General features: G+C 45.3%; 3 protein-coding genes and 1 non-coding gene across 4 annotated transcripts; 2 read left to right on the top strand and 2 right to left on the bottom strand.

Moving 5' to 3' along the window:
- Positions 1 to 26419: 26419 nt before the first annotated feature.
- LOC127211100 (U6 spliceosomal RNA) lies at positions 26420 to 26525 on the bottom strand. The gene has a single exon (XR_007833383.1). It is a non-coding gene; the product is annotated as a U6 spliceosomal RNA (small nuclear RNA).
- Positions 26526 to 26947: 422 nt separating this feature from the next.
- On the top strand, positions 26948 to 62183 carry Hpse (heparanase). Its single transcript, XM_051170650.1, has 12 exons — positions 26948 to 27264; positions 33990 to 34135; positions 36512 to 36637; positions 42994 to 43167; positions 45739 to 45907; positions 47143 to 47190; positions 47939 to 48032; positions 48425 to 48531; positions 50907 to 51021; positions 53758 to 53876; positions 56449 to 56595; positions 61990 to 62183. Exons 1-12 carry the CDS (start codon positions 27059 to 27061, stop codon positions 62147 to 62149), a joined length of 1611 nt encoding a protein of 536 aa, XP_051026607.1. The 5' UTR covers positions 26948 to 27058; the 3' UTR covers positions 62150 to 62183.
- LOC127210881 (60S ribosomal protein L39-like) lies at positions 35636 to 36012 on the bottom strand. The gene has a single exon (XM_051170649.1). The coding sequence runs from the start codon at positions 36010 to 36012 to the stop codon at positions 35833 to 35835; it is 180 nt and encodes a 59-aa protein (XP_051026606.1). The 3' UTR covers positions 35636 to 35832.
- Positions 62184 to 67934: 5751 nt separating the features above from the next.
- On the top strand, positions 67935 to 93014 carry Coq2 (coenzyme Q2, polyprenyltransferase). Its single transcript, XM_051170393.1, has 7 exons — positions 67935 to 68199; positions 72370 to 72536; positions 75558 to 75679; positions 85362 to 85447; positions 87841 to 87974; positions 90073 to 90261; positions 92824 to 93014. Exons 1-7 carry the CDS (start codon positions 67947 to 67949, stop codon positions 92974 to 92976), a joined length of 1104 nt encoding a protein of 367 aa, XP_051026350.1. The 5' UTR covers positions 67935 to 67946; the 3' UTR covers positions 92977 to 93014.
- Positions 93015 to 112454: the final 19440 nt, after the last annotated feature.

Here is a 112454-nt window from a genome sequence, read left to right as displayed (position 1 = left end):
AGGGGGTGAGAAAAACCGAAAAGAGGGAACCTCTGCCTCAAGTGGAAAAGCAAAGGTGACTGGCTCCTGAGGACCGACACCTGAGGTTGATCTCTGATCTCCAAAGGCAGTGTGCATGCTCATGCGCACACACACACACACACACACACACACACACACACACACACACACAACACACAACACAACACAACACACATGCATGCAGTCACTCACGCATGCACAAGAAGACATGATGGACTGGGCCAGGCTAGTCTAAGCTATTCAAGACAGGTCCTGCCTGAGCTTGCTTACCTGAAGCTGCGGGCCTATCAGCTCCCTTTTCTTTGTCTACATTAACCAATCCAAAATCAGGACAAGGGACTTTATCTCAAGGGTGATGGTTTCATTTTTTATTTTTTCCGGAGACAGGGTTTCTCTGTGTAGCCTTGGCTGTCCTGGAACTCACTCTGTAGACCAGGCTGGCCTCAAACTCACAGAGATCCACCTGTCTCTGCCTCCCAAGTGCTGGGATTAAAGGCATGCGCCACCACGCACCGGCTGTAAGTGTCGTGGTTTTGATGAGAATGGCACCCATAGGCTCATAGATTTGAGTACTTGTCATCAGGGAGTGGCATGATTTAAAATGATTAGGAAGTGTGGCCTTGTTGGAGGAAGTGTGTCAATGGAGGGTGGGCCAGGCCAAGTGTCTCTCTTCCTGCTGCCTGTGGATCCAGATGTAGAACTCTCAGCTCCTCCTCCAGCACTGTGTCTGCCTGCGTGCTGCCATGCTTCCCTCCATGATGATGCCATTTATATGAGTTGCCATGGTCATGGTGTCTCCTGACGCAACAGAGCACTGACTAAGACACTAGGCCACAAAAAAAAAAAAAAAAAAAAAAAAAAATCCTTGAAGTTCCAAGCCCTGGAGGGAAATGAATTTCAATTCCAGATCCTCTTCCATGGGGATTTGCTCTCCTGCTCTCTCTAACCGCCCCCCCCACCTCTCTCTCACTCGCTCTCTCTCAATCTCTCACTCTTGCTCCCTCACTCTCTGTGTATCTTGTGTGTATGAGGGAGTGGGTGTGCGTACATGCTGCCTTCTCTGTCTGAGACTTGAGGTTTCCCTTGCCTTTTAATTCTTTAATAGTTGAAGAAAATTAACCTAATCAAAACCCTTAGATAGCAATATTTTTGTGAGTCTCCTTAATAGAGTGAATGCTTAGCATGCAGGTTCATCCTGTCACCATGAACACACACACACACACACACACACACACACACACAAATGAACAGGGAGAATGTCACACAAGACAGAGGCAGAGAGGTAGGAAGGTTGTGTCTACAACCCAGGATGGCCTCTCTAACACTGACTTTGCTCTTCACGTCACCAGAGCCATACAGAATACATTCGCACTGTTTTAAGCCTTGCAGGTCAAAGCACTTTAACATCGCACTTAGGGTACGCTGATAGCAGTGTCGCCTTCTTCATGCTGCTGTTCCCCTCTGGGTAGCCGGGAAGCTCTGCGATCTTGATGTCCTTGTCTCGCTCTCTCCCCATCTCATCACACCCTTCACCCAGAGGAGTAAGTAATAACTGCTGAGTTTAGGGGAATAATTGTTAATAATAAATCAATTGTTAGTATTCAGCATTGACTTTGTACCCCAGCTCCGTCCTCTTCCACCGTGCTCTCAGAAGGCCTCCTCCTGTTCAGCTCCGCCAGGCCATGGTGTGATGATTTCCAGAGAAGTGGAGCCTGTGACAGTATCTGAGGCTTACAGGAGAGCCGCCGCCATCTTCCCAGGACCCTCCTCTCTGACGTATCCACCTGTCTATTTTCAAACTGGTTTGATTTACAACTTTGCTCTGCTGCTGTAAAGCTTCATGAAGTTCTGCTTTCCTGTTGGGACATGGAACGTGCGGGAACCTAGCTTCCGGTTTCCAGGGCTGTGGCCACCCAAACTTGGCTCCACAATAAACTCTGTCTTTGTAAGAAGCATTAAATATGAGTGTTTTATCAAATATTATAAAACCTGTGTTTAGGACAAGAAATTCAAGTATTTTTATCTTCCTCACCTCCATAAGGCTTTTGTGCCATTAAAAAAAATTTCTCCTTGCCAGGCGGTGGTGGGAGGCAGAGGCAGGTGGATCCCTGTGAGTTCAAGGCCAGGCTGGTCTAAAATGAGAGTCCAGGACAGCCAAGGCTACACAGAGAGAACCCCTTTATATGTTGTATACCTTTAATTCCAGTATTTATTTTGGAAGCAGAGGCAGGAGGATCTCAAAAAACAAAAACAAAACCAAAAACAAAAAATAAATAAATAAAAATAAAAAATCCTCACCCATCCAGTAGAAGCTTTGTTACACAACAGCCCTGCGACATCCTCAGCTGAAGTGACTTCCCGCCCCTGCTTGGTTTCCTCTGCACTTATCCTTTTAAAACTAATGGAGACTGTGAGGTCGGCCCCATCCAATGGAAAAAGGACAGTCAACCACCTGTGTTAGAATAAAAACCAGTGACTTCCCGTCTCTGCGGGTTCCTCTTGATCAAGAGTAAAATTTTGTGGTGTTGAGACACTTCAATGGAGTGGTGATCTCTTTTTTTTGCAAACCCCAAACTTATTTCTAACCCCTTTGTTGTGAGAGCTGCAACAGTCTTTGCAAAGGAGGTAACAGTGAGTTTGTTCCTGAAATACGAAGGAAACCTACGGACAGCCATTGAGCTTGTAATTTATATTTAGGGTTTGTTTTTTGTTTGTTTGTTTGTTTGCTTTTGAAAGAAAACATTTCTTTTTAAAATTAATTAATTAATTTCTTGAACACAGATTGCTGTTTTGCCTGCATGTCTGTCTGTGTGAGGGTGTTGGATCCTTTGGTGCTGGAGTTACGACACTCATAAACTGACAGGTGGGTGTGAGAATTGACCATAGGTCCTCTGGAAGAGCAGCCAGTGCTCTTAACCCCTGGGCAGTCTCTCCAGGCCCAAAGAAAGCATTTCTTATTGTGCCAGAAACCAGTAAAGCTGAAGCATCAAAATTAATATTAAATTTGTAATCCCCAAGCACAGAATAAAAGCAGTCAACAAGCCAATTTCAGCCTCCTCCTTCCTCCGCCTCCTCTTCCTCTTCTTTAGTATCAGCGTTTTTTGTTTTTTTTTTGAGATGGGATTCATCTTCAAACTCGTGTAGACGAGAAGAGCTTGAACTCCTGACTTCTGCCTTGACCCTCCTCCTGCTGAGATGACAGGTATGTGTCACTGTCCTGGGGGCTTGTGCTTGCCCTACTCAGACAGAAATACGCACCAGCGACAATCCAGACCCGGCAAATTGCTGTGATAGGCTTCTGTGGTGAGCTTATCTTAGTGCAACAGATAACATGCAGATTGGAGGCTCCACCACTGACTGTTGCTGCGGCATTTTGCTGTGGCAAGCCTGGTTCTGCAGCTGCTGCTAGCAGATGGATAGGGCCGGCAGCTGCGCAGCTACATACGCTACACACCTAGCGTGCTCAAAAGCAGCAGCGGCAAGTAAACCAAAATCCCCTACTTTAAGGATGGGCGTGATGCCTTTAATTCCAGTATCTACTTGGGAAACAAAGGCAGGAGGATCTCTGAGTTTTCCGAGGCCAGCTAGGTCTACAGATTCCAGGTTGGCCAGGGAGACACAGTAAGACTCTGTTCCCCCAACCCCACCCCACCCCCACTCCCGTCACTGTGACAGGGTTTCTCTGTGTAGCCTTGGCTGTCCTGGACTCACTTCGTAGACCAGGCTGTCCTCAAACTCACAGCAATCCAAGACTCTGTCTAAAAACATTAATAACAACAAAACTCCACATTGCTTATAGCAAGGTAGCTTACACCAAGGGGGCTCATGCACATCTCTACTGCTGTTTGCAACCCATGTGACATTCTGATTACTCTCTGACATCAGCTTCCTTGTCCTACAATGAGGTTAATAACTGAATTGGGGGGGGGGTGTGAAATAAAAGGAATAGAGCATGACCACTCTTAAAGTATAGAGATGGTTTTTAATTGTAAATACAAGGAAGAAAGCAGGCAGAAGAGAGTTCAGGCTGAACATGGCTGGCAGACTAAACGGGACCATAGGGTCGGGGTGGGGGAGGGGAAGCAAGAAAGGAGCAGATACAACAAGAGCCCAGAGGCCAAGAGACTGGTGTAGGCAAAATGGCTGAGTTATACAGGGATCTGTTGGGGCCCCCCGGGTGAGAAGTGCTAGGTGGAATCATCATCGGTACTGAGGGATGCTGGGGGAGCTGGCCAGCATCAGCTTTGATATGCTAATAGGCATCTTAGCCATTAGTGCCAGCTCACAAGAACAGTATCAGCCTCAGTTACATAAGAACTGCATCTGTTATACAATCTCTTTTGCTGGGTAAGTGGTATCCTTACACCTTAGTTTTATTAGAGTCTCTCTCAATGTCACTGTGTTCTACAGTGGGAGTGAGGACGGATGAAGCCATTTCCCTGTGACACTGACCCTTTGGCAAGTGCCATGATGGTTCTCCTGAGGGCCAAGTCTGCCTCGTTCCTCGGAATCATCCCAGAGGACTAGCTTTGAGCCTCTTTTCTAGCTCCCTAAACAATCTTGAAAGTACCTTAATTACCTCTATAAAAAGTTTCTGAGGCTGGAGAGATGGCTTAAGTGGGTAGGAGCAGCTGCTGTGAAAAAGGAAGGACCTGAGTTCAAATCCCCGGCACCCATTCAAAAAAGCCAAATGTGACCAGACCCATTTATTATTTCTGTGGATCTTCCTGGCTGCCAGCCCTGGATAATACATGAGTGGGTAGAACAGGACACTTGATGTCCTCCGTGGGCCTCCGTGAGCACAAGCAACTGCACACATACATACACACAGTCACATTCTTAAAACACGATGATGCGCATCTTCTGCAAAGAGACCCTGCGCACCCTAAGCAAGAGAGTCCCTGTCTTAGTTACTGTTCTACTGCTGCGAAGGGACACCGTGACCGAGATGCCTTGTAAACGAAAGCATTTAACTGGGGCTTGCTTACAGCTTTAGAAGGTGAACCCATGACCATCCCGTGGCAGGAAGTGTGGTGGCAGGTAGGCAGGCGTGGTGCTGGAGGCAGAGACAGACACTGGGCCCAGCATAGGCATTCGAAAGGCCAGCGTGGCTTCAGATCTCCATTCTGGGTGGTGCTTTTGTGTTGCTGGCTCAGCCTCAGAGGACTCTAGCAGACCAGCTAGCTTATCCTTGACCACTCCCATCTCCACATTAGCAAAGAAATGGAAGGAAGAAACTTACAGAGACCTCAGTGCTGTACAGGGAACCTACCTGGACCTCATCAGCCGCTCTATCCAAGCACCACGGACTGCACAGCTTATAAATAGCAGTCATTTACCAGCCCCCAATTGGCCGGGGTTAAGATCTAGGTCGCCATAGGCTCGGTGCCTGGTGAGAAGCTTCTGTTTTGGGCCACAGTTCTCTGGGGTTTAGGTTTTGTTTTGTTTTGTTTTCATGGTAGGAGAGCACTCTTAAGAGTGCCTTTTTTTTTTTTTTTTTTAAAGACACTCTTTAAAGACATTATGTATTTATTATTATGTACACAGTGCTCTGTCTGTGTGTACACCTGCAGGCCAGAGGAGGGCATCAGATCACATTGTAGATGGTTGTGAGCCACCCTGTGGGTGCTGGGAATCGAACTCAGGACCTCTGGAAGAGCAGACAGTGCTCTTAACCTCTGAGCCATCTCTCCAGTCCCTAAGAGTGCCTTTCTAAGAACACTAATTTCGTTTGGAAGAACTCTGCCTCTGTGGCCCACCCACACCACGCTTCTACCTCCTCGCCATCACTTTTGGCATTTGGGTTCAGTGTGTGAATTTTGGATACAAGCCTTTAGTATGTTGCAATGGTATTCTCTATTTGCCAGCACACCCTTTAGATAGTGGGGAGACTATCTGTGTCTCTAGTTAACACAGCCTGTCATTGGCATACTAAATGTCTGTGCTCTCCAGCTCAGGGTATGATGGGATTTATAAATCTCCACCAAAAAGGAAAAGTTTGCGAGATAATCAAAGAGAAAGTATAGCACGGTTATCTCTGCATGTCTAGTGCAGTGTTATGCTTTATTTCATTTTATGTATTTTTATTTTGTTGTTTGTGAGTTTTTACTTGTGTATATGTATTTCCTTGCATATGTGTATGTGTACCGTGTGTGTGCTTGCTGTCCACAGAGGCCAGAAGAAGTCACTGATCTGCTGGAGATGGAGTTACGGGTGGTGAGAACTGTCTAATATCGGTGCTGGGAATTGAACTCAGGTCCTCAACAAAAGCAGCCAGAGCGCTTAGCCATGGGCCAGCTTCTCTCCAGCTCCCCATAAGAAGGCCTTTACCTCACAGGTTGTAGCAAGTGACAGCTAAGCAGTGTGGGCTGAGATAAAGGTCAGGCTTTGCTGTGAACGCAGCATGGCTCTTAGATCCGACCAGCTGTGCACTCAGGCTCACAGGGCCTGGACCAAGGAAACAGAAGGCTGTGAGAAGCCAGCTGCGTTGTCTCTCCGCCACACCCCCAAGCTTGATCTACCTTCACTGGGCATGCCTGGTTCTGTCTCTGCAGAGGGGCTCCTCAGCCTCAACAGACACAATGCTGGGGGGTTGGGGTGCTCCCCAGCAGCGCCTTCAGATTCCTCAGTACAAGACCTGGCATACACATACCAACAGGAGCTCATAGGACAAACTTCCCACCCAGAATCCCTTCTGTATGAGTCGGGTGGAGGGGTGGGGAGGCGGTGTAGCTTTGAAGGCATGGGACCAGGTAGACACTGTGGCGTGATGGTAACAAAACTTCAGGAAGCAACCCTTGTAAGCTTAAAACAGCTTTTCATACAAGTAAGTATTGTACATTGGGCCTAGTCTTCATCTCTACCTTCCCTTTTCTCACAAGACTTCTTTTTTTACTTTAATAGAAAAACAGTGTGATGGTTATGCCTGCATATAAGAACATTATGACCTTCCCATTTAAAACAGATACTCTTTGCATATAATACGTACTTCCATATAGCCACTAGAAATAGCTCACAGCTAAAGCTCAGTGGCTTTAGAGCTGTCCTTATCCAAAAATACCATCTGGTTACTCTGAGAAGTTATCAAAGTAGCTGCAAAGATAATAATGAGATAAATAAAAATAGAAGCCTGGAAGCTGTCCAGTGGCCAAGTCTGGATGCTATTAGGCCATTCGAGAGGGGCCTCCACTCGCTCGAGCCACTAGGGCACCATTAAAGGGACCTTACTCCAGTAAATGAGGGTAAATAGGACCCTAGTGACTGGAAAACTTGAGGCTGTTTTCAAAAGTTCTAATTTGCACCCAGGGAGTACAAGGGAGAATCTGGGTAGAATAAATGGCCAGATAAATAATGAATGCAAGAGCCAAGTCTGGGCCTCGGTGGAGGCTGGGGTTGAGAGGCTTGGTGCTGACAGACATTTCTGAGTGTATGTATGCCACAGGCAGGTGCTCACAGCACTCTGGTCAGCTTTTGCTCTGGGGCGAGTATGCATGTGAGTTCATATATATGTATATATATATATATATTCCTTGCTCAAGCCAGGCTGAACTGAGGACGGAGACCCCAGCAATGAGAAGCATGGAGCTTGGAGAAGAGGGGTGTCACAGGTCCCTCCTGGGGCCCCTGCTTTGTACACCTGCTCTCCTCACTGCTGACCCAGAAGAACGCCTCCTCTGAGGCACATACAGCCACTCACTGTAAGGAGTTTTTGTGCGTCTCTATGCATAGTTTGTGTTCTCAGAGAGAATGTTGTTTTCATGTTACAAGCTAGTATTTGGGGACAGGGAGAGACCTCGGTGGATAAAAACACTTGATGAACAACCTGAATTTAATCTTATAGGAGAGGAAGAGAAAACAGTCCTGGGAGCTGTCCTCTGACCTCCATTCCTGTGATGTGACCCACACTCACACACACACACAAACACACACTACACACTACAACAACAAATAAAACTAAATAGTAAATAATGCCGACATTTTAAAGAATTTTTAATTAAGTAAGTAAAAGTCCCCTTGGCTATTTCTAGGTAGACCAGTACACTCACTATATTTGATTTTCTTTACCATTACTATGTAAACAAGCAAGCCTTCCCCTGTTCTTGGATATCTGAAACCCTAACAAACAGTTAACATGTCAACTCAAAAATACCAGCTGTTGCCAGGTGACAGTGGCACTCGTCTTTAATCCCAAGAATGAGGAGGCAGAGGCAGGTGGATCTCTGAATTTGAGGCCAGCCTGGTCTACAGACAGAGTGAGTTCCAGGACAGCCAAGACTACACAGAGAAACCCTATCTTGAAAAGTCAAAAGAAAACAAAGACAAAAACAAGCTGTCACTTGTTCAAGTGCTCAGATAATCTGGATAACAAAGCTAAAATATTACTCTGATAGGTCAAATCATTTTAAGCTTCTCTTTATCAAAAATGGGTATTCCAGGGGCTGGAGAAGTGGCTTGACAGTTAAAAGCACTGGCTGCTCTTTCAGACAGCCCAGGTTCAGTTCTCAGCACCACAGGGCAGCTCATAGCACCTGTAACTCTGGTTCCAGAGGATCTGACACCCTCTTCTGGCCTCAGCAGGCATGAGGCATGTGTGTGGTGCACAGACATACTTGCAGGCAATGCTCAGTCACGTAAAATAAAATAAGCACAGCTTTTAAGAACTGCACACCTCTGGTAGCCTGAAATACTCCTCACTGGGACCTACTTTTTTTTTTTTTAAGTTTTTTTTCAAATACATTTCTGATGAGTTTTATTTTGATATTCCAACACAATTACAAGGAATTTTTATACACACACACACCACAGAGAGGGGGAGGAAAAAGGGAGGGAGGGAGGGAGGGGTGAAGGGGGGAGGTAGAGGTAACAAGGTACTAGAATTCAGTGGGTCCTTCATGTGGCAACAGTGCTTTTTGTCGAATCTGTGAAAACTTCTCCAGCTTCAGGGACATTAAACCCAACGTCCTCAATTCCAATGCAAATAATGAGCAGATTATAGGTAGACTGCTCTGTTGGAGTTAAGGGTTCTTGTTCCACTCATCCTGTACTTTTCAACATGACCCCTGAGAAACCTCGCTCTCCTGCACACACACTCATCACCCAAGTGCAGCCAGAGCTTGTACCACGCCTTCCGCAGAGCCAAGAGAAACAGCCAGCTCCTACTGGCCATCTTCTAGGCATGAATACATATTGCCATGTGCTTAGTTTTCCTGTCATTTTATCCTGACTACGTCACTGTAGAGTAGAGTAGTCTTATTTCTACTTCAAAACCATGGCAGGAGGCCTTGAGCGCTAGGCTCTAATCCCATAGCCAGAGGCAATAGAGTCAAATTCAAGCCTCGCCTTGCAGGCTATCCAGCTGTTCCACGGGACCACTGACTTTGATGGGTAGGTAATCTGAATCTCATTCTCTGCTTCCCCTTCCCCCTCATCTTCCTCTTTGGAAAGCACAATCTTACATCCCGCTTCCTTGAGGCATCTCGTATACTGAATGTAATGCCGTTTTCATGTCAGCCTTTCAACCTGGTCTTCATGTCACAATGCTCTCTTTGATGGCAACTTAGTCCAATGTTACAATTATTCAGACCCTTTTTGCTGCTAAAATGTAATCCAAGAGAGTTTAAACTACCCTCCCATACCAAATTCTGAGCACTGTTCTCTACAAACTGGCTGCGGGAGAACTGGAGGGACATAAGCCAGGCTCCTCTCCCAAAACTCCTGACCTGCATTGGGACAGGAGTGAGAAACAGAGAGCCAGAAGTTTCTAGTTAATTCTGGTTTCCTACCTAGATAAGGCAAAGAAAAGAAAACACCTCCCGGCCCTATTCCAGCCCTGGGAATAATCCCAGGGCCTCCACTGTCTCAACCCTGACCCAGGCCTCCTAGGCTGTTTCTATCCAGGAGGCTAAGGCAGGTCTGTTCTACGGAGGCTTCCAGTCGAAACGCACATTATATTATATGAATGGTGTCCGGCTCATCCTAGTGTGTTCTCTTTATAAAAGACCCAAGAGGAGTCTTCCCTTGGCTGCCCAGGTTTTATGTACACCCTCAGGTTGGACATCCCTAAACTTGATCCAGACAACCCAGTCAACTTCCTGGGACCTACTTCTTAAATCAGCTCACAGGACTCTGTCATCCACCTAGAATGAGCAACCAAGCCAAGATATTTTGCACTTCCTGGTCTCTTCTTGCACCATCCGAATTCACAGAATTTAAGTTTTTTGTTTTGTTTTTATCTTGAGGGATGTATAATCCTCTCACACATTAAAATGCTATCCAATGAGAGAGGGAAAAAAAAAAAATAAGTCAATAGTCATGCATTCCATAAAGGAACCTATTCAAATGGTAAATAAGCACACACAAGTCATCATTAGTCACAAGAGAGATGGAAATTAAAGCCACAGTGAGGAAGGATCGCACACAGCCACCAGGAAAGCTAGAGTGTTTTAAACTAACAAAACACAAAGTGGTGACGCTTTAAAATTTGTTTTGGGGCTGAGTGTGATGGCTCCTGTCTTTAATCCCAGCATTCAGGAGGCAGAGACGGGTGGAATCTCTGTGAATTCAAGGCCAGCCTGGTCTACATAGTGAGTTCCAGGATAGCAGGGGCTAAGTAGGGAGACCTTGTCTCAAACCACCACCACCAACAACAACAAAAAAATTGTTTTGTCGGTTTCATAGCAATTCTTCGCCCAGCAATAACTCTATTTGCCCCCAGAGAAAACGTGAGGGTGGTTCAGCCTTGCTGGAGAAAGTGGTCACTGGAGGTGGCCTTAGAAGATTTCTCTGCTTCATTTCACTTCCTCTCGTGCTTTCTCTGTTTCCTCTGTGTGGTTGAGTCGTTCTCACTCAGCTTCCTGTTCCCAGGCCTCCTGCGGCTGTGCCATTCCCACACTTATGGACCCCTAGCTCTCTGGAACCATAAACGAAAATGAACTCTTTCCTTTCTCAATTGCTTTTGGTCATGGTGTTTTATTACAGCAACAGAACTGTAACTAATATGATGCTGAACAAATTTGTATATTTTTCTCCTGCTGATGGGTCCAGATGAGATAGTTGAGGGCCACCATGGGATAAGAGAGAGATAAATTCCTAGGCTTTGATCCATAATGTGTTACCCACTAAAAGCAATGCTGTGTCTTTTTCCCCTCTACCTTTGACCCACCTATGGAGTGTACCCTTCCTAGCACTCTTACCTTGACTCAGAATGGCACTGTGAAGTCTCTAGGAATGAAGCAGACTTCAGTATAGGCACAGTAATGTAGCAGGATGTGGCGGGCTGTTATTTTAGCAAAATCTCAATTGTTCAAATCTACCAGTCAAGACTCAGGAGCCAGATGCTGAGGTGAAAGGCTGCTAGTCAGAGAGGCAGAGAGAGCATACAGCTGACCTTCCTCCTCCCCTGACGTCCAGAAGAAATCCCCCTTCCACATGCTGCCTCAAAAAACCTTTCAACTGAATGTCCCTCCCTTCTACTTATTTCTCTATCCGTCCTCCTGACTTCTTACTCTCTGTTTTTTTTCCTCTGTTCACTCCCTGTCAACTGGTTGTTTGCACCACCTCTTGACCTATAGTTGACTTTATGTAGTACTGTTTACAATATTCAAGCAGAAAGCTCCTGGGTTAAAGATGTTAGGGCTGAGCCACACAACAACTAGAAACAAGTTTTTTCCAGTAAATAACACAATCTCGAGGTTCACAGTGTGACCAAATATTCTACAACATTTCCCCCTTTTTGTCTAAATAAAAAGGAAAGGTTTTTAATTCTAACACAGTAAAACTATTTACACTATTGGAACTAGATGTTCTAAGCTTTCCACAAGCTCCAGCCTGTTTGTATTTGACTGTCTTAGGATTAACTGTTTTTGAGTTCAAAGTTCTGTAAAATGTTCATGTCAGCCTCCTATGAACTCCCCAATTCAAATGTCCTGAGCAGTTTGTGGTCCAAAGCTGATCTTTGGGTGGTGTTTGTCATCTTAGTGGCAATCCTGTCTAGGTAGGAGACAGCAGTCAACTCAAAGGTGCCCACTGTTTGTGCAGAACCAGGTGGCAGTAGAGGCATGGGACAGTTTTTCCCAGTGCTTAGCATTACCATAATCCACGTGGATTCCTCATTGCAGGGCCCCATCATCTTCTTGGAGACCTCAAAGGTTACTGCTAGGAATGGTCATGCTTTGTTGTAGAAAACATAAACCCTTTCAACACCATATCCAGCAGATCTCCAAAAGGTTTGAGGACCACAAACTGTTAAGTATATCCAAGGTACAAAAACTGAGCTCCTAGTTCCCTGCTTCACACTCAAACCTGAAAGCACACACAGGAAGTTAGATGAAGCTTGTTTCTAGAATTAGCTGGCATGCTGTATGACAACTAGTATATAACAACAGAAAGTTTATATATACATAGACATCTTGCAGGTTTTGAAATAATGTTTATACCTTAAGAAAGGTTTTAGAAGCTGGGCACGGTGGCACAGGCCTGTAACTCCAGCACTCACGGAAGGCAGAGGTAGGCAGATCACTGTGAGTTCAAGGTCAGCCTCGTCTACAAAGCGAGTCCAGGGCAGCCAAGGCTACACAGAGAAACCCTGTCTTGAAAAACAACAACAACCAAAAAAAAATAAAATAAAATAAAACCTTTTGGAGAGTCAAATGAAACCAAAAGATTATGAGCTTAGTGACAATAGAATATTCCCTTACTTTTTGTTTCCCTCTGTCCCATACTGGATGGCTCTTCTGATATGATACAGAGATTTTGGGTTTTCCTTACACAAGCATGCATGGGTTTAGAGAAAGAGAGAGCCTTGTTCCAACCCCAAAGCCAGCTTTAATTTTTTATCGAATTGGGACCACATAAAGACCATTTGCCACTTATGTCTGTACAGGGCATCAGAGACAACCATGTGGGAATCCTCCATGGCTGAGCCAGCGGCATGGTGTGAATTAAGGAGGGAGCATCTGGGATCTCCCACCCTCAGCCCACATCAGGCGGTTGTCCTGCGGGAAGGGGAGGCCACTTGGGCAAGATGGTGATGTGGAACACCAGCCACTGTGACTACATCTTGCTGCTAGATTTCATCTTGGGCCTGTCCTCAAGTTCACCCCAGTTACTATAAAAAATGCAAACTGTTCCAGGAAAAGAACCATCCTAGGCCTGAACCAATCAGGGGACAGCAGGAAAGCACCCAATGTCCCCAGATGTTAAGCATTTCATGGTCAGGCTAGATCAATGCCCTAGCACCACCTCAACCAATCCTGTACCTGCCAAACTGGAAATTTGTTCTTTGTCGTAACCATGATTTAAAAACAAAACAAAACAAAACCCTACCTAACAGTGGTCCGGGGCTCTCCTACTGATCCACTGCCTCAGTGAGGTTTAAGAGCCCTCTGGCTCAAGTTTAAATAAAGATCCATTGCTTTTCCATATGGCTTTGGATATAGCAATCTCGGTATAACAGTGGCATAAGTGCCCTGCCCGCACTAGTCCACAGCTCTGAGCCAGGATTTCAGGCCAGGTCAGCTGGAGGTGGGAGAAATCACTTGGTCAATTACTTTTCCCTTGGGACATTTTCACTTGATGATTCATCCTTTTTCTTCAGATTTCTCGCTTGTCCAGTGGTCTCCAGATTCCTTAGTTGGATGGTTTTATTCTCTTGGAAAGATAAAAACAAAACATTGACCCAACCTTAACTCTGTGCAGTTCCTTTTTTGGCAGGTTATATCTTTCTTAAGGCAAAATGTTTCTGGCAACAGAAAAATTGAAATTAAAAATTTAAAAATTCTTTTAAAATTTGAAGCTAAATATACCTTAGTATGTGTGGATAAATATACCTTTATTTCCCTTTCTTTTTATATAACTTGCCACATATGGCTTTAAATTTCTTATTCGTCCTTATGGCCCTGTACACCTATCTTGAACTTTGTTTTACCTGAAATAAAGTTCCAATCCCTAGAAGCTGAATATTTACCTCCTGAAGAGGCCAATCTGGGATGCCAAGATTTTGGTGAAATTATTGTTGCATCTGCTTCTCTGTCAACTACACCTTCAATTTCAATGCCATTTATTTGTATTTTTAGCTTTGGTCTCTGATCATTTGTAGCCGTTTGCAAAACACTCGTTTTGTGGTCTCTCCTGAGGTTTTTTGTTGTATCTATTGAAGCTGTTCTGCCCTTGATTACATCCAGAGCAGTGTTGCTTTAACAACAGACATTAAGTCTTTTGGTTGCTCTGTGTGTGAGTTTCTGCCACACTGACAGGGAATGATTGAACCAAATTTGATATCAGGCTCTGTGGGAGGCTCCCTAGAGCATTTCCTGATGGCAAATGGTTACCTTGCATGTCTCTTGTTGATTTGCATCCAGTAGTCCAATGTCGACCTTTGTCACACCTTCTGTGTACTCTAGAAGGCTGGGACCTTCTTTTTTTATTATTATTATTAGCTCTAGAAAAACAAACAACAACAACAACAAAAAAAAAAAACCGTTGTTTTTAGGAAAGCCTTGCCTTTTCAAATGACCTTGCTTACCACAATTAAAACATCTGACATTTTCATTTTTCTTAAAACTTTTAGAAATTATGTCTCCTATGAGAGTAGCAATATAAATGTGAGATCCGGTATCAGCCATATTTCTAATCTATTCATATATTATTGGCGCTGATCTTGCCTTTAAAAGACTAACCGTCCTTTTGCATTCTGAATTAGCATTTTCAAGAGCCACTGACTCAATCAATATTTGTTTAGCTTCTGAATTTGATACTATTCTATTTACAGCTGAAGTCAGTCTTTGCAAAATACCAGTGAAGACGTCTTTTGGTCCTTGTATAATTTTAGTAAATGACTCAGATATCTTTCTGGTTCTTCGAGCCTTTAAAGCTGCTAAGTAGCATAGCACCAAGGTGTGGTCATCAAATTCAAGCTGCCTTTGTAACCTAGCATATTGACCTTCATCCAGCAGCTGATCCTGGGAACTATCAATACCTCTAGTCCTGTTTTACTATTCTATGGCCCTAGCTTCCTCTTTCTACCATGTTCGACATTGTAACTGAGGACCAGCTTCCAATATTGCTGTTGCTAAATCTTTCCAGTCTTTGGAGGATAATTCTGTTCTGAGTTGCCCATGAATTTAATATCTGCCTCACACAGGATGAGTGCATACCCTAAGAAATACTTGCTTCCTTAAATTTCCTCAAATCTAATGTTTCTATAGGATTCCATTTAACTTCTTCAAGACCTTGAGGGTGCCCATTGTGTTCTGGTAGTTCTTGCACAGTAACTGGATGAACTAACGTTGGTTTTCTTACAGCCTTGGGACATCCCTCTCCCATTTCATCATGCGGTGGCGTGGTAGGTTATTGTCTAAACTCCTGTCTGTGTCTGAGCAATTTTCTTATTTTCATTTATAAGTCTTTCTAAAGTTTGTATCTTATCGATCCACTTTCCATGCCTGGCACAATTATCAAACCACTTTTCATATTTGACACAAAAAAACCACTATGTCTAGTAAGGATAAAATATGATTTACCAGACTGATAGTAATTATAATCAGTATTAAATCAATTTTAGTTAAGTCATTTATCTTTTCATTTTCTGCTTCTATTTTAAAGCTACCTAAAGTAGCTCTATACAGGATCCTAATGCCCTATATTATGATATTTCTTATGCCTGACATGGGAAAGATTTTTCCTTTTAATATTATTTAACTCTCTCCTTGAAGGCATCTCAGATGACTTTACCAAATCTGATGGCTTCTCAGTTTGTCCACAGCTGGCATGTTTTCTCTGTTGGTGTGGTTGTGCCGTGAGTTGGAGTGCCAAATGTTGTTTTTAGCAAAATCTCGATCGTTCAGTTTTACCAATAAAGACCCAAGTAAAAGTCCGTTAGCTCAGAGATTAGAGAAAGCACCCATCTGAACTTCCTCCTCCTGGATATCTCAGTAGGTATCCCCCCTCTTCCACATTGTCTCATTGAACCCCCAAACCGAATCCTCCATTCTACATCTTGTGTCTCTCTCTACTCGTCCTCCTGTATTGTTTTTTTTAAATTACATGTATTATCAGTATTATCTGTAGGCCTGGCTGGCAATCAGTCAAGACACAGACACGTGTTATATTTTAAAATACCCTTGGTTAACCTGGGCCAGGGTAGATATCAATCCTCTAAACTACCTCCCGTCCGAAATCCCAAATACTTGCTAGTGTTCTTCATCTGGGCTGGATTCTCCATCCACGCCACAGGCCATGTGCTTCTCCTCCAGCTAACCCATGCTGGCCTTCCTCTCCTCATTTCAGGTCTCTCTTTTCCTGGTGGAAGTCCCTCTTCTTCCTAAAATTTCTTCTTCTCTAAGCCCCACCTATCTCCTGCCCTGCCCAGGTAGGATGGCTTTTTATTAAGCAAAAGGTGGGTCAGACAGCAAGCAGTAATTAACATCAAAATACATCGGGCCATCCCCCAACATCTCCCCTTTTCTGTCTAAATAAAAAAGACCATTTTTATATACAGTAAGTACAATTAGGAAAAATTATAAAAACCACTAGGAAAGACTTACACACATAATTTCTAATCTGACCCAATATAGCTGATAGACATATTTGTGAGGCTGGAACTATTGAGGACTTGCTTACCCTGTCTTGGCAGAGTTTAGCCATCGACTCTGTCTTCATCCAAGCTTGCCAATTTTTAGGCAGAATCCTGTATGTTGTAGAAACAAGGACATTTTGCCCAGAGCTTGTTTGCCACATTTGAAGCCATCTCCATAAAGAGGTTCTCTGATGCTCATCATCTTCTTTGAGGTAGGCTGGGTGTTGCCAGGAGTTAACTTGTCTCACTGTAAATGTATCTTTGAAATAATTAAAATATCTTTAATGCCATAGTCTATATGTCTCGGTTTTTGAAGACATTATCTAAGTATTTTACCTTATCTTTCTATAGAATCATATCTATCTATTATACCTAGGATGTATATTCTTGTGATAAAAATAGACTAGTAATTGATATGACCATGATTTGATCAACTAACAATTAACTTGTATAACTTACTTATCCTAAATAGCCTGCAAAAGCACTTTCAAAGTATTGGAAGTAAACCTTGTATTATAATTGAGTTATATGGGTAAAAAACTACATATTAAAGTAGAAATATATATAAGTATATGAAGAATAATCTTAAATTTGAATTCTAATTTTATGCCAGTAAATTAAAAATAATCTTATGAGTAACAATTAAGGTATTAAGTTGAGGAGTAGATTCACTAATCTACTTTTTGTTTTGTTTTGTTTTGTTTTTGTTTTTTTGTTTTTTACTAATCTACTTTTTTATCCTCTCATCCCTATATATTTCTATATCCCCCCTTCTTTCTTTTCAACCCCTATCTCCAAACCTAAGAATGAAAAATAAAGGAAAGGAAAGACATTCCTGAGTCCAACTTTGTTTTCTCTATAAATAAGACCAATAAAAACTCATAGCCAACTCCCAATGAAAATAAATATCTATCACCCAAGAAAGCAATCAAAAACCTACCCAACCCCCCCTTAAGGAAAATGAGACGTCATTTTCTTAAGGTTTCTTCTGGCTGATTTGGAATGAATAATACCTTTGTAGGGGCCCAAATAAAATTGAGGAAAATGGTTAAACAAGCTAGGAATAGCATTTGTGGTCCAGTTCCTAAATGTTGAGAAATTCCAGAGTTAATTAAAGTCCTGTGTAGGACAGTCTGAAATGCTGGACCAATTGGGATTGGAAGCTTTCTTTGAAGCTCAAACTCACTAAGTAGCCAAGGTTGGCCTTGAATGTGCTGAGATCCTAAAAGTGTGCCCCACACTCTCCCGATTTCTTACACATGAGGGGGTTTCTTTCAGGAAATTAGTGTGAAAGCACATTTGACTTGTTTAAGTCTCAAGAGAATCTAAGGATGAAGATTTGCCTTGGGCAGATCTAATTTCAAAAATACAAACCCCATAAATATGAACCTATTTCATGTGTTGCTACCGTCTGGATCTGGAATGTCCCCAAGAGTCCCTGTGTGAAAGGCTTGAGTCACTGGCCCACAGCTTTGGTGGCAGGTGTGAAACTATAAGCAGTATGGCCAAGAGAGGGAATGAGGCCCAGTAAGTGTGCCCTCTAAGTTGCTGTGGGAGTCCATTCTCTTCTACTTCCTCTTCCGCATGAGCCAAAAGTTGACCGGGGCCCTCTGCTGCACACTGCCACCTTGGCATAAGTATCACCCCAGGCCCAAAGCAACAAGGCCTGAAACCTCCAAGAACATGAGCCAAAGAAAATGTTCTCTTTCTAGCCGGGCGTGGTGGTACACACCTTTAATCCCAGCACTCAGGAGATAGAGGCAGGTAGATCACTGTGAGTTCGAGGCCAGCCTGGTCTCGAAAGGGAGTCCATCTTTCTTTCTTTCTTTCTTTCTTTCTTTCTTTAAAGATTTATTTATTTATTTATTTATTAAGTATACAGTGTTTTGCCTGCATTTACACCAGAATAGGACACCAGATCTCATTGTAGATGGTTGTGAGCCACCATGTGGTTGCTGGGAATTGAACTCAGGACCTCTGGAAGAGCAGTCAGTGTTCTTAACTTCTGAGCCATCTCTCCAGCCCGGGAGTCCATCTTTCACACGAACTCTGGTGCCCCATATTTGACCATGTCCCCTTGATGGGGAGGCCTGATGGCACTCAGAGGAAAGATAGCAGCCTACCAAGAAAAGACTTGATACCCTAGGATCATATTTAGGGGGAGGAGGTCCCTCTCAGTCACAGTCATAGGGGAGGGGAATAGGGTGAAAGAGGGAGGGAGGGTAGAATGGGAGGATACATAAGACGAGATAACAATTGAGATGTAATATGAATGAATTAATTAAAAAATTATAGTGCAAAAAAAAAAGGGAGTCCATGACAGCCAAGGCTACACAGAGAAATCCTATCTCGAAAAACTAAAACAAACAAACAAACAAACAAAAAACTCTTTAAGTTAATTTTTAAAATGTTTTTATTGTTATTAATGTGTGTAGACCAGCACAAGAGAGAGTATGTGGAGGGTAGAGGGCAGTGCTGTGGAGTTGGTTCTCTGTTTCTAGCTTTCTGTGGACCCAGGGACTGAACTCAGATCTCCAGGTTTGTACAGCAAATGCGTTTGCCCTCTCTGCCATCATGCCATCCCTTAAGTTGACTTGCCTCAGGCATTTGTTGACGATACAGAAAGCTAATGTGGATGCCAATTTAAGGGAGAAAAGAAGCCATCTCCATTCATAATGGCTTCCACCTGGCTGCAGATGAGGTAAGCTAATGACTCATGTTTCTGACCAGTAGTGCTTTGAGTTGCAAGTCGCCATAGGAAATAATGACAACCCGATACAAATATTCAAGCAACTATTCATTGGTGACAACCTCAGTGGTTTTTTTGGGCAGCTTTAACAGAATATCTTGTGGCAGGTGATTTATAATGAATGGAAATTATTTCTTACCGTTCTGGAGTTCTGGGGTTAAGCGGACAGCAACAGGCAGAAACCTTCTTACTGCAGCGTCCCACAGCAGAGGCTTAAGCAGGGGGTGGGGTGGAAGTACTTTTATGTAGATTCCAATCTCAGAATATTGAACTCCTATAGTGTCACCAATACGTGTGTGTGTGTGTGTGTGTGTGTGTGTGTGTGTGTGTGTGTGTGCACGCGCGTGCGCATGTGCGTTCATGAACATGTGTGTGCATAGGTCAGAAGATAATCTCCAGTGTCATTTCTCAAGAGGCCTTCCACTTACATTTTGTTTGTTTGTCTTGTTCGGAGGCAAGGTTTCTCATGAGGCTAGAACTTTGCCAAGTACATGTAAGTTAGCTGGCCAATAACCAATCTTCCCGTCTTCTCATGCCTCCTCTTCCTCCTCCTTCTTTTTTTCCTGTTTTGTTTTTGTTTTTTCTTTCTTTGTTTGTTTGTTTTGAGAAATGGTTTCTCTATGTAGCCCTGGCTGTCCTGGAACTCACTCTGTAGACCAGGCTGGCCTCAGGCTCAGAGATGCATCCGCCTCTGCCCTGCCTGCTGGAGCTTGCCTGTACTTTGGCATTTGTAATGTGAGTTCTGGGGTTTGAACTTGGATTTCCACACGTTAAAACTGAAACTGTCTCCTGAGTCCTGCACAGCCACCACTTACAGATCCTATCTCTTCAACAATGTTAAAGCGATGAGCAAGAATCAGCAGGGCTGGGAGGTGACTCAGGAGGTAAAACACTCAGCTGTCAAGCATGAGGCCTAGAGTCCGATCTCCAGAGATCCAGAGCTCAGGGGTGAGTGTCACATACCTACAATGTCTGCATTTCTACAAGGTGGGAGGCAGAGACAGGAAAAGCCCAGGGAGTTCTTGGGCCAACTAACCCAACATACATAGTAGGGAACTACAAAAATCCCTGTTTCAAAGTGGAAGAGTAGCCTGGTCCTCAACATTATCCTCTGAGCTCCACATATGCACTGTGGCACATGCGTATTTGTAGACACATGTACACACACGTGCACACAAATAATTTTAAAAATTAAACTTCATGGCAGGTGTAGTGGCATATACCTTTAATCCCAGCACTTGGGAGGCAGAGACAGGTAGATCTCTGTGAGTTTGAGGCCAGCCTGGTCCACAGAATGAGTTCCAGAACATCCAGAGCTACACAATGGAATGCTGTCTCAAAAATAAATAAATATATGCTATCAAGATGTTTTAAACTTCATCATAAGCTTTCAGGGTACACATTCAAACCATAACAGTACCTGCAACATCTGTACAGTCACCTAGCGACCACTCCAATGTTCCCAGACACTGGAGCCTTGGAGTTTGATTTTGCTTTGCTCTGATTGTGACTGTGCCCTGACTTTTCCGTCTTGAAGTAAGAAAGTATTTTACTAGATCCCACAGTTGAGAGACTTAGAATTTTAAAAGACTTTGGATTTTTAAAAGAGATTGGCTATTTTAAAGGGACTGAAATTTTAGTTATTTAAGGAGTTTTTCAAAGATTTGTTTATTATACATAGTGTTCTGCCTGCATGTACACCTGCATGCCAGAAGAGGACACCTGATTCCCATTTAGTTGCTGGGAATTTAACTCAGGACATTTGGAAGAGCAGCCAATACTCTTAATCTCTGAGCCACTACTCCAACCTGGACTGAAATTTTGTTTGTTTGTTTGTTTGTTTGTTTTTCAAGACAGGGTTTCTCTGTGTAGCTTTGGCTGTCCTAGAAACACCTTGTAGACCAGACTGGCCTCGAACTCACAGCGATCCGCCTGCCTCTGCCTCCCGAGTGCTGGGATTAAAGGCGTGCGCCACCATGCCTGGCTTCTGGACTGAAATTTTAATGTGTTTGAATTTGTAAAGACTGTGAGACTTTTAATATTATTTACATTTTTAATGTGAGCTCTTGGGGATAAATAAGAAAGAAAGGGATGAGGCTTAACAGTGATGTGTTGGTGTGTCAAACTGACAAAGGGTCAGTTGTAATGGCTGGTTTTGTGTCAACTTGACTCAAGCTAGAGTCATAGAGAGGAAAGAACCTCAGTTGAGAAAATGCCTCCATGAGATCCAGCTGTAAGGCATTTTCTCAATTAGTGATCAATGGGGGAGGATCCAGCCCATGTGTGGGTAGTGTCCTCCAGGGGCCAGTGGTCCTGGCTTCTATAAGAAAGCAGGCCAAGCAAGTCATGTAAGCAAGTCAGTAACTAGCGCTCCCTCCAAGGCCTCTGCATCAGCTCCTGACTCCAGGATCCTGCCCTGCTTGAGTTCCTGTCCTGACTACCTTTGGTGAAGTGTAAGCTGAATAAACCCTTTCCTTCCCAACTTGCTTTTTGGGTTATGGTGTTTTGTCTCAGCAATAGAAACTCTAAAACACCAGGCTAAGTGAGATCCATCACGGGGGTTGTTACTGCACAGGCCTCCCTCCTCAAGTAACTCAGAATTTGGAACAGACAAACCAGGAAATCTTTTTGCTTCAAAGTAGTGACCTTCATTCACTTTATCCCTCTCTTCCTTCCTTCCTTCCTTCCTTCTTTTTGTCGTGTGTGTGTGTGTGTGTGTGTGTGTGTGTGTGTGTGTGTGCGCGCGCGCGCGTGCATGCGTGCATGCATGCACAGGCATGTACTCCAGCTATCAAACCCAGGACCTTGCACATTCAGTTTGTCTCCCCAAAGCTAACTGACCATGGACCAAAAGTCCAGAACCTATGTAGAGAGGCCAGACTAAATACATCATCAGGTGAGGCAGTTCTCTCCCAGACCTCGCACTCCCACCTTCCTGACACACTAGCTGGGCATGCATCTGTAATCTTAGCACTCCAGAACAGAGGGAGGAAAAATCACTACAAGTTCAAGGCCAGCCTGGGTTGCAGAGCAAAACCCTGGTTCTGAAAACACAAAATAAATCAGTAAGGTGATAGGGTTTAATTCTTTCACCTGAAGACATATTTCAGGTTGCGAATGGAGCTGGGTGTGTCGCATATACTAAAGTCAATTAGCTAAAAAGAAAAAAGAAATTTGAACCATGCCTGAGTACCTCCATCTGTCAGATGAACTTGAAACTCTTTAAAGTTAAAACAAAACAAAACAAAACCCGTGTCTAAGGCAGAGCAGAGCAGAGCAAAGCTGCGCAAACCTTTAATTCCAGCACTCAGGCGGCAGAGGTAAGTAAAGCTGTGGGTCAGTCCCAGGCCAGCCTCCTGGTAGTGAGCTTCCGGCCAACACAGCGAGACTCTGTCCCAGAGGCAAAAATAATTGGCAAGACTGAGTTCCAGGACAACCAGGGTTACACAGAGAAACCTTGTCTTGGAAAAAACAACCAACCAAGTGAACAAACAAAAACAATTAACAAGTGGTTCAAGACTCCAAACCCTATGGAGGGCTAGAATGTGGCTTCATCAAAATCTAGGTCAAGTGTACCTTGCTATAGTGTGTGAAATGTTCTATTATAAAGTGTTTCTGAAGTGACAATTTCTCTGAATGTGACCTTAGCTTCCTCCCTGCTGTGTGCTTATATGGTTGTCTTTTCTGACACATCAGGACAAATCAACTTAGAGTCCGGAGCCAGAACTGAGACGAAGCCAAGAGATTTCTGAGAGAAGCCAGCGCTGCCTTGGCTTCCTATCTGTGTCCCAGGCCCTGTGTTAGCAACTTGCCTGTAGAGCCTACTTTCCCACACGCACATCAAGGTGTCACAGATGTGCGAACACAGAAAACTTGCAATGATTTCCAAAGGAAGTGGTATGACTTCACCCCACACACAGCATTGGGAGGAGGCGGGAGGTGGAGTCTAAGTCATGACATCCACCAATGGAAATGGCCCTATCTTCTGCCTCCCCCTTCCAGAGGATTATACACTCTGGACAGCTTTCTGTTAACATGAATGTTCTCCTTTTGTATCCCATGGCTTTGGCATACCAACTCAATGCAGGTGGAAGTATTAACTACACGTGCAATTTTTAAATCACTTAAGGATAGACAAATGGGTGTAATTTAGCCATACATTCTATAACAATCCATTTTTACTTATTGCTTTACTGTTGGTGCAATCCGAACAGAAAAATCTAAGGGTTTGGGTAGATATGAATTGATTACCTACTAAGGCCAGGCATGGCACCACGCGTGAGCACTTCCAGGGTAAATGTCAAGGGAAAACTGAAGTTAAGTCAGCTGCAAGAGATAAATGCACAGGGCAGGGTGGTGGGGTGGCGGGGTAGTGAGATGGTGGGGTGGTGGGATGGTGGGATAATGAGTTGGTGGGGTGGTGGGATGGTGGGGTGGTGGGATAGAGGCATGGTGGGGTGGTGGGGTGGTGGGGTGGTGGGGTGGTGGGTTGGTGGGATAATGAGTTGGTGGGGTGGTGGGATGGTGGGGTGGTGGGATAGTGGGGTGGTGGGGTGGTGGGATGGTGGGGTGGTGGGGTGGTGGGGTGGTGGGATAGTGGGGTGGTGGGATAGTGGGATGGTGGGGTGGTGGGGTGGTGGGGTGGTGGGATGGTGGGATAATGAGTTGGTGGGATAGTGGGATGGTGGGGTGGTGGGATGGTGGGATGGTGGGATGGTGGGATGGTGGGGTGGTGGGGTGGTGGGATGGTGGGGTGGTGGGGTGGTGGGGTGGGGGTGGTGGGATGGTGGGGTGGTGGGATGGTGGGGTGGTGGGATGGTGGTGTGGTGGGATGGTGGGATGGTGGGATAGTGGGGTGGTGGGGTGGTGGGGTGGTGGGATGGTGGGATATGAGTTGGTGGATAGTGGGATGGTGGGGTGGTGGGATGGTGGGGATGGTGGGATGGTGGGATGGTGGGGTGGTGGGGTGGTGGGATGGTGGGGTGGTGGGGTGGTGGGGTGGTGGGATGGTGGGATGGTGGGGTGGTGGGATGGTGGGGTGGTGGGATGGTGGGATGGTGGATATGAGTTGGTGGGATGGTGGGGGTGGTGGGGTGGTGGGATGGTGGGATGTGGGATGGTGGATGGTGGGGGTGGTGGGGTGGTGGGATGGTGGGATGGGGATGGTGGGGATGGTGGGGTGGTGGGGTGGTGGCTGGGTGGGGTGGTGGGGTGGTGGGATGGTGGGGGTGGGATGGTGGGATGGTGGGGTGGTGGGGTGGTGGGTGGTGGGATAGTGGGGTGGTGGGCTGGTGGGGTGGTGGGGTGGTGGGTGGTGGGATGGTGGGATGGTGGGATGGTGGGGTGGTGGATGGTGGGGTGGTGTTGGGAGGTGGGGATGGTGGGGTGGTGGGGTGGTGGGATGGTGGGGTGGTGGGATGGTGGGGTGGTGGGCTGGTGGGATGGGGGGGGGGATAGTGGGGTGGTGGGGTGGTGGGGTGGTGGGCTGGTGGGATGGTGGATAGTGGGGTGGTGGGATCGTGGGGTGGTGGGCTCGTGGGGTGGTGGGCTAGTGGGATGGTGGCTAGTGGGGTGGTGGGCTCGTGGGGTGGTGGTAGTGGGGTGTGGGATGGTGGGGTGGTGGGATGTGGTGTGGTGGTGGGCTCGTGGGGGGTGGGGCTGTGGGGGGGTGTGGATCGTGGGTGGTGGGATAGTGGGGTGGTGGGCTGGTGGGGTGGTGGGCTCGTGGGGGGGGTGGTGGGTCGTGGGGTGGTGGGGTGGTGGGTGGGGTGGTGGTGGTGGGGTGGTGGGTGTGGGGTGGTGGGGTGGTGGGTGGTGGGGTGGTGGGCTGGGTGGGGGTGGTGGGCTGGTGGGTGGTGGGGTGGTGGGATGGTGGGCTGGTGGGGTGGTGGGCTGGTGGGGTGGTGGGACTCTGGGTGGTGGGCTGGTGGGCTGGTGGGTGGGTGGGCTGGTGGGTGGTGGTGGGCTAGTGGGGGTGGTGGGCTGGGTGGGGTGGTGGGGCTCGTGGGGTGGTGGTGTGGGGCTGGGGGGTGGGGGGCTGGTGGGGTGGTGGGGTGGTGGATCGTGGGGTGGTGGGGTGGTGGGATCGTGGGGTGGTGGTGGTGGGGTGGTGGGGTGGTGGGTGGGGGGTGGTGGGATGGTGGGGTGGTGGGATGGTGGGGTGGTGGGATGGTGGGGTGGTGGGATGGTGGGGTGGTGGGGTGGTGGGATAGTGGGGTGGTGGGTGGTGGGATAGTGGGGTGGTGGGGTGGTGGGGTGGTGGGGTGGTGGGGTGGGTGGGGATGGTGGGGTGGTGGGATAGTGGCATGGTGGGGTGGTGGGTTGGTGGGATGGTGGGGTGGTGGGATGGTGGGGTGGTGGGGATGGTGGGATGGTGGCATGGTGGGGTGGTGGGGTGGTGGGATGGTGGGGTGGTGGGATGGTGGGTGGTGGTGGGATGGTGGGGTGGTGGGATGGTGGGGTGGTGGGATGGTGGGGTGGTGGGGTGGTGGGATAGTGGCATGGTGGGGTGGGTGGGGTTGGTGGGATGGTGGGGTGGTGGGATGGTGGGGTGGTGGGATGGTGGGATGGTGGGACGGTGGGAAAGTGGGGTGGTGGTGGGTGGGATTTGGGATTTGCTCTGGATCCCAAGGGTATCTGCGGGGGGCTTCTTGCTGTGTTCTAGCTGTTGACTCCCTGGGAGCATCTAACAACTCTGGCTCTCCCAACTATTCCTTTCATGAGTTGTTTGAAAAAATGAAATATTTTTTGAAGACTGATTTCTAGCTGCATTTTAGCTGATGCTCAGACCAGATTTTCTTTTTTCTTTATCTTTTTCTTTCTTTTCTTTTTTTGTTTTTACAATTTTTTATTAATTTTTTACATATACATTTATATTATTACACACACATATACAATAAACTACCTATAGTAAGAAGAACCACGAAACAATCAGGAGTGTGTGTGTGTGTGTGTGTGTGTGTGTGTGTGTGTGTGTGTGTGTGTGTGTTATAGTCATAGTGTTTTGGCTATTTGTATTTGGCAGCCTTGAAGAAAACATCTTTCCTATCTTGATGAGTCTAAAATTCTGAATGTAAAAAAATATGGAACACCCCACAAATTTGAGTGTCATTCTTGCACAGGGCCCATGCTAATTTTCTCTCTATTTTTCCAATTTAGTGTATGTGCTGCGTAAGCCAGTGCTTGCACCAGATTTTCAAGCCACAGTGGGATACCCAAGAAGCTGATCTCGGCAGAGGACACCCCAGGTTAGCCAGATTTTGGCAGGCTCAAGTGACAAGTGCCTTAAAGCAGGTGGGAATCAGGGTAGGGGCTGGCTGAATCCTCGAGGGGGGCTAGAAGAGGTGACACTGCACACGGGACACCAGGAAGCTAGGTTCCCACCCCATCACAGCTCTAGGAAGTTCCTTCCCCAGGCCTCCCAGGATCTTGGATTCTGGCCACCTCCGCACCCTTCGGATGGGTGTGGATGTTTTAAAAAGTGGATATGACCTCCTCCGAGGGAGAAGCCAGCACGGAAATGGGAGAGAGCGCAGAGGAGAGGGCGGAGGAAGAGGGTGCTAGGGGAGGGACGCAGGGGAGGAGCGGGAGGGATGGAGCGCGGCGGGAGGGTTCCGAGCACTGGCAGCGGAGGCTGAGCAGGACCCGGTGCAGGGGGCGGGAGCCAGCGCTTGTGCCCAGCCAGCTCTCACGGAGGCAGCGGGCGGTCAGGTGGGATGCTGCAGCTGCTGCTGCTGCTGTGGTTCTGGGGGCCGCTTGGTGCCCTGACCCTGGGCGTCCCAGCGGAAACCTCGCAGGCCGAGGACGTGGTAGACTTGGAGTTTTCCACGGAGCGGCCGCTACAACTGGTGAGCCCCTCTTTCTTGTCCATCACCATCGATGCCAGCCTGGCCACAGACCCACGGTTCCTTACTTTCCTTGGGTAAGTGCAGCCCCCAGCTCCCTGTCTTCCCACACTCTGGAGGGCCAGCCACTCTCTTTGGTTTTCTGAAACAACTTTTCGTTTGGTCTCTGGAGCCAGAGCCTCCCTCCCATGTGCAGTCAACCCCCAAAAGCTTTTTCCTGTTTCATTTACTCAGCGCTGCTTGTTGCCTGGGCACCAGCCAAGCCCAGGTATTAAGAGGAGATTTGCCGGGGGTGGGGGGTGGGGTGGGGCGGGGCACGGCGGAGAGCTGTCACAAGCCCTAGCATTTCAGCTGGAGCCCTTGAACTTGCTTCAGCGTTGGACCCGTAAACTGGTGCCCTTTAAACTGGGTTGGGAATTTTTGCTTTAAAAAAGAAGAAGAAGAAAGAAAAGTTAGATAGGGGAAAACCGCTGTGGAGAACAACTGCTCCTCCTCTTGCTGCTTTGAAGCATTTACATTTTACGGCACTGAGTGTAACTCAGTTGATGGAGGGTGTGATGAGCATGAAGGAAGCCCTGGGTTCCATTCCCAGCGACTTGGGATCTCTGGCTTGGTGGCAGATGTTTACATCCCGGCGTTTGGGATGTGAAGGTAGAAGGATCCGGAGCTGAAGGGCCATCTTTGGCAACATAGCAAGTTTGAGGCCCCACGGAACTAAATGGGAGGTAGGCGGAGAAGCAAGGGTGAGGGGAGGAGAGGGCGGTGGGGGAGAGAGGAGAGACTGAGACTAATTGGAAAAAGGAAAGGGATCAGTGAGAAGGGGCAAGAGAGAGCAAGTGGGGATGAATAGGATCAAAATGCATTTTATACACGTTTGAAATGTCAAGATGAAACCCCATTATTATGTATAATTAACATATGCTAATAAAAAACTTTTTAAAAGTATGTTTCTCCAAGATGAGGGTGTAGACAGGATGCTGCTTCATCAGCTGCAGGGTTTCCCCCCTTCCCTGGCCAAACACAGCTTTTACTCCTGCTCTGTGAGTGCACATTGTCCCCCGAGATGAAAGATTGCAGCTGCAGCCATAGGTCCTCTGAACCAAGGGAGCCTCCTGAGATGTCCACAACATTTGTTGTTTTGAGGCATTGTGTAACCATTAGTTCAGGCTGGCCTTGAACTCATGATCCGCCTGCCATGGTCTCTTTACCAGCCCTTTACGTCACCACTGTCAAAGGCCTAGACATTGTTTGCACGCCCTGAGCCCACACTATTGGGGTCACTGCCAATTTTACACAGGTTCTGATGGCTAAGAGTCTGGGAGCCCAACAACCCTGTTTTCCCAAATCTGACTCATTGGATTTCTATGATGACTTGGTGAGATAATAAATACTTGCTACAGTGTTGGAAGGTTTGCTTCTTCCTGCCTAGCACACACAAAATCCCAGGCTCAACCCCCAACATTGCATAAGTGGCTCATGACTCTTAGCCCGGCATTCCAGGGCCACAGGGAGGATCAGAAGTTCCAGGTCAGCTTCAGCTACATAGCAAGGCTAGCCTGGGCTACATCAGACTTTGTCCTTCAAAATAAATAAATAAATTTAAAGTCTGGATGTCACAGTGAACACTTTTCATCCCAGCATTTGAGAGGCAGCAATGAAGAAATTGAGGTTATGGGAGATTAAATAATTCACCCATGTCAATCGGCTAGTAAATAAAGGTAATATTTGAAGCCAGATTCTGATCACAAAAACAAAGGTATACAAGAAGAAAACAAGCCAGTTATTAGAAGTAGGGCAGGGAATGTTTAAAAAAAAAAAAAAAAAAAAAATTGTCTGGAAACAAATTGATAGACCGATTAAAACAAAACAAAACAGAACAAAAACAAACAAAAGCAAAAAACAAACAAACAAAAAAAACCCTACCATTAACATACAAATAGGAGACTTGGGGCCCAAAAGCTCTAAGGTGCCTCCAAGGAGGTTTTCCCAGATGAACTTGGGTGGTATGAGTCTGCTACAAGCACTAGACAAATGGAAACAGGTCTCTCTCACATTTGTAACCAGAGAACAGTGTGCAAAATTTAAATGTTAATCATAGAAGGCTCTAGAATTGAAAAGGAACATCTGTTAAATTTCTCTTCCCTGAGGAAATTATTCAAAATATATCCTCAGCCCAGATTAGCAAAGAATACCAAGAAAGCCCCGTCCTAGAGGCAATATGCAGGAGAATTACCATGAGCCTCATGTACAAGGCACGGATGTAATTTTAAAACTTTTTGGTAAACAGTTCACAAAAAGCAAAAAGGCCAAGTGTGATTGCTAGCTACAATCCTACCACTTGGGAAGCAGAGACGGAAGGACCACACATTCGAAGCTGGCCTGGGCTACATAGTAAGCGTGCCCCCCCCCTCCAATGGCAAAACACCAAAAAGCAAACATAAACGGTAAAAAGAAGTGAGCACTGACATTGGGCAGTGCCGGGGGCTGAGTCCAGGGTCTTGCACACTAAACGGCTGCTCTGCCTCTGAACTGTGTCGCAGCCCGGTGTAAAAACTGTGAGGTAGTTCACACTCCCTCTCTGGAATCACACCTCCATAGTCTCGTGATTTATGTTTATATCATCAGAGGCTAGTGGCTACTGTATGAGAGAGCACAGCTCTGTTAGAAACAAGCCACGGACACACACACAGCCATAATTTCCTCATTACGATGAGACAGTATAGTGTTGAAGAAATCTACCGGACAAAAGTGGCATTGGACAACAAAACAAAAAAATGCGGTTCTTGCTTGCTTTGCATAGTAATTTGCTTCTTTTCCTTCAGTAAATACATTTTTTGCAATTTCGATAACTAGTCATCCATAATATTAATAGTTGAATTCCCATATCATCATTGACAGCTGCTTTCCGTGTTTAGAGATGCATTTGTTACCAATGCGAAGTGAGTGCTTTAATACCCCCGTTTTATTGGTTGCATTTCTGTTGCTGTGATGAAATACCACAACCAAAGGCAACGTGAGGAAGAAAGTTTATTTGTATTTACTGTTTCAGAGAGAGTCCATAATGGCAGAGGAAGAATGGCAGCAGATGGCCAGGAAATAAACACTGAGGGAAAAGAGCTTCTGGAAATGGGGGGAGGCAAATCTCTCAAAGCCCAGCCTTATCTCCTAACCCTCCTCAAACAACAGAGTCCTGAGAGCAGGATCCTGGAGGCAGGAGCTGATGCAGAGGCCATGGAGGGATGCTGCTTACTGGCTTGCTCATCATGGCTTGCTTAGCCTGCTTTCTTATACAGCCCAGGACTACCTGCCCAGGAATGGCACCACCCGACCATGAGCCGGGCTCGCCTCCATTAATCACTAATCGAGACAATGTTTCATGGAGGCATTTCCTCAGCAGAGGCTTCCTCTCTGATGACTCTAGCTTGTGTCAAGTTGACATAAAACCAACCAGTACAACACCCATGTGAGACATTTCTCATACGAACCACCAGAGCCATGTTGGACAGGGCCACAGGTGCCCTGTCCATTCCAGAGAGGAGTGCTTTGGACTGGAGACAGACAATTGAGAACAACCTTTCCCTCCCAAGCCATCCCACCACACTCCCTAGAACCTTGAGCTTAGTAACCCTGTTCTCATTCTCATAGTGTAAGTCCTTCTCACACACACACACACACACACACACACACACACACCCATGCCTTAGCTAATTCAGTACACTTCCCAGAAGTCTCTCCCCCTGTAGACCTGTTGAGTACAAGCTGCACATCCTCTCGTGCTCCGTTCCTATGCCTGCCACTCCTTCTAGCCAATGGTTGGATGCAAGACTACTGCAGCTCAGATCCCTCTCGGCTCATTACCTTTGGTGAATCAACCTAGCTCCTTTTTTATTAGGTTCCGTATTTACACAGTGAGAATAATAAGGACACCCACGTCATTGTGATATTAGGACATTAAGTGGAAAAAAAAAATCCTTCCAACCTGCCTAAAGCGCTGGATGAAATTGATGCATATTGGAGACTGTTGTGGTGACGCCGTGTGAGGCTCCCCTCCAGCTCCTATTCAACCCTTTTTATTCACTCCCGTTTCTCTATTCTCCGTATTGATTAAAATCTGGCACTGCTCTCGGTGCCAAGTCCCACTATTATCTTAGGTGACATCAAGTTTACCTGAGGAACAAGCCTCTCAATTTCCCCCATCCTGGCCCTCTCGGGTAATTGTTACTCAGTGTTGGGCCAGTTTGCGTCACCCTGTCACCTGAGTCAAACGTGAGCCCTCTTGTCAATGCCGCGTTCTGCGGCATCACACTGGTACATAGAGAACGGCTACGGTGAGACTGTTTACACCGTGGAAATCAGCAAGCATTGAGAACCAGGGTGGTATTTTCTTGACGGTTGGCTTTAGCACGTGCCACTCTCCTCCATTTCTACCTGCAAACATCACGCCCATGCCCTGGCTCTCCCCATCCCTAGTGACATCACTTCTGTATATGAAAACTTGAACTTCTGCCTTCCTGCTCTTGGATCACAAATCCATGCCTTCACATGGTAGCAAAAGTAAGTTCTCACGTGTCTGCCTTTTTAAAAGGACCTCCCCGGAGCTGGGCATGTTGGTGCACACCTGTAATCCCAGCACTCAGAGAGGCAGAGGCGGGCAAATCTCTGTGAGTTCGAGGCCAGCCAAGGCTACACAGAGAAACTCTGTCTTGGAAAACAAACAAATAAACAAACAAAACAAAAATCCTCCCTGAGTAGCTGCCTCCTCTCTCTACTTCTTCCATGTTTGAGCAACCCTTTTGTGACAATGACCTTTACCTCTCACTCATTGCTTTTGCTGAAATGCCAACTGTCACTGAGTCCAATCCTGCTTTCTCCCTTTGGAATCTCTGGGGTGGCCCTTTAAGTCTGGAAATGGAAATATAATAGCATCTAGTGCATATTAATAAGCCACCTCGGCGTCTGTGTCAAAGAGAAGCAATGTATTTTTGTTCTAAAGGTAAAACAGAAACACCTGCAGGCTGTTTTGTTTTGTTTCTTCTTGACAGCCTCCTCTGGAAAGAGAACAGCTGCCTCACACTTTCTTTTATTATTTCTGTGACACTATGGCAGTGGGGTATTTCCCCTTATTTTCCTGCATATGATTGAAATACTGTGCCTTTGATCAACTTAGTTTTTATGGCAAGTTTTGCAGCTGTGTTAAATCTGCCTTTTTTTTTTTTTTTTTTTTCTGTCAGAGGTCATCGATATTGTCTTCTAAAAGCACAAAAGATACTTTACTGTGAAGGACACAAACAAAAGGTCTTTACTAGCAAAGCTCTGAGACATATGGCTTGCTTTATGTGGCAATGGCCACAGCAATGAGTTTTAATGTCATTTTGTCCAAAACCAGTCATTGGCTGGCTTCCCCTTGCCCTTCCTCAGGCTGCTCTTCTTTGTTCATTCACTTAACAAATATTGGCTGAGCACTGCTGTGTGCCAGGCATTCATCTAGGCACTGCGAAGAGTCTGATCAACCAGACGATACTTGCGTTTCAGCGGGAGGCCACTCTGGGTTTCTGTGTTCAGACTCTAACTGGTCCCAGATCTGAAGCTGTGGTTGGGACTCTGGGTTCATGCATTTAAGTAGTCCCCGATCGGTGAGGAGGGTGGGGTGGGTGGGCAACTCTGGAGGCCTCTCAAGTAGGGTTGGGAGTCTGGCTCCACCGGAGGGGAACAGAGGCAGAACGAGGGACATCGTGGGTTCGTCAGCGTGGCTGTGAGTCCCAAAGGGATGAAGATGGCCTGGGAGTGGGGGTGATGTGCATAATGGTGGCAGGACTAGGGATACCCTAGAGAGATTAGAATAGAGGAGGAGAAAGAGGACACAGATAGCTGCCAACTGTGGGGTTCCTAGAAGACACCAAGTCTGAGGTCTAACCATGACTGATGGTTGACTTTATACTGAAGAGTCTATGGGATGCATCCTCAGCCTAGATGTATTTCTTGTATTCCAGTCACATGTGGCCTGTGGACCTGTGGGTTTGGTGTCTATTTTTGTATTAGTTAGTTTTGTCAACTGCTGTGATAAAATGTCTCATAAAACCAACTTAAGGATGAAAAGGCTTGTTTCAGCATATTGTCCATCACGTCAGGGAAGTGATGGGGGCAGGAGCTGGAGGCAGCTGGATGCATGTCCTCTGTGCGGAGACCAGAGAGATGAATGCTCACTTTCTCCTTTTTATTCAGTCTGGGGCTCCAGCCCATGGGGTGGCGTCACCAAAATGTAGGGTAGATCTTACCTCCTCCGTTAAACTTTTCTGGAAATACACTTGTAGACACACCTGGAGATGTGTTTCCATGGTGATTATAAACACAGCCACCATAATTTCTACAGGTTCTTCTGCCCTTTTCTTCCTCCCATTTTTCCAATCTATGGCCTGTTCCTCATCTCGGAAATGGCAGTGCCATCTTCCAAGATGCTTCCCCAAAACTCACCCTTAATCCCCCTTTTACTCTAGCTAATTTCTATGGATAAGTATGTCTTGAACTATGCACCTCTCTCTATCGCCCAGGGGCAGATAGCAGTTAGAAAATAAAAACTGGATCCACCCAGAGAGAAGGAAGTGAAAATGCTTAACTGAGCTTTCTCAGAAAATAATAATTATAAGCTGGAATGGTGTCACATGCCTGTAATCCCAGCATTCCGGGCACACAGGCAGAGAGATCACAAGTGTGAAGCAAGCCTGGGCTACATGGTAAGATGTCTCAAAAAAAGACTGAAATAATAACAATTACTATTATGCTTTCTTGCTTGTCTTCATAACAGTTCTCCAAGGCTTCGTGCTTTGGCCAGAGGTCTGTCTCCTGCATACTTGAGATTTGGTGGCACCAAGACCGACTTTCTTATTTTTGATCCCAAGAAGGAACCAACTTTTGAAGAAAGAAGTTACTGGCAATCTCAAGTCGACCATGGTAAAAGTTTTAAAAGATTATATATTTCAGTTAGCCTGTGTCAGTCATAAGACTGCTTAGAGAAAAGGGTGGTTGCTCGGGCCTGACTATTAGACAAGCAGAGGACACCAAGGGGAAGAAGAAGCTGGGGGCGGCCTTCTTCCTCTCACGTCTTTGTGACTGTGAAGCATCCCAGATAGGGCGTGCTGTGTATAACTGGGGCTTACAAACAAACAGTGGTTGTAGCTGAAATAGCTGGGTGGAGGGATCACATGGGTAGAAACAGCCAGGCCAGAGAGTACTTACAGGTAGCAACATAGCCATAGACCAAAGCACCTTATTATGTAAGGAGAAGGAGAAGAAGGGTGAAACAAAGAAACATAGTGGGGGGACACTTTCACCCCAGCATGATTTGATTTACTGGGTGTTGGTTCTGAACTTTACAGACTGTCCTATAACCTGGGGTAAGTTTGAGTGGTGGGGTCTCAGGGCCTCGACCTTAGATTCTGTCTTTAGCAAGCTTATCAGATGGCTCTGATATGGGATCTTTGTGGACCTCACCTGAGACACCTACCCTTGCTGGTCCTGAGGATTTGTCCATGACCTTCAGGAGTGTTTCGAGACATCGGAAGTCTGTTAAACTGCCGTCCGAACAGTTGTGAGGTATATTATATACCTCTTCACACATATGTGTATGCATATGTATTTTGTCTGTTGGTACGTAGCATTTAACTAGTTCATAGATTACATATTCCTTTCTGCTTACTTTCTCCAGTGAGAATGTATTCAGTTGGTCAGATACTGGCCCCAAACCGGAAGCATGGTAATTAGAAAAAAGCAGAAGGAAGGTATGGGGGCCTCCTTTAATAATAAACTCCAAGTGTTTGCTCAGCCTGGCTCTTGCCCACCAGCCATACACATTCCTGATTTTCTTTCTTTCTTTTTTTTTCTTTTTTTGGCAATTTGGCTTTTTTTTTTCCCCCTGCATTCATAACTTAAATTTAGGTGGGACGCCGACCTTCGCACCTCACTTTTCTTTATCCTGGGGCTAATGAGGAGGGTCCCCAAAGCTCCTCTGAGAGATCCTTTGTGAGCACTGGGATAGAAAAGGGACTCTGTCAGCCAGTCACAGGGTGTCTTTCCCAGGAAGGAAGTCATCAGCTGGTCAGCTGGTTCTGGCTGCATGCACTGGCACCCCTGCTGTCTTGTGATAAAGCAATGCAGGCTTCCTGGGAGGAGAGTTGGGGAAAGCTCCAGACTGGAAGGGAAAACAGTCAGTAGTTTGCCAGTTTGGGCCCTGTGGCTGTAATTCATCACAGAGGAACTCACTACAAAGCAAATACCATCTAGGCATAGCAATTTTGTATGTGTTTTGATTAAAAAAAAAAGTGTAGGGGCGTGTTGCCTGCATATATGTAGTCACCACGTGTGTGCCTGGTGCCTGAGGAGGTCAGAGAAGGGTTGGATCCCCTGGAACTGAGTTCCAGACGTTTGTGAGCCACCAAGTGGGTCCTGGGATTTGAACCCAGGTGGTTCTGCGAGAGCACCAGGTGTTATTAACTGCTGAGCCATCTCTCCAAGCTTTTCTGTTTTTGTTTTCTGAAAGGTTCTACCTTTTATGACTGGACAAACCACACCACCAGTTTAAACATGACCAAGTCTCCAGATTAAAAATGTCAAACTCCATTTGGTAGGCTGACCAATGACCATATAAACCCTCAGTCTTGCCATCCTGTGAATCCTAACAGACCCAGCTCCGTCCTCCTCCAGTGTCTTCTCCCTGAGTCCCACCTGATTTTGTTACCAGCTTTCATCTGAATCCATTGAGGAATCGAACACTTTTGCTTTTGTTTTTTGGCCAGGAATCGCTTGATTCTGAAAGTCTTGTGAGAAGACATGAGAGAAGCTGAGTCAGATGTTCTGTTTTGTTTTTAAGACGGAGTCTTGCTATATAGTCAAACCTGGCCCCAAATTCATTTCAATCCCCCTGCCACCGCCCCCCACATCCTGAGCTGACAAGTGTGTGCTGCCACAGTCAGCTTTGTTTTGAAAATGAATTTTCATTTTTGAGCTGAACTCTGACCTCCACATCCAATTCTCTGGCCAGTTCAAGTGCAGAGGGGATTTCTGGATTAGTAAACTATCTGAGCTATGTCCGTGTCAGTAGATACCCAGTGTTTCCTTAGGGAATTTGCTGTTTGCTTTCTTGGTAGTCATTAGTTAGTCAACAAATGTGTCGCACGTAACAGAGTCTACATTTCTCTGATCTCGTACTTAATAATGAGAAACCTGGTAATCACCTGCCTCAGCCACACAGCAGTTGGCTAACCATCCATTTTGGGTTTCAACCTTGTCGCTGTGAAAACGGTCTCCCCGAGTTCTCTCTTCCTCTTGCAGATGTGTGCAGGTCTGAGCCGGTCTCTGCTGATGTGGTGAGGAAACTCCAGATAGAATGGCCTTTCCAGGAGCTGTTGCTACTGAAAGAACAGTACCAAAAAAAGTTCAAAAACAGCACCTACTCAAGTAAGGAATGCTAGCGCCTGTGGGTGTTCTAACATAGCAACATACAAAGCTACACAGTGTTTAAGTACTATCAAGACTTCATGAGGAGCCTGGGGCGGGGGTAGGGGGCGGGTGGCAGGGGTCCCTACATGCAAACATGAGCATCCCCAGCATTCACGTAAACACTGAGTAGTTGTTGTTGTTTGTTTTGGTTCATTTGGTTTGGCTGGTCTGTTTTCTTTAATGTAAGTAGCCCAGTACTGAGACAGGAAGTTCCCCTGTGCCAACTCTAGTCAATTAGTGAGTTTCAGGTTCAGTGAGAGACCCTGTCTCAAAAAACGAAGGTGAGCGCTGGTGCAATTTAGAGCAGTTAAGTTGGCTCAGTGGTTAAGAGCACTGGCTGCTCTTCCAGAGAACTGGGCTTGATTCCCAGCACCCACGTGGGTGACTTGCAACAACCTGTAATTCAAGTTCCAAGGAATCTGGCATCCTCTTCAGCCTTCTGTGCACCAGGCACCCATGTAGTCAACCTCTGGCCTTCATAAGCATGTGCATACACATACACCTGCACACAATAGCACCCATGCCTACACGCCCAGAGTCGATGAGATAGGCTGACAGAAGGCTCTGTGACAGAGCACACTCTGAGCACGCGTGAGGCTCTGGCTATAATGGCCAGCATGAGGAAAAGAAGGAAGAGAGTTCATGGGAGACCCTGAACCCAAAGCTTCTATGGCTTTCCCTTGACTTCTGACTTTGGCAGCCAGCCACAGAGTAGGACTCGAAGACCAACCATGGAAGTGAGACAATAAATATGGTTTTTGTGAAGAAGGTAAAATACGGAAGTGTAAAATGTAAAACTCACCCGCACTCCCTTGTTCATCTGTCTCTGCTTTTAGAAGCATGAAAGACCACTACAAGTTGAAAAGTCATGAGTCTGGAAGTCCAAAATTTGAAATCCTCCAAGGTCCCCTGTTTTATTAGAGCCAAGCAATTGGTAAGGGTTATAGAACTCCAAAAGTCAAGACCTGTGGAATCTGAAACGCTCCAGATCTAAGCATTTGAGAGAAATATTTGACCTATCCATAACTTTTTTAAAATGTCCTTTAGTGCTAGTCTCCCCTCCATCTCCTCTCTCCTCTAGCCTCTCCATTCCCACCCCAGCGTAACTCTCCCTCTTCATATGCCGTGTTCTAACTTCCGTCCATTGAAGGCCTGTCCCCATGGCTTCCTACTCGTTTTCTGATCTCTGTGGGTATTCTCAATGAAAAAGGAGCCAAAGCTAGAATTCAGAAATGAGGGAAAACAGGTAACATTTGTCTTTCTATGTCTGGGTTTCCTCATTCAAAATGATTGCTTCTAGATCCTTCCATTTACCTACAAATTTCATTTACACCACCCCCCTCCTCTTATTGAGACAGGGTTTCTCTGTGTAGCCTTGGCTATCCTGGAACTCACTCTGTAGACCAGGCTAGCCTCAAACTCAGAGATCCTCCTGCCTCTGCCTCCCAAGTGTTGACCAGTTATAGGCATGTTGAAATTGTTTTGAGGCACCACAAGACGTATCTGAAGACAACGATGAACTTGATTGATAAATGTATGCATGTTGACTGCCCCCCCCCCACTGTTTCCTGCCTCTTCTTCTTTGCCCTCCTATTCCCCAAGACACAAGCATACTGCGGGTTGGCTCAACCATAGTTCACAGTGGCCTCTGATTACTCAAACAGAAAAAACAAAGAGTCAGGCATCTCTCACTCTAAGTCAAATGCTAGACTGAACAGTGAGGACGGCTTATCAAAAGCCAAGGAAGACTGAGCACTTGGCCTCTCCCACCAAATCATTAGCCCTGAATGCAAGGGGAGCATTCCTTAAGGAAATTGCAAGTTCTACTCCAGTGAGTCCAGGGAGTGCAGAAACGCAGAGCAGCTTTACCGATATCAAGGAGGGAGTTGTAATGGTCATGTTGGAGGATCCAGCCAGCGAGAGCATCCCCTTTGTCCAAAGTCTCATGCAGAACCAGCCCTAGCTTTCCTCAATTCTGTGAAGTGGGGGGAGGGTGGGGGAGAGATAAGGATGCTACGAACACGGTTAAAGGAGCCAAGAGATACCTCAGGGGAAAGCATGATGTAGCTGCAGCAAACTAGCCAGGCGGTCTGGCTAAGATGAGTGGGGAAGGGGCCGTACTAATATCAGTGTTTCAGTGTAGGCAAAGCAGCCTTATTCTAGGAGATGCCGTCTAGGACTTTCATAGCTGGAAAGGAGAGGTCAAGGCTGCCTTCAAACCTTCAGAGGGTGGTTGACTTTCTTAAGTTCTGGACAATAATACAGCTGGTGACTTTAAGTTGAAGCCTCTGGTCACTGACTAGTCAAACAAAAAAAACAAAACAAAACAAAACAAAAACACCAAAATCCCCAGGCCCTTAATCATTGCGCCGATCTATAGAGCTCTGAAAATGCAACAGAGTCTGAGTCACAGTGTATCAGCCTATAAACATGATTTGTTGGATATTCAAGTCCACCATGGAAACCTGCTGATCAAGGGGGGGGGGGGGAAAGACTGCTTTCTGCACACTTACTCTACACCAGCTCACCCCGCGCTCGCCTGGAGCTGCACAAGGAGGCTAAAGCAGTCTTCACGTCTACTTCCACAGCACCACTCTAGGTACCCTGATTCATTGGGGCACATCAAAACACCAGTTGACACAAGAGTTTGGAAGGAGTTCCTTCTGACCCTCAGTGGAGGAAGGAATGGCCGCTGTAACTGTGTGAAAATAGAAAGAAAGGTGGCCTGGTTTCACTTTCACAACAAAACTTGTCACAGGTGAGGAGTTACTTCTTAGAAATGAGCAAAGACGAGATTCCGTGAGATGGGGGCCAACTCCTAGGGAAGATGCTGTGAACACGGAGAAATGACAGGGTCAGACTTAGACTGATTGAGCAACAGAGCTGGCAGAACAGTGGCAGATCTGAGCATTTGACGTGCTCTGCCAGGAGCCTTCTTTCTAGGTAAGAAACTGGAAAACCACATCCGTGGTACAGAGAAATCGCCAGTTGATGAGGCAAACTTCATCCCTGATTGAAGAAATCGCCATAAATGTCTCAACCCTCAGTGATCGTCACAACCCCAGTCAGTTAATAGCCACCTGAATCAAGACCTTGGGCTGCCAGCCAAATGTCACAGCCTGGGGGCTCAGACAACGATTCACATTTGTTTTTCTGTGTAGTCTTGAACTCACTGTGTAGACCAGGCCAGCCTCAAACTCACAGAGGTCCACATGCCTCTGCTTCCCAGAGGGCAGGGATTACAGCCACCGTACCTGGCTAACTCTGGCCTTCTTCAGTGGAGTGAAACTACCCAGGCTTGTCAGTAAGCCTGATTTATTGTTTAGTCAAATTTGGCATAAACAGAGTCATCTCTGATCACTCTACGGGAATGACAGAAAATACTAGAAATCCACAGGGGAAGGTCTTATCTGTAGGAAATCATGACATAGGGATGTGAAAAGACCACATGGCATTAGGTAATAAATGCCTTTCCATGTTGAGGGGGTCATATTAAACATTGTGCTAGTTTATCTTTCGTTTCTGAAACAGAAAAGCCAGGACCTATGACCTTATGTTGCCAAGGTGATGGATTTGCAGCATCCTCACACCTCTGCAGGGATGGCCTCCCCTTACCATTGTGTAACTGGCTTAGGATATAGTTCAGTCACTGTGTGGATGGTGTCAAAATGTATGCGCGCGCGCGCGCACACAGACACAGACACACAGACACACACACACACACACACATGATGTGTCCTAGAAAATATGGGTAAGTTGCCCTACACGGGTCCTCTTGCCTCTGCTTAAAGCTTTCAACTTTCCCAATACTGCAACCCTCATACAGTTCCTCATGGTGTAGTGACCCTCAAACATAAAATTATCTTTGTTGCTACTTCCTAACTATAATTTTGCTACTGTTACAAATCATAATGGAAATATCGCTGTGATTTTTTTCCCCATGGTCTTAGGCTGACCCCCTGTGAAAGGGTTGGCCAGGGGTTGAGAACCTTGGCTTAAGTAGAGGACAAAACCCATTCGCTTTGAGAGAAGTCACAGAAGCAGCTCAGGGCGAGCCACAGAAGGGCAGCGCCGTGTTGCGCTGGTTGCATTTGATGAGTGAGCCCTCGGCTTCCTGTTCCTCTACCTGTATTCCCTCTGCCTCCCCCTTCTTCAGCATAGTTTAGCCTTCACAGTATTACATACATAAACTCCCAGTACATTTGGGAGGGTAAGGAAACAATCAGAGAGAGGCATGGGTGGGAGATGCTCCGCAAAGCAGGTACGCCAGGCTTTCTGGGAGCGAAGAAGGACAGACTGTAGGCATCCTTCCTGTAAACGGTGGATGGTTGTTTGTTTGTTGGTTGGTTGGTTGGTTTTGTTTGTTTTTTCCAAAAAGTTTTCAGGTGGTGTTGGTGGTTGTTGTTGTTGTTGTTTGAGAAAGGGTTTCACTTTGTAGCCTAGGCTGGCCTCAAACTCTTGCTTCTTCTGTGTTGGTATCCAAGGACTGGGTCACAAGCTTCTGCCCCTCTGAGCCTGACTCTCAGCCTGAGTATTTGGAGTAGATGTGTCTGGTCCTTGTTTGGGACTGTAGACCCACAGCTTGCCCTAGAGGATCCTCTTCTGTCTGGAATTGGGAGAGGTCAACCTGTGACGCATTCCTGGGACAGAGTCCTGACCCAGAGGGCTTTCTGCATCACACTTTCATAATATGCATGTGATTGTGGGTGTAACTATTGCCATGGAGCTGCAGTCTGCAGCCGGCTCTAGTGTGCACTCCACAGTTTTGCCAAGTGTTCGGGGCCAGGCTTGGTCTTCGGTCTGTGTGTATCACTGAGGATTGTTGTGGAACAGACAACACAAGCCTAGTGTGGAGTTAGGTAAACTCTTGTGTTGTTTGGACCTCACAGGAAATTAAGTGTGGAGTGTGGGCGGGGCGGGTGGAGGGTGGAGGGTGGAGGATGGGGGCCTATGTCATCCCAAGCCCAAGTCTGTCTAAGACCCAGTGAGATTCTAGATGTCTGCATTCCAGATTTTCTTAAATCCCAGTGTGTGTCTCTCCTCACTGTGTTCTCAGTGCTGTGGGGGTGGGTGACACAGCAGCTATCACAACTCTCACATTTAAAATTAAGAACTAAGATGATAAGATGCCAGGCAGCATATATTAGATTATATGAGGTTTATTAAATGAGCATTGGGAGAGAAGGAAGGGGGAGGAGGGGTGAGAGAGAGAGAAGTAAGAGAGAGAGAAGCAAGGTAGGTCTGTCCTTTTATATAGCCCTGGGCAGGGCCACGCCCCCATGGCAGGTAGGAAAGGACATCACAGGTAGGCAGACTGAAACAGAATCCTAACAGCCACACCTAAGGCTCGCTTGAGCTGTGCTGCTGAGCAGCCTTGTCAGCAGCATTAACTCTTGAGACTTCACAGTTATGATTACAAAGATGACTCAGGCCCAAGACTTAGAGGCCAAACAAAGCAAAGTGCTTTAAGGAGAAAGTCTTGATGTTTACCAGATAGAGGAGAGAGAGAGAGAGAAGGTGCACATGTGTGCATGTGTATGGTGTGAGTGTGTGTGCATACATATGTGTGTATGTGGGGGGGTGTGCTTAAACTAGAAGAGCTTTTGAGTGAATTTCTGCTGAATAAATGATTTGAGAATTTCCATGAAAATTATAGGGACTTATTCCACCCATGATACCCTACTCAAAGACTACACTTAAAATTGTATTGTCTAGAACAGTGAGATGGCTCAGCAGTTAAGAACACTGGCTGCTCTTCCAGAGAACCTGGGTTCAATCCCCAGCACTACATGACAGCTCACAACCATCTATAACTCCAGTTCCGGGAAATCTGAACTCTTTTCTGGTCTCTGAAGGCATTGCATGCATGTGGTGGTATGCAGACATACATGCAGGCATGTAAGGGTGGCTATCCATACACACAAAATAAAAATAAAGGTTTAAAAAACTTAAAATTGTATTGTTGGCATTCTCAAAACCTAAGTAGAAATCTACAAGCCCAGCACTTAGGAGATGGAGGCAGAAGATTAGAAGTTCAAGGCTATCCTAAGCTGTATAGTGGGTTTGAGGCCTGAGTAGAATCCCAGGCTTCTGCATGTTAGTCAGACACTTTACCAACTGAGCTATAACCCAGTCCAGGCTTTTCTTTTTTTGTTTGCTTGTCCAGTTGCGTCACTGCTTAGGCATACCGACAGACATTGATTAGCAATGGAATTCCTTTGACTAAACAATTTGAAGAAAACTCAGGAAGAGCAAGCCTGGAGGTTGTCTTCACTGTGGTGCCAACGCTCCTAACCCCGCTGTCTTTCTTTTAGGAAGCTCAGTGGACATGCTGCACAGTTTTGCCAAGTGCTCAGGACTAGACCTTATCTTTGGTCTAAACGCATTACTAAGAACTCCAGACTTGCGGTGGAACAGCTCCAACGCCCAGCTGCTCCTCAACTACTGCTCTTCCAAGGGCTATAACATCTCCTGGGAACTGGGCAATGGTATGTACCTGGGAAGGGGGGAGGGGTTTCAAGACAGGGTTTCTCTGTGTAGCCTTGACTGTCCTGGACTCACTTCGTAGACCAGGCTGGCCTCGAACTCACAGAGATCCGCCTGCCTCTGCCTCCCAAGTGCTAGGATTAAAGCCTTCATATTCTTTTTTTGTATTAGCAAACCAACCTCTGCCTAGACACATTGGTGCAGGTGCTCATGCACCTGTGGATGTCAGGTGTCTTCCTCCATTAGTCTGCCCTTATTCTTTTACTTCTTTTTGTTTTTGTTTTTCAAGACAGGGTTTCTCTGTGTAGCCTTGGTTGTCCTGGAGCAAGCTGGCCTCAAACTCACAGAGATCCACCTGCCTCTGCCTCCCTAAGTGCTGGAATTACAGGCGTGCACTACCGAGCCCTGCTCTCCATCTTATTTGTTGAGGCATGGTCTCTTAACTGAACTTAGAACTCAATGATTAGCTAGGCTGGTTGGCCACTGCACCCTGGGATTCCTGTCTGTGCGTCCCAGCAGTGGGATTAGAGGCATAGTGCTATGCCAGGCATTTTGTGTGGGTCCTGGGATCATGAACTCAGGCCTTCTTGCTTTCCCCCAGCAAACACTTTAGTAACTCTGTGCTTTGCTGGTGGTGGTCATGTTTTCTTCCTTTCTTTTTTTTTTTTTTTTAACATGTATTGTTATTATGTGTGTCATGGGGTAGGTCATACGCACAGCACACCTTTATATAGGTCGGAGGACAGTTTTGGGCAGTTGGTTCTGTCCTTCTCCCTCCATGTGTGTTCTGTGGCAAATGCTTCACCAGCATCCAACCAACTGGAGCCATCAACCTCCCCAGCTCCCAGCTTCCCGTGAGCCCTGGAGTCAGTTAAACATATTGGGCTTAGCAAACAGGACTCAGTGGAAGTGTGAGGTTGGCAGTTTCATTTTGTTCTTCCTTTCCTTTGTTTCTCAGTCTGTCAGGGGATCCCCATGTGGAGGTTTGAACGAGAAATGTCCCCGTGGACTAGGGTGCATGTATACTTGGTCCCCTCCTGGAAGATCCATGTAGGGAGGTAGTGCAACCTGGCCAGAGGAAGTGTGCCCTGGGGGCGAGCTTGGAGGGATTGTATCCCCAACCCACATTCACTTCTCTCTCTCTCCTTCTCTCTCTCCTTCTCTCTCTCCTTCTCTCTCTCCTTCTCTCTCTCCTTCTCTCTCTCTCTCCCTCCCTCCCTCTCTCTCTCTCTCTCTCTCTCTCTCTCTCTCTCTCTCTCTCTCTCTCTCTCTGCATCCTGTGTATGATTAATATGTGATCTCTCAGCTTTCCATGTTGACCACTAGAAAAACATAACCTCTGGAGCCATAAGACAAAAGAAATTGTTTTTTTCCACAAATAGCTTTCAGTTACTGCAACACAAAGTAGCTAATGCACCCCAAACCACGTTCTAACCTCCTCTATTCTCAAGCTGTCTAGAAGTTGCCAGTATAGACTATAGATAGGTGTGAGCCACCAAGTGAGGCCAGGTTAGTTGGAAGAACAACCAGTGCTCTTAACTATTAAGCCATTTCTCCAGTCCCACGGAACTTACAAGTTCTAGTTAACATGTTACTGTTTAGTCAGATTTATTCAAAATATATGTATAAGAATTTTCCAGGGGCTGGAGAGATGGCTCAGTGGTTAAGAGCACCGCCTGCTCTTCCAAAGGTCCTGAGTTCAATTCCCAGCAACTGCATGGTGGCTCACAACTATCTATAATGTGATCTGATATCATCTTCTACAGATAAAGCACTCATATGCAATAAATAAATTTTTTAAAAAAGAATTTTACATTCGTCAAGCAATAAAGCTAAATATGAAGTGCATAATCAAAAACGCAGTCATTTGATGAGCACATACTGTTTAGGACAGGCACTGTTTTGCACATAATATTCTTCTCCCAGCCGGCTATTCTTTTGTGTGTGTGTGTGTGTGTGTGTGTGTGTGTGTGTGTGTGTGTGCACGCGCGCGCATGCTTTTGCTCATATGCACGAACATGCAAAGGTCAGTGAACACCCTAAAGTGTCATTCTTTGTGTGACTTCTACCTTCTTGTGTCTCAGTGACCTGGAGCTCCCCTTGTAGGTTAGGCTAGGGGGAGAGCAAGCCACAGAGGTCACCCTATCTCTGCCCCTTCAGTGCTGCATTTACCAGTGTGCCAGTCTATGTCTGGCTTTTTCACACGGATTCTGGGGGGTCAAACTTGTGTCCTCCTGCTTGCAAGGCAGGTATTTTACCAACTGAGCTATGCCCCCAGCCCCTCTTTCTCTTTTGTTCTTCGTAAGTAAATAAGCGAATCAGGCTACAAAACACTGGGTATAAACTACTTCCCCAATGCCCAGTGACTTAACATCGCTACTGTTAACTTCAACTATATTTACCCCTCCTCATGCCGCCGTTACAGCGTTTATGCTTCCAAGCTCTCCTCTTTATTAACTTTTCTTGACTTTTGAGGCTAGATTTGTAGTTTGAACAGTGTATGTTGCTGTATGCTTGTGTTTATATAAAGAACGTTTAGGGAAAGGGTGAGTGTGAGAACTGCTGTCTTTCAGAGCCCAACAGTTTCTGGAAGAAAGCTCACGTTTTCATCGATGGCTTGCAGTTAGGAGAAGACTTTGTTGAGCTGCGTAAACTTCTACAAAAGTCCGCTTTCAAAAATGCAAAACTCTATGGTCCAGACATTGGTCAGCCTCGGGGTAAGACAGTGAAGCTGCTGAGAAGGTAGGAACTGGGGTGTACAACTGCTTTCCTCTCCTTCTTCATCCTCCTCTTCTTTCTCCCACTTCTCCTACTTTTCTGCTTTTTTTTTTTTTCCCCTTGGTGTTTGAAGATAAGTTTTCTCTGTGTAGCCCTAGCTGTCCTGGAACTTGTTCTATAGATCAGGCTGCCTTAGAAATCAAAGGTCCACCTGCTTCTGCCTCCTGAATTCTGGAATTAAAGGCCTACACCACTACCACTTGGAACCTTTTTCCTTTTTTTTTTTTTTTTTTTAATGGCTTGTTTCTGTTAGTTTAATGGTATGGCCTAATAAATGTTTGTAATTAGGCTTAGAATTATTACAGTGATATTATCTAACCTGCTTTTACAATCATTAAAGACACAGATACCTGATGTGCTTTAGAATAGCCTATTTTCACTTGGGGCAAGGCAGCTATTACCTCCTAAGCTGTCTTCGTTTCTATCCCAGCCTTCATCCCATGCCATCCCATGGTTCTAATAATATCTATTTGATTTACTTCCCGTTCATAATCCCAAAATACTTGCTAAGGTTGTTCATTTTGGCCATCTCTTTCCATGTGTGGAACTTCAGAGTCCTTCCTCTGGGCCCACGTGGCTCTTTTCTGTTCTATGGTGGTTCTCCTCCTTCCCCCTCCTCTGTCAAGTCTACTTCTCTCTCCCAAGATTCTCTCTGCTCACAGACCATGAGCGTGTTGATGACATCTGCCTTCTCTGGAACTGACTCAGTGGTCAGAGGGAGCTAGATGACAGCATAGGGGTCAAGCTTGCTTCTCCAGGGGTTGCTCTTGCTGAGGTTGCCTTGGGCTGTGGAAGGCGGGTGATGTGCAGCTAGCTCTTCTTCGTGTTTCTCTGGATGCCTTTCAGCACTGCCTTCTTGGCTTTCGGTGGCCTTGGCTTCAGCTCTGGGAGGGCCAGGGCCTACCTTCTTTGCTTTTGGTGCTTTCTTGGCAAGAAAGCCACTTTATTCTTACAGATAAACAGTCCCGGGAAGTCCACATATTATAAACTGTTTGCTGTTTAATTATATGGCTTACCAAAACAGGAAGCATTGGCTTAACATTCCAAGGGTTCTGGTGTAAATGTCGCAGATGATTAGGATGTTTGTGTTGCCTGAGACTCATGTCATAATCAGCCATTCCCCAGGGAATAACACTCTTCTAAATGCGCATATGTGTGTTTGAGGGTAAGGGACCCCATCTCTGGAACTTTCCTTCTAGTTTCCTGAAGGCTGGCGGAGCGGTGATCGACTCACTTACATGGCATCAGTAAGTACTCAGTTATTAACTTGTTTGTTTGTTACCCCCTCATGCCCCAGTGAACTACAGCTCCTTCTGCTCACCCTGAGTAAAGTGGGCAGTCTTGCTGAAGCTGGTCCTGGAAAATCATTCCATCATACTCACACACCGTCTGAAGACCCCTCCCCACGCCCACGCCCACGCCCACGCCCCGCCCCCACTGTGGCCAACAATCCCCAGGCGGGGAGGGAACCCCCATAGCATCTCTCCAGCCCCAAGAATAAGAATTCTTAATGCTTAGTAAGTAATTCCAGTTGCACTTATTGTCAGTTTCCAAGAAGTTATTTTTCCTTGGCTGTTGATTAACTTTTAAAAGTTCAAGTAATAAAAAGGCAGCATCTCGAATGTCATTGTACAAGAATTTTAATACTAAAAAAACCAAAATATAATGTTGTTTTAAATAATGTGGTAGTTTCTACAAAGATTGAGGTACACGGCCAACAGAACCATGAGTTACAAAAGCAGGGAAGACCAGTTACTTGCCGAAGAGCAGGGAACCCCGAGCACCTGTGTTTTGCCTGTTTCATCTTAAGGTGAAAGAACTGATTCATAGTTACTTGGATTAAATAGTCCCTTCCCCACATTAGTTCCTCCTGGCAGAACTTCTGCCTTTTTGAAATAATGATGATGAGAAAGGGTAAGTTAAAAAAAAAATAAGGTTCAGAACTGACTTAACAGCAGAGAATGATCTGTGATTTTTTTTTTCTGAATAATTTAGCTACTACTTGAATGGACGCATTGCTACCAAAGAAGATTTTCTGAGCTCTGATGTGCTGGACACTTTTATTCCATCTGTGCGAAAAATTCTAAAGGTAATGGTCTTTGTAAATCATGCCACACAAGTCTGTTATATGGTCTAGTGATGTCTATGGATATATGTATTGACATGTTTTTTTCTAATTTTAACAGGTAAGCATTATGTCTTCTTCCTTGGTTTCCTCTTTAGCATTGGGCCTTATTTACTTGTGGTAGTTAGAAATTAAAGTACTTCCAATGGCCTTTCAGTAGAATTAACTATTATGGGACATATTTCTTTATATGTAGGCCCATAGAAAATTATGGGGAAAATGTATGGGATCATAAACATACTTGTAACTAATAGGATAGATGGCTTTGGAGATGCAGGGCTTCGCACACTGTTCACATCCAGCATTCGGGTGGTTTGCTTGTTTGCAGTGACCGTGGAATCGTTCTTGTTCCCCAGGTGACTAAGGAGCTGAGACCTGGCAAGAAGGTCTGGTTGGGAGAGACAAGCTCAGCCTACGGCGGTGGGGCACCCTTGCTGTCCAACACCTTTGCAGCTGGCTTTATGTGAGTGATGCTGCACATTCCAGCTCTTTCCCACCCACCAATATCAGCCAAACCCACATCAAACGCACCTTCTGAGACAGAGCCCTAACATTTTGTGCCAGGACTTAGAGAAAAAAAGTAGTTTTCTGAGGCCAGCCTGGTCTATAAAGTGAGTCCAGGACAGCCAAGGCTGCACAGAGAAAACATGTCTCAAAAAAAAAAAAAAAAAAAAAAAAAAAAAGAAAGAAAGAAAGAAAGAAAAAGAAAAAATTTTCCAAGCTGGAGAAATGGCTTAGTGGCTAAGAACATTTAGAGGACTGGGGTTCAAGTCCCAGCACAAACATGGTGGCTCACAACCATTTGTAACTCCAGTTTCAGGAGAGCTTGTGCCCCCTACAGTCCCCACGGGCACCAGGCATACACATAGTCAACAGACATACATGCAGGCAAAATGCTCATACACTCAAACTAAAGTGGTTTGCTGACCCTTGTTGGACATCTTTAATTGGTGTCCCCAATCAACCATTGCAAGCTAGAATAATTTTTTTATCAAGTCTGGCTGGGCATGAAGGCACACATTTGTAATTCTAGTTTCCTAGGAAGCTGGGGCAGGGGAATTTCAAGTTCAAGATCTGATTGGGCTCCAGGGTGAGTTCAAGGCGAGGCTGGACAACTAAGTAAGATATTGTCTCAAAATATAAAAGTAAAATGAGACCTAATGATCTAACACAGTGATTGAGCACTTGCCTAGAGTGTTCACAGGCCCAAGTTACCCACAGTTATGATGATGATGAAGAAGAAGAAGAAGAAGAAGAAGAAGAAGAAGAAGAAGAAGAAGAAGAAGAAGAAGAAGAAGAAGAAGAAGAAGAAGACGACGACAACGACAAAGGGAAGAAAGAACTATTTTGCTTTAAAAATAGGCCAAAGTAGCCAGGTGTGGTGGCACATGCCTTTAATCCCAACACTCAGGAAACAGAGACAGGCGGGTCTCCGTGAGTTCAAGGCCAGCCTGGTCTACAAAGTGAGTCTCAGACAGCCAGGACTATAAGAGAAACCTTGTCTCAAAAACAAACAAACAAACAAACAAATAAACAAAGTATTTGGGTTAATTACCTTTCTGCCGGCTGTGAAAAATACCTGAGATACACAGAGGAAGTTTTATTCTGCCTCACTTTTGGAAGCTTAAACCCCTTCCCCTGGTCCTGTTGTCTTTGGGCCTATGAGGCAGATTATTATGGCAGAAGGATGTGGTAGTGGAAACCTCATACCTCAGGGATCCAGGAAGGCCTGATACCCTTCCCCCCAAGGACCTGCTTAGGCCCTCCTGCCTCACACAAGCACCATTAGCTGAGGCCAAGCTTCAACACAGCAGCCTTTGGAGGCCATCTAAGGTCCAAACTGTGACAGAATCCTTTTCCACCGGTAGTGGCTTACCTGTAATCCCAGCACTTGGGAGCCCACAGCAGGAGGAACCCCTGTGGATAAAGAAAGGAGAGAGAATAGGAAAGAAAGGTGTGTGTGGTGGGGGGAGGGGATAAAGATATGAATTTACCTGGAGCTCTGAGGATGTGTAGTGTGTAAGAGCTGTATTGCAGATTCTCAAGAAGTTTAGATCTAAAATACGCGTGTCACACTCAGAGGGTGGCCTGTGGACTTCAGGACTGGCTGTGATGCCTCATTATCCACTACACAAACCTGGTTACGTTAGATCAAGAAGCTTATATACAGCACCTCACGGTCTCCCTGCTCTTCACTCTGTAGCCCCCATAGACCTCCCCCTCCTCCCGACCCCCACCCAGGCTTCCGTTCTTATTCTTTCGCACCCCGCCCCCCATCCTCCCTGTTACAAATTAGAATGAAACACGAACCTTCAGTGTTTGTGTGGGCACAAGGAACTGAGAAAAAAAGGAAGAATGTGCCATTCGCTGAAGGTGTGTAGAGATGATTGTAGTGGTTGTGGTTCCCTGTGGCTTACGTTTGGACCACTGTTGACAGCTGCCTTCTCTCCATTCCCCTACCCACTGTGTGTGTGTGTGTGTGTGTGTGTGTGTGTGCTTTAGTCAGCTTTAGTCACCATCTCTCTCTCTTTTTTTTTAATACAGTACTCTGTCTGCATACCAGAAGAGAGCCCAGATCACATTATAAATGGTTGTGAACACTCACGTGGTTGCTGGGATTTGAACTCAGGACCTTTGGGAGACCAGACAGTGCTCTTAACCTCTGAGCCATCTCTCTAGCCCTAGTTACCATCTCATTTGATTGACTTATTTGTAATTAATGCCATTCTTGTGATTTCCTGTTAATTCCTCCCCTGTAGATGAACAAATCCATGTGTAATTAGAATGGAATGACTTTGTTTTCCAATCTAAAGACAGCTCATGTCACTCTGTCCCCAGGTGGCTGGACAAACTGGGGCTGTCAGCCCAGATGGGCATTGAGGTCGTGATGAGGCAAGTGTTCTTTGGAGCAGGCAACTACCACTTAGTGGATGAGACCTTCGAGCCCTTACCTGTAAGTAACCTCACTTTCCTGTGTCTGAGTAGAGGGGCATCTGCTCTGGGCTCAATACTAGCCTCCAACAGTCAGTCCCCTCAGTAAAGAGCTAAGCGTGCCTCAAGAAGCTTGGAGGACTGTTGCGGATCATCCTTTATTCTGTTTGTTTGGGTGTTTTTTGTTTTTTGAGACAGGGTTTTTCCGTGTAACCCTGGCTGTCCTGGACTCATTTTGCAGACCAGGCTCGCCTCAAACTCACAGCAATCCACCTGCCTCTGCTTCAGCCTCCCTGAGTGCTGGGATTACAGGCGTGCGCCATTGCCCCTACTAAGGATCACTTTTAAAAATATTGTTCACACAAAGTGAGTCCAGGATGGCCAAGGCTACACAGAGAAACCCTGTCTCAAAAAAAAAAAAAAAAAAATAAGAAGAATAGGAAAAAAAATAAAAATATTGTTCACTTGGAGTATGGCATGCAATTTTTTTATTTGTTTTGCTTTTTGTTTGTTTTGTTTTGTTTGTTTTTGTTTTTGTTTTGAAACAAGGTTTCTCTATATAACAGCTCTGGCTGTCCTGGAACTCTCTCTGTAGACCAAGCTGGCCTCAAACTCATGGAACTCCACCTGCTTCTGCCTCCCAAGTGCTGGCATTAAAGGCATGCGCCACCACCGCCTGGCCTATGGTTTGCATTTTATTTTAAAATTTGAATGAACATTTGCAAAGCAAGTCAAAGCTAAAATCCCTATTACAGGACTGGGAGGATGGCTACTGAGGTGAAGGTGTTTATTGCATTCTTGGTTTTGTTCTGGTTTGGTTTTTGGCTTTTTGAAACAAGAACTCTTTATTATGTAGCTCTGGCTGTCCTGGAACTCACTATGTAGCCCAGGCTGGCCAATAAACCAACAGAAATCCACCTGCCTCTGCCTCCCAAGAGCTGGGATTAAAGGCGTGCACCACCACACTCGGCACCCTTTCTATACTCTGAGTTCTTAGAAACTATGCAAAGCCCGGGACAATAGTGTTCTTCTCATATGAGGAGATGGGAGGTAGAGACAGGAGAATTCCTACAAGTTTTGAGGCCAGATATTTTGGTGTATCCAGCAACAAGCAGAGAGACCTTCACTGACCTTTATATAAACTCTATGGCCACACATGCACCTGCATTCACACATACCTACTCTAACACACACACACACACACACACACACACACACACACACACACACACAGGGGAAATGCTATCCTAGCTACTAGCAAAGGTTCAAAGTTTTTTATGGCATATGGGTGTGATGATTCTTGCCAATAAATCCCACAGTTGAAAGGCTGAGGCAGGAGAATTGCCAGGAATTCAAGGCACAGTATGCCCAGCCTGGGCTACAGAGTGAGACTCTGTCTCAACAACAGCAAATCATGTGATAAAGTCATAGACGCTGTCTAACTTTACAACATGCCAGAGTCATGTATTTGTTTTAAAACACCATCCTAAGAATTAACTATTTTATTCATAATCTTCAGGGTATGGGCCAGTATGTTGGTACATGTCTTTAATCCCAGCAAGCAGAGGCAAGCAGATATCTATGATTTTGAGGCCAGCCAGTACTCTGTAGTGAGTTCTAGTCCAATAAAGGGCTACATAGTGAGACTCTATCTCCAAAAAAAATTTAAAAAAGAAAAATATATATGTATGTATGTACATATATGGTAATCTTCAAGATAACATTAATAAAATTTCATTTATACCCTATCTCATATGATATTTGATGCTAAGTGAGGAAATTTAAACTTTTATCCAAAGTTCTACCTTGCGTATGTGTATATATGTGTAAGAGTGTGTATGAGCATTATCAGAGAGTGTGTGATGACTGTGTGCTTGTGTGTGTGTTTGCCTAAGAAATATGACCTTGACTCTCTTAGTCTATATCAGTGGAAGCCAGGTGTGGGGTGCATACCTGTGATCCTCGTTGGGGGGGTAAAAGTAGAAAATCAAGGGCAGCCTCAGCTACAAAGTGAGTTTAAAGCCAGCCTGGGTTACATGATCCTGTCTTTCAAACATGGAAAATAAATAAATAAACATATAAAATGACATTTGAAGATTGATTTTTCTAAGGATAGTTTAATGGTACATTTTTTAAAAAATGTTTTTAAGCTGGGCATGGTGGCGCACATCTTTAATCCCAGCACTCAGGAGGCAGAAGCAGGAGGATCTCTGTGAGTTCGAGGCCAGCCTGGTCTACAAAGTGAGTCCAGGACAGCCAGGGCTATACAGAGAAACCCTGTCTGGAAAAAAAAAGTTTTTAATTTTTTATTTTATATGTATGGGTGTTTGCCTGCATTTATGTGTGTGCACCACTTTCACATCTAGTGATCTCAGAGACCAGAAGGCACTGCATCCCCCGAAATTGGAGTTAAAAACAGTTGTGAGCCACTGTGTGGCTTGGGATCTGAACCCAAGTCCTTTGGAAGAGCAGCCAGTTGCTCTTAAATGTTGAGCCATCTGTCCAGCCCCTTCTAAGAAGAATTCCTAAGAGAATGATTTGAATATATTTAGCCAATATTTCCATTTCCTTGTTGAAAATGTTAGGATAGTTGATTTATTTGGGTTAGAACCTATCCCATTCACTGGGGTCATAAACATCCCTGGGGTAATTGTCCCATGTTTGTAGCATAGCTGTTTAGTTGACACTGGTTTGTTAAAATATGAATAAGAAAGTAACCAGAGATCTATTTTCTCGTCCCTCACTCTGAATGAATTAGGATTACTGGCTGTCTCTTCTGTTCAAGAAACTGGTAGGTCCCAAGGTGCTAATGGCAAGAGCGAAAGGCCCAGAAGGAAGCAAACTTAGAGTTTATCTCCACTGCACAAATATCTACCAGTAAGTACAAAACACATCTTTTTCCAAACAACAGTTAGTTGATGAGCGTGACTTCCTTGCCCTCTGGCTATGTAATGGATCTGAACTGTAGTGTTTTTCTTTATCCTTTCTTTTTTGTCTTTATGATACCAGAATCTAACTTCAAAAACTTGCTAGAGCGGCTGGGATAGAGATCAGTGGGGAATGCTTGTGTGGAAGCGTGGGGGCCCTGAGTGCACTACCCAGCATTCCTGTAGAAAAAGCTGGCTGTGGCCATGGATGCCTGTAATCACAGCATTGGGAAGGCAGGGACAAAGTCATCCCCAGAGGCTCCTGATTGGCCAGTCTACCTGAATTGGTGAGCCCCAAGCCAATGAGAGACCTTGCCTCAAAAAGAAAGAAAGAAAATATGGAGAGTAACTGAGGAAACATCTAATGTCAGTCTCTAGCCTCCATACACATAAGCACACATTTGCCCTTCTGTGCTTATGCACAAGGACACACAACACACACACACATGCAGTACATATATGCAGGCAGAATGCTCATATGCATAAGTAAGAATAAGCTTTTTTTTTGCTTTGTTTTTGTTTTTTCGAGACAAGGTTTCTCTGTGTAGCCTTGACTGTCCTGGACTCGCTTTGTAGACCAGGCTGGCCTTGAACCCACAGAGATCCACCTGCCTCTGCCTCCCCGAGTGCTGGGATTAAAGGCGTGCGCCACTACTGCCCGGCTCAAGAATAAGCTTTTTAAAAATTTTTTAAAAAGAAAACAAAAACAAAAAACAAACAAACAAACAAACAACAAAAAAAACCAAGCCAGGCAGTGGTAGCACACACCTTTAATCCCAGGACTCAGGAGGCAGAAGCAGGTGAATCCTTGAGTTTGAGACCAGCCTGGTCTGCTGAGCAAGTTCCAGGCAGCCAGGGCTACACAGAGAAACCATGTCTCAAAAAACCAAATAAATATATAAGATTAAAAGAAAAACAAAAGAAGTTGCTTAAGCATAGGCATTTGTGACCCAGGAAAGATTTACATAAGGACTTTAATTGTTAACGTTTATAATGAAAATATCCTGAATTTTATTTGGGATGGATGCAGTGAAAATATCAGCACATTCAGATGAACAATTGATTCCTTAAGGGAGCATGAGTTTTAATCGGTCATGGCGATAGGCTAAAACTAGCCCGAAAAGCTTCTTAGCATTTTCCATTTCTGGTGACTGGGGATCATCTGCATAGTGAAGGCCATGGTATAAAGTAGGACATCGTTTAAGTGGACAAATTCTGAAAAAGTCAGCAGATTTAGTTTTTGTTTGTTTTGTTTTCTATGGAGTAGGGTCTCAACAGGTAGTCTTGACAGGCTCAGGAATTTGCTATGTAAACGAGGCTGGGCCTTGAACAATGTATGTTTCTTTTTGTGACTTTGCCCTGGAACTTGCTCTGTGAACCAGGCTGGCCTTGAACTCACAGAAACCCACCTGCCTCTGCCTCCTGAGTGCTGGCATTAAAGGCATGTGCTACCGTCCAGCTTCGTAGGCTTGGCCTTGAATTCAGATCTGCCTGCCCCTGACCCCCACCTGCTCTGAGTAAAGGCATACACCACCACACCTGGCCTTTGTTTGTTTTAATTACTTTTTTTACTTTGTGTGATTATTATATTTTGTGTGTTTTGTAGATGTGCGTGTTCATATATGTGCATGCGTGTAGAAGTCAGCAGTCTCAGGGATCATCTATCTTTTGTTAGAGACAGGGCATCTCATTGGCCTGGAACTTTTCCAGGTTCGCTACTATCTGGCCAGCAAGCTCTAGAGGCTCACGTGTCTGTACTTCCCTCCTCGCCATCACTAGAATGACAGACACAAGCTACTGTGTCCAGCTTTTTGGAAATTGAGTAAGCATTCTACCAGCTTACCCATCTCTCTGGCCCTGTTCCAGTCTTATTTAAAATAATTATATATATACACATATAATACATATATTCACACATATACATATATAGATAGATAGATAGATAGATAGATAGATAGATAGATAGATAGATAGATACAGATACAGTGTTGGCCTGTAAATGTCTGTGTACTTGTGTACCTAGTACCCTTGGAGGCCAGAGGAAGGTATTGGATCTCCTGAAACTGGAGTTATAACAGCTGTGAACAGCCATGTTATGGGAACTGAACCCTGGTCCTCTAGAAGAGCAGCCGGTGCTCTAGCCAGCCTCCTGTTTAGTCTTTCCATAAAACTAAGAAAGCTCCTGTTTATACAGCTCATAACTTGAATTCACACGAATAGATCTTATTATCATTAAGCCTTCTGGTATATAACAATACGCGCTCTGGCTGTGGCCCTCTGGAGCTCAGCGTGGCAAAGGCACAAAGCTCTCAGTGCTCTGTCGCTGGAGGTCGTGATGTGAAGAGCAGTGCTTCGTGTTCTCAGAGTAGGGTCACATGATCAGCCTAACATCATCCTAGAAAAGGATGATAAAAGGTCCATTATAAACACAGGTACTCAGTATGTCTGACTGCATGGATGCTCGAGTTCTTCATTGTATAAACGAGAGAAATGTGTTACTGAATTAACCTGTTTGCTTTTAGCCCAAAATATCAGGAAGGAGATTTAACTCTGTATGTCTTGAACCTCCATAATGTCACCAAACACTTGAAGCTGCCATCTCAGTTCTTTCACAAGCCAGTGGATAAATACCTCCTCAGACCTCTCGGACCTGACGGATTACTTTCCAAGTGAGTATGTTTTCATGTTGACTGCAAGCTTTATGTAGGTTTGTTAGCATTTATTAGAATAGAAAGGGGCTTTTTTGTTGTTGTTATTTAGGGAAAAAGGGCAACTGTTATGTTCTAAGATTTTTTTTTTTATTTCAGAAATTCTACATATGAATACCAATTTATACAAGTGTAATCCATGGAAGAGTCCAATGTAGAAGGATATGAACCCAAACTAGTAGTTAGCTTAGAAGAAAATCTGTAATCCCAAATATCTTCACATATCAAGAGCCATTCAGTGTAGATTTTTATAATTTAAAATAATTTTTTTCCACACAACAAAGCTTTCTTCATCCTCAGCAGCTAGAGACAAGCTCACTGGTGCCTCACGTGAGAACGTTGTCATCTTGAGCTTCTGCCAGGTCTCTCTCAATGCCTTTCAGCTCATCCAGTCTCTTCTTTTCCTCTGCTGCTCCTCCCCTCTCCTCCTCTGCCCTGGAGTTTTAGGTAACTGTAGTAATTGTAGCGTTTGGCGCTGTAGGCCATTCTGAGGACCAGGGCGGAGTGTCAGCAGTACTTGATGAGCAGAGAGACTTAACCAGGGCCACCATCTTGTCCGTGGCCTTCACGCCCTAGTTAAAACAGTTTTTAAATTTAAATATATTTTGATCATATTCTTCCCCTCCCTCAAGTCCTTCCAGGTCCTTTCCCCTTCCTACACACTCAACTTTAAGTTCTTTCTAAAAACAAAACAAAAGAAAAAACTAAAAACAAACAAACAACAACAACCGAAAACCCAATACAACAACCCCCGCAAAACAACAACAACAACAAAAAGAAACAAAATGAAATGAAACCACATCCAAAAAAAGATAAGCAAAAAAACACCAAACTGTAACCAAATGAACCTACACAAAAAAGCTATGGAGTCATTCATTATAATTTGTCTCCTGCCCTGGGGAGGTTGATGTGTCTCTCTATTGGAGAAAGCTGTTCAGCTGTTAACCTTTACCCTAGTGGCATTCATTCAATCATTCATTCATTCATTCGTTTTTTAAAAAATAAAACAAAATAGCCAGGAGTGGTGGCACATGTTTTTAATCCCAGCACTCTGGAGGCAGAGGTGAGTGGATCTCTACGAGTTCAAGGCCAGCCTGGTCTACAAAGTGAGTTCCAGGACAGCCAAGGCTACACAGAGAAAAACCCTATCTCAAAAAAAAAAAAAAAAAAAAAAAAAAGCAAGAAATATATATGTGTATATATGTATATATACAGTGTGTATATATAGCAAAAATATATAACAAAATAAGATATAAGATAAAATAAAAATTATCACATCAAAGTTGGACAAGGCAAACCAATAGAAGGAAAAGAGCCCCAAAGAAGGCACAAGAAACAGAGACCCACTCATTCTCACATTCAGAAGCCCCGTGTAACCACGAAACTGCCGGCCATCCTATATACGCAGAGGACCTGGTGCCGATCTGCACAGGCCCTGTGCATTCATAGGAGCTTCGCTCATGTGGATTCAGGCCTTGCTTTCTTGCTGTCCACCACCCCTCTGGCTCTTAAACTCTTTGCTCCTTCTCTTGTGTGAGATTCTCTGAGCTCTGAGGGGCGGAGGGGAGGGATTTGATGATGACATCCCCATTAGGGCTGAGTCTCCCAAGGTCTCTCACTCTCTGTGTAATGTCTGGCTGTGGGCTCTATAGGTGTTCCCATCTGCTTCAGGAGGAAGCTTCTCGGATGATGGCTGAGCAAGGCTCTGATCTATGAGTAGAGCAGAATATCACTAAGAGTTGTTTTATAGACAGCCATGGTGGCACACGCCTGTCATCCCAGCACTCTGGGAGGCAGAGGCAGGCAGATCTCAGTGAGTTAGAGGCCAGCCTGGTCTACAAAGTGAGTCTAGGACAGCCAAGGCTACACAGGAAATCCCTGTCTTGAAAAAAACAAAAAACTGAAGAAAGACCCCAAGGCAGTATGCAAAAGCAAAGAGCATTTATTTTATTTTATTTTTTTAATTCCAGCATGCTGGGATCACCTCTCTCCTCTAGAGGGCAACCCCGAAATTAGCACACATGCTCAATTTATAGACAGAGGGATTTGTGACAAACTTCAATTGATTGGTCAAAGTATATGATTGGTTACTGGGGACTTTTGACTCATTGGGATTCTGGCTCCTACTCCGGTGTTGGCCTTTAATTTGATTGGATAGAGCCAGCTGTGTTCTTTACCAAGGCCATGAAAGTCATTTTAACCTGTAAGCTGATTAGTTGCCCATGAGCTGCCCATGAGTTGTGTTTTTTTCCAGGAATTGTTAGAAACTTGACCTGGTTAGTCAGAGTGAAAACCTGAAGCCTGTCATGGAGTTGGTCTAGCCAAGCAAACTGGGGTCCCTGGGGGAAGGTCTCCTCATTATTTTTCTTTTCTTTTCTTTTCTTTTTTTTATTTTCAAAACAGGGTTCCTCTGTTTGGCCTTGGCTGTCCTGGACTCACTTTGTAGACCAAGCTGGCCTTGAACTCACAGCGATCTGCCTGCCTCTGCCTCCCTGAGTGCTGGGATTAAAGGCATGCGCCACCATGCCCGGCAGTTGTTGGTTGGTTACTCCAACAACTTCACGTGCCACTATTGTTCTAGCATGTCTTGTTTTGTTTTGTTTATTTCCTTGTTTTTTGCCTTTTTTTTTTTTTTTTTTTTTGAGACAGGGTTTCTATGCATAGTCCTGGCTGTCCTGGCTGTCCTGGCCTCTCTTTGTAGACCAGGCTAGTCTCGAACTCACAGAGAACCACCTGCCTCTGCATCCCAAGTGGTGGGATTACAGGCATGCACCACCACTGCCCGGCTTGCCCTAGCATGTCTTACAGGCAGGACACCACTGTAGATAAAGGGCGATTTGTGGCCGGGTTGCTATTTATAGTGTGTGGAGTACCTTCGGCATTTAGATTCTTTGTTCTGAAAAGATGCTGCTCTTGGTGACAGCCCCTGGTGCTGGACCACCCATCTGATCTAGTCAGGGTATGTGGGTAGAATAAAACACCACACAGAGCTGGGTGGGGTTCTCCTGCACCATTGAAGCAGCTGCCCCCTCCCCTGCTAGAGTAAGAAAAAAATGGCTGGAAATGCTTCCAGATAAATTATTTGAATTGTTGCTAAATATGTTTTGTGTGTGCTTTCCTGGGTGCAGAGGTCAAAGGGTAGCATGCAGAGGTCAGTTCTGTGCTTCCGCTGTGTGGATCTGACTCCTCAGAGCCAGGCTGTCAGGCCTGCCCAGGCTCCTCAGCTCTGCCAAACCTGTTACTTACTAATTCCGTGAACCTTCATCTCACCTGCAGCGTAACAGACTTGTCTTCTGTTTTTTTCATCTTCCTCTTTCTGTTTTCAAAACAGAAAACAAGTTGCTTCTCTGAGATAAACACTAGCCCCTCACGGCTGAACCCACCCGAACACGCATCCTTGGAGCACACTTGTACGTGCAGCCCATTAAACACAACAGCGAGAGCTCAGAGAGTCTTGCTGTGTTCCTGTCTTACACAGCACTATTAATTCACAGTAATCAGATTTACCTTCAAGGTGCCAAAGCACTAACATCGAATCCAGGACTTCGGTAGGCATTCTCAAATGGTCCTTCGTAGCCAGGAGTGGTGGCTCATGCCTTTAATCCCAGCCCTTGGGAGGCAGAGGCAGGTGGATCTTTGTGAGTTCGAGGCCAGCGTGGTCTATAAAGTGAGTCCAGGACAGCCAAGGCTACACAGAGAAATTCTGTCTCGAACCCCGCCCCCCACTGCCAAAAAAAAAGGTCCTTTCTTCATTTTGTACTGAGCACTTTTCCTACCACCATTCAGAGATATTTTTTTCAAGGCCTATTTTTGCTTGTGGTTTCCTAAAGATGGTCATATTCCCCGCCACACACACACACACACACACACACACACACACCTCATCCAAAATTTGATGTGATGTGTAACAGTGAAAATAAAACCAAAGCCTGTGGTCCTCAGAATAGACTTGGCAGCCCCTGGCACAACTGTGGCATGTCGTTAGAATGTCTTGAGTTGTGGGACTCTGTGCTGAGCAACTAACAAGGGTTGTGCGGAACCTGGCCTCTACCCACGGATTCTAAGAACGGGAGGAGAAGCAGGACGCGGTGGCGCACATCTTTAGTCCCAGCACTCAGCAGGCAAGGCAGACGGATCTCTGTGAGTTCAAAGCCAGCGTGATCTACATAGTGAGCTCCAGGCTAGCCAGGGCTACAGAGACCCTGTCAAAAAAGAAAGAAAAACACAAGAGAATGCCACATGGAAACAAAATAAAAGTAGAGGATTATAAATACATGCATCGATGACCTCATGCCATAGAATCCTGTGTGTCCATTAGCGCAATGTAGTGGATGGGTATTGTATGACATGAACAAACATGTATTAAAGGAAAAGGAAGTTTTAAGAAAATACACACAGTATATCTATTTTTTGTTCGAATAAAATGTGCTTATATAAATAGATGGAATAAATAGGTCATTATTAAAAGTAAGATGATGTGATAGATTACTTTTGTCTTAGGGGTTTTTGAGATAGGGTTTCCCGTAGCCTTGAATATGCTGTGTAGTCAAAGTTGACTTTGAACTTCTGACTCCATCCTCCTGAGACTAGGATTACAGGCCTGGCTTGTTATGTACTTTTGTATACTAAAAATGGTGATATATAATATTTCCTTTCTTTCTTTTCTTTCTCTTTGTTTTTCAAGACAGGGATTCTCTATGTAGTCTTGGCTGTCCTGGACACTTTGTAGACCAGGCTGGCCTCGAACTCACATATATCCACCTGCCTCTGCCTCCCGAGTGCTGGGATTACAGGTGGGTGCCATCATGCCTGGCTGATAAATAGTATTTTCACAGCGCTTATTGTGTGCAGGCATAGTGATGAGTGCCGTGCACGTGTCACATGTATACTGTATATGGCATAAAAATAACTCATTAATCCTGTCAGTTTTTAGTAATAACAAAGAAAACACTTAAGAAAAGATAAAGTACCTGGGTGTAGTGAACATAGGTAGATCACTTAGAAGTCTGAGGCTAGCCTGGGTTACATAGTAAGTTCCAGCCTGAGCTAATGTGTATGACTCTGACTCAGAAAACAAGATAAATATAGGTATATCATGTGTACATGTTTCTGTAAAAGGCCAGATGGTAATACTGCAGGCCCAGCAGTATGGTCGCTAGTCCAGTTATTTTCTCTCCCACTGTAGCTTTAAGTTTGTCTTCATCAAACACCTAAGCTCACCTTGTGTTGAAATACAAATTATATAATTCAAGCTACCATAAAAATCCTCCTTGGTCTAACATTATTTCACAGGTTTTGGTGGCTCCCAGTGCATGTGCAACCTGCCTGACTCAAGTGTGTCTTTCCTCCCTGTAGATCTGTCCAACTGAATGGTCAAACCCTGAAGATGGTGGATGACCAGACTTTGCCAGCTTTAACAGAAAAACCTCTCCGCCCAGGAAGCTCACTAGGCATGCCTGCCTTTTCCTACGGGTTCTTTGTCATAAGAAATGCCAAAATCGCTGCTTGTCTATGAAAATAAAAGGCACACAGTGGCCCCGAGACAAAAGCAGTCAGGGTAGATTATTCCTAAGAGTAAAGCAAAACTGTAGTTGAGGGAGGCTGACTCATTGTCCAGCTACAGGGTCTCTGGAGGGCTGGGGCATGCCTCAGTGCCAGATCGAGTGTGGTAATGTCATCTAAGTAGAACACTGCAGGTGATGACCGTTAATGGCACCGTGTGCCAGGTAACACTTAGTGCTTTGCACTTATTGTTTTGGGGGTCATTAAAAATGTATGGGAATGCCTCCAATATGACCAAGAAGCAAATAAACGAAGGATATGACCTGATTTTGTTTTTTTTTTTAATCTTTGTTTTTATTTTATTATTAATATTTTGGTAAGGTTGTCAGATATGTCCTTCAGGAGCCTCTCTGTAGCTCCAGTGGGGAAAGGCTCATTACCAACAACTCACATTGTCTGTAAAAGACATCTGCTCACTCCCTGAGAGGAACTAAAATGAAGGGAATCGGCCTTTGTGCCTCTTCTCTTAATTCTTCAGGAGTCTGTGAGAGGGCAGATGGCTGGGTGGAGCAGTGTGAAACAAAGAAGAACAACAGCAAAAATAAAACAAAACTGTGCCAACAATTGAGGAGGGAAGAGATGACATAAAGTCTGCAAATGGCTGTAAAGGAGATGGCTGGTTGACTGAGAGAAACTGAAGGAAACACCCGACGTGTCATAACCATCCACTAGTGTTTACTTTTTCTATTCCATTAGTCCTTGCTGTGCTTGCGAAGCTTTGGCCCACGAGTAACAGGGACCTCTCAATGAGGACACTTACAACCCACATAAGTTGTTCAGGTGAGGTAGGGCCCAACAGCTGGGCACGTTACCAGGGGTCCATCTTCTTTCTCCTCTCTGTCCCCGTTGTCTGTCTGTAGTACTGGCTCCCTTCGTGGCCTGGTCACATGATGGCTGTAACTGGTCTACAGATTCATTGAGAGCTGGTAGGCACCAGAAGAAGAAGATGCGTGGTTTCTTCACAGACCTGAAGAGATCTTTCTCGGGGGCTCTTCCAGCAAGCCTTTCTTCAAGTCTCTGCAAGTCTTACTGGCTAGGAATAGGTCTATGGTCATTTCCCTAGGCACCATCCATCACCACTTGATAATTGTCTTCAGGCAATCTGCCTTTGGAGCAGAGAGATTTGGTGCAGTCCACAGCACTAGACACAGCACAGCCCTGTACTTTTGATCAAGTAATAAAATGTATTTATCTCCCCCAGGATTTTAATCCTCCTAAGGATTACAATCCTATATTTTTGTGCCTGCTATGAATATTATCTCAATTGAATTTGAGTATATTAATAAAGCTAGACCTTAAAATTTGTATGCTTCAATATTCTCAAATTTTTATACAAGCAGTTTTTATATTTTCACATTTGAAATAAACTAATTTTATAGCCTTAATTTGCATGTTTATTCTTCTAATAAATCTAAAGCTTTCAGGATCTTACATTGGAAAGTCTGGTTTTGATGGATAGGCGCTGTGGCTCACTGGGAAAAAAAAATGTTAGCCTAGCACAGACAGACAGCCCTGGGTTTTATCCTCAGCACTTCAAATGAATGGATGGATGGATAGATGGATGGATGGATGGATGCAAGCATCATTTTACTTAACCATTTTCTGTATAACTCCTCCCTATATTTGTTCATCCTTACCAACATTAAAGTACTTGACTCTGATGAAAAGGAATCATCAGGCATAAACATAATTTCCTACTTCAGTCACAAAGTCTTGACTTACCTACTTACTTTCCTTCTCACTCTTCCACCAAATAAACTCAATGCCTAAATTTTCACTTGTATAACTACAGCAACAGTTAAGTTGTTCATTCACCCTGACTTTTCCTCAAACTCTTTTAAGATTTATTTTGTATTATTATTATTTTTTTTATTATGGGGGGGGTTATACATGGGTGCAGGTGCCCTCAATGGACAGGAGCATCACATCCCCCTGGAGCTACAGTTGCAAATAGCTGTGAGCTGCCTGCCACATGTGACGGGAACTGAACTCAGGCCTTCTTCAAGAGCCGTGAGTGCTGTCAGCCACTGAGCCACCATTTCTCCACGCCCTGCTTGAAATACTTAAATGGCGTTCCGTTCGTTCATTTCTTACAGGCCCATAAGGTCCCTCAGTAACTGGCACCTGCCTTTTCATCAGCCCAGTCGCTTCTTCCATCAAATCTGTTCCCTGCACACACCAGGTGGCAGAGCTGAGCTGCGAGTGCTGTGTGCCTTCTGTCCCACGCCTTTGTGTGTGCTTGCCCTCTGCGCTGCTCTGAGCCTAACTCTCCTGTCTGGGTGACAAGTGTTCGTGGTTGTGAAGGCCCAGTCAGACAGTGAGCTCAACATCTCCTGTAGCATTCAAGGAGGGTTCTCTTTCCACACAACCTTCACGGTGACACTCACAAGCTATTTCAGCTGTATCCGTCTCACTTGAATTGATGCAAGAATTGGACACAGAATCTTAATCATCTTCGTATTTCCTGCGATCAGCAGACTGTCACAAATATCTTCCCAAATGACATAAAACAGCTTTTAAAAAAATGTAAAAGTATAGGCAACCCGAGTCGCATCCCTGGAACCCACATAACATTGCAAGAGGAGCCCTGACTCCACTTAGAACTGACGTGCATAAATGCAAGCTTCCATGCTGGCCTTCCCCTCACCACACACACACTAATAATAAACAAAAGTAGGCTGAGGTATTTTTATTTGAACACTCAAAAAAAATGTATGGTATTTGAACCCGGAGGTGGTATTGCTGATGTAAATTTAAGTTCCTGTATTTAAGAAGCTACAATTATGTTAAAGATTCTGCCAGGCTTGTTAATTAGAACTTCATGATTGTGGAGGGTCAGAATATTACGGATCCAAAATCAAAATTATCTTGGACTTTCTTTAGCTCCCTACTAATCGTTCATTGCTGACCTCCGTGTCTGCCCTAACATCTTTCCAACCATCACATGAGACCTTAATGGATCATGTAGGCCCACCAACCCAAAACTAAACATCGCAGGATGTCATCTACAGCCTACAGCAGACTTTCCCCCACTTTGCTGTAACTCACCTATTTGACACCCCCACAAATTCATTGAGCAAATTCCTTGATTGATTACCTTTGTTGTGTATTTTTACTTCTACATTAGAGCATGGTTTTCGGGTGCCATGGTCAGTCTTATCTGACTGAGAATAAACTCTTATATTCCCTGTGACATAAGAGCTGTGGCTTTGTGTTGACATACGTTGCCTCTTTAAAATATTTTGAACTGTACTTGACTATTTTGTTAAGACATGCCTCATTGGGTAAAGGTGCTTCCCACCAAGACTGAAGATCTGGGTTCAATCCCCTAGGGCCCACATATTTGACTTACACACACACACACACACACACACACACACACACACACACACACACACACACACACACACACACCTCACCTAAAAGCAAATAACTAAGCTTTGCATGTTGGCACATATTAATAATAAATAGATGTAACTTTTTTTTTCAAGACAGGATTTCTCTCTGTAGCCCTGGCTGTCCTGGAAATCACTTTGTAGACCAAGCTGCCCACAAACTCAGAGACCTACTTGCCCCTCCTCCCAAGTGCTGGGATTAAAGGCCTGCTCCACCACACCCAGCATATAAATAGAACTTTTTAAAAAGGACAGGTCTCACACAACCCAGGCTGGCCCCAAATTTTCTATGTAGCTAAGGATGACCTTAGTTCCTAATCCTGCCTCCACTTCCCAAGTGCTTGAATTACAAGCATGCGTCACCACACCCAGATAAGATATTTTTTTTAATTATTGAGGCAGCTGTACATGGTGGCACATGCCTTTTTAAAATCACAGCACTTAGGGAGGCAAAGTAGGTGGATCTCTGTGGGTTTGAGGATTCCAGGCTAACCAGAGCTACAAAGCCCAAACGGGCACTTAAAAAAAAATTTAGAGGCCTGTGGAATAAGAGGCATATGCAATACAAATTGCTGGTAAGCTAAGCTACTACTACTAACTGTGGATAGCTATATGAAACAGATAAGGCTATGTTAAGAACAGTGCTCCCAGTTGTGTTACTAAATATCAAATGTAATATTAAAATTTATTATTACACTTCTTAATATTAAAGCTTAGTATTACGTTCTGCTTAAGCTTTCTTAGGGGAAATGCTTGTCTGCCATGTTAGTGACCTGCCGGTTAGCTTTTTAATCTGCACCCTCTCTGATTGTTCCAATGATTTTCATCACTTATTTTCCCCTTGTGGTTCACAACAGCTCCACAAAAATAATAATTTCCAAGTCCAGGGATGAAACTTGTCAGGACATAGGATTTTTGAAACCATTTTGTATTTTGTTTTTAAAAAGCATTTACTACCCGTATTTACTTATTTCGTGTGCACAGGGGCCCAATGGAAGGCCATGAACCTTGTGTCACAACGACAAGATGTTGAATGCCTGTGTGGGGTTACCAGAGCACGGCAGAGAGCTGGGAGTGGCTCCTGAGTCCCTGCCTCACGCTCCTAACTCTTCTTTGGGCTTTGGTACTCTTCCGCCTTTACAATGTGCACACCACCACCGCTGGACGAGGTGATGAAATTGGGCTTGGGGGGGGGGGGGTTGCGAGGGAGGGTGTCAACAAATTGATGACTTTAAAATACATTTTTCAAATTAAATAATCAAGCAAATATTTAAAAATTTAGCTTTATCATCTTTCCCCTCTAAAATAGAAAGCACTCACAAAAGCTTTTTAAATTGTAAATATTGCAATGGGAAGTCCAGGAAAATGGAAATAGCATGCAAGTGTGAAGACGCTTTATGGTGGGCTTGGTGGGCACCTCGGCTACCTCAAAGAGTGCTTAAGAGGAAGAGAAAGAAAGGAAAAAAAAAAAAAAAAACAGCGTCGAGACAACTTTTTGAAAAAGAAAGGAGCATCAAACGCCACAAACTTAGCTAAAAGATCAAGGGACGACAAAGGCGGCGCTTCCCAGACTACAAAGAGGGCCAGCGCGCCCCTACTGCATTGCTCCTCAAGCGTCAGGCCAGCAACCTGTCGTAACACAGGTTATCACAGAATTCACTGCACAACTTAGTGTGGGACCGAAAACGATACACCGTCATCTAAAAACACCAAAGTCCAGATACGCGACTTACCCAGAGCCAGTCAGTGAGGGGTCAAGCGGGATTAACACATACCAGGTGCCTGGTACATATCAACATGCAAGGGCTGGCTACAATTAAGGGTGCCATAAAGTTCTTTCTTTCTTCTTCTTTTTTTTTTAATTTTTAAATTTTTTTATTTTTATGTTTTCTTTTTCGAAACACAGTTTCTCTGTATAGCCCGCTCTGTAAACCAGGCTGGCATCACTCAGAGACCGGCCTGCCTCTGCCTCTGGAGGGCCGGGATTAAAGGCGTTAGCCATCACCGTCAGGCAATGAAGTTGATCTGAGTCAAGCTGTTTGCATCCTTTTTGGCTGACCGTCAAGCTCTCTCACACACACACACACACACACACACACACACACACACACACACACACACACACACACACACACACACACACACACACACACACACACACACACACACACACACACACACACACACACACACACACACACACACACACACACACACACACACACACACACACACACACACACACACACACACACACACGCCTAACAGCCCATTTAACACAGCATCACTGCGCATGCCCGCCCGCGGCACGTCGCCTTGATGACGTCACCAGGCGGCGTCCAGCCTTAACGCAACATGCAGTGCTTGAGAGGCGCCCGGCTAGCGCGGGGCCTTTGGGCCGGTCCGCCGGTGTGGCTGCGAAGTCCGCGTGGCCTCTCGCTGGCCCTGGCGCGCACGGTAGGGGCGCCGAGCGCGCGGGACTGGCGGGCACCGGCCGGGGGGACGCAGCGCGGGCGCGCGCTCAGCCTGTCGGCGGCGGCGGTGGTGAACTCGGCGCCCCGCCCCTTGCAGCCCTACCTGCGCCTAATGCGCCTGGACAAGCCCATCGGTGAGTGAGGCGGGCTGCGCTGCGCGCGCTCCTTCTGCCTGGACCGGCTGCCGGCGTGGTGCACCTGTTGGGCCAGTCACCTCGGGACTTGGTCGGGACTCTAGCCAGGGACCCACGCTCTGAGTCCTACACCCGGAGGCGGACAATGAAAAGAAACGTGTTCAGATGTGAGGTAGCGCACCTTTGCTTCCTTCACATTGCTTGGTGGTTTGCAGTTTCGAAAGCATTTCTGCACTCGTTAGTTTTCGATTCTGCTTCCACTTCGTTAGAGCCAGACCAGAAGGACCTAGTGTTAGTACTGGGATTTCCCCCACCCCCACCCCCACTCCGCATCACCCGTTACAAAGACTTGGTGCAGGCTCTGCGCTCCGGATTGCCCCTCAACGTCAAACGCAATCCTCTCTCTAGGACCGTCTTCTTTTTCTCATCATAGTGCTCGTTGACACTATTGACACCCGTGACACATAAAAATTCCCACTGCACGGACCGCTGCCCTCAGTAGTAGGTTAATTCACCCGACCTCGGTGATAGAAAGAGCTAGGGGAATTAGCGGCTTTCAAAGCATTTGTTTCTGGTTGGAAAAGACAATTGATGATCTAGGAAGTATGGACACAAATATCAAGTCGTGCTCAGGAAAAAAAAAGAGAGAGAGAGAGAGAGCTTAATTATGGGTACCCAATACTTGAAAAACTGAAGAAGTCGTACTCCAAAGGAAATGCTATAATTCAGTAGAGTAAAGAGATCTTGGAGAAATATTTTCTATTTGTTGTTGCTTTATTTAATCATTTTACTGCCCGATCCCAGCCCCCTCTCGCCTCGCCTCCCAGTCCCACCCTCACGCCCCTTTCCCCCATCCCTCCTTTCCTCCTTCTCAGAGAAGGGGGACGGTGCTAAGGGGTACCAACCCACCCTGGCACCTCAAGTCACAGCAGGGCTAATTTTTTTTTTTTTTTTTTAATCCAAGGGTAGCCAAATATGGTGGCTCACAGCTGTAATGCAGCATTCAGGAGGCTGAGGTGGCATGACTGACTCAAGCCACAGACCAGTCGGGGCTATATACCCTGAAAAAATAAATAAATAAAAACTAAACAAAAACACTTAGTGCTGAAGTAGTAAGAATACGAGCCTGGAAAGATCTAGAAAATAGTGGGGGACAAGACTGGCTAGGTGAAGATGGATAACAAAGGGAAAGAGTTCAGTGCTGAATTCTAGCTCATTTAGATGTTAAATACGTACAGTTTCTGTGGAGTACATCCGAACGCCTGAATTATTTCTTCCGCCTTTACCTATCCAGGGTCTCCAGAGTGGTCCTGTTTGGGTTTGGTGTTGTGTTTTCATACAGGGTCCCATTCTGTATCTTAGGCCAGCTTTGAACTCTGTCCTGACTCCATTTCCCAACTGCGAGGATTACAGGCATGCACCACCATGCCTGGCTGGACTTGTTTTGTTTTCTTTTGTTTGAGGCTTGCTTTGTATTCTAGGCTGTCCTCCAACTCCGAGCTTACCTTAGACTTCCAAGTGGCAAAAGGGGTGGGAGTAGCACCACCCCCAGCAAGGCCTTACTTTTGATATTCTAGATGTCTGGGCCCTGTTTGGGATTTGAGCACCGAATCTTAGCCATCAGAGATAAAAGAGTAGACGCCTGTGAAGTGACAGGTAGGCCTGTTGTTATTAGGTTGTTGTGTAATTCAGGGCTTACACAAGCACTTTATAGTTCTGTTCTTTGCTTCTGGATGACAAAGCTACGGGGCACGCAGGACACATCAGCAGCTGCTAGTGTGTGTCCACAATTAAGCACTATTATTCTAGCAGCCATGTAGCAGGACTCTATAAAGTGGTTATCAGCCACGTTTAGAGCCAGACCTTGTGAATTTGAAGCCTCGGTCCCATCTGGCAGAGGGCTGTGGTTAAATCGCTTCATGCCTCTGCACTTTCTTTGTAAAAGGAAAGTGCTAATATTGACATTATAAAGTTATCCTTAGCACCCATCTACATCCGACGGGTACTTTGAATAGTGCAGGCATCAGTCACTTCACGAGAGGGAATCAGGGAAAACAGTCTTTATAGTTGTATGTGTTAAGTGTCTAAAGGTACTGGTGTGTGTTTTGACACCGAATAAGAGGATTACAGGGTAGAATTCATTCAGCGAATGGTTTAAGGCCCCTGCTATGTGTCAGGAGCAGGAATTGGTAGTAGAATTCCTGGTTTAATATTTATAATTCTCTTGTGAGACAGTTACTGTTTTACTGTACTGATATTAGATCTTATTTCTGTCATAGACCAGTATTAGTCACTGTTATGTTTTAGAAGGCATAGCAAAGTTTTCTTGTTGCTTTCCAGTACTAGGAGTGGAACTCAGAGGCTTCCTCATGCTAGGCAAGCTCAACCCTACTCGGTCACCAGCCAACCTGTATTATACAGGACGTTCCACCAGGTGGTGCTCTTCACCAGACTGGCAGCGTCCTTTTTTCCCTTCTTCACTGCAGTTGTGGTTGATTGTATGGCCTAAAGGAAAACATATGATTAGAGAGTCATAGGCTCAGCCTACACAGCCGCTTTGCCCTGTCAGTGAGTTTTCCCCTCTTATAATAAGCTCTGCCACCTATTTGGCTTTTCTCACCACTTCTGCACCTCTCTTCACAGAGTAACCATAAGGAATGAAAGCGTCACAGGGAAGACAGGAGGAAACGCCCCGAGAATCAGTAGGGGCAGAAGAAGTAGAAGGCTCGTGTGCATTGAGATGTAGGTATAAGAAGTGAGGGTTAGAATCCCACCTTAAGCACCATGGCCATGGGTACATTATGCCTCCACCTTTCAGTTTCTGTGTTAGTTACCTTCCTACTGCCGTGATAAAACGCCATGGCAGGGCAGCTCATGGAAGACATGTCCATCATGGTGGGAGCATGGCAGCAGCAAGTCGGGCTGGAACTGAGCAGGAAGCAGAGAGCACACTGAGAATGGCGGAGCCTTTAAACTCCCAAAGCCAGCCTCCAGTGGCACACTTTTAGGTTACGAACAGCGCCACCCACTGAGGCCACTTGTCCTGGTGCCAGAGCCTTTAGGGGACACCCTCCTGATGAGACCACCACAGATAAAGTTAGTGCAATAAAAAGAATTCTTGTTTACTGTGAGAATTCAGTGCTAGCTCAGGCTGTACAGTAAGAACTTGTATCAAATGAAGCAAATCTTTACCCCCTTTAGACTTTATCTAACAGACAAGGTATACAAAGATTAGGTGAAAGACTTCCATTTTAGAAAGACTATCAAAGGTCATTTGTAAAGTCTCTAATCTGTGTAATATACTCTATTTAGTCTAATTCCATCCAGTTTATTGGCTAAGCCCCCTTATCCATGTGGCTTCAGGATGCTCAGAACAGAAGGGCAGACAACTGCAGTGCAATAGCACTGACTCCAAGACCGTCTCGGTGAGCTATACTGGTACAGGAAAGGAAGTCCTTATGGACTTTTGAGTTGCTGAGTTCTTAATGGCTGAGCAATCCCTCCAGCCCCTTTAGCCTATTTCTTAATTGCACTGCTGATCTTTTTCTTCTCTGTTTCTGGCGACTTTTTTATGTGTTAGGGTAAATTCTTATTTGCAGTGTGAGTTACAGATTTATCTTCCCTTGATTTGATGAGTTTTGTTGCTGTTGGTTGGCTTTATTTTGCTTTTGTGACAGGGTCTCACTGTGTAACCCTGATTAGCCTAGGACTTCAACTTGATCCTTCTGCACTTTGGGATGCAACAACTCTACTGGGCAGTTGAAGGTTTTGGGGCAGCGGGGGAGGAGGCTTGGTAGGTTTTCTCAACTTGACACAAACTAGAGTCATCTGGAAAGAGGCAACACTGATTAAGGAAAGCCTCCACCTGGCTCCCTGGGCCGCTTTCTTAGTGATGTGGGAGGGCGTAGCCCACTGAGTACAGTGCCACCTGTGCCAGATGGTTCTGGGTGATAGAAGAAAATAGGCTGAGTGAGCTCTAAGTGCCTGCTCCTGCCTTGAGTTCCTGCCCTGACTTCCTTTTATGATGGGCTATGATGGGGATGCGCACACCACAGCAGCTCCTCCTCCCCACGCCATGCTGTCTGCACAGCAGCAGAAGCCAAGGCAGTGAGTAAGCGGATGACGGAAATACCTATCTTCAATTTGTTCCTTCCTTTTGGTGTTGTTTAGGAACCTGGCTGCTGTATTTGCCATGTACATGGAGCATTGGTTTGGCCGCTGAACCAGGTTGTTTTCCAGACTGGTACATGTTGTCACTCTTTGGCACTGGAGCTATTCTAATGCGTGGAGCAGGCTGTACTATTAATGACATGTGGGACCGTGACTTCGATAAAAAGGTAGCTTTATCCTGGGAAGGAACAGAGAGTCTTCTCTTATTTCTGCAGAACACTATGTTGACACCACACGAATGCTACTGAAATCCACCATGGAAAGTAATCCATAGAGTAGCTGCTGTTGAAATTGCAGTTCACTTCCCATTCACCAGAGGAGTGGCCAAAGGGCTGATGTGTCCTGGAGTTTCACAAGTAATTTAAAATGTGAGTGAGTGAGTTAACCCAGAAGCAGAAAGGGTCAGATGGTATATACTCACTTATATCTGGACACTAGCCCAAGGGGCATGTCCCATGAAAGTCTTCACTTACCAGGAAAGTGGGACAGAGAGGAGGACATCCTATTGGGACTCTAGGGGAGAGATACATGGGAGAATGGGAAAATAGAAGGATCCAGAGGGTCCTAGAAACCTATAAGAAGAACATTATGATGGGCAGATCTGGGCCCGGGGGTCCTGCTCAAACTATGGTACCAGCCAAGGACAATATGTGCAGTAAACTTCGAACCTCTTCTCAGATCTAGCCAATGGACAGGACATTCTCCACAGTTGAGTGGAGAGTGGGGACTGACTTTCACATGACCTCTGGTGCCCCATATTTGACCATGTCCCCTGGATGGGGAGGCCTGGTGGCACTCAGAGGAAGGATAGCAGGCTACCAAGAAGAGACTTGATATCCTATGATGGTATAGAGTGGGAGGAGGTCCCCCTCAGTCACAGTCATAGGGGAGGGGAGTAGGGGGAGAGCGGGAGGGAGGAATGGGAGGATACAAGGGATAAGATAACTATTGAGATGTAATATGAATGAATTAATAAAATATATATATGTAATTAAAAAAATAAAATAAAATGTGGGAACCAAGGGTAAAGAAGTTAAAGGTAGGAGTGACAGTTAAAAATTGACCCTGAACCCTTTCATGTCTAAGAGCTATGTCATCCCTTTCTTCAAGGCTGTTCTGTAAGTCAGATCTTACTTAAATGAACTGCAGCAGGCACCTTAGCATTGACCCCACCAGTCCCCACCCTCGGGTTTGCTCTTCAGCTCCAGAACCCACAGTCAGCAGTGGCCCAAAACTAAGTGGAAAATTCAGGCCTTCAGTGTGTGAGTTTTAAATTATGCATCATCCAAGTGTTATCACAAGAGCTCTTCTACTAAAATATAACTCATACACATGTTGTATTTTATTCTTACTCTCTCACTGTGAGACAAAAGTATACGTATAGTGTGTGTGTGTGTGTGTGTGTGTGTGTGTTTCTAGAGAACAGAATGGAATGGAAGGTGGCAGAAGCCACATGAGAAAGCGCCTCCATGTTTTGCAGACACAGCTGGGGCCCCTTGATTGGCCAGCAAATGCAAACCTGTGCTTCTCAATGGATGAGTTGTTACGAATTAAGGAGTGATGGAGGACAGGGGGAGAGTAAGGAAAATAGAGATCCTTATAGTAGGAATTTTGTGGATTTTTGTCTGTACTGATGTAAAAATTCTGGTTGCATATAGGATGTCATCAATGGACGGATGAGAAGTGTATATGGGATTTCCTTTTTTCTTTTTCTTTTTTTTCTTTTTTTTTTTTTTTTCCTTCTTGAGACAGGGTTGGGTTTTTCTTGTTGTCCTGGCTTTCCTGGACTTACTTTGTAGACCAGGCTGACCTCGAAGTCACAGAGATCTTCCTGCCTCTGCCTCCTGAGTGCTGCGATTAAAGGCGTGCGCCACCACACTTGGCAGCTTTCCATATTCTTAAGTGCGGTTATCTTGGAGAAAAGGCTTCATTAAGAAATAATCAAGCCACTGGGTATTGTGATGCATGCCTGTAATCCTAGGACTCAGGAGCCAGAGGTAGACAGACCTCTGAGTTTGAGGCTAGCCTGGTCTACAGAGAGTTCCAGGACAGCCAGGGCTACACAGAGAAACCCTTTCTTGGGTAGGGAAAAAAAAAAGTCAACATTTTCCATGTTCTCCAAGAGTCTGGGTTATGTGTTGGCGTGCAGCAAACCACGAGTGTTTCATAGCTGTTGAGATGGCTTTTGCTGACTTAATTTTTAAAATGTTATCTATTTCTTTTCGGGGATGAGGTAAAAGTCTTGGCCTAATTGTAGCCCTTACTTCACTTTTTATAGGCAGTATTATCCATCAGTAAAAGACAAGTTTATGACTCAGGGTTTGCTTAATGCCCTGAAGAGTAAATAACTTGCTAATGTATTAAATGATGAGTGGATTGCTGTTGCTGTGTATCAGTTACGTGTGTTTGTTGATACTGGGCTAATAATTTACCACCCGAGTAACCACATGGCAAACATCAGGTTAGAAACATTGACTCAAATGTGAGGTTTTCTAATCCCAGCTCCCAAGTTCTTAATTTCTAACAGCAGTGAAATCTTGTATTATAATCTTTATTTGTGAATTTAATATAATCAAACCACATTTCATGGGGAAAAAAAACCCAACAGTCTTGATTTGTGTGTTTAACAGTTCTGTCCATGTTACCCCAACAAATTTACCTTTAACATTTCAGCATAGTCGGTCTAATATTATAGACCCATTCAGTAGTGTGGCAAAACATTCCCATATATATAATGTATGTTATGTATATATTCTGTATAATCTATCATATATGTAATTTTAAAAGGTTTATTATATTTGAGTGCTTTTACCTGCAGGCCAGAAGAGGGCATCAGATCCTATTATAGATGGCTGTGAGCCACCATGTGATTTCTGGGAGTTGAACTCAGGACCTCTGAAAGAGCAACCAGTGCTCTTAACCGCTGAGCCATCTCTCCAGCCCTCACTTTAATTTTGAAATAACACGTGCTTATTTGTATGTGTTAAGGAAACACTGCCTGAGAGTTGAGGTAAAACTTGGAGGCATTTCTCTCCTTCCATCATGTGGGGCCATTCATCAAGCTTGGAGGCAAGTGCCTGACCCTACACCCTCTCGCTAGCCCAGGGACCAATCCATCCGTTAATCAACACTTAAATGAACAACTGAGTTGGCATTTGAGGTTAATGTGTCTCTTTTCCTGTGTTGAGGTTATAAGGACAGCAAGTCGCCCAATCGCCTCTGGAGACATTTCAACCTTCCATTCCTTCGTCTTCCTTGGGGGACAGCTGACCCTGGCACTGGGTGTTCTCCTGTGTTTGAACTACTACAGGTACATTAGATGTGATTTCACAGTTGTGTGTAAAATATCTCCTCTGACATGTGTTGACTCTGTTTCTTAGCAATTAAACTTTATTATACAACCCAACTAGCTTATATAAGAAGGAAAAAGGTTAAAGGGACAAAAGAGTGAACCGTCTGGTAGCCGTTCCACGGAACGGGGTCCTTAGGTGTCTCTCTGGCCTGCGTGCTGGTCCAGCTGGTCCGCTGCCCCCTGCACACTCTCTCTGCAGCCGACTTTGTTATTCTGTCTTCCCCAACTGCCTGAGTCACGTGGGAAGGACCGGCTCCTTCTCCGGGTGAGGGTCCATTAGAAAGACAATAGTCCAGGTGGGGTTCCCAGGTCTGCTTCCTGAATTCCAGACCCAGGATGGCTCCACTCAGTCTGTCACAAGGTATTCATGGGGTGCCCCAAGGGTAAAGCCCGCCAAGACTGCTCCCACCTGTGACAAGGCCTATTCTTTCCCACACATCCCCCTTTTCTTTTAAAAAAAAATTAAGAACTATAAACACACATATACATATATACATAATCATCAGGTATCAAGTACATAACCAAGTCCTTTTATACTTGTTAACTTGAGAGAAAACATTCCACTATCCTACCAAAAAGAGTCCTTTTCTTTCATGAGAAATTGCAATTATCTATCTATAAATGTGTTTTTAATTCTTAAACTAAAGCTTCTAGTAACACTGTGGCTATCTAGTCTTTAATCTCATCAGAGACCCAAGAAGGAAAATCTATCTAATAAAGGACGTGCTGGCAGGCAACTTCCAAGTTGCATAGGACGGAGAGAGCAGACCACCTGGATAGTCACCGGAGTCTCCCCTTCATTGGGGCAATCAGTCTTTAGCCTTATCGGCCCAAAACATCCAACAAACTGCTTTTTGAAGCAGGAAATCTGACAGTCTGGTCCATCTAGTCTCTTTAAAGCTGGACAGTCAACTTTTTAGCATCACTGTTGATCATTACAGCCAGTCAGCCTGTCATCAGCAGTAGAGATAAGAGCAGTTTCTCTGTCCAGTGACCACTCTGTCACCTGTGTCTCTTGAAGCCCCCATCTTTAGTGATGCAAATGGAGAAGCGGCCAGGAGTGGATGTCTCTCTCTGTCAGGAAAGCCCTCATCCTTAAATGCCATATTCTGTGGATCTCTGAAGAGTTTGAAAACCAACTCTATCTATTCCTACAGTTATCAACTATTCCTTTGAAGACATATACAAGAAATTAAAGAAACCTGCTCTATGACAAAGTAAGTTAGTATCTAGTAGGATTTCTTCGTTACTAAATATCAACTTTTATCCCCAATCTTCCTGAACAGTTTTTCCTAAGACATTAGTGGTACATGAATAATACATTAAATAAACATTGAATAAAATGAACTTAAGTTTCTAACATACAATATATAATATTTTGTCAACATATAACATACAATACATAGGGCAAAAATGAATGACAATATACAATTTAAATTTTTATCAATGAAGCAAAAGTTGAAGTCTTAAATTTCCATCAATCAAAAGTCTTAAATTTTCATCAATCTACAATACCAATGTAAAATTTTTGAAGTTAGTAGATTCAATAATCTACCTTTTAGTCTACAAACATGTATCCTCCCTTCCTTCCCCCCCTCCCTTAATATTAAAAGGGATAGAAAGTAAGAGAGAAAGAAAGATAGAAGAAAGAAACCCCTAAATGAACGTTTATTAATTGTACCTAACCCTGTTAGGCAAAGATGAGCCTTGGTAACCCACCAAAAACATCCACCCCACCTACTGGGAATGGGGGCGTCGTGTTTTTAAAATTACTTTATGCTGTTTTGGAGAAAAATCTTTTTTCGGGTACCCTAGAAAAATAATATATTGGCCAAGTGCTGGAAAAGCTAGCTGTTTTTGTCCAGTCCTTTTGGGATCGATCCTTCTGGCTAGCCGATTTATTGTTAAATGTATGCAAATTCGGGAAGAAGCAGTAGTGCCAGAGGCAGAAGTTTGATCTTCATAATTGTCCTGTTTTTTGCTCTGAAAGTAAGCAGACTTTTGAAATCATTAGTACGGATGTTAGTACATGTATAATTTTTCAAGGAAACATCAGTTGAGGCACCTTGCTCAAGATGCCAGAGGCATGCTTTTGGGGTTAAATTACCCATGTTGTCTGCTTTGTCTTTAGCCTTGTCCTGCTTTTTGTAAATACAGGGCTCTACCTGTATATACACCAACAGGACAGAAGAGGGCATTAGTTCTCTAAGCTGTAAGAAACAATGTCAAGTTGTTAAGGACCAGGTAGCTCTTAAGACTCACTTTTTATATGGTTAGATCTAATCTTTATAAGTTTAGTTGGTAGTCATATTTTTTCATTTCTTGTGGAAACATACGCATACCCACGACCCCATCTCAAAACTACTGCAGGTTTCTATTTCATACTTGACAAGTCCTTGTAGAATATTGGTTGTCCCAACTCTTTAGTTTTTTCTATCACCCAATGTCTCTCCGCAGCTGACGTCCCTTTATCATTCACATTATGAAAATTTAGAGTCAACAAAGCATTATTTAATCGGTCTCGGGGTGTCTTTACCCTTCCCTTTTGTTTAATAAGCATTTCTTTTAAGGTACGATTAGCTCTTTCCACAACTGCTTGTCCTGTGGGATTGTGAGGTATACCAGTAACATGTTTTATATTATAATACATAAAGAAGTTTTTTATCTTAAGGGACACATATGTAGGAGCATTGTCAGTCTTAATTTGTATAGGTATTCCCATAAATGCCATTATTTTCAGCAAATGAGTAATCACACAGTCAGCCCTTTCAGAACTTAAGGCAGTTGTCCACTGAAAACCTGAATATGTATCAATGGTATGATGCACATACCTCATTTTCCCAAATTCTGCAAAATGAAACACATCCATCTGTCAAATTTCGTTCCTTTTGTTATCTCTAGGGTTAATTCTAGCAGGTAATGGTAGTTGACTATATAAGGAACATGGAGGACACTTATTGATTATTTCTCTGGCTTGTTGTCAAGTGATAGAGAATCTTTTTTTCAACCCCTTACCATTGACATGATGTTTTTCATGAAATTTTGAGGCTTTGAATACATTACCTATTAATAATTTGTTGATCTCTTTATTTCTTTGTGTCAGTGGGCCTGGTAAACCTGTATGGGATCGAATATGAGTAATATACAAGGGATAATTTCTGTTTCTGATGACCTGTTGCAGTTCTATAAATAAGGTAGTCAATTCTGTGTTATCAGGAGTAAATTTAGCAGTTTCTATATGTAAAACAACTCTTTTAGCATATTGAGAGTCAGTAATTATATTAAGAGATTTAAGAAAATCAACAATACCATAAGGATTGCATATAATTTTGATTTTTGAACTGAGGTAAATGGGCTTTTAATCACCTTGGTCATTTTTTAGACTTATAACCAGCCATACCTGATTTATTTGTATCAGTGAAAAAGGTGGGTGCCCCTGAGATTGGTGACCTCTTTACAATACGTGGAAGGATCCAATTAGTTCTTTTTATAAACTGTATACGTTTGCTTTTTGGGTATCTATTGTTAATGTCTCCCAAATAGTTACTACAAGCTTTTTGCCAATCTTCATTAATTACCCATAAAGACACAATCACAGAATCAGTAAGAGGCACTACAATTTCCATTGGGTCCATCCATGACAGTTGGCGCAATCTTATTTTTTTCTTTGTAATCAATTCAGAAATTTTTTCTATGTATGTTTTTAATTTTTTGTTCTGTTTATTTGTCAGGAATATCCATTCTATGATCCTGTCTTCCCTTTGTATAAGAAGCCCAGTAGGAGAATGTTTCAAAGGCAAAATAACCAGAATGCAACCAAGTTCAGGATCAATTCTATCCACATATGCCTTTTGAAGTTTTTGCTCCACCAGAATTAACTCCTTTTTTGTCTCAGCAGTCAGACATCTAGGACTGTTTAAATCCGAATCCCCTTGTATAGTTTGGAACAAGTTACTTAACTCATAGGTAGCTAACCCAATTGTAGGCCTTAACCAGTTAATATCTTCCAATAATCTTTGAAAGTCATTAAGAGTTTGCAATTGATCTCTATGGATCTGTACCTTTTGTGGTCGAATTTTTTGTTCACTTATTTTATAGCCTAAATAGGTAACTGAATCTCCTCTTTGTATTTTTTTCACAGCAATCTGTAATCCCCAGCATGGTAGAATTCTTTGTGCTTCCTGAAACATTTTATCTATAACACTAGGATCAGAATCAGCTAGCAGAATATCATCCATGTAATGGTATATGATAGATTGAGGAAACTGCTTACGAATTATTTCTAAAGGTTGCTGCACAAAATACTGGCATAAAGTTGGGCTATTCAACATTTCCTGTGGAAGTACCTTTCAATGATATCTCTTCATTGGAGAATTACTGTTCAGAGTAGGCAAACCTTTCCCTGTCCTTCTCATGTAGAGGTATGGTGAAAAACAATCTTTTAAATCAATTGTAATTATATGCCAAGACCTAGGTAGCAAGGAAGGCAAAGGAATTCCAGGTTGAAGTGAACCCATGGGTTGAATCACCTTGTTTATGGCCCTCAAATCTGTTATCATTTTCCATCCACCTGATTTCTTTCTTACCACAAACACAGGGGAATTTCAGGGACTGGAAGATTTTTCGATGTGTTGAGCCTCCAGTTGCTCTTTCACTAAACCGTGAAGCGCCTGTAACTTTTCTTTTGTTAAGGGCCACTGCTCCTGTCATACAGGTCTGTTTGAAATCCATTTTAGGGGCAAGGCGGTTGGTATCTCAGCAGTGGCCCCTCTTATAAATTTTGACACTCTAAACCTGAAGAGTTCTGAGGTTGGACAATGGGCATAGCTTGTGGTCACCCCTGATCACTTACATGAATCTCTTCCCCAGAAGCGCGTGCTAGTTCACCCATAGTTTCAACCTTGTTTATCTCGGTATTTGCAGGAATAGTAATCTGAGTACCCCATTGCTGTAAGAGGTCTCTTCCCCATAGATTTATGGCAATGTCAGCCACATAGGGTTTCAGCCTCCCTATCTGCCTGTCTGGTCCCACACACTCAAGCCACTGTACACTTTGTTTTATTTGAGATAGCTTACCAATTCCTACAATTTCTGTATAAACCTTCTTAAGTGGCCAATTTTGGTTCCAAGACTTCTGGCAAATGATGGAGACATCGGCTCCGCTGTCTACCAAGCCTTCTATTTTAACACCATTTAATTGTACAATTAACTTAGGTCTCTGATCATTAATTACTGTTTGTCAGAACACACGGGTCTTGTGCTTCCGAACGCACCAGTCCTTTCCACTGGAGCGGCTTTGCCCTTAATGTAAGGAAACAGTAGAAGTTGAGTAATTCTATCCCCGGCATCGATTTTCATCTCCTTTTTCACACATGTCATGATTTTTATTTTCTCTTTAGAATCTCCGTCTATAATACCAGGATGCACAATAAAACCATGAGAAGTCAGCCCACTTCTTCCCAGAACCATTCCTACTGTGCCTGAAGGCAAAGGTCCGAAAACACCAGTATTTAATTTGTAACATTCAACCTGGGGAGATAGGGTAAGAGACATATTTGAAGCCAGATCCAAGGCTGCACTGCCTTCAGTAGCATGCATTAGATCACTAACACTCAGTTCCCGTTTTCCTGCGGGTTTGTCACTTCCTGACTGGCCAAAGGAATTCGGCTGGCATTGTTTATGGGGGCCCGAGCTGATGGCCCCCTCTTGCCGTTTCCCGTCGGCAAGATATTGCCTTGCACATCTCTCTTAGACTGACAATCCCGAGACCAATGTTTCCCTTTCCCACAGCGACTACAGTACCCTGGGAGTCTCGGTACCTCATTACCATCATAACCAGAACCTCCTTGTTCTCTCCTACGAGTTACGTTTTCTCCTGGGTTATTGTGCCTTCTATCTCTACAGTTTCTTTGCACATGACCAATTTTACCACAATTGAAGCACCGAGTATTATGATATCTGGGCTCTCTGGCTAAAGCTTGTCCCACAATATTATTCTGATACTCCTGAGAGTTGATATTAACTGTCTCCTTTACCCAGTCATCTAGTGGAGCGCCGCTTTCCTTTAATGGTCTAAGCACCCTCTTATAGTCAGCATTTGCATTCTCATAAGCCATGATAAGTTTTAATGCCTGTTTGTTGTCAGAATCTGGCATCACCTTATCCATAGCAGATCCTGACCTCTGAAAGAATTCTGTAAAGGGCTCCAAGGGTCCTTGGAACACTTTAGTAAAGGGAATAGTTGTTTTCCCAGGTTCCTCTACTAGCTCCCAAGCTCTCAAGGCTGCCTTACAACATTGTTCAATCACTCTATCTTCAGCTTGAATTTGTTCTCTAATGTTAGTATATTGTCCTTTACCAAGCAATTGATCTCTATTAATATTTATTCTCTGTGTCGTATTTTCCTGTTCTATTTTTATAGCCTCTGTTCGCCACCATGATAACCACTGTAACTGTTGTGCTGCTTCCAATACTGCTGAAACTAAATTTTTCCAATCTTGGGGAACAAGTCTATTTTGTGTGGCCCAGCTATTTAACATTTGTTTAACGAAGGTAGAGTGCATACCATATTTGACGACGGATTCCTTAAAATGTTTTAAATCCATCATGTCTACAGGACGCCAGGCCATTTCATCATAACCCTCAGCACCATTTTGCTCAGGCACATGTCTTACAGTGACTGGAAAAGCTGAAGGTGTCTGGGCGACTGTGGAGGTATCCTCCATTGGGACATTTACTTCCAAAGACCTTTTGGTCGGTCTGGCTTCCTTTGCCTCTGGTTTCTGACCTTCTCCATCCTTTGTAACCACAGGTGCCTTCTGCTTTTCCAGCCCTTCCAGTTTTTTCTGCATTTTGCCCATTTGTTCAGTCAAGTCAGTAATTCTTTCCAAAAGGATAGAGCTTATTGACTCTTCTGGTTTTTTCTGGCTTTCCGGTCTCTCTATTTCAGGTCCTTCATCACTACCAATTACCAAAAATTCTTTCTGCTTTCCCATCCCTTCATTTTCTTTCCTCAGCCTTTCCATCTGTCCAGTCAAATCTGCAATCTTTTCCAAAAGGATAGAACTTACTGACCCTTCCGGCTTTTCTATGTCATTAGCCTTTCTTCTAATCCTTCTAAACATGAAATATTGTAATAAAAGGACAATGAAAAAACAGAGAATTCCCTCTAAGTATAATGCAGGAAAAAGTTTTGCAACAGCAGTTGCAACTTTGCTGATACCCTGAAACAGCATGTCTATACCTTCGAATACTGACTTTAGGGACTGTGGAACCCATCGGGCCCCACGTTGGGCGCCAGATGTTGACTCTGTTTCTTAGCAATTAAACTTTATTATACAACCCAACTAGCTTATATAAGAAGGAAAAAGGTTAAAGGGACAAAAGAGTGAACCTTCCGGTAGCCATTCCACGGGACGGGTCCTTAGGTGTCTCTCTGGCCTGCGTGCTGGTCCAGCTGGTCCGCTGCCCCCGCACACTCTCTCTGCAGCCGACTTTGTTATTCTGTCTTCCCCAACTGCCTGAGTCACGTGGGAAGGACCGGCTCCTTCTCCGGGTGAGGGTCCATTAGAAAGACAATAGTCCAGGTGGGGTTCCCAGGTCTGCTTCCTGAATTCCAGACCCAGGATGGCTCCACTCAGTCTATCACAAGGTATTCATGTGGTGCCCCAAGGGTAAAGCCCGCCAAGACTGCTCCCACCTGTGACAAGGCCTATTGTTTCCCACAGACATGGAAATGGGGGAATAAAATAGAGTTCTCTTTATTACAAATCTTATTGATTCCTATGAAGCATCCAGGAGTTAGCAAGAGGAAAGGAACTCAGCACGCTGTAAACTCTGCTTCAGGGACGTGTCACGAAGGAGTGCAGTGGCCAGTCTACTTCTGAAGGCCTCTAGTACTTGCTCTGGATGCCCCTGGTGGGGCACAAGGCACACCCCAGGTTCTCAGGTGTATGCATATAGTTTTACTTACACAGCCTGTTACCGATGAGTACCTGGAAGCAGAAGTGGTTAGGCTCAAAGTGCTTCATAAGTAAGGAGGGAGGGCAAAGGAGAGAGTGCCCATCAAAGGACTGCTCTGTAGAGAACAGGCCTGGGCGCACGGCAGGCCCAACAGCACTAACAGCACGAAAAGGCTGTGGTAGATGAGAAACCTACGTTTCTGTGATTGTTTTCTCTTTCTTTTTGTGTTTTCTTGATGTTACTTTGGTTATGGTTTTGGGATTGTGGTTTTGTTTTGTTTTTTGGGTTTTCGAGACAGGGTTTCTCAATGTAACAGCCCTGGCTGTCCTGGACCTGATTTGTAGGCCAGGCTGACCTCGAACTCACAAATATCTTCCTGCTTCTGCCTCTCAAGTGCTGGGATTACAGGCCTGCAACTCTACACTCAGCTGTTATTTTGGGGTTTTTTTGAGACAGGGTCTCAACTATGTAGCTCTGGCTGTCCTGAAGCTCACTCTGTGGACCAGGCTTGCCTTACACTTAAGATTCTCAGTTGTGCGCCACCATCACGTGGGCTGGCTTCTCTTTCTTGAGAAGTAGCACCTGCTATGCATGCAAGATGAACTCTGTGTTAGACACGTGGAGAGCAGGGGGCGTGGCTCACTTCATAAAGTACTTGCCACATAAGTATGAGACCTAAGTTTACTCTTTAGCACTCACTTTCCAAAGTTAGGCCTGGGGGTGTACTTGCAATCCCAGCACTGGGGAGGCGGAGGCAGGCAGACCCCTGGGATTTGCTGGCCAACAAGCCTCTCCTGGTTGGCCAACCGTGGGTTCCATTGAGATACCTTTTTTCAAAAAACAAGGTACGGCTGGGCAGTGGTGGTGCATGCTTTTAATCTCAGCACTTGGCAGGCAGAGGCAAGTGGATCCCCATGAGTTCGAGGCCAGCCTGGTTGACAATGCAAGTTGAGGACAGCCAAGGCTACACAGAGAAACCCTGTCTCAAAAAAACAAAAAACAAACAAACAAAAAAAAGCAAGGTAAGGTGTGGTAGTGCATGGTGGTGCACACCTTTAATCCCAGCACTTCGGAGGCAGAGGCTGGCAGATTGCAATAATTCAAGGCCAGCCTGGTCTACAAAGTGAGTCTACACAGAGAAACCCTGTCTCAAAAACAAGAGGGGAAGCACGGTACAGCTTCTCCAGAGCCCATTGGAGGCTGATCTTTCCTCGTCCACAGTGCTTTGGCTTACGGCACCCCTTAGGGTTTGCAGGCAGTTTAGAGAGGCAGTAAATGGTTTAAATTGGTGGGACGCTGCAGCCAGATTGCTTAGAAGTTTGAATCTTGCTCTCCTATACAACCTGGATGACCTTCGCGCCTTCATCTCTTCGGACTTGAGTTTTCATTTGGCAGGAAGGAGTGAGATTAAAACTTTGCTGCCTGGTGAAGCTTGTAGAATAAATTAGTAGAACTAAAGCGCTTACTGTAGTGCCTAACACAGGAAAGTGCCAGATGTGTCAGCTCTTGTTCTGTTTGCCTGTTTTGTGACATGTAAGATACTTTCCTAATCATCTCCAATGAGTAAAATCAACCTGTAGGATTAAGACAGAAGTATCTTGCCATCATTGCTAATAATGACTTGAAATCTTTAGGGGTTTCTAAATGATGCCACTAATCCCGTTGCTTCTGTTTGCAGCATAGTGATGGGGGCAGCGTCCTTACTTCTTGTCGTCACCTACCCACTGATGAAAAGAATCACATTTTGGCCTCAGTTAGTCTTGGGTAAGTCCCTTTATGTGACAGTGTTTTTACATCCCGCACAAGGTGTGAGTGTGTCAAGTTAGCCACCAAGTTTTACAAAGGATAACTTTTCATACTTTAAAGGAGTTCAGTTAGATTCAAGTTTGGTGGCACTCACCTTTAATCCCAGCACTCAGGGAGGCAGAGGCAGGCAGATCGCTGTGTGTTCGAGGCCAGCCTGGTCTACAAAGTGAGTCCAGGACAGCCAGGGCTACACAGAGAGACCCTGTCTTGAAAAACCAGAAAAGAAAAAAAGGAGTTCAATTAGTTATTCTCATTGGCTAAAAACTTTTATTGATTTATTAAGATTATTAGGATTAATATTTTTCTAGAGTGCCTTTTAAAACTCTAGATATATCTTACAGAATTTAGAAGAGAGGTAGGACGCACTTCTGAAGGCAAAGGTTGACATTGATAGCTTCGACAGCTCTCACTCTATGAAACTTTAACAAAATCATACTTATAAATTCTCTCTCTCCTCTTTAATAGACTGTGAGTGGCTAAAAAGCATTCTTTATGTATAGCCCAGCATCGGCATCACCCAGAGCAATTACTCAGTGTGTGTGTGTGTGTGTGTGTGTGTGTGTGTGTGTGTGTGTGTAAGGAGAGGAGATAAGTAGGTAGGTAGATGGATAGGCAGGCAGATCAAAAGTACTGCCAGACTTTTCTATCCTATTTCTAGGGTATTCTAAATTACTCCAGGCTGGTAATTGCCTGGTAATGAGCCATTTTTCTAGTAAATAAAAGAATCAAAAGACATTTCATGAAAATCAGTTAGGCCCCAGAAGCAGAAAGAATCAAATGGTATATACTCACTTATATCTGCATACTAGCCCAAGGGGCATGTCCCACAAAAGCCTTCACTTACCAGGAAACAGGGACAGAGGGGAAGGCATCCTATTGGGACTCTAAATGAGAGACGCATGGGAGAACAGCAAAATAAAAGGATCCAGAGGGTCCTAGAAATCTACAAGTAGAACAATATGATAGGCAGATTTGGGCCCAGGGGTCCCGCTCAAACTAAGGCACCAGCCAAGGACAATACAGGAGGTAAACTTTAAACCCCTTCCCAGATCTAGCCAATGGTCAGAATATTCTCCACAGTTGAGTGGAGAGTGTGATACGACTTTCTCACGTACTCTGGTGCCTCACATTTGACCATGTCCCCTGGAGGGGGAGACCTGGTAGCACTCAGAGGAAGGACAGCAAGTAGCCAAGAAGAGACTTGATACCCTATGAGAATATATAGGGGGACGTAATCCCCCTCAGGAACAGTCATAGGGGAGGGGAATAATGGGAAAATGGGGGGAGGGGAGGAATGGGAGGATACAAGGGATGGGATAAACATTGAGATGTAACAAGAATAAATTAATAAAAAAAAAAAAAAAAAAAAGAAAATCAGTTAGGCCTTGACTTGTGAGTAATTTGTGATGGAATATTTATCCCCTCATTAAATAATCATATTCTCTCTCTCTCTCTCTCTCTCTCTCTCTCTCTCTCTCTCTCTCTCTCTCTCTCTCTCTCTCTTTCTCTCTCTCTCTCTCTCTCTCTAACAATGTCCCAATAGACCTCAGACTGTTGGAGCAGGAGCATAGCATTCCCATCTGGTGTAGTCACTGCAAACATTCATCAGGCTCCTACTTGTGCTTTATGCAGGAATTCCACCAAACTCTCAGAAGATAGACTTGGCTAAACATGGCCACATTGCTTATGGAACTGTAGGCAGGTCATTGAAGTACATTGTGGCAAACATGAATGTGGTGGGACCACAAAGGAGAGGCGCTTTCTTAGTAGAGGAGGGGCGTTCTGAATGGGAATAGACCGTGTAAGGAAAGGAAAAAGGTTTCTACAGAATAGTGTGGGGCGCTGTGTCTGGGGTCCTGAGAGAGTCGTAGGCAAAGGATCCCACAGAAAGCTGAGCATCCAGCCGGGACTTAGGGACGGTCAGCCTTACAAATAGGATACCAGAGCTGTTGGCATGTGGGCTGTTTACAGACCTCAGAGAGGCTGCACTTGCAGAGTAAGTGGTAAGAGCTCTGTCCTCTGTCCCATCACTTAGAGGGGGGGTAGGGGAACACAGGTGCTAGGCACAAACTTCTTAGTCATTTTATTAAAGGGTATTGTCCTTTTTATTAGCTATGTTATTTAATTATTAGTTAAACTTTCTGTGCTTTTTTTTTCTTTTTTTTTTTTTTTTTTTTTTTTTTAAGATGGAGCAAATAAATATCAAACACACGAGGCTGAGAAGATCGTGTGACCAGAGAGAGCAGCGTGGCAGGGCCTGACTGTAATGAGCAATTGACGCTCGCTGAGCCTCCCAACCGTGCAGTGCTGCTGAACAGTCTGCTTCCTCTCTTCTTCCTCACCCACTGCAGGCTTGACTTTCAACTGGGGTGCCTTACTTGGATGGTCTGCTATCAAGGGCTCCTGCGACCCATCGGTGTGCCTGCCTCTTTACTTTTCTGGAGTTATGTGGACGCTGATATATGATACTATTTATGCCCATCAGGTAAAGAAATGATAACGTTTTTCTTAACTTGGTTGAGCCGCTGTTGTTTTCTAAGAACCCTTTTGTTTCTTTGTCTGGGTGGTTTTAGTTTTTTGAAACAACACTTCATATTACGCAGGCTGGTCTGGAGCTGGCTGTGTGGCCAGAGATGACCTTGCAGTCCGCATTCTCTTGCCTCTACTCCCTAAGAGTTGGGGAGAACCAAATTAGACGGAAAGATGTTAGCTTCCTAAAAGGAAACCATTCACAGCCCCCTCATCCAAGCAACTGTTGCTGGTCATGTTTATGTTTGCTTACTCCGCGGTTCAGCTGATTTATTGTTTTGTTCACAAGCATTTAAATAAGATTTATTATGCTCCAGGCACCATTTTAAATGTTTTACAAATACTAATTTAATTCTCTAACAGCCTGAACAGAAGGAATCTTTTGTGTCCCCATTTTATAGATAAGTAACTTCCTAGTGGCTCTGTAGGTGTGGGGAGCAGACAGTCTCCATGATCTGCCCCTGTGGTTGCTCTGCGCCTCTGTTGGTGTCTCTAATCACCACTGGGCAGACTTCTAACTGTGTGCGTAATAAGCACTTCCTTTGTTTAGTTACTGTGATTTTACAATTCTCGCGACAGGGTCTCGTGTGTTGTAGGAAGTGACCCTTGAACTCTTGCTCCTTCTTCCACAGCCTCAAATGCTGGGTCCCAGGCGTAAGCCATCAAAATGCTGGGTCCCAGGCGTAAGCCATCAAATCTGACCATTCTCCATATTTTTTCCATTTTTGCTATTGCTACTTGAAGTACACTGAATAGTCCCTTGACTTGGATGGCATCACTGTTTTAAATTTAATGATACAGCTGTTTTGCCAAACCAAGCTATTTCTGAGTTTTGATAACTATAAATAATATTCTCCTCATTAACACTTTATATATACAAGGTTCCAGGTAAAACTTGAGGAATAGTGACACTGGGGACCTGGAGAGATGGCTGCACAACTGAGAGCACTGCTGCTCTTGGAGAGGACCACGTGGTGGGCCACAGCTGCCTCTAACTCCAGCTCCTGGGAATCTGCACCCGCTCTGGTCTCCACTGCAGATACATGGACACAAACACGCACACATAAATTAAAATAAATCTGTTTTAAAGGAGTATTGACTGATAAGTGCAAACATCCTAAAGCTCTTACTACTCTCTTGAATAGTTTGCTTGGAACACTTCCTTTTTGCTTTTCTTGGTTTGTGACCTTTATGCTTATATTGTTGCCAGCTTCGCTGAAGTACAGTTGACATTGTTGTGATGTGTGTGGTGCCCGATCACGCACATCACAAAATTACCAACATATTCCTCACCACAGTGAGTTACTATTTGTGTGTGTAGTGAGGAGATAGTTATGAACCTTTTACAAAAAGATTATTTATTCTGTGGGAGATATGTGCACGTGCGTGCTAGTTACAGGGGCAGAGGGAGAGCAGCAGCCATCAGCACACAGTCCTGCATGAAGGGAGTCAGCCGGGCTGAGTAGAAGTGCATGGGTGTGGCTATGCAGTGAGCATTTTATGTGGCTGTAATATCAGCAAGATTGGAGCTGAGAATTGAGAGCCCTGGAGGAATGGAGCTCAGCAAGGAATACAGACTCGAGACCAGGCATGGTGGTGCATGCCTTGAAATACCAGCACGCAGCAGGCAGAGGCAGGCGGATCTCTGTGAATTCGAGGTCAGCCTGATCTGCCTAGCAAGTTTCAAGGCAGCCAGGGCTACATGGAGAGACTCCATCAAAAATAAGACATCATATTAAGGTGTAAGCAGTTAAGCTTTAGAAGTTTAATTCCAAGTCATTTTGGGGCCATAAGTAGTAGAGCTGCAGTGGAGGGCCGGACTGCCAATTGTACAGTATGAGGAATAAGGTCCTGCCATCCAGCGTTGACCTGTTCTAAGTCTCTCATGATATGCCTTGTGATGTATCTACATGTTCTTAAATATCTTACTCTTTGATTAGAGAGCAGTGTTAGTTGTAAATATATTAAAAACACCAAAGTTGAATACTTTAAAAATGTGATCTTTATACCACTGAATTAAACATCAAAGCATGCTTTTCTATTCCTGATATTAGGACAAAAAAGACGACGCTCTGATTGGCCTGAAGTCCACAGCGCTGCTGTTCAGGGAGAACACCAAGCAGTGGCTCAGTGGCTTTGGGGTCGCCATGCTGGGAGCGCTGAGCCTGGCCGGAGCCAACAGTGGCCAGACCGTCCCGTACTATGCTGCTGTGGCTGCCGTAGGAGCCCACCTTGCTCACCAGGTTTGACCTTGTCCTTATGCCCCTCCCACTTCCTCACACACTGTGGAATGTATTTAAACAAAATAGCCACTGTCAACCAGGCAACAAACTTCCCAAAACAAACGCTACTTGGCTTGTGTTGCTTTGAGTTGGCCCTCCCTCCACATCGATTTGTCACATCAAAAAATTAGCATTGCTGTGTTTTGTGGCGCAGCCCTTTAATCCCAGCACTCTGGAGGCAGAGGTAGTTATATCACTGTGAGTTTGAGGCCAGCCTGCTCTACGTAGTGAGTTCCAGGACAGCTATATATAGAGACCTTGTCTCAAAACAGACAAACAACAAGCAAAACAAACAAAATTAATGTAAAGAAAATAACATAAACCTAAATGGGGATTTTTTTTCCCTTAGATTTTCCTAGATATTATTTCTGATATGTCTGGGAATTTTTCAGCTATAACTGAAGCTTGTAAGCTGAGCTGATTACCCCATAATAATAATAAAATAGGGCCAGTCAGCTCACTCACAGGGTGACAGTGCTTGCCACCAAGTCTGATGTCCTGAGCTTGAGTCCCAGACCTACATGGTAGAAGGAGAAGCTCACTCCCTGAGTTGTCCTCTGATCTCCACCTGTGCACTGTGGCGCAGACATGTGCAAGCATACTAGAGTCACGCGTGCACAACTGTACTTTTCAAATGTAACAGTCATGAGTTCCATCGGCATAGGGGGCACTACCAGCTGGAGAAAGCATGGGTTCAGGCAGCCTGAAATCCCAGCTGCGCAGGAAGCCGAGCCAGCAAGACAGCTCAGGGTCAGTCTAGGCAGCTTAGTGAAACTGGATCTCAAAATGAAAAGGAAGGACTGGAGAGCTAATTGGTGCTAGGGCATGGGTGAGGTCCTGGGTTCAAGTCCCAGCACCCAAACAACACCAGAACCAACAGGAAGTGCTAAACAAGTTCAGGTGAGACCAAAGCTGTGTCAGGATGTCCACCCAGCACTAGCGCTGTTCCGCCACCACAAGCTCACAGCGGAGCCCACATGAGGAGCTTGTGAAGTGATAGGTAGCCGAGGCTAGCTGAATCAGCGGCCCCAAACAGCATGCTTTCTGTGTCTGCTGCAGAGTTCTCTTTGAGTTGAATAAATAGGTGTAGGAAGCCGGGCGTGGTGGCACACGCCTTTAATCCCAGCACTCGGGAGGCAGAGGCAGGAGGATTGCTGTGAGTTTGAGGCCAACCTGGTCTACAAAGCGAGTCCAGGACAACCAAGGCTACACAGAGAAACCTTGTCTCGAAAAATAAAAAAATAAAATAAAATAAATAGCTATAGGAATAAGTAAGAAATAATTCAGGAGCCTGCATTCAGATGATGTTTTATACAGGTTACTGTGTCTGTGTAGGCAAGACTGGAATGCTATGCCCAGCAGAAACTAGTCTGACATACAGTACGCCTGCTCCATGGTCCTTGCTGGAAATGCTAAAATTTGTGATTCTCTAGTGTTTCATCATTTTCCTCTCCAGAAAGTGTCAGAATCCCTTGCTGAGAATTGAGAACTTGGCTCAAGGCCCATTATCATCAATTAAATGTCTGGTACATAGAAATATACATTAAAGTATTAGATGGCAAAGGAGGGGAAAATATACAAGCAGCTGTAAGTATTATAAAAATATGTGGGCCAATTTATATTGTAAATTGCATATGGTACTCAGTACACTACCTTAATGATATTCTAAGATAGTCTCTCTTGCCCTGGCTGTCCTGAAACTCCTCTATGTAAAAGGAAACACTGATTTTTGAGTCTGCTGACAGACTCTGCTAATAGAAAAGAGAGCGTTCAGGCCAGCCAGGCACGCGGCAGACTGTACTCACAATCTAGCTCTAGGAATGCAGAGACAAGAGGGTCCAGAAAGGAAGGGAAGAAAGAAGGCAAGTTAAGTAAGGCTTTTCGGTATAGCTGCAGGGCTGGTGTGGGGAAAAGGGCTGGCCATAGGACTAGGTGTCTGCACCCACTGTGAGCACCGGAGGGAGTTAGAAAAATATATGGGCTACACAGAGAACCCCTGTCTTGGGGAGGGCAGGGAGGGGAGGGTTTTCAGTAGTCACGTGTACATAAAATATGTCTTGGAAATGGGACCCAATTTGAAACTTGAGCTTCACATGTGTGTCACGTCTGTCTTAGTCACATGGCCTGGAGGTGCCTGTATACAGTGATTTCAGAGCACCTGTATCCTGACTGACTTCATCACAGAAAGCCATGTGTGCAGTTTCAGGTGCTGTGTCAGTTTTGCACATTGAGGCATTTTGTATTTTTTGATTAGAGAAAGCCAGCCTTGGTTAGAACCAAGGAAAGCAGAGGTTGCCCCTCAGACATTGTCATACCCTCAGCCAGGGCTTTTAGGACACAGGCTGACTCCACACTAAGATGTGCTGGTTTTTCTGCATTGGAAGATAGTTAGGGTATAGTAAAGCCTTCTTAAACTTAAGTCCTGTAACTACAGCTTAGCTGCCCTCTCTCTGAATAGATTTGCCTGTGCCACCTACAGTCCAGAGTGAACCCTGACGCAGCACTGTGCCCTTTCTCTTTCAGATATACACTGTAGACATCCACCGACCCGAGGACTGCTGGGATAAATTTACCTCCAACCGCACAGTAGGAATACTCCTGTTTTTAGGGATTGTCCTTGGGAATTTGTGGAAAGAAAAGACGAAAGAAACAGAAGACGTTAGAGTAGAGAATTAGCAGATAAGCTGAGCTTGATGGCCCCTCAGGAAGCAGGGACAGGAAGATTGTGAGGTCAAGGTCATTAAGTGGCATAGGGGACCCTGTCTCACAGAGGTAGAGTGCCTGCCAGCCAGCTGTGCAACATGCCCGAGCCTCTGCGTTCTCTGCTAGCAAATAAAGAATAATCAAACTCTCAGGGCTGGAGACCACATTGTTGGGTTTGGATCAGCAGTCTGTTAGAGAAGTAAGAAGTGTGTGCGCAGTGCGTTTGCTGGCACAGCTGTTCCCTAGCAGAACAGCTCCCTGTTACAGCAGCTGGGACTCCTGGGCTTACATAGACGCCAGTGTTTAGGTTGGTATAGCCTCTGTCCTTGGCTTTCTTATCTGAAGTTTCAGAAGCTTTAGGGGGGAAAACTTGCCATGTAAGTCATTAAATGAATGGTTTTCTGAGAATGGCTACATGCTTTACTGTGTCTCTCACTAAGGGTCTCCTGTGAGAAGTGGGGTATATTATTCTTTACTGTGGTCTTTACTCACTGCCAAAGCTGTAACTCAGGAAGCCATTCTGATTCCGAATGTTCTAGAAGAATATGAGCAAATAAAATTGTTACTTAACCATGTCTGTGGCTGTGACTCTCAGTACAGCCCTGACATAGAAATTCTGATGTGTGTTTATTCTGATCTTGACCAGTCATACTTTATAGGATGTGATATAAATGAGTTCTGTCCTGCATGCTGCCCTTTACCGTGTTTCCACCAAAGTGTCCAGAAAACCTGAGTAAGGTCAAGTCATTCCCTGGCCGCACTCCAGGGTCCCCAGTCACTCAGGACATACCCCAAGTCTGACTACTGGCCAGACCTCAGTGATCTCATCTCATCACTTTACCCTTCAGAGTCTCATGCAGCAGATATACTGCCCACCTCACTGTCTCAGACTGAGCAGATGCCTAAACCACAGCCTTGCTCTTACTGTTCACACTGCCCAGAGTGAATATTCTGCCTGTCTACTCACAAGGGATCTTTAAATGTCACAGCAAGTCTTTACATGTCACTCTCTCAAAGAAGCTTTTAATTTTCAACAAATACCACCTGTGTTTTCTTGAATTCTTTTTAGATGTATTTATTTTATTTTATGTGATGAGTGTTTTGAATGCATGTATGTATGTGTACCATGTGTGTGCTTGGTGCCCACAGAGGTCAGAAGAGCATGTCAGATCCCTTGGAACTGGAGTTAAAAATGTTGTCAGCCACCTTGTAGGTGCTGGGAACTAAGCCCAGATCCTCTGCAAGAGCAACATGTGTTCTTAGTCCCTGAGCCATCTTCAGCCCACTTCTTGTTATAATAATTTTCCCCTTTATATTTTATTTTGTAAAAAAGATATAAGTGTTTTGTTGGAAGGTATGTTGGTGTACCACATGCCTGCAGTGCCCACAGAAGCCAGAAGAAGGCATTAGATCCCCTGGTTCTGGAGTTACAGACAGCAATAGCTGCCCTGTGGGTACCTGGCGCCTCTGGAAGAGCAGCCAGTGCCCTTAACCACTGAGCAGTCTCTCCAGCCCCACCAGTATTTCTTTCAGTCTGTGCTTTTGATTGTTTTTCCCCCTCTTTGTTTTATCAATTACTAACTTGAGATAGAATTTATGTGATGTAAGCAATTCTTACTGGTGGTGAGGCCACTGCTGTCTACGACTGTGGGCTGCAGTTAAGTATTAACTTGTATGATAGTAGAGACAGCACAGGGCATGGTTAAGCCTGAGCTTCTTGAAGCACAGTGCTCAGATGTCACACAGTAGCAGTGTACGTGACTCACAGCAGCAGAGTGAGGTGATAACAGGAACCACACAGGGTTGGAGGGCAAGAGATAGCATCTGAGCAGCTGGACCATAGAGGGACAACCCCAGCCCTGCAGGTGGGATGCTGTCTCACTGCTTTGTTATCTTCCTGGGCTAAAAGGAACATCTGGGCTCAGGAGATGAGGTAATGAGAGAGGACAGGAGGACGTTGAAAAAGAAAGGCATGCAGGGGCGTGTTGGGGGACTAGGGAGAGTCCAGGTGCCCTGTGAGCTACCCGCAGAGTCCATGGGCAGCCTGGAGAGCCCACCTTCCCAACAGGGAGCTTTCTGCCCTGCTTCAGCCTCAAACACCTGCCTGCCCTGCTCCTCAGTCTGCTTTCTTGTCCCTGGGCTTCAGTTCTTTGCCTCTGGGAAGAACCCGGACACCTGGACAACCAGCCGTCCAGATGGAGGTAGAAGCCCTCCTTTCTACTTTTAAGATAACACAATCTCCTTGGATTTTATGTAATTCTGACTGTGTTGGGATAGAATTTAAATCTTTTTTGTTTCTGTTTTCAAACAAACCTTAAAGTTTTTAATGCTTAGACATCATTAGCACTGGCTTCAGTCACAAGGGTGAACGTGACAGATGCAGTCATATTTCATTTTCTGAAGTGAGCTGATGAAAGGTACACGGTAGCAATCTTAAAATGAATGAAAAACCTCATGATACACGGGATGGTTGAGTCACAGATTCTCTCGTTCGTAAGGATGCTTTCACTTACTCAAGTTGTTTTGGGCTTTTTTATTTTATCTTGGTTTTTTGTTTTTGTTTGTTTGGGTTTGTTGGTTGGTTGGTTTTGGGTTTTGGTTTTTTGTTTTGGTTTTAGTTTTTTGAGACAGGGTTTCTCTGTGTAGCCTTGGCTGTCCTAGACTCACTTTGTAGACCAGGCTGGCCTCAAACTCACAGTGATCTGCCTGCCTCTGCCTCCCAAGCGCTGGGATTAAAGGTGTGTGTCACCACGCACAGCCTTTATCTTCTTGTATTAAGACTGAAGATGTTATGTAGGTGGATAAAGGAGAGATGGAAACAAAAACGGAGTAGGAATGAAGATGGAGTAGGTCATGAGCTCCAAGAATGACGTAGTCAACCAAGTTCAGGTCAGAAAGGAGCCCAGAAGCTGTCCAAGTTCTGTCCAGGACCACCCTGCCCCAGGCCAAGGGTGAGGGTCTGCTGATGTCATAGGTGAGGGTGCTGGTCTAGCTGATGTCATAGTAGGTGGTCTGCTGATGTCATAGGTGAGGGTGCTGGTCTGGCTGATGTCATAGTAGGTGGTCTGCTGATGTCATAGGTGAGGGTGCTGGCCTAGCTGATGTCATAGTAGGTGGTCTGCTGATGTCATAGGTGAGGGTGCTGGTCTAGCTGATGTCATAGGTGGTCTGCTGATGTCATAGGTGAGGGTGCTGGTCTAGCTGATGTCATAGGTGGTCTGCTGATGTCATAGGTGAGGGTGCTGGTCTAGCTGATGTCATAGGTGGTCTGCTGATGTCATAGGTGAGGGTGCTGGTCTAGCTGATGTCATAGTAGGTGGTCTGCTGATGTCATAGGTGAGGGTGCTGGTCTAGCTGATGTCATAGGTGGTCTGCTGATGTCATAGGTGAGGGTGCTGGCCTAGCTGATGTCATAGTAGGTGGTCTGCTGATGTCATAGGTGAGGGTGCTGGTCTAGCTGATGTCATAGTAGGTGGTCTGCTGATGTCATAGGTGAGGGTGCTGGCCTAGCTGATGTCATAGTAGGTGGTCTGCTGATGTCATAGATGAGGGTGCTGGTCTAGCTGATGTCATAGTAGGTGGTCTGCTGATGTCATAGGTGAGGGTGCTGGTCTAGCTGATGTCATAGTAGGTGGTCTGCTGATGTCATAGGTGAGGGTGCTGGTCTAGCTGATGTCATAGGTGGTCTGCTGATGTCATAGGTGAGGGTGCTGGCCTAGCTGATGTCATAGTAGGTGGTCTGCTGATGTCATAGGTGAGGGTGCTGGTCTAGCTGATGTCATAGTAGGTGGTCTGCTGATGTCATAGGTGAGGGTGCTGGCCTAGCTGATGTCATAGTAGGTGGTCTGCTGATGTCATAGGTGAGGGTGCTGGTCTAGCTGATGTCATAGTAGGTGGTCTGCTGATGTCATAGGTGAGGGTGCTGGTCTGCTGATGTCATGGGTGAGGGTGCTGTCTGGCATAGGAAATGTGCTCTGTGGAGACCCATGCCCTAGTCTACTTCTGAGCCCATGGGTAGAGCAGAAATAGGTAAAAGCCTTACAGCCCAGACTGTCTCTCCTGCATCACTTAATGGCAAGACAGGAATCACAGGATTGAAACTGCATCCTGGTGCCACCTCTCCCTTTTCCTGGTACCTTTGCTAACTGTTCAGTGTCTCCACCAGACTGTAAATGGCTCAGGCTTCGTTCTGCTATTCCCCAAATCAGCTCCACACACCACACACCCTCCTGGCTTGGTCTCTGTGTGCTGCTGAGCTCACGCTTAGCTCTCCTCTGTTAGCAGAGAAGGTGCGGAGGGCCCACTGCCAGCCAGAGGCAGGTGAGCATGCTCTGGATCCTTGAGACACTCCAGGTAGGAGCCCTTTGGCACCATATTCTCTTCTGCAATAGCTGCCAGCATTTAGCTAAACTGACTTATGTTCGTTCCTGTTATGGACAGTGCTAGCCCTTCCGTATTCCTATATTGAAATCCTATCCCTGGATATTTCATATGGCTGCATTTACAGATTAAGCCTCTAAGGAAATGACTAACTTAAAACAAGATTCTGGGTGAACACAGTCCTGGTAAGTAGAAAAAAATGGAAGTGCAGGACAGCAAGTGAGCTGAGTATGGTGGCACACACCTGCCATCCCAGCTTTGCCAGGTGGAGGACTGTGAGGTCCGTGTCAGCCTAAGCTACAAAACGAGACCCAGCTTCAAAAGAAAAAAAAAAAAAAAAAAAATGAGATGAGTAAAAGTACAGAAACAACCCTGCAAACAGCAAAAGAGAAGCTGGCATCGAGGCCCCATAGCCTTATTTCCAGAATCCAGAATCCTGAGAAAATTAATTTTCTTGCTTAAGGAGCCCTAGGAAGCTACTGAACTGACACAGCAAGACCACACTTCAAATAGAATCCACCAGAAGCTCTGCTACCCTCTCCATCCCAGTTCTGCGTTGTGTTCCTCAGTCCTGGCCCTTCCTGTGTCTGCTACTGTTGCAGGCTGAGAAAAGACCCCGGAACTTACTAATGTTACCTTATATGGTGAAGGCACTGCAACTATGCCTGAGCTAAGTGCCAGATAGGAAAATCGCCCAGAGAACACAGAATAAGAGATAAAAGGAGGGAATAGGAGATGCGATCGCGGAGAGCAAGGGGTTGCAGTGATGGGAGGGAGGATGCCGTGGGCCAAGGAATGCACGCGGCCTTTCTAAACTGAAGAGGCCAGGAACGAGGGCTCGTGTCCCGGCATACAGGGAGAGCCAGACCTGCTGACACCTCTGCTGTAGCCCAGTGAAGCAGAGTTGAGGCTTGTAATTTCCAGAGCCACACACTCATACATTTGATCTGTTTTAAGCCACTACATACAAAGTGAACAGTTTCAACTCTTGTAGCCTAGCTTCTGAATTCCCTGAGAACATAGTCCAGACCACCAAAACAGTGCTAAGAACTGTGTCCTAGCTGTAGCCATGGCAGCCTGGTTTGGGATCTCTGCCTTACACCCTCACCTCTCTATGATCTGGGTGTTCAAATACGTTGAGAATTTTTCTCTCCCTGTTTTTACCACTAGGGTGCCGCCTGCACACCACACTGAAAACACTTGCCACTCCTTGAGATGGGCAGAGCTAACTTTTGAGTGGTCTCCCTCTGTGCAGCCCTTACACATGGTTTTGGTTTTATTTTTGTTTTAACAAAGGCTTGTTTTATTTTAATGACTGATCCTGGGGAGGCCACGGCCAGACTATGAACAGACACGAGGGAAGCGTCATTTCTTGGTCTCTTCCTCCTTGATGAGCTCCTCCTCCTTGGCCTGGAAGCGCTAGCATGCTTCCTCGGTCTTAGACCTGCGAGCCTCAGCCTGGTCAGCCAGGAGCTTCTTGGGCCTTGTCCACCTTCAGCTTGTGGCTGTGCTCCAAGATAACCGCTTAAAAAAAAAAAAAAACCACATTCCGTTTGACCTTCAGGTACCAGCTGTGATGCATACGGTGGTCAGTCTTCATAGATTGGCTGTATCTCTTCAGAAACTGCAGCATCCTCATCCTCATCCAGTTACCTTCTCCAGCATGTGGGCGTTGACAGTACCCTTCCGCTTCCCTATTCCCATACCTCTGCCCTTCCGTCGATCCAAGGTGTTTTTCCAAGCCAGGAATGGACTCTTTCCCCCACCCCCCACCCCACCCCTGAGCGGAGGACACTAGAGCCAAGTCTGTAGTCTGAGCATACTTAATGGCTATGGACACAGCAGCAAAAGGCTACCATTAGACATTGTTAACGCCCTTTAAGGGCAAACTACAGTTCAGTGTGAGGTGTCACAGTAAGAAAGCCGCCATTTGATGTGCACATGACCAAAACTATGCAAAACATGTATTGAGTACTAAGAAACATGGGAAAGGTCCTAACGTTGTGCAGCTTGTTGCAATATTGTTTTGCCTTGTAACAAAAACTGGTGGGCCATCACTTCTAAGTCTCTGGTTTGAAACTAACATATGAATATTAACCCTTCACTTGCCAGTGTAATCTGTGCTTTGTAATCTTTGCTTTAAAAATAGCCTCTCTGTGTTTTTTTTAATATATTTTATTAATTTATTCATATTACATCTCAATTGTTATCCCATCGCCTCCTTTGTTTTTAGGACTCACGAAACTCCTGTAGAAAAGCAAAGCTTGAGCCAGGCAGTGGTAGCACACGCCTGTAATCCCAGCACTCAGGAGGCAGAGGTAGGTGGATCGCTGTGAGTTCGAGGCCAGCCTGGTCTATAAAGCAAGTCCAGGACAGCCAAGGCTACACAGAGAGACCCTGTTTCCAAACACCGCCCCCCAAAAAAGAAAGAAAGAAAAGTTTGTAAAAGAGGATAAGTTATTGCCCATGAGAAGTGTAAGAAGAATCAGCCCAGCTCCTAATAGTACAACCTAGAACAGGACCATCGAGACGTCTCCAGCCTCCATCTGGTTGTGCTTATGGTAGAATTTAAATAATGCTCACCTGGTGGTAGTGGTGGTGCTATGAGAAAATTGCTAAGCAAGACTCATGGCTAAGCCATCTGTGCCTGTTTGTTTGTTTTTTGTTTTTGGTTGGGTTTTGCCACAGCAGAGGTTGAATGTACAGTCTTACATGTCGTAGGCAAATCTCTGCCTCTTTCTCATCTTGTCTTTTACTTTGAAGATGCCCAGGTGGTCCTTTGGCTCACTCTGCAGTTAGGGTCAGCCCTGAAAATTCCATCTTAAGTAGCTGGACCGACAGCCTGTTCCTGCAGGCCAAGGTGCATCGGCGGTTGATTAAGCACAGTGCGCGCCTCCAGCCTGGCCCTCTTCCTTGAAGCTGACCTGGGCCAAATACAATACCAAACCACCTAGTTCACATTTTTACTTCAACACCAGAAAAGCCTTCCAACCTAGCGCATTCAAAACTGAATTCTACTTCCTACCGCCCACCCCCACCCCCACCCCAGCCTTCTTGTCCCACCTTCCTTGCTGCCCTCGCAGTGGCATCCATCCACAGACAGTTGTCAGTGACTCCTCCCCAAATCCAGGGCCTCTGAACTCCTCCTTCAAATTTCATAGGCTTTCTCCCCTCCTCCACCCCCAACCCCCACCCCAACTGCTGCCCCATGGACCCAAGTCACTGTCTTCCCTCCGAGGGATCACTGCAGCAGCTTCCTAATTAGTCCTCCCTCCCCCATCCCCCCACCGCTCCCTCATTACAGGATCCCTCTAAAGCTTTTGGCAATACAACAGCGGTTCACTGCTCAACGTCTTGGGGCCTCCCAGCTTCCCTCAGTGTGTAGCTAAGGTCCTCGGAGTGGCCTTGTGTGTGGCCAGACTCTGGTCACCTGCTGACCCAATGTTTCCTGTGCCTCCTCCCCCCCCTTCCCTCAGATGTTGCCATGGCCACCCCTCACCCTTAGTCTTTGCAGATGCCCCTCTCAGTGAACCACACACCACAAAGGGCACTTGTTACTCTTTTGCCTCTTTATCTGTCGACAGGACGTTGATTTGTCATCATTATCAGCCCTCACCAGCTAGAAGCTCCACAGGGCACAGGTGTTTTCTGTTTAGCTCAGTGCTTTCCCAGCATGGTAGCCCTAACCCTCAGCCTGTGTGTGAAGCCTTTGAAAGAACACAGTGTGCCTGCTGTCATCGTCGTCTCAGCCACTGTTAGTGTTCTCTTCCCTTCTCCAGTTTCTCTTTTCAGAAGCCACCTCTAAAGAGCTAGTGACCAACAAGCAAGTAGGACTTGCCAGGTTTTCTTTTGGGAAACAATTTTAGCATTTGTCCGTGAGCCTAAACATCTCAGATGGGTTCAATTGAATGAAAGTTAGCAATTACAGAACAGAAAATGAAGAGCTTGTCAAAGCTGTGGTTGGAAAACAAAAAGTGACCCACCCAGTCATCAGTGAGCACATGAATGTGAGGAAGGGCCAGTGACAGTATCTGTTTCTTTGTTTACTAGTTCAAACCGCTTAAACATTTTTTTTTTAAGTTTTTAATTTTGGGCCAGGCATAGTCCCCCCACCCCTCCCGCCAGCATTTGGGTAGCACAGACAGGCAAACCTCAGTGATTCCAAGGTCATCCTGGTCTACACAGTGAATTACCAGACAGCAAGAGACTCTGTTTCAAACAAACAAAAAAACAAATGATCTTATGTGTAGGAGAGTTTTGCCTGCATGTGTACACCACATGCATGCAGTGTCCGGGGAGACCCAAAGGAGATGCAAGACGCCCTGGAAGTGGAGTTATGGGCAGTTAGAAACTACCATGTGAGTGACAGGAACTGAACGTGGTCCTCTGCAGCAAGTGCTCCTAACTGGTTGCCCATCTCTCCAAACCTAAGAATGCTTTTTCAGTATTTTTTTTAATATTTATTTATTTGGGGTAGGCTATACTGCAATGTATGTGTGGAGATCAGGGGAGAACCTTCAGAGTGGATTCTGTCCTTCCACCATGAGGGCACCAGGGACTGTACTTGGCTCATCTGCCCAGCCACAAGACTTCACCCTCTGAGCTGTGCATGGTCTGGCCCAAACATTTTTCCTTTAAAGATGAAACTTAGCAATTATTTACACACACACACTACTATAACAAATGTAAATTATCATGACCACACAATGGAGAGGCAAACTTGGTGTCTAGAGAGGACACAAGCAGAGGTCAGCTGTGGCAGGAAGCATTCATTCCACAGATTGCTTTCAGTTTACCTTACGTCTTCAAAGATAGAAAAAAGAGAACACCAACATATTAGAATCCCAGGTAGGGCTGGTAAGATGGTGCAGCAGGTGCTTTTCATGCAGACTTGATGAGCTGGGTTCAGTCCCCAGAACCAGTTCCACAAAGCTGTCATCTACACATGCATTGTGGCACATGGACACACACACACACACACACACACACACACACGATGAGCTGGATTGAATCCCCAGAGCTAGTTCCACAAACTGCCATCTACACATGCATTGTAGCACATGCATTCACACACATGCGCGCGCGCGCGCACACACACACACACACACACACACACACACACACACACCTGATGAGCTGGGTTCAATCCCTAGAACCAGTTCCACAACACTGTCATCTATACATGCATTGTGGTACATGCATATACACACACATGCACACACACAAGTATGCTTACACACTAATAATAATTTAGAAAACGTGTTATGCGTAGACATGTGTGTCTGCATGTGGGTGTGTGCAGGTGAGTACAGGGCCATGAAGAGGCCAGAAGTATTGGATGCCTGGATCTGGAGTAGGAAGCCACTGTGGGCCACCTGAGGCGGGTGCTGGGGACTGGGCTCCGTTTTTCACTTTCCCCACCCGCACATTCATGTTTCTGAGGGTCTTCACTTAGGTTTTGGCTGGTCTTCCTGTGTGTCTAGATGCTCCTGCAGATTGAGATGGTAACGGAAGCTACCCTACCCTACCCCCAGAACCGGTCCAGGGATAAGGATGTGCAAGTGCAAAAACCTTAGGAGGGATGAACAAATTCACGAGACAAGAAGGCCAGGTTCCTGTCTTCATTCCTTATAGCCCTTGGCAGCGTTTTGACTATAACAGATGAGAGGGCTGGACCGCTTCCAGGTTGCAACTGGGAATGCTCACCTTGGAAAACAGACAGTTTCCTTCACAGGGACTTATAACGTTGTGGCTGAACTCTTTAACTGAGACTGAAATCCTCTCACTGCTGCTTTGTCTGCACATAAGCTTGTGTCCCAGAGAAGCAGTCCTTCTACACCGACAGTCCCGCAGTCTAGCGTGTGACCACAGCCCTCCTAATGGCATGACACCTAGTTAAAAGAACCTTTATTCTCCTGGCTGAGTTGTTGTCTGGGAGACTTACTATCTCCTTCTGCTAGCCTAGGCCTAGTCCTGGAAGCTTCTAGTCTTCGTACAGTCTAACCTAGGCCTAGAATGTTTTAGTCTCTAGACTTATTGCTTAATAAGTTCACTCTTACTTGTTCTTTCTGAGCTCATAGCTGGATAATTCAATTCAGCTGTTCTGGCTCAAACTCTTCTCGCAGCTGATTTATTTAATCTGGCTTCTCTCAGCCCAGAATTGCTCTGCTTGGCCTCCAACTAACTCAGCAATCTGCTCTAATCTTCTGTCTCCTTCTCAATTTCTGGCTTATTCAATCTTCACCTGAGTTCTCTCTCTGCAACCCATCTCTCTATTACTGTCCTGGTAAAACTGCCTCCTCTCTCTGTAAAACTGCTTCTTAAGTAGCTTCCCTTTCCTCTCTCTTCTCATGAAAGTTGGGTGTATGCTCTTCTGTCAAATCTTTGATTCGTCACCTTTTCTGCCACTCAATTAGACATCACTTTCAAACATGGGTGCTTCCTTCTACAAACTAACTTTACCTTCCTTTGGGATTAAAGACATGTACCACTATGCCTAGACTTAAGCTTTTCTTTACCTGATACTTGCTCTATACCAGGCTAGCCTTGAACTCAGATCTGTTTGCCTCTGTCTCCTAAATTAAAGGCATGTTTGTGTTCCAACTGGATCACACAGACCTAGAAGGTGTCTGGATGTGATCTCTTGCCAGAGCAGCCATGTTTTGAATTAGCATTCCTCTACAGCGCCTGGTTGCCAGGGATGTCCTGACATCCTAAATCCCTGCACAGGCCCATCCAGAAGCCCAGCTTGTCCTGCACCCTGGAGCAGGTGGCCATCTTTGCCTGCATGTCGCCTCTCCAGTCTGGACTGTCAACTACTGGCCAGCCTTAGTTTTTATGTTCCTCAAAATGGTGACTCTACCCATTCAAAACCTATAGACAAGCCGGCTCCAGCCACCCAGCAAGCCTGTCCAATGGTCCTCAACCACTTTGAATCTCAACTTGGCGTGGGACCCTTCTCAATTTTCTCCCCCCCCCCTTGTGTCTTTTCATCAGCCCTAGAGTATCCTTGACTTCTCGTCTCTTTTAGTTTTTCCCTTAGTATAGTTAATAATTCTTCATGTGAGACCTCCCTGGTCAGATTATGCTTGGATTCTGTTCTAGTGCCGAGTGCAATGGACAGAGAACTGGCACTTCTGATACTTTCTGGGCAGATGCATGAACTGGGTTGTTCATTCTCCTTGACGCCCCCTCTCCCACCCCCTGTCCCACACACTGCACCTAGGTCTGTACCTATGTCAGATGTCAGCATGCTTCAGGAGGGCAGGCCCACACTAGAACCCAGGAAGGAAGAAGTTAAGGCGAGAAGAGTGGACCACCACACTGGACCAGGTCAAGTTCATTTACCCAAGTATGATCTCCAGACAGCTCTCCGACTAGCCTAAGAAGGGAGACCTCAAAGGCTTAGGGAGATGAGAGAGTTGAGTTGGGTGAATCCCCTACGCACATACTCTTGGCTATGTTCCAAGGAAAATCCAAAAGAAAATTCCCTTTAAAAGCTCCTCTGGAGAGATGGCTCAGATGTTAAGAGTGCTGTCTGCTCTTCCAGAGCTCCTGAGTTCAAATCCCAGCAAACACACGATGGCTCACAACCATCTATAATGAGATCTGGTGCCCCCTTTGGCAGTCAGGCATACATATGGGTAAAACACTGTATACATAATAAATAAATCTTAAAAAAAAAAAAAAAGCTCCTCTGTCACCTTTATAGGTTGGATGTGACTGTAAGTGATGCCACCCAGGAAAGGGGCTTTCTCATTTATTTATTTATTTTGTTTCCTAAGACAGGGTTTCTCTGTGTATCCCTGGCTGCCCTGGCACTCACTCTAGAGGCCAGGGTGAATTCAGAGATCCACCTGCCTCTGCCTCTGCTTCCCGAGTGCTAGGATCAAAGTCATATGGCAGCACTGCTTAGCAAGTTCTCTTATTTCAATAAGGAGGGCAAGATGCCATAGCTGCAGAACCAAAGTGACCCATTTACAGAACAGGGTCATAGAGACATGCTGCTAATCAGTTGCCGTGGGTCATAAAGGTCTTCAACAAGGGCGAGTTGATCATGCCGTCCCTAGGAACAGAACAGCCTGCCTACTGTGTTACTCCTTAGAGAAATTCTAAGTCTGGTAGCCGAAACTTTGGCTTGAATTGTTATAGTGGGAAAGCATAGATAGCTCTTTACCTAGGTTCAGAGGTAAGAGGATTTATAGAGTAAAAGGTCTTTATCCAAAGAGTGTTGGCACACCCTAAGCAGAGCCTGGAAGATAGGGGAATGTGATTCAGTCTGGCCAAGGCAACACACAATAGAGACACCACACAGAAGAAGGGTCAGGCATGTATGCCTGTGTACCCAGTGCGTACAGTGCCCAGTGGACACCAGAATAGGGCATTAGATCCTTTCAGAATGGAGTTATGAATGGTTGTGTGTGCTGGGAGTCAAACCAGGGTCCACTGGAAGAGCAGCCAGTTTAGCCCCACTCTTGCTTAACTTTATCTACTTCCTTGGAGGCCTAAGAGATGGTGCATCCCTCAAGCCTGGTCTGCCTGGCATGAGGCTCCAACTGCAGCCTGCCAGGTGGTTGGCACTGAGGAGAGTACAAGGTGAGCTGGATTCTGAGTGCAAGCCTGCAACTTGGTGAAAAGATGTTCTTGCTGCTGTTTTCCCTCCCTCTGAGGAGCCACAGAAAGCAGGGGTCAGAGTCTGGGTCCTATTTGTCCTTGGTGCTACTGAGCCCAAACCCCTTTCAAAGCTGGCATGTCCAGCCACCTTTTCCTCCAGCTGGTGTTTGGGGTTGGTCTTGTACACTGTGTGTTCTGATGCTGATTTCTGCGCCCTGCGATCAAGTTGCAGTCAGGCCCTGGGCATTGCCATGATTGTTGAAGAATTTCCTGTATCAATGTTGTATAAAGACTGCTCCCCCTATTATCTCTAATTGGCTAATAAAGAAGCTGAAGAGCCAATGATTGGGGAGAGGAAGCAGTAGGCAGGACTGGGGGTCGCAGGTAAAGGAGGAAAAGGAAGGAGAAGGAGAGAGGGGTTGCCATGAGGCAGGGTGGACGACAAGGAGCTGGCCATGGAGATGGACAGATGGAGCAGAAGGCGGCCAGGCGCGCCTGCGATGGCAAGTCATGGGCACGTGGCTAGGAAGTAGCTAGACTAGGGTAGCTGGGTTAGACTAGATCAAAAGCTGTCCAGTTATGTTGCTTGAAGCTTAGTAATAAATCAAATAAGTCTCTGCATCAATTATTGGGGAGCTAGAGTGGCATAGGGAAAAAAACATTATTTCAACAAGCTGGAGTGACCACATCTCCTAGCCTGCCTGGTGCTTTTTGTGCTAAATTCATGAGCATAGGCATGTCTGTGTGTATCTCTCTGTCTCTCTGACTGTCTGACTGTCTGTCTGTCTGTCTGTCTCTCTCTCTCTCTCTGTCTCTCTCTCTCTCTCTCTCTCTGTGTGTGTGTGTGTGTGTGTATGTGTGTATCTGTCTCTGTATGTCTTAAGTGTATGTGTCTATGTGTATGTGTGTGTATGTTTCTCTATGTATGTCTCTGTGTGTTTCTCTGTGGTCTGGGTTTTTATTTTGTTTTAAGTTTTCTGAGACAGGGTTTCTCTGTATAGCCTTGGCTGACCTGGACTTGCTTTGTAGACCAGGCTGGCCTCTGCCTCCCCAAGTGCTGGAATTACAAGTATGCACCACTGTGCCTCGCTGTGTATGGTGTTTTAAGATAGAATCTTAGATACCTCAAGCTGGCCTTGAACTTGCTATGTAGCAGAAGCTGACTTTAAACTCCTGATCCTCTAGTGCCAACTCCTAAACTTAAAGGCATGTGCCACTACACCCTGAGGGACTTTAGAGAATTTTAACTCCAGCGAAAAATCTTCAGGTTTTTAAAGGGAACAGATAGTACATATGAAGATAAATTTAACTCAGAGACGAGGAAGTCCTTTGGGCTCGAACAGCTGTGTGTGGAACTTTCGCTCTTTAAAAATATCTTAGGTTTTTTCTCCCCGTCCTCCACCCCACCTCCCTCCCTTTCTTTCTCTTTATTTTCTCATGCAGAAAACTGATAATTAACTAAGTTTCTAGAAAGCAGACAAAAGATAAAGGCAAGAGAAAAGTACATTTTCTTCAAGTCTGGAATCATTGTTTGATCTTGTCAAGTTTTACAGTAACACCTTAGGACAGGACAGTCCACACAGGTGACTTCCTTATTGCATCAAAGCAGAGTGGCAAACAGTCAAAGTCCCACAGTCTACAGGTAGGAGGGACGGATAATGATAAGGACATAAGGACGGCACCCATTAGCCGGGTGAGGTAGCAGTGACCACCAGGACTCACAGCTGGCCTGCCCTGCAGTTTTTCTCTCCAACTCTAGTAAAGTGATATTCCTCAAGCTTCCTTCTGGGCCCATTTAAAAATCCTTGGATCAGCTGGGCATGGCGGTGGCACGTCTTTCGTCCCAGTGCTGAGGAGGCAGAGGCAGGTGGAGCTCTGTGAGTTTGAGAACAGCCTGGTCTACATAGTGAGTTCCAGGCCAGCCAGGGCTACACACACAAAAACAAGGCTCTGTCTCAGGAAACAAACAAGCAGACAAACACACAAATAGAATTCTTTTATTGGGGAAAGAGACTGAGAGTCTGCAGGGGGGAACCCTGGTTCTCTTGTACCATATAGACACCTACATTTGCTCTCTGGGGTTCTTGGCGCCTTGCCATCCAAACTACAAGAACCTATGATGTACAGGCAATAAAAGGTCCAGGGTTGGGGGGTAAAGGATTGGTAGAAGAACCCCTGAGTCCTTGAGAGACTGCTCTACAGACAGCTACCTGCCATCCTGGGCTACTGTTTAAAAGCATTGTCTTCACCTTAGGCAGCTTTACCTTTTCCTGGCTGAGCAGACACCTAATGGGCTGAACTGCTTTGTAAGAGGAGGATGCCTGCTTCCTGATGTGACAGATACAGCAGGTTTTGTCATGACAACTTGAAGGAGGGTGACATGAGCAGAAGTCCCCTCCTGACTCTAACAGTTGTCCTTCCACTGTAGGTCTTGGTGCATTTCCCAGGTGCAGTTGAGCCAACCATGGGACAGCTGCCGTTGGAAAGCAGTTTGTCCCTCGGCGCTTCAAGCGGAAGGGATACCTCTCACTTCCTCCATGCAGGGCCTCGTGTGGAGGCATCGGGTCATCCCTGAGGCAGAGGTGAGAGTGACAAGCACAGGCAGGGGCTGTCACGATTTCTACAGGAAGGGCTTTGGGGTTGCGTGTGGTGGCTTGTACCTGCAGCACTCATGAGCCTGAGGCAGGGGAATGGCATGAGGTCCCACCAGCCTGGGCTATAGTATGAGAACCCTGTCTCAGGAAATGAGCTATTTTGCATCATTTTACCAAGCTTTAGTGTATGAGCTCTGTTCGAGTTGTCTGATACTTGGGCCTGGGTGACTACAGGGTGAGGAGATTGGGGCCCAGGGTATGAGAGCGCAGTGGAAAAGAGCAAGCTGCCCCATGCAACTGGATGACCAAGGTTCCAGTGTGGAGAGCTGGGTGATGGTGAGACAGCAATTAACTCTCTGTAGGGAGTTGAGGGCCCTATGGTAAATTATAAATTAGTTATGTATTCCAAGAATCAGAACCAAAGTAACTAGATCCATCGCTCACAAAAGAAGTAAAAACAAGCAGAGCGTGGGGGAAAAAGGTAACCATCGTGACTACTTTCTTGGTTGTATGTTGCACCCCACCCCTTTGCCCCTGTGGGAGAACAGGAAGTGAAAGAGTATGTGGGCCTCACTGTACTCTCTGCTGGGACCAAGCTTTATGGGGCCCCTGGAGTCCTTACAGATCCAAACTGTAGCCAAAGCCTAGAAATGCAAAGAAAGTGAAACAAACATCTGAAGCTAAGTATTCGGGGCCTACCCTCATTTAAAGAGTAGCCAAGGACAGGCCACAGTGGGCCGATGGGAGAAAGTAGAGGCTGATGGGTGGGAGGGAGGAGTCCAGGAGCGGTCAGTGTGCTGGGTCTTGAAAGGTTAAACAGAAAAGTAAGTTCCTGGAAGCCAAAGAGGACGCCTGTGAGGGTGGGAGAGAGCAGTCAACACCAGGCACCGGAGGGGAGAGACAGGGACTGAAAAGGCCCCTTGGCTTGGGCGTTAGCCAGGGCTAGACTGTGGTGACTTTTAGGCAGAAGTGAGGGGAAGGAGGGAGGTACACTTCCAAGGACTCGGGCTTTAAATATGAAGAAACGGGATAGGTTGCCAATACAGACCCTGTGTGGGGCTTTTGCTGTTGGGTTCCAATGAGCGACGTATGAGCCTATGACACCATGGAGAAAGAGGAGACGTGGTTGAGAAGACAACTGGAAACCAGAGTCTCTTGGAGAAAAGGAAGGGAAGCAATCCAGAGCTCACATGCAGAATTAATTTTTTTAAATTATTTAGAGACTGAGCAAATGCAATAACTCAGCCTGCAAAGTTCTTGCCTTGCAATCAGGAGGACCTGGGTTCGATTCCCCCCAGAACCCCCCAGTTTTTAAAAAATGCCTAAGGCTGGAGAAATGGCTGAATGGTTAAGACTGCTCTTGCAGAGGAGCCTAGTTTTAGTCCCAGCGTCCTCACAACCATGTGTAACTCCAGCTCCAGGGGATCAGACACCCTCTTCTGGCCTCTGCGGGCACTTGCTTACACACACACACACACACACACACACATGAGATAAATAGTCTTTAAAATAAACCCCCAAACCAGACATGACGGTGATGATGATGAGTGCTTGTGACCCCAGCACTGGGGAGGCACTCTCACTCTGCACCAACAATGACTCAGAACTCACCTGTTCCCCACTTTCTAGGGGAAATAAATCTTGAAACACTTAGCAATTGGGGGTCCATAGAGAGGAGCTCATTGTATAATAAACACAATAAACCAAGCCAACCATCCTCTGACGTGAGCAGGAGAGTCCTCCCTTTGTGCTTAGAGGCTCTCGCTCAACTTTAGCTGACCACACTCCTTGTAGGGCAGGGGATGTGCCGCTGCTCCAGGTGCCTGAGACCCCCACACATTTCTGCCTACACAGACCTGAGCCCATTCAGGCCTCAGACCTCTTTCTCTGTTCGGTCCTTCCTAGTGCTGACGGCACAGCAGAATAAAGCCCTAGTTTCCTGCATTTCCGAGCAACATAGGCTTGATGGGGTAGAGATGAGAGAGCATAGGCTACCTACGCGGTGCACCCAGGGTCTGCTGTCGAGTGGGGAAGGACAGAAGTAGCCACAGGATGGGTCTCTAGCTACAGATGGTAAATGAGGGCGCCAGCTGTGTCCATGCTCTGTGGTGCAACTCCCTGCTGTATGAGACTTCTAACCTTGACCCTGTCCTTCAGATCCTTGTGAATGTACAGGGAACCAGGGAGATGCTTCAACAGAACAGCGCATTGCTTAGCATGCAAAGCTTCTAGATTCAATCCCCAGGGAGGCCAGAAGATGGTGTTGGATCCCCTGGGACTGGAGTTTATGAGTGGATATAAGCCTTCATGTGGGTGCTGGGAATCGAACCTGGATCCTCTGGAAGAGTAGCTGGTGCTCTTAAAACTGCTGAGCCACCTCTCCTGCTCCCTTCCTTCACTTTGGATGCTGCAGTAGTTACCACGTCATCCAAGAGTCAGGCTGAAGCTACATTTCTGACCAGTTAAAAGGGCCCAGTGAAGGGAGGGGATAGCCATTGAGATGTAATATGAATGAATTAATAAAATGTTTAAGAAAAGGCCAGTGACACAATAAAAATGTAAAGAGCCTGCATTGGAGGAACAAGGAGCAATTTGTGTATCAGGGAAACCAAAGATGGGTTTGGGGGCCCTTCCCGCGAGAGTACAAGAAGGCTCTTACAGGATGAATCTGAGAGGAGTTTTGCGTGGTCCTCATCCGCTCTGCTCTGCCAGGAATTCCATGAGCCATTTGGTTGCTTGTCGCTGGTTGAGTTTAGGTTTTGTTTTACTTCAAAGCAGGCATTAAAAAAAAAAAAAAAAAAAAAAAAAACTAGACCAAGTTAAGTTTCACTTATGTTTGCATATTGAGCAAGGCAAAAAGGTCTCTGCGTGTGGTGGGGTGACAGGCTGGCTATACGAAGCCACCTTCCAAATGGCCTGCTTCCGTTGGTGTTTTCTGTTCCTTCCTTCCTGTCTTTTTGGGTTTTTTGTTTGTTTGTTTGTTTGTTACCCCTTTGTTCTTCTTTTTCTTTTTTCAACCTGTTTTGTTTTGATTTTGGAGTAGTGTGTGTTTAAAACCCCTGTTTGGTGCTGAGGACCTACCTCGGTGGCAGAGCACACACATTCCAAGCACGAGGCCCCGAATAGGACCCCACATTAACAAACCAAAAAATCCCAGTACCGCAACAGCAAACATTATTCTGAGGAGTCCAGTGGCTTTCCTGGCTATATATAGCACAAATAAATAAAAAAGTCCACCAGCGACCGACAGATATGGGTCCAGATCTTGCCTGACCCGCCAGCCATGTGGACCTTGGTCAATACCCGCTCCTTCATAAGCATCAGTTGTTCCCATAATAAAATGGAGATAATAGCACGTATTATGGAGATTTAAGGATTAGATGGGATTGTTCGTGTAAAACATTAACATTCTGTCCAGATAACATGACCACCACAGGAAAATGTGCCAGAATCTCACATGTGTTCTTGCTTTCCATGTCCTGTAATTATTACAGAGCCCTGGCTTGTGTTTTTTAATGGTTGGGTTCTATTCTCTCTCCCTTGTCATAGCCTTAAATACCTCAGATGACGTATGTGATGAAGCCCAGTGTGCTTGCTCCTATGCTGTAACCAGAAGCACCACAAAGTACAAAGCACTAACGCTTCTAGACCTGACCAGAAACTATGCCCATTGGAGCCCTAGGAGAGGAGCACAGGACCTGCTGGACTCACGGAAGGACCTCAGGGGCCACAGGGTTGTCTCTTCAGCTGACACTTGTGAACAAGAGAAAGCAGCTGGAGTGCAGGCACGTTAAAGCCCTTCTCCACACCTGTTCCTGACCAGGTGTCCCTTCCCGCTGGCGCAGAACTGTTGGGGACAATAGG

This window comes from Acomys russatus, chromosome 28, assembly GCF_903995435.1.
Source record: "Acomys russatus chromosome 28, mAcoRus1.1, whole genome shotgun sequence".
Lineage (NCBI taxonomy): Eukaryota > Metazoa > Chordata > Mammalia > Rodentia > Muridae > Acomys > Acomys russatus.
Note: the sequence above shows the minus strand (reverse complement) of the source record. Positions and strands in the feature narration are given on the sequence as shown.

Excerpts from the sequence above, each read along its gene's own strand:
- Hpse (XM_051170650.1), top strand. The coding sequence starts at position 27,059 with ATGCTGCAGCTGCTGCTGCTGCTGTGGTTCTGGGGGCCGCTTGGTGCC. Across the intron at positions 27,265-33,989 it reads CGGTTCCTTACTTTCCTTGG|TTCTCCAAGGCTTCGTGCTT; the intron begins GTAAGTGCAGCC and ends TCTTCATAACAG. Across the intron at positions 43,168-45,738 it reads CTCCTGGGAACTGGGCAATG|AGCCCAACAGTTTCTGGAAG; the intron begins GTATGTACCTGG and ends GCTGTCTTTCAG.
- Coq2 (XM_051170393.1), top strand. The coding sequence starts at position 67,947 with ATGCAGTGCTTGAGAGGCGCCCGGCTAGCGCGGGGCCTTTGGGCCGGT. Across the intron at positions 68,200-72,369 it reads GCGCCTGGACAAGCCCATCG|GAACCTGGCTGCTGTATTTG; the intron begins GTGAGTGAGGCG and ends GGTGTTGTTTAG. Across the intron at positions 90,262-92,823 it reads GAGCCCACCTTGCTCACCAG|ATATACACTGTAGACATCCA; the intron begins GTTTGACCTTGT and ends TTTCTCTTTCAG.
- LOC127210881 (XM_051170649.1), bottom strand. The coding sequence starts at position 36,012 with ATGTCTTCTCACAAGACTTTCAGAATCAAGCGATTCCTGGCCAAAAAA.